Here is a 117,023-nt window from a genome sequence, read left to right on the forward strand (position 1 = left end):
ATATGTCACTTTTTCATAATTAACTAAAATATTTCAATGAAAAAAAATTCTTCTCGTGAAACAAACTAGTCCTTCGTATAAATGATAAGTAATAGAAAGTTGCCGTTAAAAAAAAAAAAAACAATGCATTGTCAAATTCTGAAATACAAACATCAGGGCCTTCTCACCACCTCAACCAATTGGGCATCCGGTTGGATCGGGTTATATTCGAATTGAGTCAGATATAGATCGAGTTAAAAATTTGTTAATCTACACCTAACTTGTTTATTAAGCAAGTTAGAAATCCACATATGATCTTAACTTGTTTATTAAACAGGTAATCCGATCCAATCCATATAAATTATTGCTAAGTAGTTTGGATCAGTTTAAATAGATTAAACAGATTAAGTAGATTTTTAATAGGTTAAATGTATTTAAATGAGTAACTAGGTTAAGTAGGTTGTGTTAAATAGGATAGAAATGACTTAAGTAGATTCTAAATAGATTAAATGAGTCTTAAACGGGTCGAGTTATGACTTTACCCAATTATTGAACAAGTCAAAAGGAGTTAATGGGTCAAAGGTTTAAACATAAATCCGATCAAAAAATAGGCTTAGATGGGTTGACCAGTTTATTACTCGAATCTATTTATGCCAAACACAAGCCCGCTCAAAGGAAACTAGGCCAATGGATCTAACCATAAATTGTCACCTCAAGCCACTACAAGAAAAATATCAAGCTCCAAATGCCAACCCAACAAAGACTTTTAGAGACATACTGGACTCTTGAAAGCACTAGGATTCCAAAATGGGAGTATCAGATTACTTACAATAGAAAGGAGTTGGCATGGAATCTTTAATAACCTGGGACTTCAATTAAGAGTTGTTTGGTTGCCCGAAAATGGGCACTCAAAAGCCTTCCCTTGAAGTGGCTACTTCGGGCTATTTGGTTGCTCCTCGACAGCAAGAATCTTCCATTAAACTTTCTAAAATCTCAAGCTTGCGCAATCACTTTCTAAGCACTTAACTTCAAGTTTTCTAATTAGCTGCTTCCACATATCTGTACTCATACTTCTGATTTTGGCAACTAAGGTTTGCGCAATGTAACCACCAAAGTACAATTTGATGTCCAAGTAGAACTTCTCCTTGGTTCAGTGAATCATAACTATGAACACATCTCAATGACATTGGAGGAGGGTTTAAAGTTGCTCAAAGTGATCCACTTCAACTTCAGCCACTTTTGGGCAGCTAAGGCTATGGGTCCAAACCACTCATGGCCAGCTCAGATTAGGCTCAGATTACTAAATCAACAAGTTGAAACAAAGTTTAGAACTCGTCGCACAAATGAATCGTTCCTGAATTAAAAAAAAAATGTGAAAATATATAGAAGCTCGAGCTAGCTCAGTAAGAAGCTTCACTCAGATCTTGTTCAAGTCGAGCCAAGCGCAGGCAACTCTTTTATTAAATTAGTCAAGTCCAAGCAACCGGCTACTCAGCTCAGCTCATTTGCACCCCTATGGGCAACTAAATACCCCTACCTAAAGGTAATAATCTCTCTCTAAAGATATGGGATATGCTGAATCAAATAATACTAAAATCCTTTTTCATTTATCAATCTTGCAAGGTAAACAACAACAAGTTGTTACTCATTAATTCTATGAGATTAGGTTTTTCCGAGGGAAGATTAATACTGAGAGGTTGGTTAAATAAAACAATAGAAGTTGGGGGTAAGAAGGTGCCAAATTTTGTGAACAGAGAGCACTTTCTCCAACACGAAATGGTTACGATGCATTTGAAATGCTTCCAGACTGAAAATTAAAATACTTCCTAGTCTTGGAAGCTATTAGGTAAAAGATTAAAGGAGAAGAAAAAACAAAACTGAACTTCTTTAAGCTATATTCCATTGGATAATAGAAAAATATCACAGAAAAATTGTATGCTTGTCTCATTAGAACAAGTCGGTGATGTAGGTAAGGGGGGGAAGACTAACATCAGAGAAAAGAAAGGCTAATATTTTTCAAGAAATCACAAGGTTTTCAGTAGGGGGAATAAAAGAAGGAACTTTCATAGGAAAGTGAAAATAGAACTCTCTGATTGCACTGTACCAGAGAACTCGCAAAAGCAATCTATATAATAGAAAAAAAGAACAAACTCCATGTCTTGATAAGTGTAGATGTGTCCGAGCTAAACTTCCATAACAGGGCTGTTTCTTTTAACCATGCCAAAGGAAACAAATTGTGAGGACCCGTGTGGGCGTGTGTTTAGTCCCACATTGGTTATTCGCTGGGTAGATCTTGGGTACTTATACAGAATTAAGGAACCCAAATAATAACTTCCGGCTAGCCATTTTGGGTAAGGTCCTGGGTTGTTACAAATGGTATCAGAGCGGACCCGGCCCATAACCTATATGTACTAGAGGACACTGCAGCACGGATCCATTGGGGCTGACCACGGGCCAATTGTGATGTTTGTGATTAGATTTGAACCCTTAGCCTGACGAGGACGTCAGGGCTTGAACGGGTGGAGTATATAAGGATCCATGCGGGCGTGTGTTTAGTCCCACATCGGTTATTCGCTGGGTAGATCTTGGGTACTTATACAGAATTAAGGAACCCAAATAATACCTTCCGACTAGCCATTTTGGATGAGGTCCTGGGTTATTACACAAATACAGGGAAAGTTCAGTTTTTTCCTAATCATTTGCAGAAACTTAAATAGAATTTCTGGAGAAAAAAAAAATACACTTGGTGCCATAAACAAGTGCAGATGTTTGCAGTATGAAACAAGTGCAGAAGTATCACACCCAGCGCAACTTTACAATGAGATCTGATATTTATGTGATCATTACAGAATTCTGAGGAAAAGGAAAAGGAATCAGATAAGACTGCAGAATTGTAAAGGCGGCAAAAAAAAAGAAGAAAAAGGGAATCATATCTCATGGTTTGATATCAATGGACAGGTCAAATAAGACAAATATCCCACAAAATTCTAAAACGTTTAACTAGAACATCTTCATTTTCCCAAGGTAGTATCCCTCTAGAAACTGAGTATTAGGTAATATTAATTACAGTATCGACCAATAAACTTTGGCTTTCCATCACTTGCATCACCTCTATTGCTCTCTAAGGTATGATGGCAACCTATACCGCAAACCTTTCCAGTTCTAGCCAATTAATCAGCAAACACATTACTTAGAAGTAGACATGAACCAAAATTCACAAAATGCTGACTTAATTGCACATAGTCTGGAAATAACGCCATCCACAACACTCTGTGGCATGATGGATCAAAGTTGATTCACATTTTTCTCCAAGTTTTCAATTTTTAAGAAAGGAAACAGTACTAATTTTATGGAGAATCCAATGGCAACTATGACTCATACATAACATGAAAATTAAAGAGCAAGCACTGACACTTCTGAATTTGCTCCAAAATCAGCTGTCAATATCAATGACACGAACAAGAATTTATAAAGCAAAAGCTTCCCTCACAAATCTCTAAAATCAAAACAAATGGAACACAGAACTCTTGCTTGCCTCCTATCCAGACTACTTGGTGCCATTGGCTGCAACCTCTCCATCAACATGCAGAGGAACAGACTTTGCCTGAAATTAGAGATTGAAAGAAAGCAGATAATTAGTCAGAGGAGAACACAGCAAGTCTCTCAAGCATCAAGTAGACTCATCAATGAATGTCACTTACCAAGTTACGGTACTTGAGGGCATAGAACATCTCGAGGTAACGACGGGTCTCACGCCTATCCAGATTGGAGACATACTTCCAGAAGCCATAAACACCCGATAAGGTCATCAACCTCTCAGAATAGAGCTTCCAAGTGTACCTGCATTGATTCAAAAGAAGAGCACACAATAAAGAGATTAAATCTTGAATCTTCCATACAAGATCCATGAATTCATAAAAGAGTGTTGCTAAGAAAACATTATGCCTACTTCTCTTCGATACGCTGCAGCCCTCCTAGTGAGATTTTGGTCCAGTAGGTTGGGTCTTCCTTGCACTTCTCAAAGAAATTGACAAGCAGTTCAGAAGCCTTGTCTCCCTGGTAAGGATCAATGTGGAAGCCAGAAACCCCATGCACTATAATCTCCGCAGGTCCTCCATGACAAGTCGCAAATGTGGGCAGTCCACATGTCATGGATTCAACAACAGTAAGCCCAAAAGCTTCATAGAAGGCAGGCTAAGCAAAGGAAAACAAAGGGGAAAAAAGTGAGTAAAATTGTCATCTACCTGGTAATATTCTATCAAAAGTTAACAGAGGCATCATAATATTTGCTTTTAAGAAGATTAGAATACCTGCACGAAAGCTCCTTTGGTATCACAAATATACCGATAAAGCTCACCATTGCGGACCCGGTTCATCTGAGCAGAGATCCATCGGATGTGACCATCCAATTTGTACTGTTCAATGAGACTGTACATCTTCTTCATCTCTGCTTGTTCTTCAAGATCTTTGGATTCTTTTCCATGGTCTCCAGCCACCACCACGAGGTTGACCAGTTCCCTCAAACGGGGATTCCTGCCATACAACTCAACAAGACCAGTTATGTTCTTCACTCGGTCCAGCCTTGCCATTGAGAAGATAACGGGTTTGCTTCTGTCCTTCAAAACAAACCTGCAAGAACCTCAGAGTCGGTAACTGAATTGAACAATAACATAGCAAAAGAGAAGCAGGTGATACAGATAGGTTCTCACTTGTGGTCAGAATTCTCAACAGGACTGTAAAGCAGCTCCTCAATCTCTGGATGGAGGGAGGTGAGTCTTTTGTGCTCCTCTGTGTATGGGAAGTAGATGGACATGTCGGCTCCGGGAGACACAATGTTGAATTTTGGATCAAAGACATCAATTCCATGCACGACACGGTAGAGCCCAGGCAGAGTGAAGGCAGTGTGAGATTCATACTGTCCCACAGTGTCCTTGCTGAAATAACAGAACATAAGAGGAAGCCAGTCAGATAATGGTAGTAATTTATGCATCTTAATATGAACAAAAATTCAGTGCACTGAGACACTATCGGCATGAATAATAACCTTCCAGCAATCTCTTGGAAGGTACTGGTGATGATGAAGTCTGCATGGTTCATTGCAATTAAATCAGCTGTGAACTGGCAAGAGAAGTGATACTGGTTCTCAAACTTCTTCCAATATATATCTGAATTTGGATATTTTGTTTTCTCCAGGGCATGGGCAATGGTGCACTACATGTGGAAGAATGAAGATTATTAAATTCAGATGAATAAGTGACAACTATTAAGTAGAACCCAGGGTGAACAATGTCTAGCATCAAAACCTGAGTAACTCCAAGTTTATGTGCCAATAAAGAAGCTACTAGGTTTCCATCACTGTAGTTTCCAATTATCAGGTCTGGCTTGGCTTGCAATTCTCCCGTTAGTTCGTGTGCAACATCCTACAGCACAAAGGTGAACATTACAAATTTACTTCAATAACTTAAAAGCAGCAATGAATATATCGAAATGTACTGAAAAGGAAGCAAGTGCAGAGAGGAAGCTTAGAAAGATTGGATGAAAGATTTACCTCGGCATAGGTCTCCAGGTAAGGCCATACTTCGAAACGTGATATCCATTTTCGGATCGTCCCACTCTCTGTTCTAAATGGAACACGGAGGATGTGGGTGTGCTCTGTTCCAAGGACCTTCTCAAAACGCTGGCCACAAGTGGTGCCTACTGCATCTGGGAGCAATCTGGTCACCTGCAAAGATCACAAGGTAGCCTCAGGAGAAGACCATTATGAGTGTGGACGCATTCATATGGTTACCACATTGACGCCATGACATTCTTCATAACTTTATACTAGAAATAATCATTGAACAATGTAAGAAAGCCATCAGATGTCAAATTGAACTTACGATGAGAATGCGAGGCGTGATATCAAGACCTTGCTTCTTTATTCTTTCCAGCATCTCATTCTCCAAAGCACGAACTTGATCCAAAATGTAAACAACCTGTGCAAATTAGGATTTATAGTATGTTAAAGAAGTGAGTTCTGATATGTTTCTAAATCAATTTCATTTTTGAGTTATACCTGGCCACCCGTGTCAGGATACCCCAAGACATTAGCTTGGGCAAAGTAGCCATGGGGAGAAAGGATGACAACATTAAACACCATAGGAACTGTCCCAAGGAAGCTTTCCAAGGTACATGGATCAGGTGCCTCCAGAAGATCTAGGAGAAGATGGATAGTTTCATGACAACGCTGAGCTGTGTCACCCCAGCCCTTGTCTAAACCAAGCTCTTGAAATCTAGCATCATGCAGATGCGAAATAATGTAAGCAGCTGTGACAACTTGACAAACTTTGCGCCGTATAAGAATATGTGGCTAACATACTTCAGTTTAATCAAAAACCTCAGGAAATAATAGCACAGAATTTACCTGTGGTTGAATTCTGAATATGGGGTGTCTGATGGGATACTCAACAGATATTCGTCTGCCTTCCTTAGTGCAGCTCGGAGAGCACTGAGGCTGTGAATTCTATCATTAAGCATCATAGACTGCATGACATAACAATAAATTAAAATAGAACTTAAAATTAGTTAGAAACAAATAAAATTGTTGACAAATTTGATGATTTATAAAATATAAAATAATAATGGTATAGACTAATAATTAGTCAGAAACAAATTAAGATTTCAACAACTCAGATAATTTATATAATATGATCCTGTGATGAAACTGAAAGTGCTGAACAGGAAATTGGAGTGTTTGGTGTTTTTATTTTTCGCAATCATTGGTAAGAAAGTTTTGTTGATATTTAACCAACCGCTAGCAAAGTAACATCAAGACCTATCAGTGATTGGTAACACATATTATCTACTTCTGTTAAATGTATCTAATTAGGAAAAATAACAGTAATCCAGTTTAGATGGAAATTTCGTCCCTTTCAACTGAAATCTAAAAGAAAAAAAGAAGTTTGTTGTAAAATATTCCATTGATCAGCCTAAATACTTTTGCATTGGATCAAATTCTAAATATCCTATCCCCTGGTTCAGGTTATTGCTCACATCAGATAGCAGGTCTTTGTATGGTGTTCAATTTCCAAATACTAAAAAGGGCAAAAGAACTTACAAAAGGAAAGATTCATTAATTTCAACTTCGGAAAAATGAAAGATAACAGATAAATGCATCACACAGTTGTAGAAAATTTACCGTCCCCTTGTAGTTATGTGCTCGGAGGAAATTAAGCAGGGGGTACATGCTTTCTTTGTCATGGAACAACTTTGAGGAAAGGTGACGATTTAGGAACTGCACTCCATTGCCAATGGACTTTGAAAGTGAGGGACGAGGGAAAGAAGCATTAAAGGGCTCAAGATCCAATTCCAGCGCAAAGTTATTTTGGCTACTGAAGGAGGGAAAGGATAAGAAGAGAAAATAAGTTACTTGACTGCATGTCCATTAGATGCTTCAATCAAAAGCATCTGTTTTAGCATGGAGAAATTATGGAAAATGATCCATTAGATTCATATCACCTACCTTCCATCCACAAGTTCTTCTTTGAATTGCAAGTACTGGGGCACAGTCAACTCTTCCACGGCTAGCTCGCTGACATTCACCCTCACATACTGCCAGACACCAGGCCTTGGCCGAATAGCAAGAGCAACCCATGGAGGCAAAACAATTGCTTCCTGCATCACAAAAGCAATGCACGATATAACGAAGAACCAAATCTCAGAAGTTAACAATAATGTGGCGTAGTAGGATCCAACTGCACTGCACCTGTGCAGCTTTCAGAACATCCTCAAAAACCCCATCCTTCAGCTTTTCTCTATCCGCTTCGGGTATTACAGCTTCATACTCAGCTAACAACTGATGAGGTAACAACATTCCTTTTCCCTGGTTAACAAACCTGCAAAGAAAAGAACAATCAGATAACCCATCAGAGATCCTCATAACCTGACAAATATCACAAGAAAAGCATCGTGTTTTGAGTGATCCAGGATGAACCATGCAATCAAAAAGATTTCAGAAAATTTTGGAGGGTAGTCCATGCTGTAAATGATTGAGGTTGTGAAACCAGGAAGCCATGACATAACTTTTGGAAATGAAGATAAGCAACTGGGTGACAAGTTCACTGCTCTTCGGATTCAAATATTAAAAGCCTGGAAATCTAGGTCTCTACAACAGCTTGAGCATGCATGCATAAACTTAATATCCATCAAGGTTAAATGTAATCCAACCTCACAAGAAATAACTGAAGCAAAAACATTTTCTATAGAACACAAAGGGAGATAGAGACAACCTTGAGAAGAGGGCCACCAATTCATTCGGATGGGCGGATAGGGTGTCCCCAAGGCGCTCCCTCACACTGTGAATGCGACTTAATGTAGGGCTCGCCATGGCTCCTCTTGTTTTCCCCTTCGAGCCTCAAAGAAGCCTCAGACTAACATCAGAAATAAGAAAATTAGCAACCAAAACCAATAAGAAACAATCGGAAACAAAACAAAGACAATGAAGAAGACCATCTAGAAACCCACAAGTCTTGGATCTCCCACCCCGCCCACCTAAAATTTTTGACAATAAAGCACCAAAGACATACCAAACTTGAAAAATTGACCATCATGACTTAAAAATAAAAGAGATAATGCAAATTTGAATGAGAATTAAAACAGACAATAGAAAGGGATTCCAAGAAGGGAGAAAAAAAGGATGGAAGACAAATGCTTAACTTTAATAAATCGAAAGGAAAAATTACGTTAAAAAATGAGAAAAACCAAGGTTAATGCCAAGTCCACAAGCAGAGAAGAGTACAGATCTCAGAAGAAGAATAAATCTAGAAGAGAGATGGATGGTAAAGTTAAAAACCATACGAGCAGGGAAATTAAATTCTAGTTAAGATGGATCTCCTCTTCTTCTCTCACTAATGCCGACAATGTCGTCAGTACAAATGAATACTAACAAGAGGTTGGTTCTAGAAAACAACAGGAATAAAGGTCAGATAGGGCAAGGAAGGGACGGTGGCCAATGCCAAACAGCGTTTTTTGAAGAGAGATCTGTTTTTCCGACGCAAACAAGCTGTACCGCATTCGAAACTTGAGAGAAACTAAAGCTTCAAAATTAAAAGGTATAAAAAGTTCTTTGCTTTCTCCGGGTCTCCATGGAAAAGGCTTTCAAGGCGACAAAAATATGACTTTTTTGAACTGTAATTGATAAGAGAGAATACAAAACAGAGGAAACTTGCATACTTATCCACTGGAGACCAAGACGGCGACGTGAGGAGCGGGCTTAGCTGAACTTTTAAAAAGGCTTTTTTTATTTAAAGAACTTATGGGATATTTGGAAAAGGAAAAAGGATAAATATTTAGGAAAATAAAAGGAAAAAGCCTCTGCCTCCACGATACAAGAAATTTAAAGTTGTAGAAACTTAGATTTTTTTTAATAATAAATTGCAGAAACTTAAAACTTTTTTATGAAAACATACAGCAGTTCACAATGAAAAGAGGTGAAGAAGAAGAAGAAGAAGAAATTGTAGCTGCTCACAACGTAAATTGAGAGCAAGAATATGATTTTAACTTTGACAAAATAGTTCAGTTTCCCATACCGAAAAGTTACAGTTTTGGGGAAATAAAGGAAAAGATCCCTGCTTACAAGAGAAGAACTCAAATAAAAGAAGACACGGAGGAAGTTTGAAGAGAAGGATAAATAATCAACAAGAACTCAGATCTCCCACCAAATTATAATATTTTGCAGAAACTTTACAAGTTCCTCAGAAGATCTCTGCTTACCTTCTACTAGAGAACTTAAATCTGATAAAAGCCAAAAGAAGTTTGTGGAAAAGAATATATTTTGTAGCAAAACGTTAATGCTCTTAGAAGATTTCTGCTTTGAAATGGGACGACAGTTAAAATTTTTCAGCAACTCTGCAACGGTCAACCAAAGCTACTCGATTTGTTGAAAGAAAAGCATGTCCTGCAATCGACCACGGAACTCCGATATTTTAGCGCATATTTTTTCAAGTTTATGCCATGCTTGAAGGAAAACTACTCTGTTCTTCTAGCAAAAGGATAGAAGTTTTCCCACTAAAAAAAAAATCCCTGCTTGCGATCTACCACACAACCCGACTGAAACAAAAACCAAATAAGTTCCCAAAAAACAAAAGGACAGCTCTTTGTTCCACGCAAACGTGATCCATTCTCGATAAACTCGGAATTTTTTACCAGATTTTGGAGAAAAAACAGTGTGTTTGGCCGTGATCGAACCAAACTACTCCAACAAGAAGAGTTCCATCCCATACAAACAGGATAAGTATGCAGTACGGAAGAAAGTCGAAATGTTTCCCCAGATCAGAAGAAAAAAGAAAAAGAACAAAAGGAAAAGATGCTTCTTTTCCATGCGGACAAGGTCGCTACGGGAGACACTCAAAATATTTCACCAGATTAGAGAAAGAAACAGAGCTTTTGCCGCAATCGAACCAAAACTACCAGAAAAGAACAGCTCTCTATTTCATGCAAACAAGATCAAGCATTCAGCGAGAAAGAGAGTCGAATATTTCACCAGATTTTGGAAAACCACCGAGTTTCTTCGCCGAAATCGAGCCAAGCTAAATACTCGAAAAGGAACCGCTCTTCTCCATGCAAACAAAGATCGGCACAAAAGACACAAGACGAGAAGGAAAAAACGGAGATGTTCCGCCGCAACCCAACCAAACTACTCCAAAAGAACGTCTCTTTCACATGCAAACAAGATCAGCACGAGAGAAACTCGAACTTTCACCAGACCAGAGATTAAAACAAACCGTTTTTCGGCAACCGAACCAAAAAAACTCGAAAGTAACCGATCTTTTCCATGCAAACAAAATCAGCAGCAGAGAAAGTCGAAATTTTTCACCAGCTTGGAACAGAAAGAAAAAAAAGCACAGCGTTTTTTCGTGGAAATCGGACAGCAACTCCCCCGTAATCGCATAAAACTACTCGACACCCGAAGCCCAAAAGACCAACACTTCAAGCAGACAGAGACACCCTTACCTCGATCCCCCAATGGCGCCCCCCCAGAGAGAAAGCAGAAGAAGGAGGAAGAGTGAAACGAAAAACAAACGAAACAACGCAACAGAGAATGGAACAAGAGAACGGAGTGAACGATGCTTGGGGCGAGGGATGAAGGGAGCGATCCCCCCTGAGCCCCATTTTATACCCGAAGGTTGATCCCACCATTAGCTTGGGTAGGTGTCGCACTGTTCTCCCCTCGTTTTCTCCTACCGCGCTCGGCCGGGGCCAGCGCTGTCGGTTTTCCATCCTCGCTGTCAGCATTCAATAACGAGCTTCCCTATTTTACAAAATTACACCCCCTCTTTCTCCATTCCTCCCAATCCACTGAATCGACGAGATCGAGAGAGGGTGGTTATCTTTTATAATGATGGAGTGTATTTATAGCAAATTTCGTTTTATAGCGTTTTTTCCGTTTTAAAAAATTTAAAAGCTTCCAGTGCGGATGTTTTGGCTGGGTTTCTTTAATTACCTATTGCCGAAAATATACACTTTTTTTAATTACTTCTCTTAGAAATTTTTTTATCCGCTGAGGATAAGAAAAAAAAAAAGCGTATATCTTCGGCAAGAAGTACTTAAAGAAATCCAGCCAAAACATTCAAAAAAAAGCGTATATTTTTGTTGTAGCGACCATTCTATTATAAAACTTGTTTACAAATATATAATTATATTTTAGTAATTAGGAGGTATACAAAATATAACTTGAAGTGCTAACTGGCTAAGTTTATAAAGCATCTTGGTGTTAGACATAAGACTTTGATTTAAATTCCAACTTCACCTAATTTTTATAATCTATGTGAATTATTTTTAGATATTTGTTCTTGAAAAATATAAATATCAAATTGAAATGTATTAAGGATAAGTGGGTATGTCATAGTACCATCCGCTGTGGAGAGGGAGAGGGCCTTGAATTTAGTCCCACATCGGCTGGTAGCGGAAAGGTTCTGTGCCTTAAATGGGGATGGAAATCCTTTCCTCTCGAGGGCCCTATCATGGAACAAAACTGTGAGGGCACCAGTCTCCCCCCGTCTGCAGCTAAAGCGTCCGTCCCCGCGACAGATGGCGCTAGAAGAAAGGTGCGCCTCCTCTTTCCATTGACTACCCCTCAGGTTGCTTGGGGGGCTGGTAAAACCGGGTTAAACTGGCACAGGACCTTCCCGCTGGGGGGCTATGTTGTGGAGGGGGAGAGGGCCTTGTATTTAGTCCCACATCGGCTAGTAGCGGAAAGGTTCTGTGCTTTAAATGGAGGATGGAAATCCTTTCCTCTCGAGGGCCCTTTTATGGGACAAAACCGTGAGGGCACCAGTCTCCCCCCGTCTGCGCTGGACGCACGGGCCGGAGCGCCCAAAGCGGACAATACCTCGAGAGGAACGCAGTCCTCTTTCTTTGCTAGCTTAATGTGGGTTAACTGTTGCGTGAGGCTCTGGCCAAAGCTGTTGCGTGAGGCTCCGGCCAAAGCGTCCGTCCCCGCAACACCATCTAATGGTTAAAAAGAGGTGCTCACAAAGAACAATTGAAAAGTTGGTCAATGAAGAACTACCAAACACACATGAATTATAAAATATAGTTTACGGACATATAATTATATTTTAGTGATTAAAAGGGTAGACAAAATATAACGAAGGGTACTCACTGGCTCAGTTTATAATGCATCTTGGGCCTGGATATAAGACCTTGATTTTATTCGAACTTCACCTCGATCTACGATCTAGGCAATTATTTTTGGATATTTTCTATTTTCTTCTCAAAAACATAAACATTAAATTGTAATTGTATTAAGGATAAGTGAGTATTTCATAGTAGCATCTGAAATGGTTCAAAAGGGTACTCACAACAAACACCTGAGAAATTGTGTTAGTAAAGCATTGCCAAATGCACGTAAGATATATCAAGGAAGATCATAGTTTGTTTTTTTTTCTCCAGTAAAGAATTTGAGATTAAATGGCCATTTAAGTCCCAAAATACGCTATCCTTCCTTTGAACCATATTAAAAGCCAAGAAAACAGCCTTTCTTTCCTTTTTTTTTTTCTTTTAACACATTCCAAGCTGTGCATAGGCAGTGCGCTATTTGCGCCGTTTTTTATGTTTAGTTTATAGTATTTGACACGGCACATTTTGAGCTCACCTGATACGACCGTGAGAACTTTCAATCGGTGGAGTTTGGATTGAGGTATCATTATCCAAAAAGCAGTATATTACAAAGATATTCTGATCGATTTTTGATGTCAGTATTATTCATTTTAATATCATCAATTTGCTATTTAAAAAACAAAACATAATACAAAAGAATTCTATTTTTCAAGTGAAAGCTTCCAGTTTTTGGATTTGGTTTCTACCACACACTTATTGGTACCATGTCATTTGACATTATAATGCACATCTTTCATCTACAACAACAACAATATTAATAACAGCACATCAAAATTGTAATTGATCTCATTAAATTCAACATCAATTGACATTGATTTCCTACAAACTAATACCATGTGAAAACATATTAGATAATGTATGCCACCAAGAATTTTCAATTATTTTTGTCACCAAATTTACATCAACATTTGTCAATGTGTGCCAACCCTGCACATACCATAATGCATGCATGTTCTTTTTTAAGTTTCAGCTGTAATGCAAGTTATAGTACGAATTCTTGACTTCATAACATAGTGGAGCACCACTTCAAAACTTGGTATTTAACTTTTTCCTGGCTTCTTTGATTTCCTTTTTATTACATTGGTTTTGGCTTTACTGTGAAAACTTTTTTCTTTTCCAAAAAGGACATTTGGCGTTTTGGCCCTTGGACTATCCATGGCGCGCAAAACGTTTCAACCTCGAGCCCCCACGAGAACCGACCCTCAACGCGATGGACGGCTCTGATTTCGGCCAGCGTCAAAAGCTTTCCACGACGAAGACCCATCCATGATCGAAGCCACCAGAAAACACCTAACCCGAGTGCCCGTGCCGAGGAATCTGCGCTCGCGGATAATCGCCTCGCCCGGATCCGATACGTCATGGTGGGTTTCGGATCCGGTGTCCATCGACCCGAATCCGATCCTCACGGCGGGTGACGTCGTGCTGAGCTGGCGCGAATGGAGTGCGGACTCCGGGTTCCGGCGGGCCAACCCGATGAATCCACCGGCGGATCACGCGCCCTGCCCTCGGTTGCAGTGTTGCACTGACTCGCGGAGCACGCACCGTATTAAAATATTCCATATCCGATGTAACTCGACGTGGCAGATGAAAGTTGCGTCGTTGGCACTAAAATCAAACAACAAATAGAAAAATGGAAAATCGCAATCGTACCATCATATCCATTAGAATTATTGTACGATCATTAATTATGCCAAATATAGCCGGCTTCCATAAATATTATTTGTGTCAAACTTAATCAGACTTACCAAATTTCATCTAGATTAATTTATGATTAATTATGTCGGATTTAGTTAGTCTTACCAAATTTTGTCAGCCTCCTACTACTATATAAAGGTTGGTCCTAATATTGTAACGACAGATAGAAATACAATTCTTTTCTCTTATTATTCTTTTTCAATATGGTATCATAGCCTAGCATAAAAAAAAGATGAGCTCAGACATTACCTTTCTTCCCAAGCCAGCAGTGCTCGATGCTAGATGCCTCAATCCTACCCTGCTCTGCCTCAAGTCTGCAAAACGAGTTCGCGGTGTTCTTCTCTCCGTCACTAGATCTCCAACCCCCTTCGCCGGTCGGAGAGTTTACCGGTCCATGTTCCAACAATGTGGAGATTAGTAATAATGGAGAGATTAAGCGGTTGTAGTAGGTGGCGGCATTAACAACCGGTAAGCATGGAGTTAGTTGTAAAGGGACAGTGGTTAGGTGTAGGGATTTAACAGTGACGAAGGTGTCACAACATTAGATGAGAAAGATTATTACAATCTTATAATAACTAATAGAAAAAAGATGCCATGTAGATTGATTATCCTGTGCCGATTTTTCTTCCGACAGTATCTACTTTTTAACCGTGAGTTTGTGATAAAGTAATATTAGTGATAGCGAAAATAATGGAGGATATGAAAGCATGATAGCATGTTACATTTTGTTTATTTTGTATCAAGTAGATAATGATGAAATGATTTTGTTCTCTTAAAAGACTTGTATTTTTTAGCATTCAGAATTCGGATATTAATAGATGCATTCCTAAGCTTCAAGTCTAGATAGTTATAATACAATTAGGTTTCCTTTCCTTTCTCTATAAAAAGACTACAAGTGTTTATTTTGTTAGACTGGATCAACTGTTGGAATTTAAGCCATTAAAAAACTGCAGTAATGTGTGATGCTCCATATTAAAGCAAAGGCTCAGCAAAAAGAGTTTACCTATTGTCCTTTTCAAATATTCATTGTTTTATGCGTGGCATGGCATGTAAGTTCTTTGCTCTAAACAAGGAAAAGGAATACAGCCATTCCACTCGTTATACGGAAATTAGCGGCCAACTTTAATATCTTTGGTTGGTCCACAGATTGATGCTATGAAGTGCTTTGTGATGGACAAATTATAATCTTTTTTTAGATATAAAAAAAGTCATTCAATTGGCAAGTCAGATCCTCTTCTACTTTTCAATTATTTTTAAAAAAATAAGAAGATAATAACATTTCTTTATATAAAAAATATTTATTAATTATAACTTTGCTTTTTTTAATTCATTTGAGTGTTTGCAAAGACATATACTTAGTATCAAACACCGAATAGATCTTCAATATTTATATAACACCAAAAAATTAATATTTTTTGGTTAGTTTTTTTTGAACGAAATCTTAGATCGTTACAAATAGTATCAGAGCAAACTTAGTCCATAATTTATGTGGATTAGAAGACACTACAACATGGGTCTAATGATATTTATGATTAATGATAGGATTTGATTATATTTGGATTTGATAGTGATACTTTGATTGGATTTGATTTTAATTTTCAGTCCGTCGAGGACACTATAGCTTAAACAAAGGAATATGTGATGATCTATATAAGTGTGCATTTAATCCCACATTGGTGATAATAAGTTTTGGATATTTATATAGGACTAAAAAATTTAAATAATATTTTTTTGTTAGTCTTTTTAAGTGAAGCTCTTAATTGTTATAATTCACAGGGTACAACCAAAATCTAAAATAAATTGTTAGATTTAACCTTGGAATGTCTTCATTACCTATTTACTTAAAATATTAGAATAATATATCTAACAAACACCTGAAAAAGGCAATGTGCTGTATAACATTATTTTTTGTAAAATATTCAACATGTTTATTCATATGTTGCTAAGCTATCTCTAATTTTCCATCCGTCGACTTCCATTGAAACTCGAAACACTATGCTTTAATAAAGCCCTTATCTAGCAACAAATAGGGTTATTGGTTGGCTCGCCTTCTTTGCTGCACAACATTTAAAAAATTTTTTAAAAAAAATCAAGAGTTTATTTTTTTTATCAATTTTTTTAAAGCACTGTTGGCTGTACTTATATAAAATTAATGTGGGTCTTGATTGTATCAAATAAAAAAACTATATAAACAATTAATTTTCTCCCTCACGGCTCACGGTAGGATAAAAGGGCGCCTCACAACATAATACTTAATGAGGCATCTCATTTTCTCAACTTTTATTTTACGTTAGAATTATTACAAAATTATGGATTGATTTGTAATTAATTATACCAAATATAGCCAGCCTCTATAAAAACTGATTATGCCAAATTTAGTCAGCTTTACCAAACTTCACCTTAATTGATTTGTGATTGATTATGCTAAAAATAGTCAGCTTTACCAACCTTCATCAGTATGTTAGTGCTATATAAAAGTTGCTTCTATATATTATAAAAATAAGTAAAAATATAATTTTTTTTTTCTCTCATACTTTTTTTTTCTCAATATTTTATATTTTATTTCGTAAGGAAACCATGCCAAGGCTTGGCATTCTGAGTTTTGACACGTGAATAAGGTGAGATGAGGCCGCCACCTAAATAAGGTGGCCCGAGGGTCCCACCACGTTATTCTAATTCCAGGAAAAGGGTCGCTATTATTTGGCTACCGGTCGTCAAGGCAGTCGCAAAAGTCCACCAACCGACGTGGCCCCTCCATTTTCCCCATGTATAAAATATATAGCCAATCTTATCCATTCGTGTCCATGGACCATGGATGACAAATTTAAATACAGCAAGGAGCGATACATGGATGCGCCATTCTCAAACCGCCAATTTTCGTACCAAAAAGTATGGTATTATATACAGCCATTACATCATCTAAGATAAACATCTTTTTATTTATCATCGTGACACATTATGTATTGAACTAAAGGTACCTCACTATATTTTAGTTCTCATCTATCACTGCGGCGTGTCATGTATTATACTAATGGTGCCTCATTATATTCCACAAACAAATTAGAGTCATCCATCCATGAAATAGATGATACAGCGACTGTTTGTGATCGTATTTAAACCCGTGCCATTCTAGAGCACACGAACCAATATAATTATGAGTTAATAAGGCTCATTGTTTCTTAAGACTCTTTTGATTTTCGAGAAAAAAAAGGGAGAAAAATATGGTCAACGAAAAAAGAAAAATATACCAGTTGTTCAATTGGAGTTTTTAAAAGAGAAAAATAGAAAAGTAGCAGTTCCATAGAAATAATATCTTATATTTCATGAGAAAAAAAAATCATAGAGGATATGGAAAAGCCACTTTTCCATTGGTTGGAAATTGTAGTCTGTTTTTTCCCCCCAAAAGTACTCTTAAGCCATCAAACCCATAAGTAAGATTTTTTTTTATAATAATGATATAATAGGTATTTCATATAATTTTTCTATGAAAATAGATGCTCAACTCAACATAAGCTACTTTATAATGTGCCACTTTTTTAAAATCAACTAAACAAGTCCAAACTATTTTCTCAAGCATCATATTCTCAGAAATAATCTTCTTAAAAAAAAATATTTCGGCAAGAAAAAATTCTTTTCGCCAACTAAACGAGTTCTTGGATCAAATTACATGGAATGCTTTGAAGTTTTGGGATGATGCGTGACTTCATGCAGCATTGCCGGCGTACAACTTGGTGCAGGAGGGGTCAGCGAGCGCCAGTCATTTAAATCTAGCTGTGTGGCAAGTAGATCTGATACTTTCGTGGCATCCAAACAACTGAGCCAGCGTGTTGCAGCAAATGCTTATCCAATAGGATTTGTGCACCAATGAGATTGAGAATGACGTGGCATGGAGAGCCCTGGGCCACCCGTGCCAAATCCAATGAGTTGAAGATACTCATGCAGGTGAAAGGAGCCCATCAGATGTTGATACCCGTGTCCCAACTTCCTTTTCGTCTCCTGCAACGAAGGAAGAGAGATGATGCTACGTCCCTAAAATCCGTTTTCTGATGGCCCATGCTGACTTGGATGGACCAAATACGTACAGTAATATATTGCAAGTTGGCGAAGTATTTGGTAGGGGAGAGCGAAATTTGTGGGCCGTTTTGTTAGTTGATATAAGTAGTTTTATGATACAAAATGGAACGTCCTCGCATGGAATTACTGTTTGTTGCCCTGTCATGATCTCGTAGATCCAGGATGATCTATTTACCGCAAAGTCTTCGTCTTTTGTTGAAACATTAGGTGCAAGATGTGACAACCCATGTAAATAATCGCTGTCAACCTAACATTTATATATGTATGTATGTATGTATGTATATATAATAGAGAGAGAAGAAAAAAAATAGAGAACACACACTCTCTATATATATATATTAATTTTAATTTATACAACACAGTTGTAACAATTCAGGATCTCACTCAAAATGACTAGCTCAAATATATTTTTTTGGATTTTTTGATCCTGTATAAGTACCCAAAATCTATCCAGCGAATGACCAATGTGAGATTAAACACATGCTCACATGGGTCCTTGCATACTCTCTCCGTTTTAAGCTCCGACGTTCTCGTTAGGCTAAGAGTTTAAATTCATTCAAATCTAATTATAAACACCACGATTGGCCCGTGGTCAACCCCAATAGAATCATGCTGCAGTGTCCTCGAATCCACATAGGTTATAAGCTGGATCCGCTCTAATACTATTTGTAACAACCTAAGACCTCACCCAAAATGGCTAACTCAAAGGTATTATTTGAGTTCCTTAATCCTGTATAAATATTCAAAATCTATTCAGCGAATAACTAATGTAGGACTAAATATACATCCACATGAATTCTCACAATAGCTAGATATCCTATCTTGTGTCTCGTATGGTCACTATAGAAGCAATCTAATTTATCGATCAAATTTTGTTTTACCATCGCATTCATCAAGACTCAAGAGTTTATCAATCTCATCTTTATGGTGAGCATTTCCGTCGTCTTGGTAACATGAGATCCTCATGGTTGGTTACAAGGCTTGTCCTTTACTTTTGACAGCCAGCGAACCTCTCTATCCCTCCTTTTCTCATCGAGAGAGATATAATTGAAAACTTATATATTCAACACCCTCCTATGACACGTGAATCACGAATGATATAATTCAGACCCTGAAAGTTTTTTTAAAAGAACTTTATAGTTGGAAAAAAGGCCATATATATATTAAAAAAAGGTACAATAAAAGGACAGTTCGGTCTACTCGGCAATGGAAATGGTTAGGTTTTGTTTGGTCTCTCGTTAAATCAAGGGGGATACTTCAATTGCCGGAGAGCTTTCTGGCCCTTAAGGGTATATTTGATTTGTGGGGTCGGAGAACGGGTGATTTTCATTTCAATCGTTCCGTAGGAAAAAAGTTTATTCCAATTCAATTAAAAAAGAGAATGAAAATATTTCAATCTTTCAAAAGCTAATTCCAACTCTTTCTCAGTATGCAAATCCGATTACGATTCCCATCACGAATCGAACGCATTCAGAAACATTCATGTTTCCATTTCAACCTATTTTGATTCCGATTCCCGAGCTATTTTAAATAAGCTACAGACTCTACAGGGATATAACTTCTGCTCATGATGGTGGGATGGTTTTGACGATGTGCGTTGGGGACTAAGCATGCTTTCTACGGCTCTTTCGCTCCTTTGGAAAAAGCTCGGAACAGAGTTGTTTTTGACTATAAAACACCCTACGGAGGCCATCTTGGCCAATGTCCCATGAGTATTGTAGGCAGACCTCTCAGGTTCTTCATAAGTGTCATGAAAATTGTGTTCGTTGGGAGCCATCTTATGATAATTTTGTGAAACACTGATGAATCTTCTGTGAATTCTGGCAGGTTAGCTAGTTGGCATGGCATGTCTGATATGGGCGAGAAACTTGTTTGCATGATATTTCTGTTGTCTGTGCCCAGAGAGATCGAAGATGCACTATGTGGTCTAGTCTTTAGAACTTGATCTCAATTAAAAGATAAAGAATGATAGTTACTATCTCTCATTTGTTAAATAGGTGTTGTATGAGATACAAACCGAGCACTGCCTCTTTCTTATGATCAATTTCATATTTTAGATGAACTTGTGTAGCTGGAATACCATCCCTTATCAAGAAAGCAAATATTGATTTAGTAAAATACATTCTCTTCACTCCATCAATCAACTGTTGAGAAGTAAAAAGCAACTATTTCTACTCTGTTTGCCAATATTTTTCTCATGCACATTGTTTCCTTGATTCTCTAGTTCTTTTCTCATACATTCGCATCAAATGATAAAAGGTTCTTTCATTATATATTTTGTTGCTTAAATTTTTAAATTGAATATATAGGTATAGGAAAGGGACTTCAAACAGCTACTAGATGACAAATGAGAATAGATTTTAATTGTCGAACAATCATGTGGTTGCCTCTTTTTGCTCCTTCCCCTATCCATCTCTTATATTATCCGGTGTGACTAGCATCTAAGTGATGGTTGATGGTAGGAGAGATAGAGTTGGAGTCTCCATGAGTGATAATTTTTTCTTTTTCTAGAGGAGATCTTGTGAAGACGAAAAGAGTTGGCGAATCGTGAGAATGAATTCCATCTATAAATCCCAAGGTTAAAGTTGGTTCGTGCATGAGCATGTGGATTACAAATAGAGTTGATCATAAACCAAATCTAGGTGCAGAAAATATCAAATTTTAAATAAGCCTCAACCGAAGTCTAAATAAAAATAAATCATTTGAACCTGAGGTCAGGCCCATAATCATTGCTAATTACATTCTTTTAGATACTTTAAAGAATAAAGGAGTAACATAAGTTGGAGTTGGTTATTTTAAGAGAACTTCAAAAACTGTATCATCAATTGAGCTACTTGCGAGATCCACAATTTCTTTTTTTAAAGAAAATAACGTTCACTCTTTTTTTTTTTTCAAGTATCCTTATTTTGTACTTCCCACATATCCAAATTGGAGCAATATCTCTAAAATTACAATGCATGGAAGTCTTTGAGTTTATGGATTGAATAATCATCTGCATCAAATATATTGATATCTATAATCCTAAAATCAAATTCAAACTGAATGGTGAAAATGTCAAGATTATGTGCGTGTGTATTTTTTTATGGAAAGATTAAGTGTACGTTCAAAAAAATAAAAATAAAAATAAAAGCATCTACCTAATTGTCGGCCCGTTTTACCGAACCACCAAGCAAACCCGGTCCATTCTTAAAATGAGGGGCATTTTAGTCATTTTACTACGGATTCTGGGGCCCGAAATAAGGGCCCTTCTTCCCCACTCGCCCGCGCCTCCGCCATCGTCGCCTGTGGTAAAAGAAGAGGCTAGGGTTTCGGAAACATTTTTCTTTCTACAAAACTCTAACCCTAGCCTTAGCCCTCGAGCTCGGCCTCCAGGGGCGCTTCCATCCATGGCGACGACGCGGGTGCTCTCCCAGAAGGAGCAGGACATCCAGATGATGCTCGCCGCCGACGTCCATCTCGGCACCAAGAACTGCGACTTCCAGATGGAGCGCTACGTCTTCAAGAGAAGATCCGACGGTATCCAATTCCTAGCTCTTGGAATCTTCCTGCATATTCCCATTTCATGCCAGGTCTGTAGATTTGTGGCGTTATTTCTGCCGGTGAGAGAAGGCAGTAGGATGGACTGTTTATGAAGATCTTATGTTTTTTTTATAAGTCATTTGGAGTTTTATTAAGGTTTAGTGGATTAGGTCAATAAAGGAGTCAACGGAAGTTCCGATTTTGGTAATGGTATCTCATCCCATAATCGATGGTTAGCTGGAACTCTGAGTTTCTTTGGCTTTTTAAGTTGAGTTCTAATTTCTTTTTATTTTTTCGGCGCTTGTTTGATCTGATTCTGCTAGGTAAATGGAAATTTGGAAGTCGTTGTGCCAAGTGCTAGATAAATTTTCACCGTGCCTTGATATACCTGTCGATATAATTCTTTCTTATTTTCTTTTATTTTTGATGGTACCAAGTTTCTGATAATGTATCTCGGGTAGGGACACAGTAGACGTGATATCGTGGGGATAACTTATTGATTTAGTGGTGATATTATATAACTTTTGTGAATCGTGATGTTTCTCTTCTATACTTGTTTGATGTATTTCTTCTCTGTTATTCGCTTTAATTTTGTTACTCGATCATAATATTTTTCTGCTTCTCCTTTTGAACCATTGAAATATAACTTTATTGTATACAAAAATAGATGATAATTTGTGGAGCTGCTACAAGTTCCTCAGCGATTTTCTTTGATGCAAGGAAATAGGACTTTTCCTGTATGCCTGGAGAATTTTTGGTGTGCTTTTCCTGTATGCATGCAAGGGAAGTTTTTGTTGGATACCGATATGGCCCGCATGTTTCAATGGATAAGGATGTCGGATTATTGATACAGTCAAGGCACATGAGATAGGCATAGGATAGATGAGAATTGTGGATGGGGGCCAATATCTGGAAGTGGTGGTTGAGAATAATACTTTGAAGTTAGCCCAGTGGTAGCATGAATTGATAGCACTTTATTGTTTTCCTTGTTTTGCAAATATTCTATGGTGATTCTGAGATGCTGTGTAAAGGAAAGTGTGTGAGCCTGGGCTTGAACCATTACTACCTGCCAAAAATGGTTGTTGTTACCTGTTATTGTTATTGAATATTTCAATCCACAGAGAATGCATATCTAGAGGGGGGAGGGGCATTGATGGAAGTTTGGGAAACACTGTTCATAAATGCTTTATGGTAACAATGGACAATGAGTGCAACTCTGTATTGGAATGTATCATGTGGAAGAGTTATACAGCCAACCACAAGTAGTTGTGATTATGCTTTTGTGACTTTGGCTTTAGATGGGTTATGTTAGAATCAAGCACCAAAATAGTATGAGGTTGCCAAATCTGCCAACTGCAAATGGTCATTTTACCTGTTATCATGATGTTGCATGCTTCTTTTAACGACTTTAAGAATCGAGAGTTGGGATAGTGGATGCATGGCTCGCTAACACCAATTACCAATTTCCTTAGGTTATGACAATATTTTCTTCCAGTATCATTGCTTAATCTTTGAAAAGCTAAATACCATTATTGAAGTCCTATAACAAGCAATATCTATTTTTAGAAAATAAAAGAGGCTGGATTGCTAACTGTATTTCAGCTGATTTTTTGTAGCTTTCTGCAGCTTTGTGGCTCTGAGCTGCCCCCGTTACTGTTATGCTTTGGGTTTCTTATATCTAGATGAGTTCCATATAAGTACTGCTTTTATTACAAATTTGATATATTTTTGAATTATTTCTTTGATTGAACTGTGGCTATATTAAGTAATTTCTGTGTTCTTCCTTGTTTTTTCTCTCACCTTTTTTTATATATAACCATTGCAGCTTTTATGACTTCTTACATCAATGAATTGTTTCTGAAACTCATAACGTATTAATTATCCAGGTATCTTCATCATCAATCTTGGTAAAACTTGGGAGAAACTTCAGCTAGCTGCTAGGGTCATCGTTGCCATTGAGAATCCTCAGGATATTATTGTCCAATCTGCAAGGCCATATGGTCAGAGAGCTGTCTTGAAGTTTGCTCAGTACACAGGTGCTCATGCTATTGCTGGAAGGCACACCCCTGGAACCTTCACCAATCAGCTTCAGACATCCTTTAGTGAGCCACGTCTTCTCATCCTCACTGATCCTAGAACTGATCATCAGGTAAATTTATCAGCAAGAGCGGTAGGATTTAGTATTTGACCTGGAAATGGACATTAATTCCTTCTGTTCAAAATACCTGCAGCCTATCAAGGAATCTGCTCTGGGAAATATTCCAACAATTGCCTTCTGTGACACTGACTCTCCAATGAGATATGTTGATATTGGAATTCCTGCAAACAACAAAGGGAAGCTCAGTATTGGCTGCCTCTACTGGTTGTTGGCTAGGATGGTTCTGCAGATGCGTGGCACTATCGCTCCTGGGCGTAAATGGGAAGTGATGGTAAGAGACAACTCCCTTACATGCTTTTAACTTTTTCCCCCTCTTCACTTTGAAGCATTATCAACCAATCATCTGGAGAAGAAATGTTTCTATAGCGTATACAATGTTTGACTCTTTTTTGTGGTTTTCTAATTTGCTGATGTTAGGGATCTTCTTCTCTAATTATATTTGAGTTTCTGATTCAGTTTTGTGGTCTATGCAGGTCGATTTATTTTTCTACAGGGATCCTGAGGAAGCTAAAGAACAGGAAGAAGAGGCTCCAGTGGCCCCTGAATATGGTGCAGTTGCTGATTACACTGATGTGGCGGTACCCACTGCTCGGTGGACTGCTGAACAGTGGGTGCCGGACATGGGAGCTGTACCTGCCGTTGTTCCTGTAGTGCCTGTGGTTGAGTGGACTGCTCCTCAAGGTCAGGACTATTTCCTAATTCTCCCATCCTTCTAATTTGACCAATTTTTCCACTTATATGATTCTAGTTACTCAGACTTTCTTCGTTCATGGGGCTTCATGGTTATCCTCTGCATAAACTTACTGTCCAGCATACTGAGCATAGTTATAGCTATTCACTTGCTTGAGATTTATGTTCACCAACTTAAAACAATCTAACTGCTAGTATCTAGTGTGCCCTGTTTAAAATGTTGCTCTTAAAAACCACTAACCCTTTATATTTCCAGTGGGACCATTTTGGCATACTATTTGGTCGGTCATGAGTGTGCACCTTGGTTTATAATCTGCCCCAAGTTTCCTTTCTGTGGCTTTCCTGAATATTGCATCAATAGCTTTATTTTCATAGGATTGTAAGCAGGATCAAGGAATGACAAGCCTCATTCCACTAGAGATGGATTTGTCTACTTCGTCAGATGCTATCAATCCTTTCTATTCCACATAGTAAGCCTACTGGAAACCACGATGCAGCGAAGCAAGATAATCTTCTTTTATATTGTCATAATGTAGAGTTATTCTGCAGCGTGTGGTTTTAGTGTTGCTGCCACTTACCTAACTGTTTATGTTGTTTGTTATCCACGCTTGATGTGTAGATATATGCAGGCCAAGTATACTGGTCTATTGCTGGCTTTGTATGATGGTCCCATGCCATGCATATCATTTATTTTTTCGCTGCCTGTGTGTGTGGCATCATTGTTCTCTTCATATTTGTTTGAAGAACTATTTTTTATGTCCTTTTCTTTTCTAATGAACAGCCCCTGTAGCTGGCGATGGATGGGAGGCGTCTGCAGCCCCACCCCCACCTATGGAAGGTGTCGTTCCTCCAGCTGTGCCCTCTGGTTGGGAGCCTGCCCCTCCTGCTCCCTCAGGCTGGGATTAACTGCAGGCTAATTGCAGTTTCAAGTTCCTCGCATGTCAAATTTTCTTCCGGCAATCAATTTTAGATGAGCTTTGGTTTTGCTATTAGTCTTTGGCCAACTATGATCTATCTTGCCGATAGGGATGTTTTTTTTTTTTAACCTAAAAATCTTGAAACATGATGTAAGTAAAATTTGAAGCTTCAGGGAGAATAGTTTTGATGTCCATGGCCTCTTGTTTAATATTATTTGTGCATTATTATTTTCATTGAACAAGCTGTGCTGTTTATGATTGATTAATGCTACTGCATTGTTTATGATTTGGTTTACTGCATTGTGTTTTGATGTCTTTGCTTGCTGCAAGATTTTGGAGGTATACTGGGTTTGCCACCGTCACGAATTTAGAGCATAACAAACGCTATATGCTTGTATTGCAGGCTATACAAGCATGCAAGACTGCAGACCATATTAAAATAATAATAATTTCTAAAAAATATTTAATTAATAATTTATTTAAATAAATTTTATAATAGTTTTAAAGTGACATAAGTCGGCATTTGCTAACAATTAACATAAATTAAATACAATAATTAAAAGTATATTCAAAAGATCTAACACACCTATGCAGTTGGATTTGAAAAAAATAGAAAATATAATAATGAGCTATACTAGTTTAGTAAGCAACATAATATCCTAAAGTAGGTTTAAGCATGCCAAAAAAAAATTAAAAAAAAGCAAGATATTGATTGAGAAATAAATTAATTCTCGAATAATACATACATTTTTTTTGAAAATATATTTTTATTTTTAAAAACTAATATCAGAAATTCAACAGTAAGCTATAGCCATGTAACCCAGTAGCATAGGTCGCACAAAGTGCCAAACACCACTATTATTAACCACTGGCGGTGCAGTGTTCAAATACCACTATTCTAATCACCGGTGGACGGTGTCGAAATTAGTTTCTCATAGATTATAAATCAATAGAGCTAACAAATAATAACCATTGGCGGAGACAAATCATAGTAATGCTGAGAATATATACATATAAAATAAATTTTATAAATTGCCAGTCATATTTTCTAAATTTCATAACATAACGCATAACATAATTTAAAATAATTACTATCATAAGAGTAACATGCCTAACCCGTTTAACTAAGTATAAAACACGTATCATAATCAAATTTAGTAAACTAATTATTATTTTACTAAAAATTTAGAAAACATACTTTGAAGCATGAAGTTACTTACCTCTTATCACTTCTAAATCTCACTCCAGTTACACGGGTCAGGTTCGCCTATTTTAATATCATTAAAATATAATTAACTTTAGGTTATCTTAGAAGCTAAGCAAAATTAAAATACTATTGCGGATACAACCTTATGCCCAATCAGAGTGAATCAAAGGCAATGCCAATTAGGCGGCGGTACCTGACTGCATAGGTCAGTCTGAACAATGTGAACTAAACTGATCAAGATCAGATATAATTTAAGTGACTCAATGAAGGTTAATGATGATAAAATTTTAAAGAGATTTGACAATGCCGAGGTAACGGAGTGGCCTACCGTCCGAGTACCAGGATGGTTCAAGGCCTCCACCAAGGGCAACTTAGTTCTGAACAAAGGATGATAAGATCTTAAACTAAGATTCCTAAGCGTACTTAGAGAGAGAAAAAAAGGGATAAGAGAGAGAAACAAGAGAGAGAAGTAATACAGAGAAACAAAGAAGAAGAAGGAAGAAACTAAGGGCTCGTTTGGTTCGCGGAAAAAGAAGGGGGGAAAGTGTGGTCAATGGGAAAGTAATGAGATGCCTCTTGTTTGGTTAGAGTTTTCAAAGGAGAGAGAAGGGAAAGTTGAATTCTCATGGGAATATGATTTCCACATTTCATGGGAAAGTCTTTCCCATGAGAAACATGGGAAAGTTACTTTCCCATGAGGCAGGAATTACTCCATTTTTACTTTTTCCCAAAAAGTCCCTTCAGCATTAAAGAAGCATTAAAGAGACATTAAAAACCTAATTTTTATTAAGGGCATAATAGGAATTATACATAACTTTCCTAGGAAAGTGGATGGCCAACCAAACATAAGCACTTTGGAAATTTGTCACTTTTCCATGGTCAACCAAACATGCCAAAAGTACTTTCCTAGACATCCTTTTCCTAGGAATTTGTTTCCCAGGAATCATATTCCTATGAGGGAAAATGCTTCCCGCGAACCAAACGAGCCCTAAGAGAAAAGAGAGGAGGAAGAAGAAGAAAGAGGTGAGGGCCATGGTTAGGTGGCTGTGGCGGTTGACATCCAGAAGACTGGGGACAAGAGACATTTTGGCCCCTCTCTTTCTTCCTTCATGATTTTCGACGATGAGGCTCCGGTGACGGCCCAAGGTATCAAAGGGGATAAGCCCCCATCTTCGGCGACAAGCACCGGCAACGGAGGTGGCCCAAAAAAGAAGAACAATATAGGTTATGGGTTCAGAAAACAAGGGATGAACAGAACCCCTTCTTTCACGAATTTTTTCGGTGAAAACACAACCGAGGATGAGGTTGGTGAACTGAGAAACAAAAGAGAGAGATTAAGGCTCATACCTCTAATTCCGGCGGGCACAGGGAGCTTAAACGAAGACGATGGCTTATGCGAGGATCTTCCGATGAGGAAGAACTAAGAGGGGAGGTTAGGCTTATCCTAGCCTTCGGTAGAGTCTGTGGTGGAGGACTCTTCCTCTTCCACCGGCATGGTTCACTAGGGCTCTACCCCGTTCTAAATGGGAAAAGGGCCTTCGGGCCCTCACTTGGTGTTAGACCGGCCAACACCCTGGCCTAATGAGGGTGGGCCTCACAACCCCCAAATGCTTTGAACCACAGAATCAAAGCGAATTCTACCAACCAACATGTTCTTGCTAACATGCCAACATGTTCGGACATACTTTAAAGCATATTCATCAATTTTGTAGATATTATGACTCGTGAAAATTGCCGAGAGCACACGTGGCAATCATGTCACATTGTATAAGAGTTGCAGATTTCTGATAAATTGAAAACAAAATGGTTCAATCTCTCTTTTAAAAGAACAATCTTTCAATTCATTTCGTGTAGTTACAAAGTAATGTCTAGTGCTAAAACATTTTTTCCCTTTCTCGAGGATAGTTTTATTTGAATTTCATTCCACACCCCAGTTGGATGTGTTAGACGTGGCAAACCCCTGCACTAGCTTAACCACAGCCAAAAGTGGCTTGAACTATATACAATCAGACTACCACTTATTATAACCAAACAATATGAGCTGAAACATCCTTGAAGCTGAAGGTCAGACAGATTAGGAGCGAATATCTTCACATCAATAACGAAAAGTCCCTCCATTGGCAACCCACCGTGCGAAGCTTTCAGAAAATTCAATAGGAGCCCTGGAGCTTTCAGGGGCATCAGCGAGCAGCGATCTATTTGTTCCTTCTTTTCCCTGTTGCCAATAAATAAGGAGTTTCCAGGAAGTGGATAAGTAAGAATACAAAAAGTAGCTGAAACTACAAAATATTGGACAGAAGAACCATTGTTTTGTTCCAACTGTCATTAGAATTAAACCTGGCTGAAAAAAATGCGCATTTATTTGTAATTCATGTCATTTACAGCACAAACATTGGCTCATGTGAGTGAATAATCAAAATTAATGGCTATTCTAATTTGAAGAAGTAAAGCCTGACCTTGTGTGATTTCAACTACATCCCCATTTTAAATACACCTTATATTGTCGTGCATGTACACACATTGCATCCAAAGATGCAAGTATACTGTATATTATAGACATTCATTAGATATATATATCTCATACATCCAAACAATTCGTGCACAATATATTTGCCGATAACATTCACATTTCACACGTCCAATTCATGCATGACAAGCATATGTAGGACACAATTATACAAGCACCAATACTTCCATACACAAAAAATCCATAGGTGCAAACATCTAAAAAGGCCAAAGCCTTCACAAATTTGTGGATCGTTTTTTTTCCATTTCAATATTAGATAGTACCTCTCTTGTGATAATTTGACCAACCAATTGGTGACCCAAACAAACAGAAATTCATAAAGATATAATTTCTATTTAGATTCTAGAATCAAGTTCAATGCCTTTAACTTCTTTCTGACTCAAGAAAAATTGTTAATTAGTCTGACTTGAATTAGGACTCAGTAATAATATCAATTTATAGGCAACATAAATGCCTTCAGTGAGCATCAAAGTTGATAAATTTAGGTCTTATTTTGGATGCAATGAATTGATTTAATAGTTATAAACTTTTTAGGCATATTCGGATACTCAAATATCCATAAAGAATAGCAGCTCGAACAACTTGCTTTCAACTCAAAAGAGATGGAAGGCAGACCAGTCTGGAAATTTAAAAGCTAAATAAAATGACAAACCAGCTTTGTTTTGGGACCGCTATAATGAATATTGTAGAAGGTGAGAACTTGAGCAACATACACACTCCCTACCATGTTCGACCAGTTTATTATTTCACCTACCTTTTTCTGGCAAATAAGAATATCCAGAGAGATCCTTGAAATCTTTTCTTAAAACACCATCATGCTAACAATCTATTGTTGTAGCAGGCAATGATAGAGCTAAATCAGTTGGATGCTTACAAATATGCTAATAATGTTTTCCACCTGACATGGTCATCTATCAGTTTTCTGACATGGTAACAGGGACTGTTTAATGGTTGAATTTGAGTCCATATTTTGAAATTACATTAAGTCATAGACCAACTTCAACTAAAAAAAACTTGAATTTATGAGTCCTCCTGGAGTTAAATGGTTCAAGACAGGACAATAGCAGGAGAAGAACTACTGACCTTACTACACGACCCTTCCTCACTTGTTTCAGTCTTCACAACATTGAAGACATTTTCAGTGGATAGAGTCTCTACAAGTGAGTTGATAAGAGGGGATCTGCAGGGAAAAAAGAAAGAAAAAAACTCATCAAAATTAATAATAACAGGCATGAAGTTTGGGAGAAAAGTTACTGTTGGTAAAGGCAAATAAGACATCATTACCAAAAAAGACATTAAGACATCCAAGGTTTGACACCCTATTAAAAATGATTCAAGCAAGACTTGCATTTAGTCTTAAATGAAATTCAAAGAAGGGTCTTTTGCTCATTTAGGGCATGAGATACTTTAATAAAAAAAAGGCATCTTATTGTCCACATCACCAACATATGCATTTCAAATTTCGTATTGATTGGTAAGTCCAATTATCAATTCAATGGGTTCATAGGCTTTCAGACCAATTTTATCTTGTCATTTTAAATTAACCATTTTGTATCCACTCAATGGAAAAAGCAAGAAACCTTGGAAACATCTAAACTTTTCGGCATTTATAGGCAATATTACTCAGTTTAGAAGCATGCTCAAAAGCTCTATCTGGCCCACAAAAGCATGATAAACACATGCATGCACACCAGAAAAACTTGTCTCACAAAAAAAAAACTCTTTTCACCAACACCTACTTTTCCAGTATGAGAACATTGACTTGCACCTGGTTGCCTAAAAGAGAATAATTCATAGAACACAACACAAAAGCAGAACCTTTCGGACATAATGTGAAAATACATCCTAATTATGGGAAGCACAAGTAGGATTATAGAAATCTCATGAAAAAGAAAAGAAAAACATACAGCAGTGAATACAAATAAGTACAGCATCACTAGAATACCACCTTTCAGAAGTTTCTTCCTCACATGAATTCCCAGATGATGAACACCAATCAAGGTCCAGAAAGTTCGAACAATTTGATTCATTAAATCTATGTTCAGTAAAATACCCATGTTCACTATCTGCAAAAAGTTGCCTGTGAGACATTACTGATGTGTACCTATAGTAAAAAGGAAGGAATATTAGGCTATTAACATCGCTGGAAAACCAAAAACAACATGAGACTTTCAACAGTGGGACCGGCAAAAAGTAGATCAAAGGCATATTGATGATGTAATGATTATCACTGTTATCTATATTCAAGGAAAAATGAACTTTTCCTATTTATTGGCCATTTAAGAAAAAATAAGGACAAATTCAATGAACATTTATTGAGTGTCGAATACCAATAATGCTTTTGGATATTATACAAGAACAATAATTTTTAAAAAAAATCGTACAATATATGAGAGCAGCTGACCTAGAAACAATTTTGAGAGCAAGTTTTTTAAAATGCATCAAATATGAAAAATGAGGCAGCTGACCTAGAAAATGACATGCCGCTTGAAATTTCTGGTGTGGAATCACAAAGACCTTTGTCGTCTGCCTGCTGGTGCATTCTTGGAGGCAATGCTGATAGGGATTTTTTCATAAGTGACCTGCAAACAGAAACTATGAATGTTTACCAAGAATAAATCCTTTTATACCTAGAAAATATATGCATGCATACACAATAGAAACAGGGTAAACTGAGGATTTTACATCCACTGCCAAAATCAATGACGGGAGATGCAAATTGAAAATCTTGGGCGTGATTCTAGGCTTGCTCTTCAAGCCTAGTCCAAGCTCAAGCTTTGGCCCAGCTCCAATTTGGCCAGCCCGAAATTTTTTCCAACCCAAACTATATAAGGACCATTAGATCATCATGCTAAATCCTTAGAATGCATTTGTGTGCATACATGCATGTAAGCATGCAATGTACATAGCACACATTTCCAAATAAATTTTCACTATGCATTTTCAAACAATGTTCTTCTGATTTTCAGAGGTATATCTCATTAAGTCTCCACAATTACAGGTCTTATGTATGGGTAACTAACTTTTCCATGAAATCAGTACTATTAAATATTAGCCCATAGAGAAAATAGAGATTACGTGCAGGATCAAAAACAGATGAAGATGAGTCAAAACTTAAGATTTCAGTACCTAACATTTTCATCACCATGCCTGCCAATATTGGAATGCTGATCTGGATGCAGTTCCCAAAGTGCTGGTTTACCTTGTTGGGGTTGGAAGTGCCCCAGGAACCTGTAATTTAGAAGGCCATATCCCCTCAAAAAATGAGTCTATAATGAAATAGAAATGGAATCTCCAACAATTATACATATCATTTCTAATCAGTGTTAAACGCACATAACATTGCAGCTAATTCACAGAAGAAAGCTGTAATAAACCTACACATTTATAGCATCCTGTTTTTTAGCATCTATGTACATGTTGCTGTAGTATCGTTGAAGACTCCTGAGTAGCTCCTGAGACTGGGTTGCTGCTTTCCATTGACCTCTTCTCTCACAGAATATCTATGGATCATGACCAAATGAATGATTAAGAACCAACTGAGTGGAGTTGGAAAATTTGTCCAGAAGAAAGAGGAAAAATAAATCCAGGGATAATCTACTTAAGAAGTAAATTAATTCGATAAAGAAAGAGCAAAATGTCAATAAACACATGATTGATAAACGATGGAATGGAAAAACAAGATATATACATGTTCTCGTTAATTACAGCAGAGCAGCCAGTTCATGGTAACATCAGAACAAGATGGGTGTGAAGACCCCATTCATGGTAACATCAGGCTAATTTATAACTCATAAAAATTATTATATATCATACAACAAAAAAATCAGGAGCTCATCATAACGTTCATTAACACATTTTCAGCTTCCTGCATGAAATAAGTAAATGATGAATCAATTGGAACAGAATCAGAAGCAGCCGAGAGAAAACAAAAAGACACCCAATCTTTATTTCTGGATATACTGTGCCTGTATTGCTTAAGCATGCTAGTAACAATGCTAAGACTTCAAATTAGGCCATAGAATAATTTAATCAAGAAACAGCATCATCATCCATCATTGCATTGCTCTAAATGCCAAGCCACTGAAGAAACATCACTTACATAGTACTCTGCTTCCGTGCTATATGAGATTTCTCTAAAGCAATAATGTACAAATAATCAATTTAAGGATAACATGGAGTGAGGGAGGCTGTTAATATTGACATCCAGAAGCAACCTTCAGTCATAAAAGGTGACCTAGTGTGCGAGGCTCCCACCATTGTCAGATTTGGGGAAGGTTAGATGTGCGCAGCCTTGCCTCCAAGTGCAAAGAGGCTGTTTTCGTATTTCAAAACCCATGGCATCCAGCTTACAATGGAAAAAACTTGCCATTGTGCCAAGGCTCGCCCTCTCAATCTTCATCCACATCAGCCAAATTCATATGCTTGCCATGTATGCCTAGACTGCTAATTTCTGAATTCATCACCCTATCGCTCCCTCTTTGATCAAATCAACTTTTCATGATTCCCCATTTTCGGATTTTTGATGGAGAAAGAGCTGTATCAGCATGTCTAGTTGTCACTATCTTGATCGGCTTTGTAAATGTGAATATGATCATATTCTACCTCCGTATCTTTCTCTCAGTTCCCAAAAGACCATTAAAAGCATGAAGCTAAGTTCTCCACAGTGCAATAGTATTTCAAAAGATGCAAAGACAACCTTAAATCAATTCATTTTGCTTGTTCCCAATCTTGGATGAGAAAAGTAGACTTGCCATTAACCACAAGAAAAACATAAACAAATTAAACTTACTATCATGATACCCATGATGATGGGGCACCCACCAAGACATGTAAAAATTATTTTACACTGCTATATGATTTCCACCAAGTAACTTGTCATTCAAAATAACTATTCTTATACATAAAATTACCTTAGCAAAATACACATGCTAACATCCTATGTTTAACATTATCAGAATTATTTATCTGCGGCATGCATCTCGATGGGAATAGATGAAAACAACGATTAAATCGTTTAATACATGTTTTGACACATGACATATGTTTCTCCCCTAGAAACGAATGATCCTATTTACAGTATGTCTGATAGCTTGTGATAATGTCAATATCTGATATTAGATTGTTGCAAGAGTCTAGCTGGAATACATCATTGTTTGACCAGAAGTCCGAACATTTCTTACAGGATATAGTACTAGCATCAACCAAAAAAGATCAAAAATGCAAATGTTACAAATTTGAGCTTTGATACCAAGCCCAAAAAGGAGCATATACATGATCACAAAGTAAAATACAACCTCCAGAAAGAAAAATGAGACTACAATAACAAACAGTCAATTCTATCTAACCCCTACAAATATATTAGTATAAAGCAAATATAGAAAGACCTAATTATGATATTGAAGCAAACATAAATGGTATCTCCAAGAGAGTGTTCATTATAATCTCCAGAATCCATAAAAATACCTTGTTGTGAGCAGTAGATCCACCATATTGTAGAGCAAGAGCATCCCCCATCCTCTCATAGAAAACCATTAGATTGCCAGCCAAAGGGGCACCTTGATCAATTCTAGGGACATCTTTAATGCCCAGGGCATGAAGCTGGTGACCAAGAGCAGCTAAACCATAGGCATATTGGGCAACATTTGTGCGATCCAAGCAGTCTAGACAATTTGTCCTGAGGACACCTTTTTGAAAAGTAGGTGGTTTGCTCAAAGAGCTTCCATCCCCATTAGAGTTATCTTCAGAAGATTCACTTCCAGAGATATTAGAGTTCCCCTTATCTTCTGAGGATCCATTTCCTGAATTAACAACACCTGCTCCACTGTCATAAATCTTGCATGGACTGTCACCAGCATTATCTTTCCTATAACAATCACATAGAGATCATGTTTAAAATTTAAATACAAGTTGTTGACAATATAAAGGTGAACAAAGTTGGGTATAGTTTTACAATGATAATACATAAGTATTAGGGTCCAAGAACAATATGAAAGATAGGTCCATCACACTGTAAGCCCATTAGAAATTACTAGCAAAATTGATGTATTTAACATGGAAATGAATTACAGAAAGAATACTAGAAGTTTAGTAGTGAAGGAACTAGCTTAGAAGTACTTAAGTTAGAGGATGTATGCATTCTTCACAAGAATCTGCTTAGCTAACAAAAAGAATACAGCTAACATTATTACCTCAACCCTCTCTTACACCTTTTAAGCTTCAATTAAAATTTCACCTCAATCATGGTGAGCCCTTTACTAGCCCTACATGACCATGGCGGATTGTAGGGAGCATAATTGAACTCACTATCTCTCCTCATGAATTGCCTATGATGTTCATGTAGCTTATCAACTTTTACCAAATCTCAAGCCAGTTCTCACAACTCTTGAAAAGTCAAGAAGCAAAAACCATCTCTTGTTCAAGGAAGACTGCCATATTATGAAAAAAAATGTTCGGATGCTGTTTGGCTACAAAACTTGATTATGTTCGCAAGTGTCTTCTTCAACACACCTACACCTAACACCATGACAACCAAAGTGCTCTTCAGATTGGTTGCCATCAATTTTTCAGAACAAAGAAGATCAACCAACACTTTAGTTGTCCTCATTACCATTGCTTGGAAGCTTTCAGTACCATGCATCTCTTTGACATAACAGATCACCGACTTCTTCCTGAAGTCACCTGTGCTTTAGAGCACCTTCATATTTAGCAATTCACATGATTCCATGGGCTTTTACTCCACCCAAGGTTAGCCATCTCAGCACTGGTATCGTACAATATGCTTGGTACCGGCGGTGCACACTAGTAGGGTGAACCATGAACAACCAGATATTGCATACTGTACTGCATTGACTCTCTCCCTTCTTGAATTTCTTGGAGGTTCCTCAATAATCTACATCCCTCTTCCCCTTCTAAAGTTCCTTTAAAATCAAATCAAAATTAAGTCATGACAAACACGAGGGAGTATTGCTAGGGGTCTTAACAGGCTGACCAAGGGGTATTTAATTCAGTCCTATTCCTCAAGTTGGGTATTTAATTCAGTCCTATTCCAAAATGTAGACATGCTTTGCCTACACCAAGCCCATGTGGCACCCTAATTGTTGATTAACAGCCAATGTAAACCATGACCTAGCTGTTTTGTCTAGATAGTCTAGAACTTTTACTAATAACTTCTCTCACTATCTCCCTACAAAATCTCATTCGTCGGTCCTGTTGGTGATCATGCCACATTGCCAACTCCATGGCCCTAGTAACTCAAAAATGTAGACATGCTTTGCCTACACCAAGCCCTTGTGGCACCCTGATTGTTGATTAACAGCCAAAGTAAACCATGACCTAGCTGTTTTGTCTAGATAGTCTAGAACTTTTACTAATAACTTCTCTCACTATCTCTCTACAAAATCTCATTCGTCGGTCTTGTTGGTATCTAGAATAAATTATTCATCTTGACAATCCCCTTGATAATAAACTTTCTCTGTTCATACTGAAAACACAGACCATGTATGGTAACTCATGTGCCACGACTGCCTTATGAGGATGATCAAGTAAAGATTATGCTGGAGCACTTAAAAGCTGTTCACGAACTAAATAACACCACCAAGAGTGGTAGGGGAGAGATATTTGGTACACAGGATTCCAATGAGACCATTAAATGACAAAACTATTTAACTAGATTCGTAAAATCTTAGGACATTATATAAAAGTGATAATAAAACAATGTTCCATATAATGCTCTCACAAAATAGTATTTTTGTAAGGTATTTAAGACAGAATTGTTGACTATGCAAGCCAAAAATTAACATTTAACGTTGATCTGAGAAGGACTGACTAAAAAAATATTTTTGAACATGTAAACAAGAAGTAAAAATGCAAAGTTCAAAAGAATAAATGCCTAGTCAAAAGATATTGCACTGTAAGGAAGATACTTACACAATGATTGGCCACTTTCGAGCAAACTTAGTCGCGAAAAATGGTGTTACTTGACAATAAAAGATGCCAGTTAGATCCAATGCATTTGTTGCCACTTTGTCCAATAATGCCAGCACATTTGTTCCTTTTCTGAATAAGTTTTATTATTTAATGTTAGGAACACATCTTGAATAATCATTACTGGAAGAAAGAAAAATGAACTATCTTCAACAAAGAGACAAATAAAAGAAGCAGTTGGATACCTTCGAGAATAATTTTTAAGATCCCAATGCAAGAATTTCAAGTGGTTCTCCTCTGATAAATCTTTATTTATATAATCAATCGCATGAGCAAATTCTGCACGGAGCAAAGATTCTCGAGGCTTCTTGTCACATGCCTGATGATGTCAGATTATGAAAACAAAGAGCAGTTTGCAAGGGATCAAGAAGTTATTATAGGTTACTTGCAATCCTTTTGTGTGAAAAAATTGAATATACAATCCATTTATTATATAACCCAAAATATAATATGTTTAACTTTTTATAGAAGTCAATTTAGAGACTGACCTTAATCAAGTTCAAAATAATTATTGGATTCCCATATCTCTTTACAAGATTGTCAAAGTGAAGCCGTGTAGCTTCATAGTTCTGGTCCTTCTTCGTCACTGAATTTTGGGTGTATATTAGGGGATAAGAAGGAGAGGAATTAAAAAAATGAAATATCCAAGCATAATAGTGAAAAGGACCTGACATGTTCAAAACTTACAGATGATATCAGGCCTAATATTCAGTCCTGAAGTTTTCTGGGACCAAAAAAGGGGTATGGAACCTCTGTGTTGTACAACAGAAGTTATCGGTGTAGGAACTTCTTCAGGCACATCTTCAAACACAATCTGCTCTATTTCAACATCATTGGCAACTCTGCCCTTTTCATTAACACCGCGCTTTAGGTACCTGTGAAGAAAATAAATAGATAAATCCCAATGGCTGACAAAAAGAAATTGATATGATTATACAGTAGATAACAATTGTAAACGCTTATTTAGTGTTATCACTTTCGATGACAGTATTAGAAAAATTTGGCCGTAAATTCCAAACATAGTAACCTGGTTCCAGCAAAATGGCGTGAGCGCCTGGCAATGAGTGTCAATTTGAAATCCTTCCCAGAGATCGAGAGTTTAGTCTGAACAGATAAAAATCAATTCATCATTTATTTTTGGAATAATATGGGCTAGATAACATAGCGTCAAGAAGAAGAACTACCAGCAACTTCCAAAACATAAAGAAACTGGCCCTACATTTACCCAAGACCAGGGAAATTTTTTAAATGCTTGTGCAGAAGATAAGTGACTAGGTGATCTGAATTCTGCCACTGGTCAGTATGAGAATAAGGATTTTACCTTTAAAAAGCCAATACCAACAAGCCCTTTTGTTTAGGTAGCTACTTGAGTACAGACCCTATCAGCTTTAGATGACCACTCTAAATATATTCAAAACAAAACTAAGCGATATGTAAACAAAAGAAGTGCTTCATTAGGGAATAAAGCCAAAGTAACTATTTTCGAGGTAGGAGGAGAAGACTCCATGTTAGAGAGAAACTTCACCATGCACTCACATGTCCTGAATCATTGGCCCCTGAATTCTAACTGTGCACACTGTTCATATTCCAATACAGAGCCACGAATGATGAATAAGCGATAGATAGGAGAGGGTGAATGGAAATTTAGAGGATGTAAGATGCAATTATTCATGCAAGCAGAACAACTATTAACTAGAGATCATAAATTTAGTGGTCCATTCATGAATAGGCAACGTGACTTAACAAGAATGAAGGCTCCAAGATAAAGCTTGTGCCTATGCCAGACTTGATAATCAAACAATGGATTGTAGATTCTTATACCTGTATATTGAGCCACACTTATTTATGGCACAACATGCCAACAAGAAGAAGTATTGACCCAGAAAAGAAAAAAATTCTGAATCTGTTTCATTAAGATAATAGTCTCTATATAATATTCCCAGACATATCCTAAAACCAGTCTTTCAAAATTTACCTGAATAAAAAATCCATATACCAATGCAACCGTCCATATAGTGTTTTTGAGATGATTTCGAATCCCACGTGTCAAGAACTCATTCCAGACAAACATTGTTTCATAAAGAACATGTCCTGTCTCCCCATCGCATGCATTTTTTTGAAGACTATGCATTATATTGTATGAGTAGCTGAAGAAGAAGTCCTTTGTGAGATCTACCATGCATAGGAGCCCCTTGTATCTGTAACATCAATGAAAGACACAAAAATGTTAATGCCGTTGTCAATGTGTAACAAGAACAAGGAAAAAACTGAAAAGAAAAAATTTGTGATTGGTTTTACTGTTTTCCCAAAGTAAGAGCAATAAGAAATCTGAACTTGTCGGTGATACCTCGTTTCAAACGAACATTTTATGACAACCTCAAAATTGCATGGAAGTTGCCTCGGTATATAAGAAGTAACCGATCTGGCATTTAGGATCCAAGAAACTGTAATGACTCTAAAATAAATAAAGATGCCCTCAACTAATGAAACAAATTTAAGGAAATGTGGAATACTTACAAAGACAATACTGACTCCTATTAAAATTACATCTATAGCTGACAAAAACAATTGGACCATTGAAGCATTTAGGTTTCGGAAGAATTGGACAACATAAGCCAGTGAATGGATTAAACAAAAGCAAAAAGAAAATAAAGCTCATCATTACAACAAATATAACCCCCATAGTGCATTGGGATTGTCAATCGGAAACGGAATTCCTCATTAGTTTAGATGGTCTGTCACAAAATGAAATGCTTAAACATGAAGAATAGAAGTTCAACAATATAACATTTCTGGAGACAGTATGGCACACTTGCTTAACACTAATGATTACGGCGTCCATTAGAAATACAAGAGACATCACACATTTTTCACATTCAGAATAAACCAAAAACCTGTTCTCATCCTTAGAATTAGCAATATCGGACCCCACAGTAGAATGTGGAAGTGCAATTGTTTCACTCTTCGAGACAGCAAACACTGCATGGCCGCATATGGTGCCAATTTTCCTTCTTCTTGTAATAAGCAACATGTAGTAAGGCCCTAGGAACTTGAAAAACCCTGAAATAAATAAATATCACTCGATTATCAGCATCTCAACGGGAAGCTTATTGGTAATGCAGCATCTTTTGTAGGGCATTATATAAAAGGAACCCAGCCTAGACGTACCAACAATACCATAGCATCTGGTAACAAACTTTAGTCCCCCAGTCGACTTGTTCCCATCATGTATTCGGTTCAACATGTCATAGCATTCAATTTCCGAGTACACGGTGGGGTCTTCGCTGATGTTCAACCCACAAGGCTCCAATCTATCAATTGTTAACACTCTCCATAGCCTTCTACTCTTGTCTCTTCCAACCATATAGTATTTCTGCAGCATCATGCAGCAAGAGCAAACCATTGTCATCATGAAAGGAGAGAAACAGTGGACATATAACGCCTACAATTTGTTCATGCAGCCAAGAATGAATTGTTGGGTGAACATTATCATCAAATCATTCAGATGGAACGCACTGATCAGCAACATGCAATAGCTTAGCTACTAACCAACATAGTGCTCCAAGATGGGACTGGTAAGACATTGGTGAGTGTTAGATACTACAATCAATTGAAACAAACCACGACCGATGCAAAGCTCTAACAAGAAGAAAGTATTGAATATCGTGAATTCTTCCATTGTATACAGAACCGAGAAACGGAAAAATATCAAAAGAATTGCACCAAGATGTAACTTTTACAATCAAACATACACCAGATCATCAACAAACCAGCAAGAAAAAGGATTCTGTTATGAGTTAAAAACGAAGAACAAACAGGAGATTTTTTTCCTTGTTTAGATACAAGGTAAAGATCAAAAAAAAAAAAAAACTTGAAATCAAACTCGAAAATATTTTAACACTGAAAACAAGCAGAGAAGAATATAAAAAATTTATTACAGAAGAAACAAATAAGAACCGCACAATTTCACATCCTCGTGAGATCGCAATGCCAGAAAGTTCGGCCGGCGCACGGAGAATTAATGCCGAAAAGAAATAAAAAGGAAAAAAAAACAGAGATAAGATATCGACAAATAACAAATTCAAAATCAAAGCAATCGCTCACCGATACAGTCTCGTAAAGCCCAAACTTCTGAAGGTATCCGCTCCCGGCGTCGGCCTCCGCCTCCGCCGCCGCCGCCGCAGACCAATCCCACTCCACCTCACTCTCCGACGCCGTCCGATCTAGAACCCGAGCATACCCCCTGTTCAGGAACCCCATCGCTCTCACAGCACCCTCTCTCCTTCCACTACAAAACTTCCACACAAGCCCACTCCTCCCCTTTCTTCCACTCGTTCTCTTCCGTCGGCAAGACGAAAGAAAACCCAAACTAGAGTCCCAGACCGACTCTCTCCCAATAAATAGCCTATAAATAGCTCGAAATCTTGCTAAATAAAAAAGCCTTTTTAGGAAGCAAGCTAAACAATCGAATCAAAATTTTAAAAATAAATAAATAAGGAAAGCATTAAAGATTTCCTTTCTTCGGTTCCTCTTCGGATCAGGAAAGAGGAATAATTAAAATAAAGGAAAAAAATCGATCCTGACGAACTATATAAATAAACTCCCACCTTTTTTGAAAATACGCGCTCTTTCTGTTCGATCGCCGGTGTGTACTCCTTTAAACGGAGGAGTACCAGTATCGATTCCCTTCCTTTTAATTCGGAAACCCAACAGGAAACGACATTTTCGATAGACTTGCGTGGAAAGTCCTAAACGGTTAACTACTTCAAATCCAAGGAAAATACGGAGTATCGTTCGTTGGATATGAGAGATTATTCCGGATTCTCTTTTCCATTTCTAACGCTGTTCTTCGTGAGTACACTTTTATGAGTATGTTTTCTTTGTTAATTACAGCTAGCGCGAATTTTGGATACGGAGAGAATGAAGGGGAGCCAGATTCCCGATACATGCGACGAAGATTTGGTGAGAGAATAAATGTACTGATTAAAATAACAGCTTCATAAAGATAGGAGTACGGCAGGAAACCGTGGATCATAATGTTCTTCTTCCTTTATCCATGATATTTAAATCGTTGAGCTATATAAAAATAGTTTGATTTTCAGATTTTCAATTCTGAAAATAACTAACTCTAATCCTGATAAAGATTTAACATATGTGTATAACAATTTTAATTAATTGATGTAAAGGAGTATAAGAAAAGAAGGGATTTTAAAGAATATAGATAATATGCCAGAATATTTATTTTTTTTTTGCTATATTCCGTATAGTTTTATTTATGCCAACTCCCGTGAGAGAAAATGTAATTTAGCAAGATGAATATGAGATTCGATTATGTGTCAATTAATTCTTCAATGTTATATTCGCAAGTATAAGGATTTACGTAATTGTGGTGGTGTAGGCTTCCCATCAATTTCTAATTCTCTTAAAAAAAAAAAATGAATTGACTAGAGATTGCTCAGCATAGTTTTCTTGCAAAAAGTTTGTAAATTTTGTGTTGGATGATACACTTGAAGAAGGATAGAGATCAATACTTGATGATAGGACATGACAATTATTCCTTTTTTTTGTGTGTGAGAAGGTTGTGAATTTTTGTATTGAATGATACACAGAAAAAAGGATAGAGATTAATATTTGATACTGCTACCTTTAAATCTGTATATACTATTATTTTGTACCTTTTTCTTTAACTATACATTTAGTGCATGTACTTATGTCTAACAATTGATATTTACATCCATGTTGGGTCATGTTTCAAAATAAAATTGGGTCCTGTTTCAAAATAAAATTCTACAAGATATTAGAAGTTGAGAGACACATTAATTGTGAATTCTTTAAAATAGAAGAAGAAAGAATATAGGGCAATGTGCTGATTAGGTATTTAAAAGTGCCAATTGGTCAATTATTAAAGGCTCTAATAGTTTACACCGGCTTGCAATGGGTTTAGAGGCTCTTGTCCTATATCCTAAAACCACATAAAATTCCAATCTAGAAAAAAGAAATCCATGTACATCATTAGGATAGTTGACTAAGTACTATAATTTTACCTGATCTCATGCAATGCAACTTTATATTTACAAGTCGGACAATTATTGTGCCGGAAAGAACTAAACATGCGATTCAGTCTCACTCATATGGGCTAGGAGAGCTCGCAGTATTGCCAAAAAGATCACCCCCACTATGTAGCCAAACTTTATTGATGATATATGCCTTTGTTTACAAAACCTATAATGGCATCTTATCATGGTAATTGGTTGGAGGGATTTACTTATTCATCTTCTCTTGCAAAATAACACCTTACTATATTTATGCCAATTGCCATGCAGGTGATGATACTCAAAATATAAATAAGAACATAAATTTTCTAGGATTACGGTGTTTAGATTAATAAATTCATTTCCTTTTTATGACACCATTAAACATATTACTTTCATATGCCATATGCATCTCTCTCTCTCTCTCTCTCTCTCTCTCTCTCAACAAGCATGCTTCATGAGAAAATGATCGGTTATTTGTTAAAACATGAGGGAAATTATAAATCCATGGCAAATATTTATTTCTTTATTTATGTTGATGGAATTCTATGGATTCCATGCAAAGAAGATCAGCCAAACATTTTAGTTTTTGGTACTATGCAAGTGCATTTGCTTGCACATAAAATGAACGGGTTGACGATGACTAGAGAAACGAGCTGTTCGTTCTTGGAGCGTCACGAGCCAATCCTACCACTTCTAGTGACCCTCGATTGTAGCCGTCCGATTATGAACGTAGCGGTGATCTTTGCTACGCCGAAGGGATCGGGTCATCGCATCTATAAAAAAAAAAACAAACAGCTCTGCCCTGGCCACGTGGGATAATATGATTGGACATCTCATGGGTCCTCGCGTCTGAAACGAGGATTGGGCAGAGAAAGCCGTGCAGGAGAGTCTCCGTCCGGTGGGCCGGTGGGTCCCGCCAGTCTTACCGGTACCATAAGAGCCAATCACATCGCAGGAAAGGATAACTGAGATGCGTGGAGAATCGTATCTTGTGTGGGTCCCACCGCACGAGCGGGACGAGGAGAGGCAATGATTGGGAACGTAGAAGGTTCTCTCTTAACCCCCAAAAGGACAAAAAGCCACACGTGGCCAAAAATAATAACTTTCTGTTACAACTACCAAGGAAAGATTTTATTATCTTGGATATCCGCATATGGTTCCATAGAGCATAGCCATCATTATCCCCAACAAAATTTATATGGAGTTAAAACGGTAATTTAAAAAGTATTTTCAAATTTTTAAAATAACTAAAATTTAGGAGATAAAAAAAATTATTTTTTTTTAAAATTAAAACTCTAACATTAACATCATGATTGAAACATTATCATGATCTAACACAATTAAAATAATGAAAAAAAGTTGACAAAAGCTTTTACATAGCTTTTATAACACTACGATTGTAATTTGTCAATCAAACCCACATATGATATTTAATGACTTGCCTCTTGATAATTATATATACATCAGTAGTGAATGCATGTCCAGTTCATCAGTGCTTATCTAGTTCATCTTACGGGCCAAGTGGTTTGTGGACTTGTCGACCAAATGTGCACAGATCAATTACTAGCCATAGATTGCCAAGTCTGCAAGATCCTAAAGAGCGAGATCTATCTCAAGGTACCCAAATGGGTAGAACAAGGCCATGGACGAGCTACATCATGATTGAAACATTATCATGATCTAACGCAATTAAAATAATGAAAAAAAGTTGACAAAAGCTTTTACATAGCTTTTATAACACTACGATTGTAATTTGTCAATCAAACCCACATATGATATTTAATGACTTGCCTCTTGATAATTATATATACATCAGTAGTGAATGCATGTCCAGTTCATCAGTGCTTATCTAGTTCATCTTACGGGCCAAGTGGTTTGTGGACTTGTCGACCAAATGTGCACAGATCAATTACTAGCCATAGATTGCCAAGTCTGCAAGATCCTAAAGAGCGAGATCTATCTCAAGGTACCCAAATGGGTAGAACAAGGCCATGGACGAGCTACATTATTCATAGGCTTCTAGTATGGAGAGAGTGGAGAGGATGGGATTCTCTTTATCTCACTTGCCTCTGGAAAACTAAACATTAGGGTCCTCTCTCGTGCAACAGGTATTACTCCATCCTTGAAACCTTTGCACAAAAGGGAATCCCAAGAACTACGAACCATCTGTGGAAGGGATATGTGATCAAACATATATATAACATCTCTTGCTCATTTGACACAAAGACGTCTCCGAGGGTACATAAGCACACAGGCCAATGAACTATACGGTTCATGCTTCTTGAAAGGTGACATGCACCTTTTGGAGGCTAGGATAGCCTTTTTGGAGGGCGACTCTGCGGTGATCATCAGATGGATTCTGCAAGTTTTAGAGAGGGGGTCAGCGACTACCATCCATTACTGAGAGATATTTAGGCGAAGCATGTATTTTGGAAGGCCAATGGTGCTGCTGATTGGATGGCTTCGTTTGTATCTCACCATTCGAAGGTACATCTTTAGGAGGGCAAGGCAGAGTTGCTGAGTGCTCTCCAAAATGTGTTGCTTTTTAATTTTCTTAGTTGTATTCACGCACGTTTTGTATAATACTTCCGTACAGCAACAAAAAGAAAAGGCTGACACGCAAATAAATATGTCTAGAACAGCTCTAAATCTAAGTCTTGGATCATAAACTTGACCATGAATGACTGCCGAGAGCATTATTGGATTAAGTTTCTTTTTTTAGGAATAATATTGTACTGGCATCTCCTTATATTGAACCAATAAGCTTCAACCAATTGTGGGATTTGTGTTGGTATAAAATTTGCTGCAGTAAATTCTTCATTTGAATTGGATAAGTTATTTTGTTTAGCATTTATTTGTGCTACAATGATCAATGCTTATAGAAAAGTGCAAATTTAGTGATGTCAACAGGCTGACAGGCAGGCCTAAATCACATTACCCCGGGCCGAATCGTTGGGTCGAGCTTATTTTGATGTAGTTGCTTCAATTATTCCACCTTTCTAGAGCCGGCCAGCTACCATCGTTTGCAAGAGCCTGTTCAAACTTCAGATTAATCGAACATGCTTCATATTTTGATGTAGTTGCTTCAATTATTAAAAAGTATGTATTACTTCAATAACACTCACCCTTGATGATCAATTTAAGATAATTAGAAATTCAAGCAACTGTTTTAATCGAGATCTAGCCTTCTCATTCTTAGGTTTAGAATTAAGGGGGATGGTTGGCTGCATTATAAAGGTGGAAAAGTAGATACTTGGCTGCTCCTGTTGCTAGCATTCAATAAATGTATGGGGACGTGGCTCAAAGAAAAGTCTTCTTGACTTTTCTTAAAAATATATTTTTGAAAAAAGGCAATTGCCATAATAAAACTTGTCAAGTTTTTTATTATAGAAAGCAATAATATCAATAGATGTGTGAATGCCGATGTAGAATAAAGAAGAAGCAAAACTTCAAGGTAGAGGGAGATGCACTTGATTCATGAGATATTAATAGGTGAAAGTTACAAAATGTTAAGTATTTCCTATTCTATTTATGGATTTACTTTGGTTAATCAGTGAAGCTAAGAATTTCCAAGTAAAATCTATGATAATTAATCATAAATTTTACAAATGATGGGATAGAAGATGCAAATTCTTAGATGTAATTACAAGTTATTTATGATAATTAATCAGTCAAGCTGAGAATTTTGAAAAAAATAATTATTTTAAGAAAAAAAATCCAAAATGATACTGCCTTCTAGTGTGAGTACACTTATCAAAAAATCAGCCTTGTTGCAAAGAATATTTCCATCAACAATTTATCTTCAGGTGGGCGGGTCCTATCCCCTTACCCCAACTGGGTGGCCCCATCACCATTCTCCAATGGCCTCCTTGGCAACCAATACCACTCCTTATTAAGCCTCCCCTGCTGCTTTGGAGGGTGGCGAGTGGCGGACATCCTCCGTCCATGGCGATAGGATGAATTTCAATAGTAAAATACATCCTGCATCTAATCCGGATATATATATATATCTCTTTATAGATTCTCTCTTCGTGATTAAAAAAAAATTGATTTTTATAGTTTTACTCAATCTAATCCATCCAATCCAGTTTCAAGACTTTACCCATCCCGCTGCCTTGAGATAAACACAGGACGAATATAGCTAATAGCCTATTTGGTCCATACTTGACTCATTACCATCTCTATTCTTTATTTCTTTCACCCGAAAGGTGCACCCCCAATCTCAGCGACCTTCCACTATGTAGACCTTCCATGTGCCGATGGGCGCATAAATCAAGCTGCATCAATCTTCTGAGGGTGCATAAATTTGGTCCGTGGGCGAGAGAGAGAGAGAGAGAGAAACTAATCATTGCATGTAAGGTTCGGGTTGTATCTTTCACATGAAATAATGATCGTTCTCCTTACATGAAATCGACTGTTAGATCGCACCCATACAGATCTCAAAGCATTCTGCCGTCTGCACAGATCTTCAAGCAGACATTGCACGATCCAACAGATGAAGAAAGAGTGAACCCTTCTTCCGTGCAAAAGATACCATCCCTGTCCTTGCACGTGCGAGCAGAACCTCAGGCAAGAGATGGGGAAGGAATGAATGATGATGGAGCCAGGAAAGAATAGGCTGCGATTAGATATTCTGCTGCCGTGTTGCAGCAAAATTGGTAGGAGGATGCAGCAATGGATGTGGCAGGGGCCAAAAGCGAGGGGATATTTCATTGTCTTGTGCCCGTTGCTCCCAACTTGTATCCTGCGTGCAGGTATCTTGGTTTCATGTTATACCCTTGGGAACATATTCTTGCAGCTTAATAATGAATCTATAATTATTTCTTTGGTTGCTTGTGATTGAAGATACCAGGTTGTTGTCATTATTCGTAGCTAATCCTTCTTTGTATCAAGGAAGGTCCTTACACCATATCTTGATTTACTAGAAAAAGGCCAATAATGCATATTCGGAGAAAGTTCGATCATGGGAATATAGAAAAATTACGTTAATCATTGAGACATGGTATGCTCCAAGTGAATATTTGAGACAAGAAAGGCTTCACGCTCCAGAGGCATGCAAAAAATCCGTCATGCTTTTTTTTTTATTATTATAAAAAAATGGTGCTCATCAAATACACAAAATCAACTTTTAAGTACAGATTTATTGCAAGGGAAAATGGAGCATGAGATGGTTTTGTAAATTATGAGAAGCTAGTGATTCAAGAGGGTGGCCTGGTCGCATCAATGATTTGAATCCTATTGTGAAGTGTTGAGGTCTTTCTCCACCTGCTACTAAAAAAACTTTCAGCCACCTGTGGGAATAAAGATAGCCAAATTTTCAATAGGCCCGATCAGAAGCCCAACCCAAACGACATGATGAAAAGTTAGGCTCGTCAATGGTTTATTTCCAGCTCTAATTGGGAGAAGAGAAACAAAACTTCTTTACAGCTAACAAAAAGATACCCATAGAAGAGATCATCATAAAATGGTTGACATGGCAGTTCCATATGGAAGGAGGAGAGCAAGGTGGATAATGTCGTGAACAGTAAGTTCTAATAAAACTTTCCCTAGATATAATAATGTGTAACCAGAAGTAATCCTACATACTCTAAGATTCTTAGTATTTTTTGTGAAATAAATTACATGGTTCACGAAATGAACTTTGTATTAGCTCGTGCTTGTATGAAAAGTTTAATGATAACTTTTCTTTTCTTTTTCTTCTTCTTTTTTTTTTAATGCTTCCAACGTGCTCGTGAGGCAATAATCAACATGTTGCCAAAATCAATTGAATGCGAAGAATATTTTTTGTTACTTCAAACAAATCCATTCTACAATTGCTCTTGGTCCAATAAGTGTGAAGAGAACAGCAAATTTACTAAAATTGACAATGAATTTACAAGGAAAAAAATACCTTCAAAAATAAAAATTATAACAATCAGACCAAACGAACGAATCAGCAGGCGGCAAGAAAAGAATCCAAGGAATAAACTATAGCATGATGACAAGAATGGCTTAATAAAAAAAAAGAAAAAAGAAAAGAGCGTCCAAGTATAAATAAAAGAAATTGCCAATTTTTGCAATACAATAATATTCTAGGAAGGGATATAGATAAGGAAGGATTATACTGCTCGTCATAAATAATTGTTAATGATTTTACTTGACAAAATTAGCACTCGGGGATGTAGCTCAAACGGTAGAGCGCCCGCTTTGCATGCGAGAGGCACGGGGTTCGATACCCCGCATCTCCATCTTTCATTTTTTTCGTGCCCTTTTTTTTAAAATCCTATTTATTTTGGCCTTGCCATTTTTTTATTTCTTTTTTAAATCTTAATCTATTTGTTCAGCCTTGCCTCGAGGAAAACTAGTCCTACTCCCGTCTGTGGTTGCTCTCCTGTAGGGCTGACATCAAGGAATTTTGTAACTACAAGAATAAGACTTGGATATTACAAATTCCTTTTCTAAATTTTATTATGGTCTCATGCATGGTCATTATAGTATCATGCATGTTTAATATAGTCATTCCATGCATGTGCTGTTTTAAAGCTTAGGCTTCATGGCTACCTAAGAAAGCACATTGTGGCAAGAACGCAAGAAACACATCAGTGCGATAATAGGGGATATTTCTGTTGTATAGATTTTTTTTCTTGGATAGCAAAGGTATGTAGAATATAGGGGAGGAATAGGCCTTCTTGTATAGATTCCCTTCAAAGACACAAAATTTTCCTTCATTTTTAAATACTATTTTTTATTTAAAAAATAGGCCTATTTTCCTTCATTTTTTTAGCTGTCAATTCTCAATTCCATCTTTCTTTTCAAGCTTAACCTATCCAACATTGTATAAAAGACGATTATTATTGTTACATTAAACTTTTCATCAATAGGATATTAGTGTAATATATGAAAATAGAATATATCATGAGATATGAAATAAAGTTATTCTTCATTTATTCTTCTAAATTTAAGGTACCATAAACAAGCTCAAAATTTATCATGAATATTTAATGCATATAATTTGTTGAAAGAGAAAATATTTGTTGAGCTCTCAAATCATTTCTACTGAATAAGGACTAAAAAATACTATTGGTCAAGTGGAGTCTCATCATCCATCGTCTATTAGTAAAAAAAAAAAGAGAGACAAAAAAATTAACATACATTTGTCAATTAGAGCCTTATTAGCTAACTAAAAAGCTGATGGATGTCATTGTCAAAGTAAGGCCTTGCCAATTATGGATAACCAAAAGCATAACTATTTTATAATAATAATAATAATAATAATAATAATAATAATAATAATAATAATAATAATAATAATAAATATGATATAAAATTTTTGGTACAAAATGAATATGACATAATTCATAGATCTTATTGCAACAGAAAAGGGCTTCTTGCAATGCTACCCCTCGTATAAAAGAATAAATGTACCATTTTAATAGAAAACCATAATTGCATCATTATATTATTAACAATACCTGCAAAATATAATAATTATTCATTATTTCTTCATAATGAAACAATAATTATTTGATTAGTCATTTATAATGGAACACATCAAACAGCCTTAATACCAGCAAAAAAACAACAATTATTATCTTGCAAAATCACTAATACCAAATTTTAGAATTATTTCAGCAATTATCTTTTAGATTTTACTTTTATTTTATTTTATTTGCAAAAAGCAGGCAGCCTAGAAAATCAGAGAAAAAGAAAAATCAAAAATCAAATAACAGCCGTTATCTCCGTCCCGCCGCCATCGCTCCAAGCCTTCCAACGGGCGTTATTTATTAGACGGTGGTATGTCGACCGCCATCCCGGCGCCCGGCAACTCGCCCTCCCGCTAGCGACCAAGAAAACAAACGAATGGGGAAGCGGAGAAAATGGCCCCTCGCTGCGGGGTTTTCGTCCTCCACGGCGGGGGAGGAGAAGAAGACGCCGTAAATCTCCCCCAAAGTAGGAGAGCTCGCCGGTTCTAGGGTTCCTCTAGGGTTTCCAGCTACTGCCTCCCGTCGGGATCCCGCTCGGGAGAGCCGTTGATTGGTGGAGGAGGTCGGGGATGGGGGTCTCCTTTAAGATCTCGAAGGTCGGGACCAGGTTCCGTCCCAAGCCGAGCGCCGTCCCAGAAGAGCCGGTTCTCTCCAGCGAGAGCTCCCGCGTTCTAATCGGAGCTGGATCAAAGCGCGAGGTTGCTCAAGTTTCCTTTTTCTCTCCAGTTTCTTTATTTCTATCTAGTTATATCTGTTTTTGAGTCTTCCGACTGACTGTGTTTGAGCTCTGATGGTGAATTCACCTTTTATGGAACGATTCTGGAGAAAAAAACATTGTTTTTTTGGGTTTTCTGAGTGATCTTTGTTATGCCTTATCCTGGTAGTTCGTTTGAAAGATTCAACCTTTTTTTTTTTAATCATTGTTTTCCTCTAGTTTATCAAACTATCTTGATCGGAAATTATTGGGAGAGCGCATGCGGCTGAAATTCGTGCTTTTTTTTGAGGATTTGGTGAGCGATTAGGGTTCTAGGGCAGTCTTTGTTCTTAGACTATATTTCATCCCGGCTTTTATTAGTGCCATCGTAGTTTTCTTTTCCCGTGCATATCTGTTATTTTGGATTCTGTCTACTTTATGCTGGATATTTTGCGTAGGATTTCAGGTAGTTTTTGTTTCAAACTATATAGTGTGGGATCTAGGGTCTTGTTGTCTTTTTCTTTTTTTATATATTTTGTCTATATTGCTTATGCCTCCTGCCCTCTCACTTCATTTTTTATGCAAAGAAAGAAAAAGTATGAATTCAAAAATGACGGTGTAATTTGTCACGGTTGTCCGACAAATATCTAACCCTTGACTATAATGATAGGAATGAAAAACTAAGATGCCATTTTTTTAAATATGGCGGGAATGCTATCTAAGGGGTTAGAAGCTGAAACTTCTCCCTAAGGAGAATGGTGCCAACGGGCAAACCCAAGTATCCTTGGAAAAGAATTCTGATTGTTGACTATTGAATTATAAAGAGATAAACTTTTAAAGCTGGTGCCCTTCAAGGTGTTCTTAGTTGATGCAAAATTCAATTAACTTCATATTTGGGTCTTAGTAATAAGCTATTTAGTTTTGAAAAGGGCACAAGGCAACCATCCTGTTTTAGTGTACTCTCCTCTCCTGCATTTGCAAACTATCAAGTTGGGCTTTAATCTATTAACGTAGGTCAAAGGTTCAGGCAAAGAATCATCAAACTGTACGAACGGACTGGAGTATACCATGTGTGATGTGCATGGTTTCGAGACAGATGATCTGAGCATCGCATCACTCACTGCTGGGGAGCTTGCTTTTATCAGTGGAATGCTTGTGACTTTCATTTACGTTAATGCTTCCCCCCCCCTTCTTATCCATGTTCAGATGATCATGAGGTCACCCTTGACCACACAAGCACATCTCCTCACCGCTCCATTTATTAGTGCTTAAAAAACTTTTCAAATTTTCACCATATGTACCCTTTTAGCTAAGAATTGCTATAATTTAATTATTTAATGTGTAATTTTATTCATTGTTACATGGATGTAGACACGAGAATTAGATCTAGACATGTGTCCGGGTGTTTGACATGACAAGAGGAAAAAAGAGAGATTTGCGGATACATAGATAAATTTATTGAACTAAAATACATATAATTTAAATATTCTAAAAGTAAAAAATGTTATTTGTTAAGGTTTTTCAATCTACATGTTTCTCTTACAAATTTCCTAATTAGCTTAATGATCTTAGAAACATTTCGCAAAATTTTAATGCTTACATTCTTAATCAGTCTTTAAAAAGAACAAAAGCTCACTTTTAACATTATTATATTGCACAAACTTATTGTTCAAAGAGTCGAACTCTACCAATTTCAAGAAACTGCAACCCAAAGGTTATTATATCCAGATGTCTGGCTTGTATTTGATTCGGATATGTATCTGGCACAGATTCTAGGAGCTGGACTTAAGTGTTTAGATAACACAGCTTTTATTGTACTTATGTGATTTCCCCTACTATTACCTTCACTTGCCATGTTATTCCAGATGTCAGCTATGTATGTGTTGTTTTCTATTTTTTATTCTCGATTAATAACACGAGAGTTCACATTTCACTGCATGGTCTTACTCTTGCTGAGATTATTATCTGGTTTGGACCTGCCACATTTGGAATAGTTTAGGCTAAAATATTAGGATTTCCATTTTTATTTTTTCTCGATATTTTAGACTTGAAACAAGTGAAATGATTGTCCTGATTTGTTGGAAAATATCATGTTTTCGTCAGGACGTCACCACTTGTATATATCTATGGATTTTCCCTTTTTAAGGATACGTCTCATTTAAATTTCCCATCCAAGCTTAGCATTTAGGAACACACCCTCGACTTGATAAATCAGTCCTGATTTTTTAAGTAAAATAGTTGCTGATTTTTTTGTTCCAGCTTGGTAAGTCAAGTCACTTTTTATGACTTTATGAAGAAAGTGCTCCGTGGAGCACGTTAGGCGCACATGAAAAGGCTATCGGGCCCACAACTGCTGATTTGGCAATTCCATAATCGACAGAAACCCCATATATGGCAACAAAGCCCATGAGTTGCACCAACCTCTCTTGCCACATGGCAAGAGAAATGTTCATGTGCACATAACAGGAGCAAGTAGCATTTTTTAAGAAAGATCTGCATTCATGTCCATGCTGCTTCTAAGAAGGAAATATAAATGCTAATTAGAGTGTAAACTATCTTTGTATAGGTTGATATTGCTGAGGCAATCAATGATGCTAATGGTGCCTCAGTTTCATCCACTTGTTCAGAAGGGCTTGTATTGCCAGGTAAGTAGTGTAAGTAGTTTTGGTCATTTTTGTTGGGTACACATTATATTACTAAGATATTTCTCTATGTTTTTTTCCTTGTTTTTAAAAATTTTGGCAGAACGTGAAGTTTCTTTCACATTGAACCTTTATCAGAAGGGATATATTATTGGGAAGCCTTCTGAGGTCTGTCTGAAATAAAACTCTGAAATTGAAGATTCTTAGCATTTCCTAGTTCATAGTGTGTTCCTGATCATTTAAAGTGCGATTGACCATGATAGCTAAAGCATTTCTTAGCATGGATGCTGTTCTAATGCAGACTGAAACTTGTCAGATGGATAATTTTCAACCTCTTCTTCAAGATGCTAAATCATTGCATCCATATGATAGGGCATCAGAGACCCTATTTTCTGTAAGTACCATGCTCTGCACACGTTTCCTTTATTTTTGCATTTATTGGAAGGCCATTGTCAAGGCATTGTTTGGATGATGATGTAATCAACCTGATAATGACATTAATCTTGCCTCATTTTTTTTTGACGTAAAGCCCGATTTATGATATCCATTGAACTTTTCTGGAAGCCGTATTGATTCATTACTTTAAAATGCTTGTTGAGCAAATATGTGATCTTGTGAAAGATACCCTAAGAACTGAGTTACTCTAGTTAAGCAGTGGGTCCAAATTGCACCTACATAAACCATACCATATTTCAGTATATTAACTTAATGATAAACATACTGAGCCTTAGACCAGAATTTAGTGTGGAAAGATTTCTGTTTCTCATGGAATTTCGGAACTCTAGGGTTTCGTAAAATATCTGCATTAATGGCAGACACACACACACACACACTCCATATTCATAGGTATGCATGCTCTTATGCTCATACACAATGTTACATGGATACGGACACGAGAATCAGATCCGGACATGCGCCCATCCGTTTAACACGGCAAGAGGAAAAAAAGGAGATTTGTGGGTACATAGATAAAATATTTAACTAAAACACAAATATTTAAATATTCTTTTAAGTAAAATTAAAAATATTATTTGTTAAGATTTTTCAATAGCATGTTTCTCATGCAAACTTCTTAATTAGCTCAGAAAAATGGCACGTTGCCAGGTTATTTTAGTACATACAATCTTAATCAATCTCTAAAAAGAGCAAAAGCTCACTTTTACATTATTATAGTGCGTTGAACTTCTTGCTATATGAGTGAACTCTACCAATTCCTAAAAACTGCAACCAAAAAATTATAAGTATCAAAGTGTCCGTTTCATCCAATTCGGATTTGTATTTGACATGGATTCTAGGAGCTGGATTTGAGTGTCTAGGTAACACAGCCCACATATACGACTAGACACAAATATAATCACTAAGAGTTAAATTTTTATAAAAGTATTGAATCATGAAATATTCTCAACTTCCTTTTCATTTTACTGTTGGTTTATTACATTGAGTAATATATGCCTGAAGATTTATAAGGATTGATACTTTACCTAGTTTTGCTAATATCGGACTTGGAATGGAGAAACTTTTGAATGTTCAGATGTGACATGTCATATTTGTGAAAAACCAAGCTTCTGCGCTTCCTAAAAGGAAATTGAATTTCTACATCACCAGCTTCTATTAAGTTTTTACCAGGATTTTGCCTCATATGCACTTGAAAAAAAGGACATTTTTTATCCTCTTCCATTATGCCTTAAAATTGCTGTTTTTATCATTTTTTTCTGCATGTGCATTTATGTCTTTACAGGCAATCGAGTCAGGGTGGTTGCCAGGAGATATTCTTGATGATATACCTAGCAAGTATATTGATGGGACCCTTGTCTGTGAGGTTAGCTACTCCTCTCCTTGCATTGACCTGTAGCTCGTAGTTTCTCTTTAATATGTATTAATAAGTTTTTTTCTTTTCCAGTTAAGAAAATTGTGATCTCCCTATCAACTTGCAATTTTAGTGCAATATATAGTTGTGGTTGTTGTCTAAAAGTCAATGATGCTCCAACCTGAACTAATCTATGTTTCAAATGTAGCAATATGCTAGGTCAAGTTTAGTTGTTCAAGTTAAGGTTGCACACTAGAGTATTACTGGGCTTGAAGCCTATGCTGTCTGACCTTGCTGGTTGTCTGATGTGCACAAAGTGTTGGACTAGACTTGTGGACCAATGCCAACACCTTGAACAATAATCAATCAGCTGACATTATATCCTGTCAGAATCCTATGACCTCTACGAGGCCTACCGAGCACCATATATGCAATCTTTTATGTTCAATATGAAGCTTATGGTTTTATTATGACTAACAAGATTTTGGGATCATCTGCCACTAGGTAGCAAACCCATATCATGTGGCCTCGGTGAGTACAAACCCCTTCTGATTGTTGGTGTTGGCGGTGACTTGTACTTAATCCAAACAATCAAATATTATTTATACCTTGGTTTTAATAGGCTAAGTTGGGACTTGGGTCATATGTTGCTGTACATCTATAGGTGGGAGATATAATTTAGTTGTATCGTGAAGTGCTTTGGTGATTGGAGAGCATAAGAAGAATAAATAGATAATCTGGAGGAGCATAGAGCTTGTCCTTTCCCAGCCCCCACCTTTTTTTTTAAAATACAATATGAGGGAAGGTGGCCTTCTGACAAGCCAAAAGTAAAAAAAAAATAGCTTGAAAAGATTGATAAGATTCTGAAGAAACATCAAAGAAAAAAAAAATGACAAGAGAATTAGAACAAAAGGGAAAATTTTTGTGCAAAATAAGCTATAAGAACCAAGAAATCAATAAAAAGCCTAAAAGTGGCAAAGTGAGATTTCAGAGCATTGAAGAAGGGGGAAAACCTGTAGAGAAGGGTTGGCTTGATTTCCATAATGGAAACAACTGTGATTTTCAACTGAAAAAATGTTGGTGGGAAAAACTGGGATTTTCAACTCGAAGAAGTTGGTGCTCCTCGGCAGCTAGCTGACAGCATGTAGGAAAGTACAAAATCCCAAACTACATATTTAGCAAGGCAGAGATTTGTAGATGAAAGTGAGCCAAAGGGGTCGCAACTTGCAAATAGTTCTCTAGGTTCTGCATCAACCAGATATTGCTTATTTCCAAGGTGTACAAGGAAAAAATTCGGTAAAACATTGATGCATTAAAATTATGAAGAGTATGTTTCTCCTTTCCATGTTGTTCTTTACTTTTCTTATGGAATTGATTAATAGTCTTGCACTGCTGCAACAACACTTGCTGCAACAAGAGCCTATATGTGCAATAACTTCTAAGCATTGAGCTTCTTAACATAGCAAATATGCAGCAAAACTTTACTAAGTTATGTTTTCTGGCCAAGTAATAATTGAAAAATGTAAGTATATTACTTACAAAATTATATTTAAGTGAAGGCATCTCAACTCACTTTACAAGTGCAATTGACTTCTGGTGCCTACTACCATGTGACTAACATTTATGCATGAGTGCTCCAAAAATTTTTATGTGAAAAATAGCAAGACATTTCAAAAATATATTCTACCAATGAAAAAGTAGAATCCAAAAGGTCAACCTCAACCAGATACTTGTGGCTTGTTCTTGTTTACCCCTAGGCTGGTCTTTTACCGTAATCAATTAATGAACTTTGATTTCATTCATCTTATATTAATTAATAGAAATATAAATATATAAAATTACTAACCCTAAATAGTTGGGGAGGGCTAGATGATTAATAGTCTTAAAGGGAGTATTGAAAGTGTAAATTCTTAAGTATGAAGGAACATAATCTGTCTTGAAAATACCCATAAGAAATATGGGGCAGATAAGTTTGTTCAATGTTTCAAAACCAGCATTGCATGAACAAGGATCTGAGAATCAAATTCATATGCACATCCAAGTTTCTGACTTGGTAAGGTATAAAAAAGGAGATATGGGGATACGTAGGATAAATTATAATATTAACCAAATTATAGTATATTTATACCTTCAAATACTGTTTGTTTAAACATTAAAAGGAAACTTCCCGATTAATTTAAGGATATAAGAAAAATAATATTTTGCAAAATTATGTAAATATATATCTTTGGCCTCTGATTCTCTTTCCCTCTCTCTCTCTCTCTCTCATACTGGTTTTAATGCTTGTCTTGTATGAAAATATGGTAAGTAAGTGATTTAAATGCTTGAACAATCCTGTCCTATGAATGCTGAAGCTCTCCGTTGCTATTTATTATGTGTGTTATCATGTGATACATAGTTTCATATAACTTATCATAAAAACATACATTGAACAACTATATTTGTGCATTGCAAGCTTTCCTGGCAATCTAAGCTTCAAGGTCTGAAGTCTTGATGCATGAAAGCTCCTCACTATCTCTCACTCTTGCTCGCACCTTGAAATGGTGGGAAAACAAAAAGAAAGGGGTCTTGAGGTGCTCTGTACCCAATGGTATCGAGTGCTCGGTTTAGGCTGGATCTACCCTGATCTGGCATGATATGCAAGGTTCTCTGATTCACCAAAACTGGGGTGTATTGAGGCCCCCTTTAGGGGTTCTCCACTAATATGGAGGCAGTACACTGGGTACCTCCATCCTTGGTAAGGATAGGAATTTTCAAATAACTCTGTAAACAAGCCATTCACGTGGACAGGGAATGCTTTATTTTTACTGGCATTGTTATTTGCTAACCTTATATTGCTCCAGAATTTCAGCAGCTGGCAGTGGATGGGGGTTAGATCCCTTTGAAAATAAAACCTAGGCAACATGTTTTGGTTTAATTTGTACACTCTTTGTTATATATAGGTAATCTGATGTAATGATTGCCTTGTTTGTTGATACATTCTCTATTTTTTGCCCTCACACACTGAAATTGTTTCTTCATGTTTTTCCTTGTCTGCTATTTATTGAAAAGTCTATTTTGGAAACTCTATGCTTTTGTTAAGTGTTGATTACTCTGTGTAGGTGCGTGATTATAGAAAATGCATATCTGAACTAGGAACTTCTGTTTCTGCTGTGGATGGGGTTCCTATTGTACATAAAGTGCGGTTGCGAATGTCTCTTGAAACTGTTGTTAAAGACATTCCATTAATATCTGATGATTCTTGGACCTACAGTGATCTAATGGTTATTGCCAATCCTCTAAATATGTCCTCTTTTTTTTTATTTTTTTACTGAGATTTGAACTGATGTATGTTATGATTTTATGGTACAGGAAGTTGAGTCACGCATAGTGAAAGCACTGCAACCACAACTTTGTCTGGACCCTACGCCAATGTTAGATAGGCTTTATAATGACCCTTCTTCTAATAAGGTATTGAACATTTGCTAAGATTATGAACAAGGGAAGACTACCTTATGCAATTTGTTTGCTATTGATATCACATATTGTATCTGCAGCTTGATCTTGGTATTGGAAGAAAGAAGAGATTACGGAAAACTCCTGAAGTGACAGTCACATCCAATTATCAAACTCATGGAAAGAAGGTCTGCATTGATAGGCTGCCTCAGAATGCTAATTGTAGATTGGATGACCAAGGAACTCTGTTAGGCAATGCAACAATGCAGCAAGTTCATGAGAATATGGCCACCCAAAATGTATCAAGTGGGGTTTCATCCTTAAGATCTAACAATTTTGCACAAGAAACTGGCAGACCAACTTTACCTTTGCCCTCCCAGCCCATGCATCAGCCAGCTATAAACTATCCCACTGTTGTGCATGATCATGTCTCTGGACCTCCTGTGAGTTTGGCAGGAGTCAACACCACCATGTCATCTCAGAACTTGGTGGGTTCTTATACTGACAAAATCAATAGTAATGCACCCCTTTCTGTGAAGAGGGAGAACCAAGATACCCAATCAACATCGTTATTAGGCATGAAGAGACCAAAACAGACTCCAATGGGACTAGACGGTATTCAGCAGCAGCAACCAGGGCCTCAGTTAGTTGGCCTCAGTGGGCCTGATATGCAGCGGAAAAAAAACCAGATGTTAGATTCTCAAATAGATGCGGTTAAGGGAATGCAGTATTCTTCTGCTCTGGGTGGTCAAAGATATCCTTCTCCAGTGATAAATAATATTCCTAATCAAGAGGCAGGGGCGTCCTTTTATTTTAACCAGCAGGGTATGAGATATGGTGCTAAAGAAGAGCAGATTGACACAGAAAAGATGGATAGACAAGAGCTGGAGGGGTCTAAAGATGCTCCTCGGTCACTGGTATCAGAAAACAGTACAGTGTACCAGCATCAGTCACAATCTCAGCATCTATTGCAGCAACAATCCATGAGAAACCAGCACCTAGTCCTTACACAGTGGCATAATACCCAGCAATTAGCTGAGAAGGATATGAGGAAGGATGATGTGCTTCAGAAGAGGAAATCAGTGGCGAGTCCACGAGTCTCTTCTGGACCGATAGTTCAGTCTCCTGTGTCATCAAAATCAGGAGAGATTTCCAGTGGTTCGGTAGGCGGCCAGTTTAGTGCTGTTGCAACAACTTCTGCAGTAGGTTCACAGAAGGATAAAGTGGCAGCAAATTCTAGTGCTGCACTTGGGGGCCCTTCTGTGAATTCCAGTCCCAGCGATTCTGTGCATCGGCAACACCAAGCATCGGTGGCTGGGAAACGTAAAACAAATTCTGTCCCCAAAACACAAACCATGAGTGGGGTTGGATCTCCTGCCAGTGTTAGTAATATGAATGCTCCACTGATTGCTAATAGCCCATCTATTGGGACTGCACCTATGGGTGATCAAGCAATCCTCGAGAGACTTGCGAAGATTGAAATAATAAGCCAGAGGTATGTTTATATTCAGAAATGTCACTCAGAAAAGATAATCCTGTGATTCTTTATTTTCCCTTTTCATTTTTATATCATATGCTGTTATGATTATATATATTTATCTATTTTTCTACGTGGGCTGTCTGGTTTGGGTGGAAGTTTCTATGATTTGTGTATCTTGCTATTGTTTCTTGGTAATCATAAATTAAACTTCATATTGTAACAGCATGAGGGCAAAGGTTGATATAGTGTGAGTATACGGAGCTAATTGAGAAAACACATGATGTAATGTATAATAGAATCCTACAAAAAAAAAAAAGTTTGATCCATGCAAATCAACACCTAGGGAGCCTATCGAATGCCTCCAAGTGCTTTAATTTTTTCACTCCTACTTACCTGCACTTGGTGTCTTCTTTGGATGTACAGTTCTTGTTTCATTTGATCATCTTATCCGTTGCATTATTTAAAGATTCAGTAAAATTTGAAATTTTAATACTAGATAGGATTTTACTTGAATGAGATATTTGAAAATAGTAGTTATATGTTATCAACAACTTAATCATTTTTTCCCCTCATAGTTATGTATATTGCTTTTTTTTTTTTTAAATATCATCCTGCTGTGACGTTGTGTTGACAATTGACAGATACCACCTCAATCTTAAGAAGAGCAAGGTTGATGATTACCCTGCAAGGAAACCTGTAGCACATGCAAATCAACGGCTTGCATTCTGTCTCTCTGATTCATTTAATGCTGAGGATTTCACTGACCCCATTAGACCAATGTCTAGGTCTCTTTTTGGTGGAACAATTAATACGTGTAAGACCAGAACGATGCATTTCATGCGGACAGAATGCGCGTATCAAGGTTTGTCATGCTTGATGAAACACGGCTAAAATGTATCTTGTTTGAGCTGAAAATTGGCGACTTGACTCTGCTGACTTCAAATGCACTTTTTTTACAGTTGTTCCTCCTAGAGCTCACTACCGAATGACCCTGACTGAGAAGCCTTATGATGGCACAGTAGCGATTCAGTATGGAGATATAGATGAGTCTGATTTTCCTAGTACTCAGGAATTTGTCACATTACCCACAACAGTGAGTTCCTTATTGCTTAGTCCATTATCTCTTCATAGTGAGTTGAATCTCTTCATTAACCTCTTGAATGTGTTTTTGTCAGCACTATGCCGATCTGCTTGCAGCTCAGTTTTGTGCACAGGTAAATGTTCTCAGTAACACTTGAATCTCAAAAGAAAAAAAAAGGTAGAATCATATTCCATTATCCTGATTTTGAACTCTACTTGTTCTATGGTTTGAAGATGGAGCGTGATGGATATCGGACAACTGAAGATCGTATCAAACCTATACCCGTGCGCATGGTTGCTTCTTCCAGTAGTATGACCACAGTTCCAGGAATGACATCAGATAATGCTGTAGCTGAAGTGAAACACCCAGAAGTAGCTCTTGGTCAACCATCTCATATAGCAGCCACGAATGCTGTGGGACCTCTGAACTCTGCACAAAATCTTCCCAACAGTGCACGGATGCTGGCTTCTGGAAATAATAGCCAGTCATTGCAAGGTTACTTGCCGGGGGCTGCTATGCCTGCTAGGACACAGCAGCTTGACCAAACTTTGCTTCAGCAGCAGCAACAACAACAGCTGCAGCAAAGTATGCAATCACAGATGCAACAGCAACAACAACTTCCATTGCCTCATATGCAGAGATCATCACCGCTGCTCTCAACCAATCCACTCTCTCATTTAATAGGGCAGAACTCAAACTTGCAGATTGGTAATAATTCCATGGTCACCGGCAAGCCGGCTGCTTTGCAGCTTCAGATGCTGCAACAAGCACAGCAACAGCAACAACAGCAAACCCAACTTCCTAGGAAGGTGATGATGGGTCTAGGACCAGCCATGAACATGGGAAACATGGGCAATAATGTGGTGGGCCTTGGCGGTCTGAGCAATGTCATGGGCATGGGGGGAGTTCGGGGCATATCCTCTCCTATGGGGCCCATGTCAGGATTAGGCAACATTAGCCCGAACCAGATGAACCTGGGATCTGCATCCAATTTCAGTGCAGGACTTCGTCCGGGTTCAATATCGCATGCACAAGCTGCAGCAATTGCAGCTAAACTGAGGATGGCACAGCAAAACAGGGCTGGTTTGTATGGTCCTCAATCTGGGATTGCTGGTATGTCCGGAAATAATAGTCAGATGCTGTCAAGCTCGGCGGGCCTGTCGATGTTGGGGCATGCACTGAACAGAGCCAACATGAGCCCTTTGCATCGGAATGCAATGTCACCCATGGGCCCACCTAAGATCCCTGGAACAAATTTTTACCTGAATCCTCAGCAACTACAACAGCATCAACAGCAGTTACAACAGCTACAACAGCAACAGCTGCAGCAGCAGCAGCAGCAACAACAACAACAACAAATAAGCTCTCCGCTGCAGCAGGCACGGGTGGGATCCCCACAGGTGGTTGGTTCGCCACCGGCAATGATAATGCAACAGCAGCAGATTAGTCCTCATCAAATGGGCCAGCAGTCTGCAATGAGTCCTCAGCGGTTGAGCTCAGGTGCATTGCAGAAGAATAACAACTGTGGCAATGCAGCAGCTGGGCCAGCTAGCCCTCAGTTGAGCTCACAGACACATGGGTCAGTTGGTAGCATCACAAGCTCACCCATGGAGCAGCTGCAAGGCGCAAATAAGGGTGGGTCTGTCAATGTTTAAGTAGGGATATTGGCCTCTAAATCAGTTCTATCCTGCATCACCAACCCAAGACAGATGAATTAGGTCTTCAAGCCGGGTGATTGACATTAACAGTCGCCAAAAAGTTGCTGTGAAATTACTTATTTAGGTTTTGCAGCCATAATGCCCGTTTTGCATGATGTAGATTTGCATATTATTATTTGTTTCTGCTGGTCAAAGTCCATGTTATGTAAATTGAATGAATGCTTTATGATGCTAGGGATTATATTTCTGAATAAAAATCCTTTTCACATTCATACAGTCAATTAAATGATATGTTTAATATACATTTCTTGTGATAGTAGCTCTGGATTTGTTCATAGTAACTGCTCATCTGAAGAATTACTGGCTTTGACAGCACCAGGGCTGACACTGCTGGGATAGGTATCATGGAGCATCTATGTGATAGGATTGCTTTGAAAGTGCTCTTAAATCAGCTTTGAGCTTGTTGATTTATTGAACTAACCTGATTATTGTAGGAATACTGGCTTGTGTCTAAGTCGACTTACTAAATTATATATATCTCTTGTAAGAGCAATTAAGCGTTCTAAAAATTGGGTGTACCAGGGTAAGATTTGTGAGAAAATTTTGTACTCCCTAATTTCTATTTTTTTTTATAATAAAGTTTTTGCATGTCTCTGCCTGTGGACACAGATCAATAGACTGAATCATATAAATATTATATTCTTGTTCTTCTCTTGTTTTTTTTTTTTTTTTTTTTGTTTCCTTAGTCTCCCTGCCTTAGCTACATGTGCGAATCAGATGTAATATAAATGCATAGATGTGGTGGAGGGCCTTGTACATGATGCATCTGGTGATACAGAACTTGATTTAAATTTTTGCCATGCTTTTACTGTTAACAAGGGCAAAATGATCATGAAGATTTTTTAGCTGTGGATGCCAGGAGGTTTTAGCAGCTTCCTGCTGATTCTTTTTAGCCAGCGACCATGAAGAGTACTGGTACAGGGACGAAACCTGGTATCAAAAAAATGCCCTTCATAGCTGAGGCCGTAAACCTTTTTCTTTCCATGCATCATTTTGTCAGAGCTTTTTCTTTTTTCCTCCCAGAATAGGAGGGAGCCCCACCCCTTATATAATTACCAGTTGGGAGTTGGGTAAGATCGTGAGCAAGAACTTCTTCAGACTCTAATCCTGTACCATCCATTTATAAGCAGACAGATATAACCACTAAATTAATGCTCAGGTACTTGTGAAAAAAAATCAGAAAATCTGTTACAAACCAGATTACCTTTCTGGGAGTATAATCAATTTTACCTGGAAAATTCATGAGTTCCTACCTGAAACATCTGTCACTATAACCCTATCTTCAGAAAATGGAGCGATCCAGACGAGATTGTTATTTGGAATTCATCTTCATAAATCCACCGTAGACTCAGGATATAGATTGCTAGGACACTATAAGAATGAGACCACTATAAATCATGTCCCCATTACAATTCATAATAAAATGAGGAAAAAATATGGGACATCATAGAGTCAAAAACGAAAATATGGACTTCTATTCTGAAACAACCTTATGTCATCCTGTGCTGAACATTATATGTAGGTTAAATATGAAGATACAAATCAGAGGCCTGGTGGCCTTTGAGGGATGAGGATAATGGAATCATCATGTCTACCGATCACACTTGGGTAATACATTACTTACATCGTCTGTGCATCACCCCTGCCTGTATTCAGGTATTTTAGGATGCAACCAACAGCAAAAAGAAAATAATTGATGTTCTCGATGGATCATCAAACAGAACTTTTGTTCTCCTTATTTCGAACAAAATAATATGTTTTTTGCTGCAGGGTATATCGCATAATCATTCACATGAGGGATCTCAGCCTGTTATGCTTGGTCCAGATGTGATTCCTGGTAATGTCCTTTATACTGGGGCAGCCTGCCAAGGCCATGGTCAGCTCCAACTCGTTTTGAAGCATTTCAATGACCCTTCTTACTCCATATTCCCCCTTTGCTGCCAGGCCATAGACGACAGGTCGTCCAATCTGTAACAAATGGGAACAAAGTGATACGATGAATCAAAGGTGCCGCAAGATTTTCTTTTTCAGTACATATAGTTGAAAATTTTGATGTAATGCTTGAAGAAAATAAAACTAAGATGGTCAAGATGATTTGGAATTAATGGTGGCAATGACAAAGCAGGAGAAATGGGTTAACAACTTAACATAAAGTTGGGAGGTATCGAGGTTCACCAGTATAAGATGACAGACTTCTAAACTCCAGCAAGAACTTAAAGGTTAAATTAAAAGATAGTTCTTTAATAGTGAAATCAGGAACGGAAGGATTAATTCCTATAACTCATCTGTCTTTGCTGTATAGGATTCACTAGAGAACTTGGTTAAATATATGCATTCTTTGACCAGCTTGTGGTTATGCTCATGACTTAAGAAAGCATACCATTACAGCTTTAGCACCAAGAGCCAAGGCCTTGAACACGTCGGTTCCACGTCGGACTCCTCCATCAAATAGAACAGGAACTGCTCCAGAAACAGCTTTAACCACCTGGGGCCACAACATGGATAACAAAATTATAAAATCTGGACAAGTACACTTGAAGACTGAGAAAGGAGATCAATTTGCTTGATTTTGCCTTCAAAAAAATTAGAACCCCCACCCCAGAAAGAAAAAAAGAAATGGGAATCAGTTCAAAATTTTATAGTAAAGTATATAGTAATGCATCCAAGTTGCTTCTGTCTTTGAAGTTTTAAGTAAACTGAAGTAACATTAGCACCAGCAGTTTCTATATACAGCATGATACTATGTTTTATGATGATCTAATCATTAAAATCCAGTAAATTTAAATCAATTCATGTTTTAAGATGTGCGGATCATGATAAATAAAGTGAATTTCCAATTTTTATGCTGTATCATGTATTTACTATACTAGTACAATCGAAACCGCTCATGTTTATACTGAGTTGATGCATGTGTTAGAGCCCACTAAAATACATGAATTTTGATTCCTAAGTATTTTTTCAGTATAAATCATGCTCAATGATTTGGATCTTCAATTTGGAAGGCCTATCGATGATTTTAAAATTATTAACTCCATTTACAATGAGTTAATATAAATTTTGTAGTCCAACTCATATATACATACGTACGCAGGCATGTATGTATGTATGTACATATATGTATATAATCAGAAAAGGAGTTTCTAAGGAGTGAAGCCATACCTCTTCAAGAACAGATATTGTTGCTGGTGCATAATCAAGCTGGCGAGCACCATGATTAGATACAACTATACCAGATACTCCTGCTTCTACTGCCTTTGTAGCTGCTAGCATTCGACATTCGTAATATAAGACCGAAAACACATTCACTCGATTACCAGCTATTGTACTTTTAGTTAAAGAGGATTGGAAGAAGATAAATTTTACCATCTTCTGCAGTCAGAATGCCCTTTACCAAAATGGGCAAGTTTGTAATAGATTTTATCCATCCTATGTCCTGCAAATACCAGGATTAGGTAAAACTATGATTTATGAACATAAAAGCAGGAGTCTGAGAACAATAACAAAAGATATTCTCAAACCACCTTCAAGTATTTCGATCTCTAAAACATTATTTTCATTAAATAGTTCATCAATATCCTTAATCTCTTCTACCATCTCCATCTTCTTAAGCCTGATTTTACACTTTTGCCCATGCATGGAGTATCTTCTAAGATGCTGACATTTTTATAGACCAGCACACCTCATAATTTTTTATATTGCTTTAATTGTATCAAATTCTTCCTTCAAATTAAAAAAAATGGTTTCCCAAATTTTATAAAACTTCACAAGAGACTATTTTGATGCCTTTTCAATATTGGTTTTAACAAACTCTATGCTAATCACTTGTAAGGTTGATTGAGGGCTTCTTACCAAAATGATTGGCAAGGAGTGCAAATCTTTAAGCCCTTTAGGAAGAGTGAGTATTTGTTAGTATGGAGAGAGAAAGAGAGAGAGAGAGAGTAAAGCTAGAATGTTTTTGAGAGTATTTGGATTCAAGTACTTTCCATCCAAAATCAATGATAGCCATTTTAAAAATGAAAATCCACAATGCTGATCATGATCCAAAAAAGTCTAGATTATCCAGAAACCGAAGTCATGTATCTTGGAGGTCCCTTACACATCAAGTGGACACAAATTGGACAATATTTAATGGTACCATAGCGTGCCCTGATTGAATTTATAGTTAGAAGAGCTCATGAGTCATAGATGTGATGTGCATGCATGTGAATGTGCCCAAAGACAAAAAAAGGTTTAAGCCATTGGCTAGAAGAAAACTACTCAAAGAAAATGTCAAAAAAGATTACGTGCCCGAAGAATTCAATTGATTAAAATTTGTTCACAGTTTCAGTGTCCTTCAACTAACAAGAGGAGTTATGATTGTCGTAGAGATGATACCTTAGAAACAATCTCATGCTTCAAGAAACCAATGTAAATGGTTTTTGAAGAAATACAGAACTAACAAAGATGTTTGGTTGGTACCTTCCAACTCAAAGAAGGATCCAAAGTTTCAGATGCAAAGGCCTCAAGATTAGAACCACCTTCCTGCAAACAAAAGTAGTGAAAACATGATCCGATTATCGAATGGTGTAGGAATATTTATATTTATTCAAGTAGCATAGCTTTTTAACGTTACTTAGCTAGCAGTATACATATTTTCATGAAGTACTAAAGAAATGCATTTTACTCACAGCATCAACATCCAGTGATAACAGGCCTTCAAGATTTGAAATTTTTGGTGCAATCATCCTGCAGAAGGAACCAACTTGGTCAATATAGATAATGCACCCTGATTGTGATTAGATGAACATAGAACTTCTCATGAATATTGTTTAAGGAGCAGAAGTTCCATCCCAAACTGTAAGTTTTACATGATTGCATTATTTGCCAAACATCAGTTGCAAAACAATTTACAATTTCAGGTTTAAAGGTAAAATTGAATGGCATCCATAGGCCTGAGTGGAAGAAGTGGCTCCACAGTCTTTAGAATTCTTAGGAGCTGCATTTGATCTCCATAAGTTCAAACTTCAAATAATATATGTTTACCCCAATGGGCCTAAAGCTTTTCAAGAGGTAAATGAAGAAAACTCTCACTTGTTTTTTATATCTGCCTCCCTTCGACCAAGCCTTGGAGTGTCAACTGTTAGAACAATAGCTCTAAATCCATTACTCTCAGCTCGCTGTACTAGTTTTGCTGAAATATCTCGCCTTTTGAATATCTATCACATTTGCAAGGAAAAAGAGGGGAAAAGGCAACATGAGCAATTTTATTAAAAAAAAGGGTTAAATGAGATGAACAGAAACACTAGGAATTGTGAAAGTAGAGCATACATATAATTGAAAGAAACGAATAGCATTGCAAGTGGAAGCAACCTCCTCAATAGTGTAACTAGACGAAAATGACAACACCTGGAAATAGAAAGATCGTTCAATGCTTCAAGCAGATTTATGGAATCAAAGATTGTATGTTAAAACTACATGTTACCATTATTGTGTTACATGCTGCTGCAGCTTTTGCTGTTGCCAATTCTCCTGAAAAGAACAAGAAGCCAGCAATCAGAGATCAGAGTCACACACTAGACTCGTAGAAAACTTTAGGATGGAATCAAGACCTTCAGGATGTGCTAACTTCTGCGCTCCAGTCGGGGCAACCATGATAGGTGAAGACATGTCGTACCCTAGTAAGGTTGTTGACATATCTATTTTGCTCACATCTACAAGAACCCTGGGCCGTAACCTGAGGATCTAAGCTAATTAAAATACCATACTTTTTTAGCCTCTAAACAAAACAATAATTTGAAGTATCAAAAAAGCAGCGGGCACTACATAATTCTTTGAAATGCTTCAATATTCTCCTTCAAGGTAAACTGGTCTTCAGCTCCTCCACTGATATAATCATAGTACATCTTTGGAAGAGCTTGTTTGGCAAGTTCTTGAAACTCACTCACATTAACCGGGTCGATCTCCATGGTTTCCTGCTAAAAGTAGCCACCATAGATGTGACAAAGGAACATCCATGAATATATTGTTGCAAATGTAAGATAGTTTAAAGATAGCAAAGACTCAGTTTATACATAGTCACTTATTAAAGATAAGAGTAATGCAACATTAACTACAAGATCAATTTGTTTCATTCTAAGACCGCATCTCACTTAAAAAATAATTAGTGCTCCTTGTTCCTTGTCAATAATGGAAAATTCACGCAAGGAGCTTTCTCAAACAAAATTTACGCAAGGGAAGTCTAAAATTGATGTGTATCTATGTTTTGAATTTATTTCAATCCTTGGTTAATTAGAATTTGTATTCATCAGAATCAAAGGCTTGTCTGGAAATCAACATATCTAACCATCACTAAAACAGATCTGGTTTATTTCATAGTGGTCACAGACTAGTTTGTTTGAGCTGCAAGGGTTCCTGATCCAAGAATGAACTTTCAGAGACCTAAGACACATTAGAACTATAAACTACGCAATTGACCCCAAGAACTTAAAAGCTGATAGGGAAAGGTTCAACAATGTATATCATGCATAACAAGACAAATCAGAATCAGAAAAATAGACAACCTGGCATAATTAAGAATCAGAATAATAGATAAGCAGGGATAATTAAGTAAATAATTGAACTGGAGGGGATTTGAACTCATGACCTCTAGCAAACATCTGCTCTAATACCATGTTAACTAACCAATCGACCCAAAAACCTCAAGCTGATAGGGAAAAGGTCAACAGTGTACATCAGGCTTAACAAGATCATCCCTAAATCCTATCAAATAGGCATCTTAGTCTTTAGCATAATGGCGATGCCAACAAATAAAACCACCTCAAAGTGCAGCAGTTTAGTCGTAATAGGTATTGTAACAAGTAGCAAAATAAATTGGTACAAGTCTTACCTTAAATGACAGTGAGGAAAGCACAGCACATATCAGTGATTGACGTAACACTAAGGTGCTCATAAATAGAGATAGTCTTGCATGAAAATTTTGCATCATTGAATTCTATGCATTCCTATGATCCATATGCTTACAAATCAAGTTAGTTGCTGTATTTCCCATGGTTAATGGTCCTCAATTCATGAAAAGCACAACCGACAACTTTGAGACAGTGGATCAAATATCTGTTCAATACAAGAATGCACCTCTAAATACATATTCATCATCACCAGTTTAAAATATCTTCCTCTCACAGCTAACTAGTAAACAATCTTTTATGTAAATAGGTCAACAACTTGACCTCTACAGTAGTATTTTTCTCCTTTTTAGATGGGAAATGATTTAGCTTGCCACATACCACTGAATGCAATATGTGGTAGATGAGCGCCAGATATCGCAAAAAGGAATCCAACCCTCTGTAAATTCCGGCTCCCCCTTGCGAAACTCAAGGTCATGAGCAAGACTATGTTGGATTATTATGGAGAATATCCACCCAGCCATGTGCTATATATATAACTGCCATATGTAATGACCAAAACAGTTGTTCCCTTTGCAGTGTTTGGGTGCTTCCAGTCTCTATTGATAGTCTTTTTCTCTCACAGCTCATGATTCTTTATGCCCCCAAAATATCTTGTGTTCTTAACTTTCTTTTCTATCAAATTTGAACCATAGAGCTATTACCACTTCCTACCAGCTAATCACTAAATGATTCATGAAGACAATAAGCTGACAGCATGAACCTCTACTTGTGATTACTCCTCTTTTCTTCTTTATAAGCATGCAATGCTATATATCCGTTCTTTTCATCAAATTTGATATGTATCCATTTTTCAATGAGTTATATTTATAATGCACTAAAGATCCTTTTTTTCCGAAAATCATGAGGACATCACAGAAGAAGAGAGATTTCTACCAACCTCATAAAGGAACGCATCAAAGATCAGAAAGCAAGAACAAGATCGTACCTTTGGGTCAACGAGCACTCAGAGAGAGAGAGAGAGAGAGAGAGAGAGAGAGAGAGAGATGAAATTGGAATTGTGTCCGTGACTGGTCGGATGAGATATTTCCGTGAATCTATACGAACTGTGCGCATAGAGAAATCTATGCGCTAGTGCCAATCTCGTCCCCTGTGGTATAACGTGGCGTTCGATCAGAAGCGACACGTAGCTCGACGCCACGGATGGACGGACGACAATCCTTCCAGGGACGGCAGGATTCTTTCGTTGCTTTCCTCGTCGTGCCTTGGTTGGATGCGTCCGACTTTCAAAACATCTTCCCTTCCACTGGTAGAAAAGCACCGTCCGAGCTAATAATTTTAAATGGGAGAGACGATACGAGCCTCAATTTATATAGAATTAGGTCTCTGCTTTGAAAGTATTTAGGTTTTGGTCTGCCTTGGTCTAGGCCTCACTAATCGACAGCCCTGGGTATTTCTTTCCTTGAGCAAGAACCAGAATTTCTTTCTTTCTTTCTTTTGAGCAAGAATCATATCAAATATATATTTCAAGCCCAGCAAAGCTGAGCCTAGTTATCCAGCTAGTTCAACACCCATCCATGATATCTATACTGCTCTCTTCTGCCACATAAACTGTAGTCTGCTGTTATCAACTACATTCACATGCATGGAGTCATGGAGATGAAGTAGACATATATTTCTACCAAAAAAAGTTCAACATGCGATGCGTACTGAAACTTATTAGCAACATCCAGCTTCAGAACTCATGGAAGCCCTTAAAACAACAACAACATTATTTGAAGAACAAAACCAACAAAGTTGCTGAATGCCTAGAGAGGATTCTCTCTTAATCTAATAGTCATATATATGCCTGCAGTTGCCTCCAAAAAGCACCACTCTGGTTGATAGTAGCAGCATGGCTGTCATTGCTATTCATTTGGATAGTGTTGTCGATGTGGACTCGATTCAAAGAATTTGAGCATGCCAATGGCTGTCGTGGTGAATTCCATGCAAAAGAATTTGGAGAAAATGAGGGAAAAAAATGTTACTCTGCATTTCCAAAAAAGAAAAGAAGCCTAAGCTGCATCACACAGCAGATTATCGCAGCCATCTTTTCACCATTACAGGCCCTTTTTGATTCTGCAATTATGTTAATAACTCTTGATGACAAATTAACATAAGTTTTTTTTTTTTTCCGAAGGAAAATTGAGGGTTGGGTATTCCCAAAATTTTCTCAAAAAAAGGGGAACCTACATCATCTACCATTTTCCGCATCTCGCTAGTCCTTCCCATCCACCTGGCAAAATCTTGCTTGTCCTTCTCCATGACTTATACTGCTTGGGTTTGATAACAACTAAATTCAGAGAGGAAATTTCGCTCAAGTTGTTTCTAATCTAGCAATATGCCCATGATAACATTGCTGCATCATTTGCCTTTCATGGTATACAAGTAGGTGAAGTAGTATAGTTCCACCAAGATAATTTCACCAAGGTACAAAATTGTTGTAATTTCAACAGAAATCTTGGTGGACTCAAAAACTTATCAACAGCATCCAGCTTCAAAACTATTGAAGCAAAAAAAAAAAGTGACCAACCAAAAGTTAATGAATATCTAAAATTCAGCAAAGTTGTTGGATATCAGAATTGAATTCTTTCACTTAGTCATGCCGATACTTGCAGTTATCTCCAAAGTAGCACCTCCCTTGGCGATAGAAGCGGCAGAGCTGTTGTCGCTGTATGGGACAATGATGTTGTGGTGGACTTCTGTTGAAATAATTTGAGCACACCGATGGCTGTTGTGGCAGACTTCCATTGAAATAATTTGACAGTGCCAACGGCGGTCGTGGTGAGCTCATCTTAAGAGAATTTGAGTATGACGGGCAAGGTTGTTGATGATGCTGGTTGTGTTTTTCATCAAACTGTGGCGGATCATGAGAAGGAAGAAACTCAAAATTCCAAGGCTTGACAACTGGATCAGTGCTGCTAGCCTGAAACATGGTAGGTGGTTTTGTAACTTGATAACAGTTGTCATAATTTTCTTTTTGAGGTGAAGAGTTGTCGTAATTTTCAGTAGTTGTTATCTTGTCAGATTTGATTTGACTTTCATTCTGAAAGTGAATTTGTTTAAGAAACTTTGATTTAAATGCATCAGGGTGATGCTGAGACTGCTGCAAGGGCTGAATGTTTTTTAGTTGACGATTTGTTTGAAGTGGATTTGGTTGATGCTGGTTTCTCTGTTCTGCTGGTATATGCTTGCCCTTGTTCTCCTCCATCCTGTTACATCATAGATACGATGTCCTTTAAAATGTTATTAGACTCAAAGAAATAATATCATTAACAGTAAATGTTTGATATCTGATTCGAGAAGATAACAGCAACTCAACCAATAACTATTTATAACAATGGATGCAAGAACTAAGCCTTCATTATTATATTAAGAGCAAGAATTTATGTTCATTATTATATCAATTACAAGAACAAAAACTTTCTTCATGAAATTTACTTATGTATAAAATATTGATTTGAAGGAAATGCTAAAAAATCATATTACTATATCATTGTAAAGAAAATTGTAAGCTCCATTACAAAGATTTAAGACCAGGCGAAGTGTCCTATTTACTATTACGGTCTCTATATTATACAGCAATAATGTGAACATATGGGAGGTTTATGGCTCCTTAAGATGCTTTGATGTTATTTTGAAAATCTCAGCTGCATTTATCAAAAAATGTCGAAAAATAGATAGCGAGACTACTGATTACCCTCTCATATCTTTTCCCAAACCCTACTTGATACCACAATGATGTAAGCATAATTTACTTGTGCACTAAAATTGCACTTTGCACAGATCTTATATAAACAGTAATCAGTTCATTCAATACCTAATTATTCTGTTTATTTTCCTCACTTCCTTTTGCTGGATCCTATTCTCCCTTGCACATCGTGCAATAGAACCTCTCGCATGCTTCTCTTGCAGAATTTTCTTCCTTTGCTCTTCATCAGCCCATTTCTGTACATTAGGAATCAAAATCAGCCTTTCTAATAGCAAGTACTTGCACAAGTGAGAGAAGATGAAGTTTACCAGTATGGCAGAACCCACCTGCCTCATTGTCTTAAGCCGGTAGAGATTCCTCCCCTTGATAAGGAGGGGATGAAGGGGAGGCAATGGTTTTTCACCTTTGCTCCATAGCACCTCAATCTATTCATTGTCGAAATGACAGATGTCTTAGATGTTGGACATTGAAGGCTAGCCTAATGACTAGTATCTGATTTCTATAGTGCCTTGATATTTGCTTACTGTAAATGTATGTTGTTGCTTGGCTGCACCATAACTTTCCTTCACTATCCGGCCAGCAATCAGCCTTGTACCAATTGAAGGACCTGTGGCGCTCCTAGAAGCAATACTGAACCTGGGGCAATGATAGGCAATAAGAACATAGAAAAAACAAAATACAAGAACCAGGGCATGAACACTTCAGATGATTAACCATAATCTGGGAACCTTCTATCCTAGCGAACCATAACATAGATTAAGCCTTTCACAGATGATCACGACTTCAGAAAGAAATATTACATTTCATAAACATTTTGCTCGAACAGCACCACATCACTTGTGCATGCGTCCCCTACAAATAACACCAGTATCAGAGAGAGCAGAGTATATACATCCAAATTAAATAAAGGGCGATTAAATTTAACAGGGGAAAGATTCTATCATAACAAGGATTGTATTGAACCTTAACTAACAAGGGTAATCATTTGAGCGCACGTGAAGGTCTAAAGTGCACTAAAATAGTACACTGATGAATTCACATTTTTTGGTTTATGTTTTAAGAGGAAAAAAAATAAGTATTAAATCATTGTTCATGTATATATGAAATGCAAGCTTGACATTCACAGAAATCAATTAAGGATACTGAGGTCCCATTAATATATTTATTTAGTATTTCACATTGCTGCATTATGGAAGAAATGGAAATACTATTCTACCTTTGCAGTTCAAGACAAAGCTAGAAATAGGGTACTTCTTCTCCCCACCACCATCTTTGACCCTGAAATTTAGCATACAAAAGAAAAACAAATTATATCCATAATGAAGGGAAATAAGTGCTCCCATATATCTGCTGCTCTAATTATAAATATAACTTTCTGAATAAAGGCATGTTCATCAGATGTTTATATTGACCATTATCCAGCTAGTATAGGCAGAATATAGCTTAGGCTTGATGTTAATGTGACAATATGGATGCATCCCTGCAGAGCCTAATGCTCTAGCATGTAAGGATACATACCCAGGATGGCACAGATAGAATCTAACCAGACTGGCTCTGTGGCATCCTTGGCCACATATTCCTGAACTAAAAATTTTTTATATGCACGAAATTGAGAAAAAAGCAAACAGAAAACCCCTACTCAAGATGCTCTCTGATGCGCTCCAATAAAACATCTTTGTTGCCTGTTAATCTTAGCCCATACTTCCTCAAATACACCTTGCACTGATCAACTTTTAGTTTCTCCAACTGGCCATCTATCATGTCAACAATATAAACATGTTACTTTCATAGTTTATAGTATGTAATAAGAAAAAGAAAAGCACCATAAAGCTACAATTACGAGCATGGACTGCTTTACCATCCCGTACTGCTCAGTACGAGGTGTACCATACCATACCATGTGGGAACTAGTATGAAACTCAAGTTCAGATCATTACAGACTTTGTACCACTCCGTACTGAGATGAACCAAACTGGTAAGGTACTAGTACAATATCCGATTGCAGACCTTGGTTATGAGTAATTGACTACAGCTAAAAAGTGAAAAAAGAATATTTAAGTTATTTAAAAAAAAGGATCTGACATATCAAAATAACATCCAAGTCAAGGTTGTAATAAGTACTGAACAGCAATTAACTTGGTTAAACACACACAAAAAAAAGAATAGCAGTACTCAAATACAAGATAATGTAGAGAGAATAAATTCAGTGCACAGGGTCAAAGATGTAGGTGCCCCTCTTGAATAGGCTCTGTTAAGCCAGACATGAACTGACACATTCCCTAAAGTCATAAGCTTACTGGCTAGTCAACATGGTAGCAGAGCAAGTTTGCTCAAGGTCATGAGTTAAAATCCCTCAAAGCCATTTATTTAATTAACTTACTTGTCATCTTACCCTTGTTTACATAAGAAAGAATAGTAATCTTTTCTTGAGAGAAAGACTGGACAAAGTCCAATCCAATTCGTTCAGAAAATGAATCAGAAAATACCAACAGTCATACAGCAGGCATACAACAGGCTAACCCAAGATGCAACCCCACCCCAGTTCCCTTACAGGAACTCAACGTAATAGAGACTTAAGTACAGGTTGGTCCTTCCCAGTTTCTTCTCGCTACAACTCCCAATCCAGATTGCCGCTAGGAATTTAATAATGGAGAAAGTCTTCTCCACAGGGATCAGTTTCTCCTTGAAGGTTCTGCTATTTCTTTCGAGCCAAAAGCTCCAAATAATAACCACTACAAAAACAACCCAGCCGAGTAGAAAGGTCTAGGACTAATACATGAGTAGTTGATGAAACCTATAAAATTAAGACCAAATTTTGTTAAAAAATCAAATAAATTAAAAGCGATCATTTTTAATGCTCTCAAAATTCTCAAGTATTAAAATGTCCAGAAATCTCGTATTCAGGCGCATCTCAAGCTCAAAATTCATTCAGAAATAATTTACATATTGTCATTCCAATATCTCAGTCGATCATTAGAACTAGACCAGAGAAAATGTCATCCTTCCGGTTCTTCTTAGCATTTAAGAAAACACTTTAACAGCTATTGTCAGTGTCAAAGAAATCTTTTTTCATCCTTCCCAACAAACAGATTCGTCTTGATCTTTTATCTCTATCCAACTCAACCCAAAAGGTTAAAATAAGAGAAAATAAGAAAAAAGACAATAGAAAAACCGTGTACTAACCTTTGATAAGCTTTTCAACCATCTCAAAGCATTTCCCATCCTTCTCGTTGAGCTCTGGAATCTCGACCTCCACCGGCTCCGCCCCATCTTCATTTCCCAGCTCGATCTCTTTTTTAAGATCCCTGCGAACATCGACAAATCCATCTCCGATGACCCTTCTTGCATTCATTTCCGATCAAACAAAGGCCCACGACCCCAAAACCAGACCCAAAAGAATCCTCCACTCACCGGGACTTGGATTTCTTGAGCGAAATCTTCGAAAGAGCCGACCGTGTTTCGTCGAGGATGTCAAACGTCGGGTCTTCATCAGACTCATCCGGCGCGCAGAAGTCCGACGACTGTTCTTCCTCCTCGGATCCTTCTTCTTGGAGGGTTTCATCTCCCTTAGCTGGTTTGAGCTCGCAGGAGGCCATAGCAGCAGCGTTTGGGCGGTCTTTGCGCTCTTCTCTAGAGAAGAAAACGTTGGGGTTTCTCCCTCTAGTGGGATTAGAAGCTTGTCTCCAGAGATGACGGCTGAGGACAGCCGAATGAACGGTCGAATCGGTATTTGAAATTTGTACCGTGCTTTGTGCCTGTGGTTTGACAATCATGGGCCTTGGATTTCGTGGGTTTGAGCAGCCTCAACACCATGAGCCATTGGATGACCAGGCTAGCTTGGGCCTGAACATGTCCTGTGACAATATCGAGTCATTTGGTTTCAAGACGAGTTAGATGGCCAACGACCCAATGGATTTTTGGATAGTGCAGATAGACATCTTTTTTTCTCTTTCCTTTTCTTTTCCTTTTTTTTTTTTTTTGAGCCAAGTCATAAGAAAGTAAAGAGTACAAGAGAATAAGAATGTCTGCTGCAGACGTCCGAAGAAACTCCCCAAAATATCGAGCTACAAAAGAGGCAACTCAGTCTGCAGCCCTATTTGCCTCCCGGAATACATGTGCAATCTAAGGATTGCATATCTCCTGTCCCAACCTCCTGATATTCCGGATGAGTGGGTGACCATCTCCATACCTGCCTATGCCCCGAAGCCAATCAAGCACCAAGGAAGAATCCCCCTCTAGATGCACTCGCTCAACACGAAGAACCTGCCTCGCATAAGACAAACCCTCCCAGGCCGCCCGAAGCTCCGCCCCAACAACCGTAAGGCCTGGCGTACGACGCCCACCTGCTGCGACCAACCTGCCCAGATAGACATCTTTCTAGCCATACATATGCATCCAGAATTAATTTTGATGGGGGTGAAATGGATCGTCCAGCCCACAACAAAAGGGCCACCCAATTTCGGCCCAACAGACACCAACACCGATCGAACGTGTCCTCGGTCCGGCCCAGAATCAGCCCGACCTTGGACTCCACCAAAAGCTTATCTGACCTCGGATATTCGCCGACTTGTCCCGGCCAAGCTCGGGGCGCTTTCTTTATTCGTCGATCTGATCCGGCCAAACTCGGGGCGCCTTCCTCATTTGCCGACCTGCCCCAGCCAAGCCCGGGGCGCCTTTTTTATTCGCCGACGCGCCCCGGCCAAGTTTGGGGCGCCTCCTTCAATTATATGCCCCGACTCCCAAGCTCGGGGCGCTTCACCGGGCACACATCGGCACCTATCAAGCCGACATCGCCAAAAGCACGATGCAACCTCTCAACGAGTTTGGCCTTACCGACGGCCGCACCAATGTGCGTGCCCATGCCCTTCTACGTGGCTGTACATTGCGATGCCACCACGACGTACTACTCCGGCCATACCTTGCCAACGCCCTTCCGTTCCCAAGAAGGGACTCCACCGTGCGCTACAACCAAGCTCTGGCTGCGCACCACTCCCACTCATGATAGGAATGGGCCATACCTCTGCCACCTAAGCATCCCTACTGGGACTATAAATAAAAACCAACAGGTAATAGCGGAGGGGACTTTTGGCTGAACATATTAAGCTCCACTCTAACTTGATCGTCGGAGGGTTCTCATCGGAAACACCGGTGAGGCTTTGTGCAGGTACACCGTCGGTCGTAGGAGGCGGCTCTTCCATCTTCTTCCGCACTCCGGCATCTCCCCCGACCTCTCCGGCGTGGTCACCCTCGGGCCAGATTTGAACTACAACAAATGTCAATATTCATCATATGGTTGAGGCAGTTGATAGGAGAGTTGAACTTTGTGTTACGGTGGCAATGCTTAACTTTGTTTCAACCTATTGTAGATCGGATTGGATTACTTGGTTAATAAACATGTCGGCCAAAGTCAATAAATTTTTTACTCATGCAGTATGCGTCCCATCTGTTTCTTGCAGTCGTGGGATTGCTCGATCCTTTGTTCTTAAATCTCTCCATCTATTTGCTTCAAAAAGGATGTGTCGAGAGAGGATTCCGCGTTTTCTTTAAGCCCTTAAAAATGTACCAGCCTTTCTGTGGACTGTAGAGTTGGATGGGTCCAAACTATTCGATTTCTACTGCAAATGCAACTACCAACTTCTGTATTTTGAATGCAGCAGGCCATATTATAAGAGATGTAGCTGTAAGTCCCTCATTTTAACCCCATTTCGACTTATTTGTAAAGATTTAAAATAGTTATATATTTTGCTTATGGCTTCAATCTTGCAGGATGTGATGCTTTGTGGTGGCTCTGATGCAGCAATTGTACCGATTGGTAGTCCTATTGTTCTTGATTATCTGAGACAAATGATCTTTCATTCTCATGATCATTGTGTTTTGTTAGAGTTGTATATGAAGCATGTATTTCTGAGTTATGGACTTGCAGGATTGGGGGGTTTTGTGGCATGCAGAGCACTTTCGCGAAGGAAAGCAGAACTGTGCTTAGCATATTTTCTTTTGCTGACTGGGGTAAAGATTCAAATCTAATCGTAAACACCATAATTGGTCCACCCTAATGGATCCATGCTGTATCCTTTAACCCACATGATCATGGACCGGGTCGTCTCTGATATTTTTTATAGCAACGCAGGACCTCACTTAAAATAGTTAGCCGGAATGTATTATTTGGGTTTCTTGATTCTGTACAAGTATCTAAGATTTACCCAACGAATAATCGATGTGGGACTAAACACACATCTGCATGGGTCTTGATACAATGAAAATCAAGTATCGATAGCATTGTATGTAACGAATAAGTGGAAAAAGTTAAGAGTAAACATTAGTACTATAACATGTTGTAAATGAAATGTTAAGATTACTCTTCTGACGTCTCTGTTCTTCTGACTAATTTCTGGACCATGTCCCAAACATTAATGTAGGCGATTCGAACAGGGTGGGTTCATCCGAACATTAATCTAGATAACCCAGATGAAAATGTGGTATGCTCTCTTTTATCTTTTAATTCTTTTATCATCTAATACCATTTGTTAGATTTGCACTCAAAAAAATAGTTTCAAATCACGGTCACAAGCGTCAGAAAAACATTTGGATTGCTTTGTGGACGTCACCCCTCGTATTTTGACGAGTTTGACAACTATTTGGATTAATTTCTTGAATTAGTTTGACATTATGAACTCTCTTTCACAAATTTCTTGAATTATTATTATTTTTGGTACAGTTTTTCACACTGGCATAGCATGAGCACTGCCATAGGAGTCAAATGCATTGTAATTTTCCCCAAAGAAAAGGGCAAAATTGTCATTTCGAAGAAACTTTTACGGTGGCAAATTCCCGGCTTGTCGTCCCTGGCTGTATACACGGGTGGTTCTATATACACCCCCCCTATTGCTCAGGACACCCCCCAAAAATTAAAAAAAAATTAAATACTCTCTACACCCCCCCATTTGCTAAGGACACCCCTAAAAAATTAAAAATTCCTAAATTACCCCCCACCCTCCCCACCCCCTCACCTAAATTGCTCTCTACACCCCCCAAACCCCCCCCCACCCTGCTCTTCCCCTCCAAAACACCTCGCCAACGCCCAAAACCCCCCCGTTCCCCCTTCTCCCTCTCGTCGCCGGCATTCTCCCGATCTCCGACCACCTCACCGGCTTCTCCCGGAACCACCTCGCCGGCTTCTCCCGAAATTTTTTTTTTTCACGGTTCGTGCTCCGTTCGGCACTGGATCGCCGAACAAAAGGCTTCTGTTCGGCTGAACAGTGCCGGACAGAAGCCTTCTGTTCGGCACTGTGCAGCCGAACAGATCTGTTCGGTTGAGGGTTGCCGAACAGAAGGCTTCTGTTCGGCACTGTTCAGCCGAACAGAAGCCTTTTGTTCGGCGATCCAGTGCCGAACGGAGCACGAACCGTGAAAAAAAAAAATTTCGAAACAAGGTGGAACACGTACCTTTGCGGCCGATACTTCGTCCCAAATCACTAGTTGCTTGTCCATGCTTCGAATGGGGCTTAAATCTCCTTCAAAGATCGCCTAAACGATGTAAATGGATCGAGGGGTTTAAGGGGGGTTTGAGGGGTGTTTTTTTTTTTTCTTTTCAAAACGAAACGGAGGAGGAGGAGGGGGGGGGGGGGGTGTATGAGAAAATTTCAAGGGCAATATGGTAATTACACTAAAGGTTAGTTTGGGTATTTTATTTTTGGTTTTTGGGGGGTGTCCTTAGCAATAGGGGGGGTGTATATAGAACCACCCCTGTATACACGCATAAATATTTAATTTCTCTCCACTTATGCCCATTCTGCCCCTACGTCCGCCGTCGTACCCTCCCCGCCGTCACCGTCAGCCTTACGTTGCCATCCCACGGCCTCACGACGCTGCCGTTAAACGCCGTACGATTCTCGTAACGGTACAACCCCAGGTCCCCATCGTTCCTAACTATCCTCCGCGCCCATCCCCACGGCGCATCCTCCTCCTTCTCTGTCTCCTCTCCGTCATCGTCACTGATGCCGTCACCCCGCTCCTTCTCGTCGCTGCCGTCGTCGGCGTGGAAGTACGCCATGAACCGGGCTTTGGGCGTGGCGATCCCGTCAGCGTTGCAGCTTGGGGACGGCTCGATCAGCACTGGAGCCGAGGGAGGAGCCGAGACGGCTTCGGCTCCGGTGGGGTCCAGGGGACCGGGGGGCTTGGGAGAAGGAGGAAGGGCGGCGCGGATGCGCCAGAGGCCGAGGGCGGCGGCGAGGACGGCGAACCACGCCCAGAGCCAGCCGGCGACGGCGGCGGAGTAGCGGAACGCCAGGGCCTCCAGAGTCGCTCCGAGGAGGTCCATTTTGGGAAAGAAGATAAGGCCCAAAATTTTCAGAGCTCGAGAGGTACTTTGGGAGTAGGAAGGAAGGTGAGGAAATGGGAATATAATGAAGATGAGGAAAAATCTGGGCCGCTGGATGGGGCTGGAATCGGTGGAGAGGATGCCAGCAGAGGGGGCGATGGCTTTAGTTTTGTCCGGTTATCCATTTGATATCTAACGGATCGATCCCTCCCCAAACCGCTGTCAACCGTTAGTATGTTAATAACGGTCCTCATCTTATCTAATTTAGTTATGTTTTAGTTTTCCCCATTGTTGTTGGAAATTGGACCCGGGGACGACCACTGGCTGAGAAGGAGGAGCTCCGGCGGGCGGCGCATCGGCGGACGGCGTCCTCCGGAGATCCCGAGCTCATGCAGTCCGAGCCAAGCTCATGCAGTCCGAGCTCATGCAGGCCGAGCTCATGCAGACCGAGCCGAACTCAGAAGGCCGAGCTCGTCGTCCACATGCTGCGGCCACGTTCTGCAACAGTCTCACTGCACCATGCTTTGTTTGCCGGCCACGCCACGACATATCAATCAGGGACCATACCCTGCTGCGACTGTCAACCATTAAATGAGCATGGTCTCTGCAATCCTCCAGCCAGCCCAAAATCTCAAGCCATCCACGGCAACTCACTGACTCATTCAACCCAGTCCAACCCTCCACGACAATGCACTAATTCACACGATCACACCCAATCATGACGGTAACTCATTAATTCGTCCAGTCACATCACAGGTAATCCTGTATCCCTCCTATCAAAGAAGAACTTCTTCCTCTGGGGAGGGAGACTTCTCCTGACTCTGATTTTCTGGCTTGGACTGCTACATACGAACTATCTCTCCTTCTCCAAAATTAAGCCCCCCTCTGACTTAAGCATCGGAGGGCCGGCGCCGGAAACTCCGGCCACCGGCTTCTTGCAGGATTTCCGGAGGACGCCGCCCGCCGACGCGCCACCCGCCGGAGCTCCTCCTTCTCAGCCAGTGGTCGCCCCCGGATCCAATTTCCAGCAATACTAATTAACAACATTTATTATTGATAAATTAATCATATTATTCAGAATATAGTTATACAAGGAGTTCGTTTAAGAAAATATTACAAAACAGTACTCTAAAGGTGGTCATTGGATATCATAGCTAACTAAATTATTTACAATAAATGGCTAAATTTTAAAAAATAGTCTTTCATGTAAATAAATGTGAACTTATGTTAGTAGCATCGAGGCGATTCGAACACTCTTCGTATTCAAACACTCTTAGTAAAGTTAATACCTTAAGCAAATGATCCAATGATCTAGATGTTGTTAATATCTTAGGATAGGGGAGTTTTGGTGGCTACACGTCGGCTGGGGCCTATCACGAAAGTCGATCCGTTGTTTAGAAGCTGATGCATCAAGCGAGAACCAACCTTACTTGCCACGTGAAAGGATTTCATTGGTAATTAAAGATTTTGGTTATATTCATTTTGTTTTTAGTGTAAAGTTCTGATGAACTGGTGTAAAATTAGGTATAGCGACCCAAGGGACACAACAAGCTCCATAACACTTTTTTATCAAGTGTTTTGCATATATACACAATACTAGAATGTTTCATACATTTATTTTTTTTGTTTTCTAATAAAAATAAAAAATAATATATTTAAATAAATAATGATATCGTAGGACGAACTTTAACCTTGCATTGAACAACCAAGTTATCCATCTAGATTTGACTAGATGAACAAATGTAAGGGAACATGGGATAGAAAAGGGCAAGAGACGAGAAACATGGATGGGCAAGCATGTTGTTGGGGTTGGACACACAGTTAGGTTTGTTTGGAATTAGCTTTTGGTGGACTTGTTTTAGGCATCGGTATGTGACATATCTATACTTGTAAATAAATTAGGGGTAATTGATCACCGGTACATTTATTGACCGGTCAACCGGGACTTTTTGTTATAGCGGGGTCTTTTAAAGGGTGGAGAATTAATTACCCCAATAAATTATCTATTTTGCAATGCATGTGAGGGAGGAAGATAATGTAACTTTTTTTATAGTTTTTTTCTCATCTCTCTTAAGCAAAGGAGAGAGAGAGAGAGAGAGAGGGAGAGAGAGGGAGGCAGGTTAGGAGAAAATATTGCCATCCATTATTCCGAATCTAACTCTTCTGTTTGGTCATTAGACATTGTGCATTCAATTCTTTAATGATGTATTGTTAGAACTTTTTATTTTATGTTACCCAGTTTGTCAATTTGCATGGTACTGGTTTGGTTTGATAATTTAAAATCTGCTACCTACTAATATAGTCAATACAATAAGAGTAATATCAGAAAATATATTTTAAATATTAAAATTAATTTTAATTATGATAGGAAGTTGTTCAAATTCTATTCCATCAAAAAAAAATCAAGAAAGTTTAAAACTTTTGCTCAATGATAAAAGATAATTAGTACACAAGAATGAAGATTGATGTCTACATATCAATGAGTTTTAAATAGAACTTATATATTTTCTTTTTAAATGACTTTTAAGGTAAGATTTCGTAAAATTCTCGCGCCTACTTCTCTCATAAAATCTCTCACCCACTTCAACACATTCTGTGATAATTCACATATTTTCTAGATGTATAAATTTTAATTTCCACTAATTTAGGATCCCATGCCTGTGGCTTTCTCTCAATGTAGCTCTTCTCCTATGGAAGAACCACAACCCTCAAATCCTCAAATCCAATAGACTCTAGATATTATCTAGTCAATTCTACTGCAAAAAAAATAAAACTTATATCTTGAAACAATATAAGTTTTTATCTTTATCACCTCATGTTTAGAATTATATCATAATGTATTGCGAAATTGTTTGAATTGTACCTATTCATAATAACCTATACACTAAATAATTTAGATAAACTCTGGCTTGGATAATTATAGTATGGTTAGGTCTCGATCTCTTTCTCTTTCTCTTTTTCTTTTTTTAAAAAAGAAACTAAACTAAATTATTGATGAGTCAAGAATGTTTCACATAGACCCACCCTAATGGGTTGAATTAGATGAATTTGGTTTAGGTACAAATTGCGAACCTATCTTAAAATGTTGAGCGAACTAGTTTGTAATATAACAAGACATTAGATAGAAATAAATGTTTTTGCAAATGCGTGTATAGGAAAAGTTTTGTAATTGATGATAACTTTATGTATTATTATCACTTGAGATATCAATATTATTAATAACATTTTCTCCATGCACTAAAAAAATTATAGTCACTATATAAGACATATAATTTAGGATCTATTAGTAATTTGTTTAACATATTTCAAATAAAAATTGCAACCTTTTTTCGAGCCCTATGCAAGAGTTCAGATTATTATATGTCAATCTGAGAATGTACAATAATGGAGGTACAAGGAGTTTAGTCACCACGTTCGACTTGCAAATTAGGGACTCGAAAACAATTTTCCATCCATTTTGAAGTTTTTTTGAATGAAAATATCTCTCTAGGGATCCATTAACATTTTTACCTTCACATTTTCGAAATAGAGACTGCACCTGGTTTGCAGTCTTTATGGAGAATTTCTAACACGACAACTTGTTAGTAATTAGAAGCACAAGAAAGGATCTCGAAGTAGTCTTTCTCCATTCCTAAATCGAGAAATATCGGGACTCCATCCCTCTGCACCGTTCCATCTACCTCGTCCCGCCTTCCTCTTCTGTCCTTCAACCGAATCCATGGCAGCCATCTCTCACCCAAATCCGGAGCCATCTCCTAGGGCTACGGCCTCCAATCTACTTGGGACCAGGTAATCGATGCGAACCCTAACTCTTCTTGTTTCCACTCTGTCTCAATTCCCTTCGTCTCAAAACCCTAACCCGCCCAAAACCCCAATCTTTGAAATATCCCTCCTCCTCCGAAAGATTTCACCTCTCGCTTGATTTCGCTTCGCAGAATGCTCGAAGTCTGAGGAAGCTGCAATTTTGGCGAATGCATTTTAGGAGGCCAATGGAGATGGGGTGGAGCCACGGAGGAGAGAAACTGGATGCATCTCACCGCCATGGAAGTAGGGGATGAAGCTTCTGAGGAGTCAGGGAGAAGCGGACGGGATGGGGATGAACTAGACCGGATCCCCGAACTCGAGCCCTGAATCACGTCAGCCTCTCCAAAACCCGCCCTTTTTTATGATTTTCTACTATATGTTGCTTCAACTTTTTTTGTGTGTGATTTCTTTGAATGCGAATAAGTTTGATGTTTTTTTCAGGCAAAAGGCCTCGACTTTTCTTAATTTGAGTCAATCAATTGCGTATGTCTGAGGTAAATTGTTTATATATATATATATATATTAGACTTAAAAAAAAGATACTAGAGAAAATTGTTGGTTGAGATGTTATATGAAGCTAAGGGTGGTGAAATATTCTCGGACACCAATCCTATGTAGTTTAGCCCTGCACACACTATGGTAGTACCGAAAAATAAAAGAGGGATTAACTCAACTGTCTCGGATATGAAAACATGTCTTCTCTTTGTGTTTCTCTGAAATGCATGAGAAAATCATTGCATCCTCCTGTCTTACTTCTCCAATATGGAGTTGAATAAAATGTCCCCTTTTTGTCTCCGTCTCCAACAGTGCGCGTGCACGCGCACACACTCACACAGAGGGAGAGAGAGCATACACATTCTAGTTAGAAAAGATGTCTTAGGTTACGTGCGATGGTATTGTGGTTGTTTGGGAAACTGTAGTGAAGGAAATTTTTTCTAAAGAAAAGGAAAAAGGATTGGAGAAATTTGGAAAGCCATTTCCATATTATATTAGTTTTCCCACCAAGCAAACAGCTGGAAAATTTTGGCTAAAAAAAAATCAGTTTCCTAGAGCCTTTTGTCCTAGCAACCAAGCAAACCGAGTAACAGGGTCTCCTATATACTTCGTAAAAATTGAAACTTGTCTCTCTTTGTGTGTGTGTTTAATGACTGTTTGGGGTTCCTTTTTCTCTCATCAGCTATTGGCATGAAATAAACCCAAGTACGGAGCCCCCTGAATGTGGAACACTACTTGAGGTCTCTACCTCCACAAGAAATCACATTACTAGTGTGACTCAAGGTGTTTATTTAATTCATTGCCGCAAAGAAGACCTCATAATGCCAATGTAAGCAGTATTTGTTTGGCATATGATAAGATGACTAATTATTAGATGCATATTTGTTTGTTGAACCGATTCAGAATATTGAGAAAGGCATCAAGGTTCGCTGTATCTTGAAGTAAATGACGCAGGAGAAAAGGCCTTTATTGCAATAACATGCTAGTGGTATGAGCCCTTAATCCGCATTAGGGACAGTGGTTTTTGCATGTTAGCACAGCAAGATATAAATTTTTTCTTCATGTTGATGAAGTGCTTCACTATATTGTTGATTGCAACCTGTCTCTAGCATTGAGACAACTCTTTTTTCCATTAGTTATCTGTTAATTATCTTGAAGCATCGTACATTGAAAAAGGCTCTTATGTTTTTATAGGTTAGAGTGGTTGAAAAAAGGCAATTCCGCATAGTTTTTTGCCTGCCTGTAAAATGAAAGACATGATTTCTCGGATCAACTTTGATTGCCTCTGCATTGGTTTCCTGCTTTCTGGCACAAGCATACATACCACTCTGGATTGCGTAATGGTTGAAGTATTAGTACCCTTAATTCTCACTTTTTGCATATCTTTAGATCTCATAAACTCTCAGGGAAGGCTCATGATTTTCCATGATTTATTATGAAATATTTTTGAGCAGCTGGTGATGTATGTTTCATGGCAGCTGCACATTGCTCCAAACATTTCCTCTTATATTCTTGGTAAGATCACCTCATATTACTTGTAAAAATCTTCCACTCAGTGCATGTCCACTATTGACCTGAGAGATAACGTGGTATGTTTTAGAGTTGGTTGAAGCATTTTGCTGTTTTATTTTGCAGTAGAGCATAAAAATGGTCCGCTGTGAACCTGAGCATTGATTTGAGAGTCAACATTGATAATTTTAGCATTGAGTGTGTGAAAAGTTGGTTCATTTTGCTTTTTCCATTCTATCAACTTTCTATACATTGTCATCTACCAAAAATTGTTTTTCATGATCCTTTCTTGCTTCTATTTTTATGGCTTCTGAGTATATCTTTTGCAGATGCTCTTAAGCAGACCCTTGCCATAGTGTGTACTAGTATTTACTTTTAAAAACAAACAGCCCCTACTGTGCTGGTTAGTGACACAAGTATTTCATATCTGCTATCTAATTATTTAGTACTTGACATTATTGCCAGCTAAAACTACTAATTCTTGTGCTCCCTTCTTGCTTCCTCTTTGATTCATTTCTGAATGCTAAGGCAAGTGCTCATAAACGCTTTTGATGCACCGTTTTGCCATGTATAAATGATCATTTACTCCTAAGAATGTAACAAACGCTGATCCATGTAGTCGTGAGCATCAGTCTATTTCATATGCATAATGGTTTTTGTACTTTCTAGTTCCTGTATGCTGTTCTCTACCAAAAATCATTGGCCTCATACTCCCTTGCTTTCGTTTTGGCTCTTGGCTTCTAATCCTAGGATAAAATGCTGGTGGACGCTCTTTACCATAGTTGTCTGCCATAGTTTGTGTAATCATTACTTTTTTCCCCTTCTTTTCTTATTTGGTTTCTTTTTCTTTTTTCTTCTTTCTTTTTAAATGTAGAGAAGGAACATTGCATGGACATGAGCACATAACAGCATCGATCCAAAAAAGATGAACAGAGGAACCCATGACTGCTACCCTGTTCTTTAGCATCCAGATGCCTAGGATGGCAAAGAGCATTCCTGCTACTACACTGTTTAAACTTTAAATATCCTTTTATAATTTGTATTACTGTGCAACTTTGCTTGTATTGTTGTTGTTTCCAAGTCGATTCACTTACATTAAGATTATCTTTGTGGGAACTTGAAATCAAGGAGAAATATTTGAAGAATCAAGTCCTTGAGCTTCTAGCAGATTCAAGAAAAAATCTATTGTCTGTGGGTTATAAGCCTACAAAGAGCATGGCATATAAGCACTTGCTCATATTTGTGGTTGGTTGTCTAACAGCTGAGGTTTAAGTTTTCTAGGGTTCAAGGTTCAGGGGGAGGCAAGCTCTTGCACAAGTTCAGCAGAGATCTTGAAGCAGAGCTTAAGGATTCTAAAATGGAGGGGAGTGGACATGAAATAGAAGGGAACAGAATGAGGGAGAAAGAAGAAGCGAGGCCTTCTCTGTGACCTATGGCACCAAGGGCCTGCTACAGATGTATCCGGGGAACTCTTCCCTCAACTAGCTGGCTATTTCATGGCTTGTTCCCGGCTCTTAACTTTTGTTCTCCACACCGAAAAATAATAAAGCATCTGGGCCACGTTTCTGCTCACGGAAAGCAATTTCAACTCCAGATTCACCAAGCTCAAAGGGATCTGTAAATGAATTGGTTGGTTGAACTCACCTGCATGCAAGGCAAGTTCGATTGGGTCTAATGCCGGTTTCAATATCATTCTAAATAACTCGGATTCAGGTTGATTATTTTTATCTTCTCCAATGAGGATTCAGCTTGGCTCAGACTGACCACTTGCCACCCCTGTTGTACATACACTGCCAAAGCTTGCATCGATCCATTTCAATCATACACCAAGTGATACATGCAGCTTTAATTTGTAAACCTATTTAAACATGTTTTGACCTTGCAGGTGATTGGTTCATGCATGTGTGAATAATTTATGTCCTTGTGAAAGCATCAGTGCATTTGGAGGGGCTTTATGCTCGTGTGCAAGGGTCGGAGCTTGGGGTCTGAGTTCATGTGTGCGTAGCTAGCTATGTGTCTGGAGAGCTAAAAGAATTGCTTGAGACCACTTGTTTGAGACTCGAGGAATACTCGAGCCTAAAACGAATGAGGTCCTCGGGTTCCTCATTAGAACTGTGTCTGAAGAGCTAAAAGAACTGCTTGGGAGAACTTCTGGAACTTTGATAAATTGATTAAATTTGACCAGCAAACATTGCGCCAATGTCATGCCTACGCAAAAAAGCTTTTTTAGCCCATCTGAAGGCCAGTGGCATTTTGACTTTGAATTGTAGTTCATAGCATCGGGACACTACAACACTAACAGAAGTTTTCTTAAAAAATCCTGGTTCCAAGTCAAAGAACTAAAGACGTCTTAATATATATAACCTTGGTTTGTAATGTGTTGGTTTGGTTTCACATAGGGTTCTGATCGGAACTCAAATCCTGGTCGCAAGTCAAAGAAATAATTAAAGACATATCAATACAATATTGGTCTGGAATGTGTTAGTTTGGTTTCACATAGCGTTCTGATCGGTGAACTATGAGAACTCACACGGTAATGGTCTTTTTAGCTTGATCCCCTAACACTTGTTTATAATGGTTGTAATGGTCCTAGCTATATGCTCAATCAATTTCATTGCATTGGATTTTCTAATTCTTTTACTCAATAAAAAATGGTTGTAATAGTCTTACGAACTATTTTCATGGAGAAGAAAAACAAATGGTAGATATCTGTTTTGTCTGAGAAAATAAGAAAGAAAAGAATGTATTTCAGCATCACCTGGACCTCTAAGTTCTCATCATGAGCTTCGTCTTGTGAAACATGAGCCCATGGTTTGGGAAGAAGAAAGAGAGAAATAAGGTGCATATAACCTGCATTATCTCACACGTACATCAAAAAGGAAACATGGATGAAGACCACTGGGAGGCAAATATGGTCTCTAGACTGCCACCCACCGATGGTCCCTCCGTCCGCACCACGAAAGCAGAACGGCAGTCAAAGGAAGCTACTTTCCAAGCCTTTCTTTGAAGCTCTATGTTTCAAGTTAGCATCAGTGTACTTTTTCCATGCAAAAGATTGGACCTATATTATTATTAATGACTCCTACTCAACCTTTCAAAGCAATTAGACCACATCCTACCTCACAAAGCTAACGCTTAGAAAGTAAGGAAAAAGGGCATGTAAAGCCATGAGCCTGGAGTCTCTGTCTCCCCATTCTGTGGCCGCCGGTGCCAGCTACCGTGACCCACATTTGGCCCTTGGAGTTGAATAGCGTGAGATAGGCCTTTAGCTGATTGAATTTTGATTTTATAATTGTCTTTCATTTGATACATCCATAAAATTATGATTCAAATACATTCTTTTTGTTGGCCAAAAAAAAATCATTTTCATGGACTACAATCATAATAGTCCTTTCAACAATTAGTTGTATCGAATGGGAGCATATCTTTCTTGATGAACATAATCATCGCAAAAAATAATTTGTTACGAGTCGATGCTTATCACTTTTGCTGATGGATAATTATTTGTTGGCAAAATTTTTAATTATTTTCTGTAATACTAAAATTGTTGTAAAATAGTTTATTCTTTTCTGTCGGACAAATTTCCATCGTAAACATAAAATTTTTTTCCAGCAAACTTTTTTTTTCAAGCAAACTTACTTATCCACCGTTATTTTTGCCAATATGATCTTTTCTGACATACTCAAATTCTGTCAAAAAAAAAATTTTCCACAGTTTTTATTTTTTTTTTCTTACGGAATCTTCCGTTGGAAAAGTCCTTTTCTCATGTAGTGAGGCCCAGTTGATGTGATCTATGGTGGGAGCCATATCATCTTTCCAAAGCTGCATTCTTTTCTTTGCGCATTCGGGCATAGGGCTTCAAATATTTTGTTGAAGTCATACCAACTGCTCTGGATTCTTGCGACTTGCGAGATTTAGTTTGACAATTTCCTTTGGACAAGTCCAGTGAAGGGAAGTGTGCAGACACTTGGCCAAGTGCAAGTCTCACACCATGGATTTGGTATCATAATATCATGAGAATAGAACTCCGTAAATTGAAAATTTTGTAGTACATTAGCTGCATATGGGAAATTTGTAAATTTTCTCTTGTTTGATTGCATTGCATCTTTTTTGCCTACCAATACAATCAGCTTAGTTCAATTGGTAACAACTAACAAGTCATTATTGCGTGACAAGTTGTTTATTGATGGCATGATTGCTAGCAATTGAGAGAAAACAAAGAAATAAGCAGGACAGTTTGATGCCACCGGCGACCAAACATCACACATGTGGCATGTATCGTATGCTTGTCTTGATCATTTTGTTATTTGTTCCATTACTTGCTACTTTGCTGGTCCTCCTCTAGCTAGAGATATATCATCAATCGTACATCTTGTAACAATGCAAGACCTCACCTAAAATGGCTAGACAGAAGGTATCTTTTGGGTTCTTTAGTCCTGTATAAGTATCCAAAATCTCTCCGACGAATGACTGTTGCGGGACTAAACACATGCCCGCATGGGTCCAAATACATCCACTCTTGATAGCAGCAGCATCACCCATCACTATTTCACTTTAATATTGTCTCAAACTTGATCAATAACATAGTCAAGCATTCAATTTTTTTTTTAAAAAAAAGGCACATAAGTGGTGCAAATTAGCTCAAAAGATGGGTGGAAAAGTACAAATATGCATCATAATGCTGTGACAAATGATCAACTTGCTTCTACATAGCTATTTAATATCATTAATCCTTTCTGTATGCTTTGTGTAATTAGAATAAATGCTAATAATGTAAATTAAGGCAAAGCTATATAACATTTTGCTGGGTTTTGAGCTGTGACATGCCCACCGCAAAAACCATGTCAAATATATATAACCTTCCAGCCACATCTATATATGGTATTCCTTATCATCTCATGATATGTTTTTAAGTGTTTCTGCAAGCATGTACATGCTTTCTCATGTGCATGTATTTGTCTCTTCCATCAAATTTCGTGCTAGGTTTGTCATGGAGTATAGTACTGTAGGTCAGATGCATGGTATGAGGGTGACACTGGGAGCATGTAACGTGGTTAAACGTTTCAGACATTCCCACGAAAGAAAACCTCTAGATAATGCATGCACCCGTCCACATTGAATTGAAGGGGTGAGGAAACATTCTTTGCCTAGGAAAAGTATTCGCATGGCTGCGATGCTCTATAACGTTTTTGATCAACCACCGAAACACGAAGGAAAATTCTAGGAAAGTAGAACAAGATTCTGTAAAGATTTAGTTCATATTTTCCTTTCTTTTTTCCTTCTTTCTCCAGTTGTTCCTCAAAGAATATTTCCAGGTTCAAAGTTCCAACTTCTCCCCTCATTCATTACATTGAATCTTGAAAACCATTAGAATGCCAAACTTCTCTCACTATTCAGCATAAGAAACCCAACTGAGTTTACCGCCTTAAAGAATGAGTCTAAGAAGAGGAGGAGACTCATCACATTTCATTCATCAAATCTCACAGTTTTACTTTGCTTTGGATGAAAGGAAATATTAAAATTTTAAACTAGCTAGTAAGTTCCCACTCTTCATCACAAGAAAACCATTAAAATTTAGTACCCTAAACCTTATATATATTGAGCTAATAGTTGTCATTCATGAAAGTTCGTCGATCTCAGGCATATCTAGAAATTCTCCTGGAATCATCCTTTTAGACCGGACAAATCATGAAGCACTGTATCAAAAGGAAAATTTTAGTCAATCACGTCCTTTTGGAAGTAGTCCCTATGATGTCTTAATTCCCTACCTTAATTACGTTTCCTTTCACTTTTCTAGAAGCAGTCCTTTCCATGTGTTTCTCCACATAAGCAACTTCCTGGTTGCTTCTCTTTTTACCACCACTCATTTGAGATCCCATGGCGTCTCTTAAGAATAAGAATCGCCTTTTAGAAAAGTATATATAGTCTCCACTTAGTCAAATGTTTTCTTTTGAGAAAGGAATTAGCTATAAGAAGAGAGAGAGAGAGAGAGAGAGAGAGAGAGAGAGAGAGAGAAAGAGAGGGGCATAATTCTCTAGACTGAAGCATATAATTGTCAACTTAAAAAGAATAGAAGGGAAGGGAATTGTTAGGAATGTGCAAACGGCTGGGTGCGACCAGCTTGAAATTTGAATAAACCCATTCCTAGTCTGAAGGGGAAGTGCTACGAAGATGTAGTCCACGGAACAAGTGAGCAATCCTGGTTTCCTAAGTTTTTTAATAGATGAAGACTTGCTTTATCTCTATTAATTAGATATGCAATCAAATCATACCTAAACTTGGTGCCATACACTAGAAATAAGGTTTCTCATGGTATATGCCATGTGGTCACACATGGAAGCAGTTCCAAATAAGTGTTACAAACTATGGAATCCACCCTCCCAGCCCACCCAAAACCATGGAAAATTAAGCCCAGCAAGACTTCCACAAGTGTGTCAATACACGTACGTCTACCCACTCGTAAAGCCACGAGAAAATTAATCAAGAGGAAGCTGCTCATCAAATATTCATGCCCTTTTCCTGAGGTCAATCCCATGGAGATTAGGTTCTACTGCCTGTTTCAGACTATATGCTCCCATGTTCCAATAACCAACGCCTCCTCCCCCACTAATTCCTACTATAAGCCAAACGGTGGTACACAAATTCATGGAAATCTCGCACCAATTCCCTCGTGTCCACCATATGAGTCTCACACAAAGTAGCGAAATTAGGGGGAGAGGGAGAAAAAAAGACAAAAAAAAACTAAGCATTCACAAAGAAAGATAGCATTCATTGGACGGGACGATCCGATCCAACTATATACGTAGCCTTTTGTCGTATATCCCATCACAATAACAATGGTTCACTTTGGAACGTACGTATGTGAGGCTGGCTCTTAAGAGATGGAAAAATAATTAAGGTTAGAGATGTGAAGAGCTTAAATTTGGACCAGCTTTAAATTTTTTTTTTTCTTTTCCAAACACGATCCATTCCTAAAGAATTTCTGGAGACTTATATGACTCTAGTCCATCAAATACGCTTCGTGTCTAACGAAAATCTAATACCCGTATTTTAATATGCTCTTGTGAACGGACTTATCTTCGCATACATATATTTCCCATACTACAAAATTGAAGTGAACCAGACATGCATGCAGAAATGAAATAAAAAATCAGTGGTTTCTGCAAAAAAAAAAAAATCTTTTTAATACGTTGCACCAAAGAAATGCTTAATTATACATGGAATTGTCATGTAGAGACCAATATTTGGGTTGGTGGGAGCAAAGTCAAAGCCACCGTCCCTCCAACTTAAGGAGCTGGCTTGCCGAATACCCTTCCTTCCATGACCCATGAGTCGACTCACGTGCATGTCATGTGCCCCTTCGCCTACTTATACTCCCCCACGATGCTCTAGTGTTCATCCCACCACCTTTCGTTCTTTCCTTTTCGCAGAGAGAGAGATCGAGAGAGAGAGTTCGAGAGAGAGAAAGCATGGCAAAGAACGGTGTGTCGAGGGTGGCAATCATCGGCGGAGGTATCAGTGGCCTCGCGGCGGCGAAGCAGCTCGCTTCTTTCGACCCAGTGGTATTCGAGGCCACGAGTTCTATAGGAGGGGTGTGGAAGCACTGCTCGTACCGCTCGACGAGGCTGCAGACCCCCCGGGCGGACTACGAGTTCTCCGACTACCCGTGGAGCGACCGGACCGACCCCACGTTCCCGACTCGCGCCGAGATACTCGACTACCTCCATGGCTATGCCACGCACTTCGGTTTGTGGAGGTTCATCAGGCTGGAGTCGAGGGTGGCCGAGATCCGGTTCCTCGGGGACCGGACAGAGGCCGGCTTCACCGAGCTTTGGGGGGCCGAGGGATGTCCCCTCGCCGGAAACCCTGTGTGGGAGATCGGCGTGGTGACCGGCCAGTCAGAGACCGTTGAGGTGGCCACTTGCTTTAAAATTCGGTTTCTCTTTTACATATTACCCACCCAAACGGGTCTGGGTTCCTTTATTAAGAAATAACGTGACACCCATCTCGTTAGGGTTTCGCTCTACACCCATCTCATATATTTTAGCATACAGAAATTAATCATGCCATGTAACTAAGTTGCAGTAAATTAATTCCTCCAACTTTAGGTTGTAAAGCCTACTATGACTATGTGAAGGGTTCATATCTATGACTTAATTAGTCACAAAAATTCCATTTGGTTGCGAAAGATATATTAGCATTTAATTAGTATGGGTGTAATTAAAATTCTTTCACATCATCTTTTGTTAAGCAGGTGTAAAAGATTTCTTATTCCATGTTATTTAAATTGTCTGTAATTTTTTGCCCTAATGATTTTTGTCAGTGGTACAAGTTTGAGTTTGTGGTGATGTGCATCGGAAAATATGGCGATGTACCGGTTATGCCGGTTTTCCCCCATGGGAAGGGACCGGAGATATTCCACGGGAAGGTCATGCATTCACTGGATTACTGTAAGCTTGATGAGGAAGCCGCTAAGACGCTTATGAGGGGAAAGAAGGTTGTTGTTATTGGTTACAAGAAATCGGCCATAGACCTTGCTGTAGAATGTGCTGAAGCCAACCAAGGTATACATAGACCAATCTTTTGAAACTTCTTCATGGAGTTTACATGTTCTTTGTACATAATAATCTCATGGATTTCTGTAATAATAATAATAATAATCGTGCATCTATTCTCCATCATAGGCAGATTATTTTAGTTTTTAATTATAATTGAGAATTACTAATTTGAAAAAAAAAATGAAGGATAGTCATATGTTTTGACAGTCATTAAGCCATCTCTCAGTTGATATATTAAAACCTAGCAACATACTTAAATATTTCAAGGTATAAGCAAGCAAGAAGGGGAAAATAAACATGTAAGTTTTCACACATGATAGAAGCAAAATAATATAGTGGGAACCGATCATCCACTGGAAGTTATGTTTTCTATAATTTGATCAGATTCTATCACAGAAGGTAAGTGTCGACTTTAAAAGATTACTTTGAGCGTGCTTTTAAAGAGACACAATCAATGCTCTCTTTTCTGTTTAGGTGAAAACAACATATGCTTTCAAAGTGAATTTTTCTTGTTTTTATCTATAAGTTAAAAATGATCTTTATAAGTTAAAGATTCACGATGACATGAGATTGTCGTATGTTTCTGCAGAAGTTGGTTGGATATATAACTTGTCACCTGTTCTCTACAGTGTTCTATTTCGCATGCGTTTACTTTTTCATGAGAAGGACAACAAATAACTTCCCTTAAGGTCAAAGTTAAGCATAAGCTATGAAAATTGACTTGTTGACTCATGCAAAGATCTATCTGGATGAGAAGAGTCATGACATGTGTCCTTGGTCCAATAACAGAAGAAATTTAATGCCTCCGATCACAAATAGAAAGGACACAAATTAAACCAAATTAATGAATAGCTGACTCTCGCAACCTGCTTTGCTAGGATTAGCTAATTTGTACGTGAAGCTAACTAGCTACCTAACCTTGTACATGGATCTAGGTCAATTAATGTTAATTCTTTTATGCATACACTAAGCAGCTGTATTTTATTCATTGACTTTTGCTTTGTGCTTTTTTATTTACTTTCGGTGGGTTAAATAGATACAAAAGTTGACATATATTCCGAGAGTTTTTTGACTTTGTGACGTTAAAAAATTGACTTGTGCCTCGTGCGTACTATGTTGGAATGGTTTGAAGGGCCAGATGGGCAGCCTTGCACAATGGTCATCAGGACCTTGCACTGGACAGTTCCCTCCTACTCCGTATGGGGCCTGCCTCTCCTCCTGTTCTATGCTACAAGGTTTTCTCAGTTCCTCCATGAAAGGCCTGATCAAGGAATGCTAAGATCTACTCTCTGCCGCCTCTTAAGCCCACTGGTATTTGACTATCTACTCTTACCCACCTCCTATAAATATTGGGTTGGCAACAGCAATATCGAATTATTTAATTTTTTAGTAAAGCTTTGGGTGCTATATATATATTTGGCTAATTTGTTGCATGAAATAGAAGAATTAATCTCTGCCAAAACATGCATGCACTCGATTTTTCAATATAATGGATTTGGATGATAAAGTGAGGTACAAAGTTCTTGTTGGCTTCATCTATTGAATAACATATATAGTAATTTATGCATAAGTAATATTATCAAATCTTGGTACGTGCTATATATATCGACCTTGGATTTTCAACATGCTTGTCAGAGGAAAGGTGTCTCCAAGTTCGTCGAGTCTTATCTCACATGGAAGCTTCCACTACAAAAGTATGGCTTGAAACCAGATCACCCCTTTGAGGAGGATTACGCATCATGCCAGATGGCAATATTGCCCGAGAACTTCTTCGCAGAGGCCGACAAAGGGATGATCACATTTAAAAGGTCATCGAGGTGGTGGTTCTGGGAGGGGGGTATAATTTTAGATGACAACACTAAGTTGGAGGCTGATGTTGTGTTCCTAGCCACTGGTTACGATGGCAGGAAGAAGGTGATGTCCGTGCTGCCGGAGCCCTTCCGTGGGTTGATAGTGAACTCTTCTGGTGTCATGCCGCTATACAGGTAAAAAACTTTTCTTCTATTTAGAGTCCATCTGGCTTCCAATTCTTTCAACAAATAAGAGTTGTCAAACAGATCTAGACCATCAGTTTCGTCAACATGCCATGGATCAATAATTCTCCATTTGATCGACGGTGATCATGACCCTGTTTGCATGTCTTCCCTTCTACGTACGTCTAGACCAGGAATCCTCAACAGCATGTAGGCACGTCAGTTATCATAAGAAGAAGAGTCCCTCTCGATGTCACTTCTACCAAAATCTCAACCAACTTGTGCAAATAATTTAGGCGACTTTCTTTGTAAGTCATAGTCCGATGCGTTTACATTTCATCACGCCAAGAGGACATTTTCCTCGGTTCACGTCAAAGTCATGAGCCGTCAATGCATGATATAGATTAACAATCATGTGCTATCATTAGAAAAGGCCAATTCTCACATTACTAGATCGACGGTGATCCTTAATACATGCTTGCGGTCCTCCACAAGCTAATTAAACAACTGTCCAGTTCAGCAATTTTTAGCTCAGATTTGACCTCCATAATCTTTTGTTGAGTCTGTCTCTGAATTCCTAACCATCGACCACCTAGATATATATATTTTTATTGTCTATCGATCTAAGCCTAAACGAAGAAGAATGATCCCAAATTTGACTGTTAACACAATTAATGTTCCCTTAGACACGTTCATGCATGCATGTACATGGCAATGACATGATTCCTCTCGATATATTGTGTTGGCATTCGCCGCAGGGGTACAATTCACCCTCTGATCCCCCACATGGCATTCGTGGGATACATCGAGAGTGTGTCGAACCTCCACACTTCGGAGCTGCGGTGCAAGTGGCTGGAGAGGCTGCTCAAGGGGCAATTCAATCTCCCGAGCGTGGAGCAAATGTTTGGGCAAATCGATGAGGAGACGGAGGTGATGAAGAGGACAACCAGGTTCTATCGCCGCCACTGTATTTCCACCTACAGCATCAACCACAGCGACGAGATCTGCAAAGAGATGGGATGGAAGCCATGGAGAAAGGGGAACTGGCTCTCAGAGGCCTTCAGCCCTTACAACAATCAGGACTACAAGGAAAAGTGATTAAGTTCGGAGAGAGCTCTTTTGCTTTCACTGGTATCTTGGATCCATATATTAAGTTAGGTTATATACAGTATTATATGAAGTACTGGATTTGATGGTTCCAAATGATCTGATTGATGACCTAAAGAACCAGAAAGCTCATAATATATATGTAACCCTTGTTATTTCGAACAACGTGCATGGTCGCCTTCGATGGTCCATCCATCAGAAGGTTTGGTTGTATTCTGTATTACGTATCATGAATAAGAAGTTCGTATTTATGTGTGACTTCACGGCATTCTTATTTCATGTTTTTATGTACAATAACTCACTTTAAAGATCTGCAAATCTTAATAGAAAAATGCTAAACTGGCCCACTACGTAGAACGCATGCATATAGCTGTTCACTTGCACACGAGCCCCATTCAAAAGGGTTGATTGTTATTAAAAGCGGATGCATATTGCTATTTGCTGCAAGTTAAATAGGCTGTAGGCCAGTAGCATACCCCTCCTCCAGATGGATGAATTCTGTGTTCACATATCCGAGTGTCGTTTCTTGAGCATTTGACACAGGTATGAAATGGTTGGATTTTCCCTCTCTTCTCCTCCAAATGGCTGTACTTCATCAGGCAATGGAGATGTATAGCAAGGAATAGAGCTGCTTGAAGCTTTAAAAAGGCCTTCTCTCAATCCATCAGACCTTCAAGACTTGTGGATGTACCTGTTTGGGAACTCACAGAAATGATACATACTCTCACTGTTAACTCATAATACGAGTTCCTTAATAATGATGGTATCCTTTGTCCATACTTTTCCGTGAAGCAAATCAACCGGCAGATGGTTTAATTAGCCAGTCTTCCTGATTGAGATGTTCTTCATTCGGTTTCTTCTCTTCCCTTCATATTCGGTCGTTGACCCCCGCAGCTTCTGTGCCCAAAAAAGAAAAGAAAAGAAAAGACTGCACATATGGGAGATACTTGCTAGAAAAGTTGAACAATTGCCTCCGGTTGCTCATTATATGGTTCAAGTGTCAAAATTGTAGATCATTTTCTCATCAAGTATCCCTTCATCACTAGAAGCATTTGTTCTTCCATGCTCTCTTGTCTAAACTTGAATAGATGGCCTCGGAAACAACTGTTCCGCAGAAAATTCTACATTAATTCTTTTCAGCTTTGGAAAAAACATAGACATAGATGCTTCCAAGAATGGTCAAAGTTACGTTCTGCATTCTTTGACGTTGTCTAACCTTACTGCCTAACCTTCTTCCCACTAATTGCAAACGTACACATTCTTCTTGACATTTCAATAAATCTCAGGGAAGCAATTCGCTTCCTCCATTTTCCACACACACACACACAGAGAGAGATATCAGAAAGAGGAATAACAACTACAAGGATGTAGTTGTTGTAGTTGTGCACTTCTGCCCATTTGTTTGGGAGAGGTTCCAAATTTTTTTACAATTCAAGCACGAAATTTTTTTGCTTTGTTACCAGGGCAAAGCATGCAGTGAAGAAATTAAGAAGTAAAGCGGGAGCAATGCATGCCCCTGGTGGGCTTCTGGACTGAAAGATTTGTGGGGCCCACGATGTTCTTATTCTCTTGTCCAGTTGCTGCCCTAGCTTCCGCGTGGCCACGGTCCAGATGAATGGAGGCATGAAAGCCTGGACACGTGCATGGAGAATATGAGCCGGTGGCCGTCGATCATGGAAGGTCACAGTCATCGCCATGCAGTGAACCCGCGGCACAAGTGGTAGGGGCGGTCCCCATGCACCCACCCACCCTCCCTGTGGTGGCCTCAAAAGTATCTTTACCAGAATGCCGCCGCTGGTGGTCCAAAGTGTTTTCCGGGCCGGGAATCCCTCCATGGCCTTTTTGTGGTTAAAAAACAAAGCAAAAAGAAAAGAAAAAAAAAAAAGGGTGTGACTGCCATGATCCATTACAGTCTCAAATAAGAACATCAAACAGCGATGCCGCATTTGTAGCCCGGCACTTCGAAGAGTTTATCTGGACGACAAAGACAGTGTTTGACAGGACGTACTCATGTTTGAGAGGACGTACTCATGTTAGGGCTATATGAATGCTGCATTAAAAAAGAAAAAAGAAAAAAAAAAGAAAAAAAGAAGAAGAAGAAGAAGAAAAAAAAAAAGAAGAAGGAGAAAGACGGGATTCCCATAAATGGGTCCCTTAAGATGCCCAACGGGTGGGGCCATTAGACACTAGTTCCTATGTGGGTCCCACCTAAACCTCATTTCATGCCTTAACGGGCTTGTGATCCGGTGGGGGGTGCTGGGCCTTAATATCCTCCGGTGTTAGTGAGTCCAAGCATTTATGTTATTTCATTTCGTTCGAAAAGTTGGTCTCCAATGGCAAAAAGCTGGTGCAAATTCTTTGAAGTCTACTATCAATATCCGGAGCCCAAGATAAGGTCGTGATGAATGCCAAAGGTTGATCTTTTATGGTGTATGTGAATACTTCTACGGTGGCCCTCCTCTAAAGCCCATAGGTTGGTCTTTTATACGGTAGATTCTAGTGAAGCCTATAAGGTGGCATGCCAGTCTTGAGCAGATCTACTAGCTATATTAGTATAGAGGTGCCACATAGCCATTCAATTTATGGCGCTCATCTCCCTTTTGGAAAATAGCATTTAAGATCGATCGTTGAAATATGTGTGTGAGAGAGAGAGGGGGTACCACATTGTTTAGTTCTTGTCTCTCATCTCAAACACTTTCATACCAGTGAAAGAGATAAGGAGGAAGAGGAAGGGGTGAAATGGTGGGTGATTCCTATTTGTCTGCTGCTCCACCTTTTCACAGGACTCGTGGGAACACGTCTCTCAGAAGGAAGGGCATGCAACTTCGGTTCAATGTTATCCTCTCACTTGTTCTTTTTTTTTCTTCTTCTTCTTCGTAATTAAGAGGACCAATAGATATGATCACTCTCCTTTTATATTTATTTTATTTCATGAGATGTTGCTTTTTGTGATAGGTAAACGCATTCATTTAAGATAGTGTTAAGTTCATCCACAGGTTTTTACTCTTTTCTATGTGAATATTTATAATAGAAAGAAAGAATGGGAATAACTACCGAAAGTTAGAATACTATCCTTTTCGAGGAAAAATTTGAAGACAATGCCATGATACGATCACTTCATAAATCGTGACCATTTGTTTAAAACAGAGCGAACACTGCAGGTCTTCTTTAAATTACAATTTCTGGTTTTGGCATGTTTCGATTTCAACTTGAGGAAAATGAATTAACACCCCTGCACCAATGCTAAACTTGTTTTCTTATTCCTTGTTGTTCCTGATATGATACCCACGTTTCATTGGTCGAAACAACATGCACATTGTATTTTATTGTTAATTTTGGTGCATAGTTAGAAGGGATATAGATAGTAAGGCATATCACACAGCTTTTTGTCTTTCATAATTACGAACGTTTGATATTCTTCAATGCCACTCTCATGTATCTATGTAACTATGGAGATAAATACTGTTTACACATTTCATGCATGTAATCATATGCTTTAAGTTCAGTAATAAGTTAATCATGAGAGGCATGTTTCACTTCCTTGTGTTAGAAACAGCATTCTATTATAATATATCAATATTTAAGAACATAGTTTTGCATTCTTTGAGTTTATACTTGTTATGACCAACTCTTTATTCAAGAAGATTTTGTGCAGCTCCTATACAAAACTTATTTTGTTTTTCTAAATAAGGATAGAAAAAAACATGATGTTAAAATGCATAATATCTAGATATTTACAACCTTATTTGTACTCTTATACTTGCAGTTGGTGGTCTTCACCACTTTTCTTGCTTGTCATCAATGTGGCTACTAAGAATCATTAATTGGGAGGGTGGGGGGTGAGGGGGTGAAAGGTCATACCCACGAGGTCGTATGATCATTGAATAATTAACAAATAAAAAATAGCTAAATTACTAGTCCTATTCCTATAGATAGATCCTCTTCTGTCCCTTTTAAAGGGTGAAAGGTAGCAATATACTTTCAGGTGTCATGATAGATGTCTAAGTCCTTAATTAATTAGGCTAGTTTGTTTTGGCGTTTGAATTCCTAGTGGAACAGGTAGATAGGAGGCATTTGCTACTCACAACATTATTAACTCTTCCAACTCCATAGGTCTAAATTTCTTCTGCTGTTGCTGCAGCTTTGAACTATGCTGCAAAGTTTTGGCAGCTATGCTCCTGATAGTTAAATGAAAGAGAGAGAGAGAGGTCCAGTTTATTAGGAGTATATGGAGAGGAAGAGAGAGAGAGAGAGAGAGAGAGAGAGAGAGAGAGAGAGAGAGAGAGAAGAAATGGGTTGCAGGAGTAGATGGAGATTCTCCTGTCAGACTTATATTCGTTGCTGTAGGTTTCAGGGAGTTTGGTCCCGGGGTTCAAAGCTTGCAGATTCAGCAATGCTAGATTACCAAAATACTCTCACACGCACTTCACAAGATCGCAATGGCGCCATTTGGTTATTTACCAAACTGTAAATTAGCTTGATATGGTGACCGGGGTTAGACAAAGGGCCAAGATGCTGTAATGTGATGAAGAAGAAAGATCCTTGAACATTATCTGCTTTATTTTTTGCGAATTGGTTCTTTTAGTGGAGAGCAGGCTGTGATGATGGAAGCTTTGCATGCAGCTAGCAGCAATTTGAGGAGGCTCAAGACCGGGATTCTACTAGTCTATATATGTTCCCATATGGAATGATTGGAGATGGGTTCTTCCAGACCTTGTTAAACTGAGGAAAGGACTTGATGAACTATAGCAAAGAGTAATTACCACTACCATGGATACTACTTCAGCCATCTAAGAAACAGATGAAAGGGCTCGATACTAGTTTTTTTAAAAAATTTTTTTTAAAAATTGCTAAATATAAAATTGCAAGAAAAAGAGCAGTTATCGCTGCACTTAAATTTTTTGGAGCAATAAAAAGAATAACAGCAATACTAGTCTCGCCTCCACAACTAATTTTATAACTTTAGAACTCACACCAAGGACTCACCTTACTGCACCTTTCGTATAACCTTCTTTCTCGACTTTCACTATCGTTTCTCCTTAATTTCTACAGGATTCGTACATAAACTGCATCGATGCTCATTCTTGAGAACTTGAAAGTTTATTTTCCCTGACCATTTTCTGTGTTTATCAACTTCCATGGATTCAATAATGGTGACACTTCTTTTAACAATAAGAATAGCGAAAAACTACTAATTCAAGCATCTCTGAACATCTTCATCTTCTTTAATAACAAAGAACACTGATTAGACCTATACAATAACAAAGGATGGAAGTTGATATGCATTCCAAGGATTACATATACTTTTGTTTTTCATTATAATATCATCATAAATTAGCAGGATCATAAATATGGTATGTTATATCAGAAGTAGTTGAACAATATTTTTCTCACATTTTAATATTTAGAGCTTTTTTCTTTTTGAAATTAAATGTCAAGATATTATTAAGGGGTTTTTCACCATGGTTGTTAGGTTAGCAACATTTCAACGGAACCAACAATTCAAGGCCCATTTCAAGAAGTATTGTTGTCATACATATGTAACTTTTACCTTACCAACTTCTAATGGTTAGTTTCTATTAGGAGTGTCAACAGGATGAGCTGACTCACAACTTTTGGTTTATTTTTCTAAATAAAAATGAGGCTCTTTTTTCTTTCATCGTTACATTATATTCAGTTCAAATTATATCTTAGCAGACCCTTTTATTGGAAACATTAAATATGAGAAGATAACAACAATAATTATGATGAATAAGATCCACTGTCAAAATTGAGCAGTCTCACTATGATAGCCATTCTGTATCCCAACTTTCAATTTCTCCAATATCCCAGCTGCAAGGCAAAAATAAGTAAATCCAAAATAGAAACAAATCAGTTCCAATATAATGAGTATAATATAAGAATCCTTTTTATGTGAAAATTTTATGAGTTGAATTAAGTTCGTAATCAGTTTAGGCAGTTCAAAGCAAAACTTATTATATTGTTGCAACTCCAAGTTCGTATTTAGATCCAAACAAGTAGGAGGTTAGAGGCATTGCAAAAATCTCAATATAGATATGATTGAATTGATTGTAAATGTCCTAAACATGGACATCTTCATATATGGATGGCAATAAAATTTAAGCACTCATTTGGATTATAAAACTTCAATATGGATCAAATGAATGGAATACAAACATATTAGAGCCAAAAAAAAAAATCACTGTAGAAGTACTGCATAGATCCGTAGAGTATAGAACTTTTCTTACCATGGCAAGGTAACATCTTTTAAGTAGTCCTCTGTATGGTAATGGCCATCCATCTGTTGTTGTTGCTGCATGTCCTTAGCATCCCCCGCAGAGCCATCACTTAACCAAGATGGTGTGTCCAAAAACTCATCGAACACATGAAACCCATCTTCCTCTACTCCTGTCATCCTTTCATCAGGGCTTTCCTCCATGTCCTTGAGGGATTTATTCCACCATACTGATGTAAACAAGTTCATCATGTCATTCCACTCTATGTTATACTGTTCTCCAATTGAACGGATTTTTTCCATCTCCTCATCATCCATCTCTGGATGCAATACCATAGAAAGAGGGTCCGATGTAACATCGGATGCATGTGGGGCCACATTTGAGACGGATGGTACTTGAAGACCCAGCACAGTAGAAGGGGAAGAATCAGAGTAAGAAAAGCAAGATGATGGTGGTGGTGATAGCGATGGCTGGATTGGTGGATTATTGGTATTGCTATTGCAGAAGGACATGTCAACGTTATTGAAGCCTTGCATATTGAGATTTAAGCCTAAAGGTTTGTTAGGGAGAGGAAGGTTCAGATTATGATCAGCAATGGATAGAGGTGGAATTGTTGGATAAGCCCAAGCAGAAGAAGGGTTAAGAAAGGGTGAGAAAGAGGGATCCTGATAGTAGTAAGGATAGGTGTAGTTGGGTGGATGTATTCTAGCATTTCTTCTACAATCTGTCAACTCTTGGTGTGGCTCCTCCAAAGCTAGTAGAGATGAATATAGAGTAGAAGGTTGTGTAGAATTATGTTTTTGTTGTCGCTGGTTCTGTTGTTGTTCCTCATTTGGTTGTTTCATAGTTGCTCGATGAAGCTTGAGTGCAGCCACAATTTCTCTTCTAGCTTCTGCCATATTAAGTATCCTTTCTTGATAAGGTCTGCTTGTGTGGAGTCTTCTTCTTACTTGTTTCTTACGTAGCCGAGATTGTGATGGTGGAGGTGGTGATTGTCGTTGTTGGACTTTACTAATGCATTCAGTATATTCGGCAAGGTCTTGCGAAAGCCCATCTCCGATCACTCTATCTGGGGACTTTGAATTTGTAGGAGTTTTGGATTTGGAGGAGCTCAATAGACTACGGATGTAGGCACAAGAGAGATGAGGCTCATCTTTGAGCTTGGGCCTCTCCAGCTCCATGCTCATGCTGTTCTTCAAGGAGCGGCTTCTCATCTATATGATCTCTCTCTCTCTCTCTCTCTCTTCCTGAAAAGAGTAGGAGAGGAATGTGGAGGAAAGGTGGATTGGAAGAATTATGGTGGGGGGCTTTTCTTGATTCTGGATGCCAAGTACACGGAACAGCTCAAGGGTTGCCTTAAATAGCATAAGACATTCTTGGATTTCTTATCCTATTATGGCTGTGGCGGTCCAAGGATGACGCGGTTGCTGACATATTTGGTTATTGAGTGGAGGTAATCATAGACCTATTATTTCGAGAATCTAGAAACATGCCACATTTTTTTACCAACCTTTTAGGGTGCGGATGCCAATTTTATTTACTTTTTAGGGTGTAGATGCCAATTTTATTTAGGAAAAAAGAAATGCTTCAGATTCAGCCATGGCACGCATAGAGCTCTACTGCAAGACTTGCGCTAAAGGAGCCCGGCCTGGCGCCTTTTGATCTAACCAATCCTGCGAGAATTACAGACAAATCCTGTAAATTTCCCTGCAGCACCATCAGAAAGATTTTTTTACTAAATTACTTTTTACCAGTCTTATTACGATTAACCAAACAAAAAACAACGTACGAGGCATTGCATCTACCGTCATTAAAACTAGAACTTCTTATGAAGAAATAAATAGTGGTAAGGAAAAGAGAGACTGCTGTCACCTTTCCTTCAACCCAACGAAACCCACTGAAAGATAGAAAGTCCAACGTCACCATGAAACGCATACCATGACCTTGACCTTATTTATTCTTGCAAAGTTCCTTCCTCTTTTTTATGTTTTCCGGCGATTTGGTAACGACTCACAACCTTGAACGACCAAACATACGGTATTCCTTTAAAAACAAATAATAATAATAAAATAAAGATTTTTTTCCTAAATAATTTTCTAAAAATTTAAATTTATATGAATACTCTCTTAAAATTTATATTTATTTATGTGCCTTGTAAAATACTGTTTTTGCACAAATGCTCCTAATATAACGGTTCTTTTAACACCGTTAATCAAAACCATATTATTTTAATTAAAAATAAAATAGAACTTTGAAAATACTTTTTTTGTTTTTTATTGCGATCGCCTTATAAATATTTTTTTTTACATCTACCGATTAAAAATATTTTACTCATTTTAACTTGAAACCGTTAATTAATTTTTTAACAACATTAGATGGCGTGAGTACATATACAAAAACAAGAATTAAAAAAAAGGGGTAGAATAGTAAAACAAGTGTTTTACGATGATATACCTGTAAATGTTAATTTTTAGATAATATTTGTACAAAATTTGATATTTAGGAGAATATTTATGTAAAAAAAACTCTAAAATAAAATAAGAAAACCTCTTCTCCTCTTGCGTGTCGGCTGGCCCAATCGTGACCAAATGGTAGGCCGGAAGGACGGTTGGGCCCACTACGGACTTCGACGACCAACTCCCACCCGAACATCGCACAGCTTCGGGTTCATCGATCAGACGGCTATAGTTGTCGGTCAGCACTCCGATGTTTCCACCGTTTACCGGGCATTAAAGGCGGGGTTCGAAGTCCAAACGTGGCCTCCCAACCACCCTCCATGATCGACGGCTGGCTCCTCTAGCTCCTCTTCCACGTGCCACGTGGCAGCATACAAGAGGACGACGTGAAGGCGCAAGTTCAGCAGCTTCGGGCCCACAGGGTCCTCCCAGTCCCACCTAACCCAAACTACCCCTCCCCCACCCTTGGGCCTTACCGAAGGCCCAGCAAGGCGAGGGCATTTAGGGAACAAAATTGGCCCCCAGGTTTACTACCCTCCTTTATTGGGTGCATAAAGCCATGGATGTGGCCCTAGGCCTCTCGGAGAAAGGTCAGGCCTTGCCTCCTCTAGCCCAAAGAGTCTGGTCCCCAAGCTTCCATATAGGAGGGGGGTGGCGGGGTGGTCCATTTCATCAAAGCACAACCACCACATACTAATGAGACTAGCTTTTGTCAGCCTCTAGAAGCTTCTAGATAGCCCTAATGGTCATCAAATTGTGGTTGTCGCCCAATTAGGGATCATTTGATCTTGTAATGGGTAGCCAAGTTGTGCCCACACAAGGGCATGCATGACTTAATTGTGTCGAAAATATAAGAATGGATATGCAATTAGCGATTGTTTTCTGAAGTTATTTGCTACAATTATCATTTGATATTATAACAAAATCGATCGTCATTTGACATTGATGGTGGCTAATCCGATAAAAAAATTTAAAATCAGATTTCATATACCAATTCAGAAACAATGTATTTCATTCATGAGCATTGGTATAATCGAATGGTGTCATTATTTCGTTTATAGTATCAGTTATTTTCTTTCGAAAACAACTTGCTGCTGATGCAGGAAAACCTTCAGCTCACAAACAAACAAGATAATGGCTGGTATTTTGATCATGACAGCTTGTAATAGTTTTTTGGAGGGAGTTGTTGGAGATGTTTGTGTTATTGAAATTAACCTTGGTGTCAGAGTTTTCTTCCTTGTAAATTAATGGAGAGTGGGGCTCATTTGGTGGGCCAGATGGTTCAGTGACCCGGCGGTGGCATTTCGTAAGCATGGGTTGGATAGGGTTGTGCCTCCATTGATGAGCAAGTTGCGTTCGGAACTTGACCAAGTTTGGGATCTTGATGGTGGGACCTGCATCCAAAGAACAATCATTTATCTGATGGCAAGATTGCCGAGAAGGCATCTAAGCAGAGTAACTCTTGATGACATTTTTTTTTTTGTTTTTTTTTTGTGCACGAAATGTGGTTGCGATGGCCAGCAAAAAAAAAAAGAAAAGAAAAGAAAAAGAAAAAGAAATGTTGTTTGGATGCCACAAGCTGAATGCATTCGGAAAATACATCACAGTGTGTATCTAGACTTGGAGCTTTAGGGTTTTCCCTTAATAATTTTTAATCAATCATAAAAATATATCTTTACGAGGGCTAATGACATGTTAAGTTACATAGCATTTTAAAATGTTAATGATTTTATTGTTAAATTCGTTATAAAACTATTATTATCCATTACAATCATTGAAATTGCAGTCCTCCATCATTTTCTCCTTCCTAGCTAGCTTAAAATTGCTGCCACAATCAATACCGTCATTTTACTTCAACTGCTACTACCCCTACTTAATATATATATATATAATATTTCATTTTATAAGCATAAAATTAATATAATTTTCTTTATATATTTTTTATCTATAAAAATATAAAATAAGATTTAAAAAATAATTTACTTTTATTTTAAAAAATACGCCATGCAATTCAACAAACATGAACAGGCTATTAAAGCACTATGGAAAACTCATCCACAAGTATTTTTGTTAGGTTTGGTTTTTCATTATTATTATTATTATTATTATTATTATTTTGATGTTCATGAAATATTGTTTGGCAAGGTGAACTAGAAGTTGATTTATTCACTAGGTGTTTTTATAGTACTCTATTCAAATGTAGTCATGGATGCATGGCTCCGTGACCATTCGGGAGTTGTGTTCCTTTGTTCTTGGTCTGCACGCTCATTGACCCTCTCTAGATAAATGCAAAGGAGACAATTCTACAGCATACTTATGAATCAAGTTATAGTTCTTTATTTTGTCAAAAAAAAAAAAAAGTCATACCCATACACCTCGAAAGAGATGAAGCAAGTAAGCAACCACCCCCCTCACCCCCCTCATGTATGTTATTTTTTTTTTGGGACATACGTCTCAAAAGAAATTTTGCAGTCTTAAGTATTTCTCGAGAAAACCCAAGGGGGTCTAAGTATACCATTTTATTAAAATCTTTGTTGGGATCCATCCCATGGGCACAATGGGCATCTCAACGTAGCCAAGAGGATCCAATAGTCACTCGCACGCCAAAGACGAGCATGATCGTTCACGCCAAAAACCGAACCCAAACCCATAGACGCTATAACAACCGTATGAAGTAGGGGAATTTTTTTTCCATTTTGGTTCCTTCAATGCCTGTGTTTTTTTTTAACCTAAAACAAATTAACATTGTTCCGAAGGTAGGGACATGACACGAAGGCCACCGTTGAATGATATGTCGTGCGATGGAGGTGAGTCGATCCCACCATCCATTGTCAAAAATTAACAAGCCAACGAGTGCATGGCTCGATGGCATGACCATGAACCTTCCTATGAAAATTGTTGCAGCTGGACATTGATTTGACTAAGGCGCCAAGTTGGCTAAGTTATTGGAGGGCTCGATGATTGACTGTTTAAACCATAAAGACCGATAGAAAGTTACGATGTGGCTCCGAGATAGCGAGGTGGTGGTCAATGTGCTCGGATGGCAACAGCTTCAATATCGATCGTTCTCGAGATGGTGTTGGGAAGAGCAGATCATGCTCCGATCTTTGCTCCAGGGCTAGCTCCAACCTAAAACAACAAACATGAAGAAGTTCTTTTGGCCTAAGCTAAAAAGATTCTCAAAGAATAGTGGAGATGTTGTAAAAGTGACAAAGCGACAGTATAAGAGCATATGAGGATTCAAAAGCATCTATCCAAAGGGTCCCCCTAAATTAGTTTGTATAAGCGAGGATCAGTGCCCATCACTGAAGTATTTGGGCGTACAGATCAACCGTATTTGGTAACTCATCTTACGTTCCAAAGCTCACGTATGGACGTTTTGCTCACACGTCACGCTTCATACATCTCGTCCATGCAATTAAAAAAATCACTCGTGGTCGTAGCCGTGGTGTTGCCGGCTAGAAAGAAATTTTGAAATTCAAAAGACTCTCTGTACGCTTTTAGGTTGGCCACATGGTGGGCTTAATTGGTCGGTCTGCTCCGTTAGCTATGGTCGGTTCTGAGATGTATCAAGAGTAAAGGATAAAAATTCGAGGGCAGATTGAGTTATGTTGGCTGGCTTAGATTTACTCAAAATATAATAGAAGAATTAAAAAATAGAATAAATTAATAAAAAATAAAGTATTTGCATCTCCATTTATGAGAGAAAGCATTGGAGAATGTTTGAGAGAGAAAGGGAGAGATGAAGGTGATGTGGGAGAGCTCTACGCCACTGGGACTAAACACACACCTACACGGATCCTCATATACTTACCTTATTTAAGTCCTAGCGTCCTTGCTAGAGCTTGTGGTAAGCTCAAATATACCCATGTTGGGATGTCCCCTAATCTACACAGGTCATGGGTCAGATCTACTCTGATACAATTTGTTACAACTCAAAACCTTATCTAAAAGGACTAGCTAGAAGATATTATTTAAGTTTCTTGGTACTGTAAGATTTATTTAGTGAATAACTAATGTGGGACTAAATATCCACCTGCATGAATCATTACAAAGTGAGTTCGAGAATTGCCCTAGGTTTGTTTGTTCAAATGGTCTAGATGCCGTCTCCGGCATCAAAGTTTGAATTCAATCAAACTCTTAGGTGCAACGGGGATTAAAAATTATTCAACCACTATTTCTTTGGGAAAAATAATTGAATTGGTAGGAATTATGCTCGATGTTTGTACTGCTAACCATATGTAACCTACGTGCAAGCTCACTTTCCCTGAAAAAAATAATAAAAATAATAAAAAAAATAAAAAAAAAAATGAGAAAGAAGAAGAAGAACATGATGATTCACTCGAAACAAACACAGCCGCTCTTCTCTCCGTAAAACACATTTGGCATCCCAGAGATGCAGACAACTACATTTATTAGCATTGGTATTACGGGCTGTTACGCTGAGTCTTTTCCGGGCATTGCTTGTTTGCTGAAATTTTTACTTCCAACTGTTGTTTTAGCTTTTCATCTCTGACATTTTAAGAGTACTCAAATAATAACAACTAAAGACAAATATATGTATAAACGGATTACAACAGCAAGGGAGCTTGGTGTTCAGTCCATGACTGTGCAATGGATCCAGGTCCCTCTGCCACTTTTATTGGGTAACAGCAGTCCATTACACCTAACGACCTTAATTTTCTCCTTGTGGAGTGAGTTGACTGTTTGTTGGGATCAAAGCATTTCATGGTCTTTCGTGCTTCTCTCTGTTCTCATATTTTTGGACATGATACTCCTGGGGGTTCTTTTTCCTGTCTTTTTGCTCCTTTTACTCTTTATTCTCTCAATGAATGAAGATGATGGCTAAACTCAAACCTTTATTCAGAAAAAGGGGCTGCTGCAGGCATTGCACTAAACCAGGCTTCTGATCAAGTCTCAGGTGGAGTTTCACTATTAAGATGGTTTGAGTTGCATCACTCTAGAAACGTACTGGAGATACACCAGTATAGTTGATCAATCTTTAGAAGTGTGATCTTCATCTTTCATGGTTATGCTTTCATGCCAGTACTGGGTTCACTTGACCAACCTACGGCTATTTAAATAAAGCTAAATCAATTCAACTAGCCCTTGCTGTTCTTCATCTACACCTTTTTCATCATAGGGAATTCACTTTCAAAAAATACAGATAGATATATGGGAATTCCATATCTATGGTGGATAGGAAGTAAGATAAGGACAAGGAGTATTCAAAAATTGTTCTGAATATATGCATTTCCAATGAGCTTAATAAGCAATTCACATGAAACTATGAAGCTTGAATTCACTATAAGCAATGTTGATCATGGAAGGCACTAGCCTGCATCTTGCTAAATGTATGTTTGGTACAAGCAAATGTAGGGGACAAAAGACTAGACATAGAATAGGAACATCACACAACAGAATGTTTAAAGATTTTCTCAAAAAAAGAAAAAAGAAACAAAATGCCTTAAAGGCTTTTCAGTAGCTTTAGGGTCTCGTCTACATGTTTCTCCGGTTGGAATTGATTGTTGTAGACCAACTGAACCACCCCATTTCTATCAATTACATAGGTTTGTCTCCCAGGCAATGTTCCGAAAAGATCAGATGGCACCCCCCACTGTTTTCTGACCTTGTTGCCTTCATCACTAAGTAAGGTGAATGGCAACCTATACTTTTTAGAAAAGGCCTGTTTACATTACTCAAAAAACAAAAGTATTAGAGAAGACAAAATTATCAGAAGTTCCCATACATATTATTCTACTAATATGTTAAGGTCTTAATTAACATAGCACATATATAGCACATCGCCATGAACAAGAAATGCTTATTTTCCTAGTGCAGAGCAATTCGCAGGACAATACAAATTTCAAATTTATAAATTATAGGCATATTTTTTCTGATTACGGTTACAATAAAAGGTTCATTAAAATTAAAATCTAAACCATAGATCAAAATTAGGCATCAACGAAGCTGCGAGAATGATAATTAACTCCACATTTATCTTTACCTATGAAAAAGTGTAAGAGCGACCGCGAAGTAGATACACAATCTCAGTGCATTATTCTAGCATGAATTATCTTCTCCCAACTAATAGATAAGACAAATAAATGATAGCTAATTACCAAAGATAAACTAATTACCTTGTGAGAGGCAGGATCGTCACCACTGATTCCTAACACCTCAGCTCCTGCCTTCTTGAACTTTTCATAAGAGTCTCTGAAGGCACAAGCCTAAAGAAACAAGCTTAAAATGATTATTACCAATTCAGTCTCATCCATCCTAAGTTTAATTAGATTGCCATTATTTACTACTAACAGCTATAATGAGCCTTGATGCAACTGTAAGGTTGCTTAATGGTTCATCATGGGTTTGAAATACAAAAATAGCCTCTATGCATGCAGTGTAAAGCTGTGTACATCCGACCCTCCCCAAACGCACTCTCTCCCGATCCAACAATGGCGTGAGCCTTGCATTCCCGGGTTGAAGCGCGCACACGAGTTGGGTTTGGGCCAAGTTTAATTCTCAGGGAGTCATGGTCCACACTTATATAGATCCATTTCATTAAAATGGATTAAGTTTCTAGGCTGGCAAGATTTGGACTGGAACTCGACCAGACCCAATTCGAACTTGCCCATTCATTTATGCTGCAGAAGCATTGAATGCTAGCCCAAAACATTAGAACCATATTCCAAACAGAGTCCTGAATTATTTGCAGCCCAAGTAATGGACCTTGTACTACCAATGGACTTGAACCCAGACCAGAACCTTACCTCTTTAGTGCACCCTGGGCTCTCATCCGCTGGGTAGAAGTAGACGACAACCGGCTTCCCTTTGAATTTGGAGAGAGCCACATCCTTCCCATCCTGATCTTTTAAAGTAAATGAAGGGGGCGCATCACCCTTGGACACCTACAAGCATTCACACCTTTCAGACCTACTAGCTCTAGCACTAGAGAAGAAGAACAAAAATAGAGAAAGAAGTGTGGCAGAATCCAGATTTAAAATAATGTTTTTATGCTCCATTCCTCCCCTACTGGTGTTTGAAGTGAACTAATTTAAGTTTATGCACCTAATAAAGAAATGCTGAGGTGTTAGAGGTGGGAAAATTTAGTCCTGACAAAGGTTGGAGCACATAAAAGGAGATACCAGAAGGAAGAAAATTATATAGAGTTGATATATCCATATGGTAAGAATAGAGCATGTACCTTAGCACAAATGGGTGTCCTTGGAGGGAAAGAAGAAGATGGTGTTGAGGGGGTGGTAGGGCTGGAGAGCTTGAGGCCATGTATCTGGGACTGTGAGGACTTGGAGAGGATTGTAAGAGTTGGAGAGTGTGGATTCTTGGTGGAGATTGGTGCTTGGAGAAATGGGAGTGAGTGTTTGGGGAGAGAGGTGCAAGCCATTGGCAGGAGTAATTGGGAGTTTTGCAAGGCCTCTCCTTTCTCTTTTTTGAGGGGAGGAGATGGTGGGTCAAGTATGTTTCATGTGTTGATGAGGGGGGTTTGAGATAGAAGATAGAGCGCCTTCAGCGTGGCCAATTGCTGACCTTGCATAGGAATTCCTTATTTCTGCCAAATGACAATTTTGTCCTTCATTGATCTGTATTCTTGTGGAGTTGTCACATTGTTTTTCTTCTCTTGATAACAGATCTGGGGTTCCTTTTTCCCGTGATTCCTTTTTTTTTTGAGAGAGAGAGAGAGAGAAGGATTGTTTTCCATGATTTTTTTTTTTTTTGGAGAAGTTCCATTGATTTATTTCATGATATGGAAAATAAATAAAGAAAAAGCATCAAAAAGGAGAAAAAGATTTTTTTTTTTTTTTGATGAAGAGGGAGGCAAAGCCATCCTGCCTTTATTAGAAAAATAAAGTTTACGAAAAAATATTTATAAAAGATTTGCAAGAAAACAAATATAAAATAATAATAATAAGCTTTTACAAAAGATAGTGATCTGTAAATAGACTTATTAAACTATTCAATAAGTTAAACAAGTGATTGGAAGGATCTCTGTATCTTCAATGTGTAATTATATAAGCTCTACATCCTGATATGAGTCAGAAAAGGATAGCGGAAAGCAGGGCCGGCCTAACTCTTAGGCGATTGAGGTGGTTGCCTAAGGCTCTAGCCCAAAGAAGGCCCACCGCAAGGAAATCCTCAAAGCAAAATAGAAAGAAA

At 38.2% G+C, this 117,023-nt stretch overlaps 10 protein-coding genes, 2 long non-coding RNA genes and 1 other non-coding gene across 23 annotated transcripts; 5 read left to right on the forward strand and 8 right to left on the reverse strand.

Moving 5' to 3' along the window:
- Nucleotides 1-3,299: 3,299 nt before the first annotated feature.
- On the reverse strand, nucleotides 3,300-11,339 carry LOC103714824 (sucrose synthase 2). Of its 6 annotated transcripts, XM_088711264.2 has the most exons (17): nucleotides 10,969-11,099; nucleotides 9,730-9,913; nucleotides 8,247-8,387; nucleotides 7,724-7,853; nucleotides 7,481-7,632; nucleotides 7,157-7,349; nucleotides 6,383-6,501; nucleotides 6,035-6,251; nucleotides 5,859-5,954; nucleotides 5,528-5,701; nucleotides 5,283-5,399; nucleotides 5,024-5,190; nucleotides 4,689-4,913; nucleotides 4,290-4,608; nucleotides 3,929-4,173; nucleotides 3,681-3,819; nucleotides 3,300-3,583 (listed from the first exon to the last, which is right to left on the reverse strand). In XM_088711264.2, exons 3-17 carry the CDS (start codon nucleotides 8,342-8,344, stop codon nucleotides 3,527-3,529), a joined length of 2,448 nt encoding a protein of 815 aa, XP_088567390.1. In that variant the 5' UTR covers nucleotides 8,345-8,387; nucleotides 9,730-9,913; nucleotides 10,969-11,099; the 3' UTR covers nucleotides 3,300-3,526. The 6 variants fall into 6 exon arrangements, with proteins under 6 accessions (XP_088567390.1, XP_008800467.1, XP_088567389.1 ...); XM_008802245.6 differs by lacking the exon at nucleotides 9,730-9,913 and having other exon boundaries at nucleotides 10,969-11,339; XM_088711263.2 differs by lacking the exon at nucleotides 9,730-9,913 and having other exon boundaries at nucleotides 10,499-11,099.
- Nucleotides 11,340-21,627: 10,288 nt separating this feature from the next.
- Nucleotides 21,628-25,984, forward strand: LOC103714822 (small ribosomal subunit protein uS2-like). Its single transcript, XM_008802240.6, has 5 exons — nucleotides 21,628-21,921; nucleotides 23,811-24,073; nucleotides 24,156-24,353; nucleotides 24,556-24,763; nucleotides 25,554-25,984. The coding sequence occupies exons 1-5, from the start codon at nucleotides 21,792-21,794 to the stop codon at nucleotides 25,676-25,678; spliced, it is 924 nt and encodes a 307-aa protein (XP_008800462.1). The 5' UTR covers nucleotides 21,628-21,791; the 3' UTR covers nucleotides 25,679-25,984.
- Nucleotides 23,641-28,394, reverse strand: LOC113463232 (uncharacterized). Its single transcript, XR_003387108.4, has 4 exons — nucleotides 28,244-28,394; nucleotides 26,910-26,956; nucleotides 24,150-24,243; nucleotides 23,641-24,062 (listed from the first exon to the last, which is right to left on the reverse strand). It is a non-coding gene; the product is annotated as an uncharacterized LOC113463232 (long non-coding RNA).
- Nucleotides 28,395-28,834: 440 nt separating this feature from the next.
- On the reverse strand, nucleotides 28,835-41,832 carry LOC103714821 (phosphoinositide phosphatase SAC3-like). The gene is made up of 16 exons (XM_088711441.2): nucleotides 41,514-41,832; nucleotides 40,578-40,782; nucleotides 40,304-40,469; nucleotides 39,385-39,607; nucleotides 38,437-38,513; nucleotides 38,097-38,284; nucleotides 37,898-37,995; nucleotides 37,595-37,728; nucleotides 37,353-37,481; nucleotides 34,890-35,295; nucleotides 32,805-32,926; nucleotides 32,553-32,654; nucleotides 31,892-32,005; nucleotides 31,372-31,527; nucleotides 30,507-30,603; nucleotides 28,835-29,111 (listed from the first exon to the last, which is right to left on the reverse strand). Exons 1-16 carry the CDS (start codon nucleotides 41,667-41,669, stop codon nucleotides 28,992-28,994), a joined length of 2,493 nt encoding a protein of 830 aa, XP_088567567.2. The 5' UTR covers nucleotides 41,670-41,832; the 3' UTR covers nucleotides 28,835-28,991.
- Nucleotides 41,833-49,598: 7,766 nt separating this feature from the next.
- On the forward strand, nucleotides 49,599-49,671 carry TRNAA-UGC (transfer RNA alanine (anticodon UGC)). Its single transcript has one exon. It is a non-coding gene; the product is annotated as a tRNA-Ala (tRNA).
- A 1,516-nt stretch (nucleotides 49,672-51,187) lies between these two features.
- On the forward strand, nucleotides 51,188-63,976 carry LOC120113289 (protein PHYTOCHROME-DEPENDENT LATE-FLOWERING-like). Of its 4 annotated transcripts, none has more exons than XM_039134342.3 (12): nucleotides 51,188-51,605; nucleotides 54,168-54,246; nucleotides 54,347-54,411; nucleotides 54,545-54,637; nucleotides 55,982-56,062; nucleotides 59,152-59,313; nucleotides 59,402-59,500; nucleotides 59,587-60,980; nucleotides 61,607-61,827; nucleotides 61,925-62,058; nucleotides 62,141-62,179; nucleotides 62,280-63,976. In XM_039134342.3, exons 1-12 carry the CDS (start codon nucleotides 51,477-51,479, stop codon nucleotides 63,699-63,701), a joined length of 3,918 nt encoding a protein of 1,305 aa, XP_038990270.3. In that variant the 5' UTR covers nucleotides 51,188-51,476; the 3' UTR covers nucleotides 63,702-63,976. The 4 variants fall into 4 exon arrangements, with proteins under 4 accessions (XP_038990270.3, XP_038990271.3, XP_038990272.3 ...); XM_039134343.3 differs by having other exon boundaries at nucleotides 51,193-51,605; nucleotides 54,560-54,637; XM_039134344.3 differs by lacking the exon at nucleotides 59,152-59,313 and having other exon boundaries at nucleotides 51,232-51,605.
- A 1,237-nt stretch (nucleotides 63,977-65,213) lies between these two features.
- Nucleotides 65,214-71,953, reverse strand: LOC103714819 (peroxisomal (S)-2-hydroxyacid oxidase GLO4-like). Its single transcript, XM_008802237.5, has 12 exons — nucleotides 71,634-71,953; nucleotides 69,567-69,715; nucleotides 69,353-69,477; nucleotides 69,226-69,272; nucleotides 69,072-69,149; nucleotides 68,835-68,959; nucleotides 68,432-68,489; nucleotides 68,223-68,285; nucleotides 67,128-67,197; nucleotides 66,924-67,024; nucleotides 66,145-66,249; nucleotides 65,214-65,732 (listed from the first exon to the last, which is right to left on the reverse strand). The coding sequence occupies exons 2-12, from the start codon at nucleotides 69,707-69,709 to the stop codon at nucleotides 65,553-65,555; spliced, it is 1,095 nt and encodes a 364-aa protein (XP_008800459.1). The 5' UTR covers nucleotides 69,710-69,715; nucleotides 71,634-71,953; the 3' UTR covers nucleotides 65,214-65,552.
- A 1,048-nt stretch (nucleotides 71,954-73,001) lies between these two features.
- LOC120113292 (zinc finger CCCH domain-containing protein 62-like) lies at nucleotides 73,002-78,102 on the reverse strand. Its single transcript, XM_039134349.3, has 9 exons — nucleotides 77,808-78,102; nucleotides 77,580-77,701; nucleotides 76,036-76,150; nucleotides 75,613-75,674; nucleotides 75,197-75,248; nucleotides 74,921-75,032; nucleotides 74,723-74,821; nucleotides 74,505-74,632; nucleotides 73,002-73,896 (listed from the first exon to the last, which is right to left on the reverse strand). The coding sequence occupies exons 1-9, from the start codon at nucleotides 77,990-77,992 to the stop codon at nucleotides 73,281-73,283; spliced, it is 1,491 nt and encodes a 496-aa protein (XP_038990277.1). The 5' UTR covers nucleotides 77,993-78,102; the 3' UTR covers nucleotides 73,002-73,280.
- Nucleotides 78,103-81,706: 3,604 nt separating this feature from the next.
- LOC103714858 (uncharacterized) lies at nucleotides 81,707-82,763 on the reverse strand. The gene has a single exon (XM_008802292.5). It carries the CDS (start codon nucleotides 82,711-82,713, stop codon nucleotides 82,192-82,194), a length of 522 nt encoding a protein of 173 aa, XP_008800514.1. The 5' UTR covers nucleotides 82,714-82,763; the 3' UTR covers nucleotides 81,707-82,191.
- A 3,542-nt stretch (nucleotides 82,764-86,305) lies between these two features.
- LOC103714817 (uncharacterized) lies at nucleotides 86,306-90,450 on the forward strand. 3 transcript variants are annotated; one of them, XR_015973645.2, is made up of 4 exons: nucleotides 86,306-86,502; nucleotides 86,649-86,849; nucleotides 86,959-88,000; nucleotides 88,207-90,450. It is a non-coding gene; the product is annotated as an uncharacterized LOC103714817 (long non-coding RNA). The 3 variants fall into 3 exon arrangements; XR_016398522.1 differs by lacking the exon at nucleotides 86,959-88,000 and having other exon boundaries at nucleotides 86,309-86,502; nucleotides 88,207-90,176; nucleotides 90,407-90,450; XR_003387106.4 differs by lacking the exon at nucleotides 86,959-88,000 and having other exon boundaries at nucleotides 86,317-86,502.
- A 5,504-nt stretch (nucleotides 90,451-95,954) lies between these two features.
- On the forward strand, nucleotides 95,955-100,307 carry FMO1 (flavin-dependent monooxygenase 1). Its single transcript, XM_008802291.5, has 5 exons — nucleotides 95,955-96,434; nucleotides 96,845-97,085; nucleotides 98,212-98,390; nucleotides 98,715-99,064; nucleotides 99,811-100,307. Exons 1-5 carry the CDS (start codon nucleotides 95,991-95,993, stop codon nucleotides 100,148-100,150), a joined length of 1,554 nt encoding a protein of 517 aa, XP_008800513.2. The 5' UTR covers nucleotides 95,955-95,990; the 3' UTR covers nucleotides 100,151-100,307.
- Nucleotides 100,308-102,175: 1,868 nt separating this feature from the next.
- On the reverse strand, nucleotides 102,176-107,923 carry LOC120113357 (protein AAL-toxin resistant 7-like). Its single transcript, XM_039134506.3, has 2 exons — nucleotides 106,408-107,923; nucleotides 102,176-105,991 (listed from the first exon to the last, which is right to left on the reverse strand). Exons 1-2 carry the CDS (start codon nucleotides 107,607-107,609, stop codon nucleotides 105,943-105,945), a joined length of 1,251 nt encoding a protein of 416 aa, XP_038990434.2. The 5' UTR covers nucleotides 107,610-107,923; the 3' UTR covers nucleotides 102,176-105,942.
- Nucleotides 107,924-114,168: 6,245 nt separating this feature from the next.
- LOC103714815 (peroxiredoxin Q, chloroplastic-like) lies at nucleotides 114,169-116,349 on the reverse strand. The gene is made up of 4 exons (XM_008802233.6): nucleotides 116,056-116,349; nucleotides 115,622-115,759; nucleotides 114,992-115,081; nucleotides 114,169-114,537 (listed from the first exon to the last, which is right to left on the reverse strand). Exons 1-4 carry the CDS (start codon nucleotides 116,251-116,253, stop codon nucleotides 114,319-114,321), a joined length of 645 nt encoding a protein of 214 aa, XP_008800455.2. The 5' UTR covers nucleotides 116,254-116,349; the 3' UTR covers nucleotides 114,169-114,318.
- Between the last annotated feature and the right edge of the window lie 674 nt (nucleotides 116,350-117,023).

This window comes from Phoenix dactylifera, chromosome 15, assembly GCF_051530095.1.
Source record: "Phoenix dactylifera cultivar Ajwa chromosome 15, Ajwa_hap1_PhDact_Kaust_v1.1, whole genome shotgun sequence".
Taxonomy (NCBI): Eukaryota; Viridiplantae; Streptophyta; class Magnoliopsida; order Arecales; family Arecaceae; genus Phoenix; species Phoenix dactylifera.

What these genes read in the sequence shown, in the direction of transcription:
- LOC103714824 (XM_008802245.6), bottom strand. Translation starts at nt 8,344, where the DNA reads ATGGCGAGCCCTACATTAAGTCGCATTCACAGTGTGAGGGAGCGCCTT. An exon ending in ATGTTCTGAAAGCTGCACAG is followed by an intron (nt 7,633 to 7,723) that starts GTGCAGTGCAGT and finishes TTTGTGATGCAG; the next exon opens with GAAGCAATTGTTTTGCCTCC. An exon ending in GTTGAGAATTCTGACCACAA is followed by an intron (nt 4,609 to 4,688) that starts GTGAGAACCTAT and finishes AGGTTCTTGCAG; the next exon opens with GTTTGTTTTGAAGGACAGAA.
- LOC103714822 (XM_008802240.6), top strand. Translation starts at nt 21,792, where the DNA reads ATGGCGACGACGCGGGTGCTCTCCCAGAAGGAGCAGGACATCCAGATG. An exon ending in CTTCAAGAGAAGATCCGACG is followed by an intron (nt 21,922 to 23,810) that starts GTATCCAATTCC and finishes TTAATTATCCAG; the next exon opens with GTATCTTCATCATCAATCTT. An exon ending in ATCCTAGAACTGATCATCAG is followed by an intron (nt 24,074 to 24,155) that starts GTAAATTTATCA and finishes AAATACCTGCAG; the next exon opens with CCTATCAAGGAATCTGCTCT.
- LOC103714821 (XM_088711441.2), bottom strand. Translation starts at nt 41,669, where the DNA reads ATGGGGTTCCTGAACAGGGGGTATGCTCGGGTTCTAGATCGGACGGCG. An exon ending in GATCTACTGCTCACAACAAG is followed by an intron (nt 32,927 to 34,889) that starts GTATTTTTATGG and finishes CATGATCCATAG; the next exon opens with ATATTCTGTGAGAGAAGAGG. An exon ending in AGCGGCATGTCATTTTCTAG is followed by an intron (nt 31,528 to 31,891) that starts GTCAGCTGCCTC and finishes TTTTTACTATAG; the next exon opens with GTACACATCAGTAATGTCTC.
- LOC120113289 (XM_039134342.3), top strand. Translation starts at nt 51,477, where the DNA reads ATGGGGGTCTCCTTTAAGATCTCGAAGGTCGGGACCAGGTTCCGTCCC. An exon ending in CATCAGAGACCCTATTTTCT is followed by an intron (nt 54,638 to 55,981) that starts GTAAGTACCATG and finishes ATGTCTTTACAG; the next exon opens with GCAATCGAGTCAGGGTGGTT. An exon ending in GACAGAATGCGCGTATCAAG is followed by an intron (nt 61,828 to 61,924) that starts GTTTGTCATGCT and finishes CTTTTTTTACAG; the next exon opens with TTGTTCCTCCTAGAGCTCAC.
- LOC103714819 (XM_008802237.5), bottom strand. Translation starts at nt 69,709, where the DNA reads ATGGAGATCGACCCGGTTAATGTGAGTGAGTTTCAAGAACTTGCCAAA. An exon ending in GAAGCATTTCAAAGAATTAT is followed by an intron (nt 69,478 to 69,566) that starts GTAGTGCCCGCT and finishes TTAGATCCTCAG; the next exon opens with GTTACGGCCCAGGGTTCTTG. An exon ending in GAAGTTAGCACATCCTGAAG is followed by an intron (nt 69,273 to 69,352) that starts GTCTTGATTCCA and finishes TGTTCTTTTCAG; the next exon opens with GAGAATTGGCAACAGCAAAA.
- LOC120113292 (XM_039134349.3), bottom strand. Translation starts at nt 77,992, where the DNA reads ATGGCCTCCTGCGAGCTCAAACCAGCTAAGGGAGATGAAACCCTCCAA. An exon ending in GGCTTAAGACAATGAGGCAG is followed by an intron (nt 74,633 to 74,722) that starts GTGGGTTCTGCC and finishes CCTAATGTACAG; the next exon opens with AAATGGGCTGATGAAGAGCA. An exon ending in AAAATAAACAGAATAATTAG is followed by an intron (nt 73,897 to 74,504) that starts GTATTGAATGAA and finishes ATGATGTAACAG; the next exon opens with GATGGAGGAGAACAAGGGCA.
- LOC103714858 (XM_008802292.5), bottom strand. Translation starts at nt 82,713, where the DNA reads ATGGACCTCCTCGGAGCGACTCTGGAGGCCCTGGCGTTCCGCTACTCC.
- FMO1 (XM_008802291.5), top strand. Translation starts at nt 95,991, where the DNA reads ATGGCAAAGAACGGTGTGTCGAGGGTGGCAATCATCGGCGGAGGTATC. An exon ending in GCCAGTCAGAGACCGTTGAG is followed by an intron (nt 96,435 to 96,844) that starts GTGGCCACTTGC and finishes GATTTTTGTCAG; the next exon opens with TGGTACAAGTTTGAGTTTGT. An exon ending in ATGTGCTGAAGCCAACCAAG is followed by an intron (nt 97,086 to 98,211) that starts GTATACATAGAC and finishes AATGGTTTGAAG; the next exon opens with GGCCAGATGGGCAGCCTTGC.
- LOC120113357 (XM_039134506.3), bottom strand. Translation starts at nt 107,609, where the DNA reads ATGAGAAGCCGCTCCTTGAAGAACAGCATGAGCATGGAGCTGGAGAGG. An exon ending in AAAGATGTTACCTTGCCATG is followed by an intron (nt 105,992 to 106,407) that starts GTAAGAAAAGTT and finishes TTTGCCTTGCAG; the next exon opens with CTGGGATATTGGAGAAATTG.
- LOC103714815 (XM_008802233.6), bottom strand. Translation starts at nt 116,253, where the DNA reads ATGGCTTGCACCTCTCTCCCCAAACACTCACTCCCATTTCTCCAAGCA. An exon ending in GGACACCCATTTGTGCTAAG is followed by an intron (nt 115,760 to 116,055) that starts GTACATGCTCTA and finishes GAATGCTTGTAG; the next exon opens with GTGTCCAAGGGTGATGCGCC. An exon ending in ACGATCCTGCCTCTCACAAG is followed by an intron (nt 114,538 to 114,991) that starts GTAATTAGTTTA and finishes TAATGTAAACAG; the next exon opens with GCCTTTTCTAAAAAGTATAG.